The 144,179-nt window shown below is 41.8% G+C and overlaps 1 protein-coding gene across 3 annotated transcripts; it reads right to left on the bottom strand.

Annotated features, from left to right (window-relative positions):
• Window positions 1–72,199: 72,199 nt before the first annotated feature.
• Window positions 72,200–137,806, bottom strand: Clcn4 (chloride voltage-gated channel 4). Of its 3 annotated transcripts, none has more exons than XM_036174422.1 (13): window positions 137,640–137,806; window positions 136,247–136,431; window positions 111,099–111,270; window positions 109,094–109,193; window positions 105,837–106,024; window positions 102,958–103,080; window positions 95,265–95,471; window positions 95,076–95,156; window positions 93,444–93,989; window positions 90,107–90,293; window positions 88,758–89,156; window positions 82,498–82,714; window positions 72,200–74,689 (listed from the first exon to the last, which is right to left on the bottom strand). In XM_036174422.1, the coding sequence occupies exons 2-13, from the start codon at window positions 136,258–136,260 to the stop codon at window positions 74,599–74,601; spliced, it is 2,325 nt and encodes a 774-aa protein (XP_036030315.1). In that variant the 5' UTR covers window positions 136,261–136,431; window positions 137,640–137,806; the 3' UTR covers window positions 72,200–74,598. The 3 variants fall into 3 exon arrangements, with proteins under 3 accessions (XP_036030315.1, XP_036030317.1, XP_036030316.1); XM_036174424.1 differs by having other exon boundaries at window positions 111,099–111,253; XM_036174423.1 differs by having other exon boundaries at window positions 136,247–136,410.
• Between the last annotated feature and the right edge of the window lie 6,373 nt (window positions 137,807–144,179).

Below are 144,179 nucleotides of genomic sequence, written 5' to 3'. Positions count from 1 at the left end.
TCCCCACATGTCCCGAAGGAAGCTGGAATGATCCAGTTTTTTATGGGGGGCAGGTTTTAATCCTGGAGGGAAGAGTATAGGGTCTGCATAACCACTGAGCAATAGAGCATGTCATTCAAGGCACCCAGGATGGTGGAGCACTTTAGTCTCTCTGCCTTCTGCAGTCCTGACTGCACGTCAATCCCCTAAGCAGTGGGCTCCTGCTCCCAGGCACAGGTGCAACCTCCCCTGGGCAGAGGGGTCTGTGCTGATGTGGGGTCTGTATCTGGTTCATTGAGACGACATTCACAGAGGTCAAGGTGTTGGTAATGAAGCTGAATTTGTTTTGCCTGAAGTTCAGCCAGCTGACTGCGCACAAATTGAGTTAGTCAAGACTAAGCCCAAGGGCCAAATGTCAAGATAAGAATGACCCAACCAAGGATCCCAGGAGGGACAGCAGGAGGGTGGTTAGCCAGGGAAATGCAGAGAATCAATTTTGGAACCAGCCTAGCTCTTGATCCCTTTCTTTTTTGTGCTTCTCTAAGCCTTCACAGACCTTAGCCATGGTATCTCTTGCTACTCCTGTGTGATCAGTATAGAAGCAACACTCTTCCTTAAGAGTGGCACAGAGGCCTCCTTGCTATAAAAAGAGGAGGTCTAGCCCTCAGCGGTTTTGGAGGACCACGTCTGAAAGGGAGGTGAGGGAGGATTCAAGGGCGGAAATGCCTCGCTCGAGCTGCGCTATGTCTTCATCTATGGAAAGTCTAAGCTCTGACTAATGTTGATTAGATAAAACCAGGGAGGCTATGCCCATACTGGCCCCTGCAGCCCCCACCCCCAGGAGGACGGCTAAAGTGACTGCGGTCACAGGCTCCCTTTTCGAGCAATGGGGGGGTGCGAGGGCAGCCGTCTCTGCCAGAGTCTTCTCTCCCCATCTTTCGGAGAATTGATCTGGAGAATAATAGGTTAGCCTAGGGATAAGCTGATCCAGTATGCAAAATAAGGGGGCAGAGGGATTATTTAAATGAAGAGAAATGCATGGTGTTAGGCCATCAGTATAGGCCCACCAAGTATGATTGGCAGGGAGAAGATATCCAGACTTAAGGGAAGTACTTAGGTTGTCTGTGACATTGCAAAGTGGTTGATAAACAGAAGGAATGATAGCGCCTCAGGTGACAAGGCAGCAGCCTGAGCCCATAACTTGGGAGAGTGTAAGGCGAGATGTGGGTGGCTGTTGCCAGTGACAATCATGTGGGTCAGTGGTTAGGGAGAAATCTAAATTAACAGCCACTCCTTCATAAAATGGTGGGGCAGAATAATAGCAAAGCCAGCAGTAGTCAACCAAATCAAGCTTGGAAGTATTAAGTACCTGGTAGGTTTTTTCGATAAGGGTGGTAATCATATCTTTGGTAGTTGGTGGGGGAGGTGGGAACGTGGGAGAAAAACCCATGGCTGTCTAAGATATATTGGTTGTAAGATAATCATTGTTGCTGAGAAAAGAGTTGGGACCCATGGCAACAGGGTTAGGGGAATTAACAAGGCTGTTTTAAAAGTTTAATGAAGAAGATGACACCTGAATTATGGCCATGTTTGTAGAGTAAGAGGCCCCATTCATAGCCCTGCTCCCAATTGGTAGCCTTCTTTCCAGGGTCAGTAAATTGGATCCTAAGAGGATGACACCATGAATTAATGCAGTCAGGTCTAATAGTTCAGGGATTCTTAGGGTGGGAGTAATTGGCCCTAACAGTTATAAGGTCCCAGGACAAGGAAGGGCCCCAATATGTATCACCGGTGGTTTCACAGCCCCAGGCCTTACAATGGCACTTGGGGCGACCACCACAGGTGTAATGACTGGAGCGGGGACGATGGTAACTGGGGCAGACATAGAGGGTGGGCCTAGTGAAGCGGGAGCAACGGAAGGCGTTGCTACATCCAGGCGGGGCATGGGCCTGTAGGGGGCAGTTAGGCGGTGTGTGGGGAGGCAGTGAGTCATTTTCTAGACCCCAGGAGGGTGTAGAGCCTGATGCGAGCTTACAGAGGTCCAGAAACAGGTCTGGCCACCAAGGGCCAGGGGGGACTAGGGAGGTTTGCCAGATGACATCCTGTCGCTCCATATGGTTTAGGAGCATGGTGTTTTGGGATAGGCTAGAGAGGCTTTGGCTCAGGAGGAGGAGTATGAGACCCCAGACAGCCAGCTGACTCACAATGGGCAGCTTCATGGGTGATCTCCATCGTTTTGAGGTCTCAGTCTTCGATGGTATCTTTAGCATCTGAAAGAGAAGGAGAGTCCTCAGGGGGAGCAGCCGGTCCCCTGGGAATATTAGGTAAATTTACAGATTGGACCAGGCGCTCAGGGAGCCAGCGTGGGGCGTCACGTGCCTGATCAAGGATGCAAGCAGAGCCATGGCCCCAGATAAGTACAGAATCTAGACCATTCCAAACGCCTGTAAGGGGGTCTTGCCACATGGCCAAAGGGTGGCTGGTGTCTGCTGAGGGGTGCCAATGACGGTCAGCCGCTGATCGACCTTCACCATCCAGGGTGAGGAAGTTAAGGACAAAGAGAGCATGGCACAGGCGGTCTCAGGGAGAGACAAAGGAAAGCTCAGACATCTTTAATCGAGAAAGCCATGTGTTTAGGGTCTGGTGGGCTCATTCTATAATGCCCTGACCTTGAGGGTTATAAGGAATACCAACAGTGTGAGAGATCTCAAATTGTTGGAGGAACCGTTTAAGACCTCCACTTGTGTAGGCCGGGCCATTGTCTGTTTTTATGTGTTTTGGGACACCCAAAGTAGAAAAGCAGACCAGGAGGTGAGCAATAACATCCTTGATGGCCTCACCAGTATGAGGGGAGGCAAAAATGAAACCGCTGAACATATCAACAGAAACATGGAGATATTTTTGTCTACCAAAGTCAGGAACATGTGTAACATCCATTTACCAGATCATATTAGGCAAGAGCCCTCAGGGGTTAACTCCAACATGGGGGACGGGATGGGAGACTACACAAGAAGGGCATTGTTTAACTATTTCTCTAGCTTGTTGTTTTGTGATTTTGAACTTTAATTGAAGGGTTTTGGCATTAAGATGGTGGAGGCGGTGAGAAGCCGACAGGATGGGCTCCTGTACAACTGAAAAAACCTGATGAGTGGCTTTATCAGCCAAAGCATTTCCCTCTGTGAGGGGGACAGGAAGCTCCCCATGAGCACGAATGTGGCCAATGAAATCAGGATGGGAGCGTTCTCTAACTTTTTGTTCAATTTGAATGAAAAGGGGAGTAGCATTGGAGGTGGGCTTAATGAAGGGGGCTGTATCGAATGAGCAATATATGCACTATCAATGTAAATGTTAAGGGGGGAATCATGGAAATCCTGAAAAACCTGTAAAACAGCAAAAAGTTCAACCAGCTGAGCTGAACGAAAGGGCGAAGGGAAGGGAAACAAGCGACCTTGAAAGGCATAAGCCGCAGTGCCGTTGGCTGACCATCTGTAAAAACGGTCGAGGCCTCAGGCAAGGGGCTGGGGGAAATGACTTTTGGGAAAATAAAGGGATGAGTGGATGCAAAATGAAGGACTGGGTCATCGGGGAGGTGATTGTCAAGAAGGCCCAGGAACCCCAAAAAGGCAACACCCCACAATCCAGTGTCTGAAACAAAAATTGAGTTTGTTCATGGGTATAGGTGGTTAAGATGGAATCCGGGTCCTTACCAAAAATCTGAGGCAAGGTCTGGCGGCCGCGCATGATTAGGGAAGGAACAAGTTGGGGATAGGTGGGAATGACCTTAGTATGACTGGCAGGCATATGAATCCATAAGAGGAAATGGCCCTTAAGTTTATCCTGGGCCCTTAAGGTAGAAGGGGAACTCTGCCAAAGGACCTCTGTGGGCACATGGGGAGTGGATAAGACAACAAAAACCAGAGGGAGGGAATAATCAATCTGAAAAGAGGCTTGGGAGGAAATGGCCTTGGTGATTAAAGATAGAGCCTTGTCAATTGACGGGGGCGGGGGAGGTAGGCTCACTGGGGCCCCAAAGAATGTCATAGAGGGGTAGAAGATCAGCGGTAGGGAGTTTTAGGTATGGCTAAAGCCATTGAATGTCCCCGAGAAGTTTTTGAAAATCATTAAGGGTGATAAGGTTATCTGTGCGCAGCTGGATGCGCGGGACCAAGACTCGATTGGTATGTAATTCAAGGTCCAGATAACTAAAGGGCTTGGAGTGCTGGATCTTATCAGGGGCCAGCTGTAAACCAGCAGCACAAAGAGCCTGTGACAGATCTTGGAAAGTTGCTTCTAGGATGGAGGAGCTAGGGGCGGCCAAAAGAAGGTCATCCACATAATGCAAGATATAAGTAGAGGGCCATTTTTGGTGTATGGGATCAACTGCCTGGGACACGAACTTTTGGCAGAGGTCGGGCTATTTGCCATTCCCTGGGGTAAGACGCACAATGAAAACAGAGCATGGGGCCCTAAAAATTAACCCGAGGGAGGCTAAAGGCAAAATAAGCTCGATCATCAGGATGTAGGGGAATGGTAAAGAAGCAATCTTTTAAATGGATAACCATGTTATGATAGGCCTCGGGGATGGCGATGGGTGAAGGCATGCCTAGTTGGAGGGCGCCCATGGGCTGTATAACCTTACTAATGGCTCTCAGGTCTTGGAGGAATCTCCATTTCTCAGATTTTTTCTTTATGACAAAGATGGGCGTATTCCAGGGGGAATTGGATGGTTCAATATGACCGGCAGCGAGTTGTTCCTATACCAACATCTCTGCCGCCTGTAGTTTTTCTTGTGGCAGAGGCCACTGGTCTCCCCACACAGGTTCTTGGGTAAGCCAAGTGATTTTATCTGCATGGTGTACAGGGGGAGCAGTGGCCTCAATTAAAAACCCTCAAAGCCAAGACCGAGCCTATCTGTTTTATTAGTGGGAGCGACAGGTTGGGTTCGGCCCTGTTGAAGTTTACCGAGACTCTTTCCTGGGACGAAGTCCATGTGTAACATTTGTTGGGTAACCACCTCACTTGGGCTACAGAGGATGACCTTCACTTGGGAGAGAATATCTTGACCCCAAAGGTTGGCAGGGAGCCCACAGACCACAAAGGGGGTGACAGTACCCTGGTTATCCTCCTCATCTGTCCAGGCCAGAACTTTAGAGGATTGGAGGGTGTTATTGGATTGACCTATGCCCTTAATGTTGGTGAGGGAGGGGGTAAGGGGCCAGGAGGCAGGCCAGTGGTCTTGGGAGATTACAGTGGCATCAGTGCCAGTATCCAAAATCCCCTGAAATTTTTTGCCATCTAGTTTAAGGGTAAGTGTGGGTGGAGAGTGAGAAATAGGTTGAAGCCAATAAGCCTCTGGTGAACCAATCTGAGCAGCTCCTCGGGGCTGGGTGGATTGAATGGGGTTATCAGAGGAAAGCGCAGGGAGAGTAACCAGCTAGGCAAGGTGGGTGCCTTGGGAGATGGCAACAAGACCCTGGAGTGCTGAGGCCAAAATCTTAATCTCTCCTGTATAGTCATTATCAATAATTCTGGGGTAGACCTGGACGCCTTTTAAGGTGGATGAGGCATGGCCAAGGATAAGGGCATGGTGTCTGGGAGCAAGGGGCCCCAAATCCCGGTAGGGATGACTTGGGGGCCCTGGGATGGATCTAGTATTGTGTTGGTGGCGGCACAGAGGTCCAGTCCTGTGCTGCCTGGGGTTGCCCGTTGGAGGGAGCAGACAGTTGGGGAGCAGCCTCCGAGGCCCCATGGTGCACTCCCCCGGAGCAGAGGGCCCAGGGGCTGGCCCTGAAGAAAGTTTCCTGACGGGTGGGGAGGGAGCGGGTGGGGAGGGAGCGGGTGGGGAGGGAGCGGGTGGGGAGGGAGCGGGTGGGGAGGGAGCAGGCAACCATGAGCATTGGTTTTAGATTTACATTCCCTCGCCCAATGAAGGCCATGGCCACATCTGGGAAATGGGGTGGTTGGTAATGGCTGAGTGGTGCCCACCAGGGGGCAGGGATCTGCTTGGGGCATTCCTGCACAAAATGTCCCAGTTGTTTACAGGAGAAGCAAAGGCAACTTTGTTGGGATCTCAATTCTTGGGTGCCCACCAACTTTAGGGCTGTGCCAATATCCAGACCTATGGCATGGGCGGAGCCAACTCCCGCACAAAGGTAGACATACTCAGAAAGGGGGGCCCTATCTCTGTGGGGTTGGAGAACCTCCTGACAGGCTGGGTTTACATTTTCAAAGGCGAGGTGTTTAACAAATGTATTCTTGCTTTCTCCCAAGCCCAGGAGGCGCTCAGCAGCGTCATTGAGATGGGATATAAAATCACTATAGGGCTCATCTGGTACTTGACACACTTTGGCCAATGAGGTGGTAGTGGCCCCTCTTTAGGGAAGCCGTTTCCAGGCTCAAAGGCCAGCGACCTGAATCTGGGCCAATAAGCTGGGTGGAAAGGTGGCCTGAACCTCGTTTTTGTCATAAAGAGTTTTGACAAGAAGTTTATTAATGGTCCAATGTTTTGAGGAAAGGTTATCAGCATTGCGCTAGGCCACCTCTCGGCAGTTTTCTGAAAAGTCAGTTTTCCATAAGACAAAATCTCCCCCAGACAGGGTGGCATGGGCCAAAAAATACCAATCATTTGGCGTAAGCCAAGCCTCACTCTTGTTTTCAAGCAACGCAAGGGTAAAGGGAGCTGTGGGGCCATACTGAGCGCAGGCTGATTTAAGTCGCTCAACAAGGCGAAAGCTAAGTTTTTGGTAAGACTGACCGGGTGGGGGGCCCTGATTGGCCCCGGAGCCTGTAACCAGGGGCTCCTCCTCGTGGGGGGTCACCCTTATTGCAGGGTTAAGAGGCTTGGTCCTGCCTCAACTGAATGTACCAGGCTTTACTGACTCCCCATGGGAGGCCTTACTGTTTTCGAGGAGGAGATGAGGGGTTGGGGGAGGCTGGGGGATAGGGCTGGAGAAGGGATGAGAAGGGGACCTGTGGTTGGTATGCAAAATGAATTTAAAAAATTTTAAATAAAAAGTCTCTAGCATTTCTTATAGTGTAGGCACTGATAATAATGAATTGTCTCAGTTCAACTGAAAACATTTCTTTCTTTCTCTCTCTGTCTCTCTGTCTGTCTGTCTCTGTCTTTCTGTCTGTCTCTATCTTTCTATCTCTGTCTGTCTGTCTGACTCTCTCTCTCTCACAAGGGTTCCATTATGTAACCCCATGTCTTACTGTTCTACTGATTTGAACAGGCACCATGACCAAAGTAACTTACAACAGAAAGCACTTAATGGCTTGCTTACAGTTTCAGAAGATTAGTCCATGACAGTTATGATAGAGAGCAAGCATAGATCATCTGGAGCAGTAGCTAAAAGCCTACATCCCAATTATCAGGTAGCAGGCAGAGAGAAACACTGGGCCTGATGAGGGTTTTTGAAATCTCAGAGTTCATCTCCACCCCCATGATATGCATCCTCCAACAATGCCACACCTCTTAATCCTTCCTAACAATCTACCAACAGGGAAACAAACATTCAAATCCATGAGGCTATGGGGTAGTCATTCTCATTCAAACCACCTGTCCTAGTCACTGCTCTATTGCTGTAAAGAGACAGCATGACCAAGGAAATGCTTAAGGAAGAAAACATTGAAACCATGTTATTTGTTGGATGAATATGGAAGACTTTGGGACTTTGGAACAGAAAAGCAGTTGGATACTTTAAGTGGGGCTTACTGAGCCATCCTAGTAGGAGCATGGAAGACAGTGATGAGGGAAATTTGAACTGTGGGAGCCCAACTCAAAAAGCTTCAGAGGTGATGAATATTATTAAGTGGCCTAGAGACCTTTCTTGTGATATTTTGGCAAAGAATTTGTTGGAAGCTAAATTGAAGAGTTTTGGATTAATAGCAAAATAGAGTTTTTAATTACTTGGCTGAAGAGAGTTCTAGACAGCCTAGTACTGACTCAGTTGCTTGGTTATTAGTGGTCACTCTTACATGGATCTATAATGAAATGGAGCAAGTTGAGCAAAGAAAAATACAAAATGCACAGTTTGAGGAAATGAGCACCAGGATATGTAATGTGGAGCCAAGACCAGTGCTCAAGAAGATAATGTTTAAAGAAAAGCCTGATGTTAAATGGAATAAAATGAGTGGTAACCTCAGGGAAAGACCCCATCCAGCTAAGCTTCCAATTTGCAAAAAGGAATTAAAGAAAAGTTTAAACCATGAAGGAAAAACATCAAAAACAGAAAGCTGGTGCAGATGTATTTGAATGAGGGACCAAGTTCCAGCCCCAGCATGCTGATGAAATTGTCAGCTTCAGGTAAGTGGTTCTGGTTTTAGAATAGGAATACAAGAGGGTGTAGAATCTCCATCCATGGCTAATGAAAGCTACTGAGGCCAGGCATGTGTCTGGGGTGTCTCTGCATGGAGGCCCAAAGAGGACATTGTGTGAAGCTGTGAAGGTAAAGCCTAAATTGCCTTGGAACTCCCAATATGTTGGAGACACCAGAGTCATGGGATACCTATTGAGGAGAGCTAGAATCAGCCCAAGAGAAAGAAGTATATTGCAGTTAACAAAATTGAAAAGAGTGGGAGATTTGAAGAGCACTTTGACATCAGACATGGAGATGCAAAGTTTGGAATTTCTCCAGCTGGTTTTCAGTCTTGCTTTAGACCGGTATTTCCTCACTATGCACCCTTTCCTCTATTTTAGAGAGGAATTGTATTGTACATTCTGTACCATTGTGTGTTGGAAGCATGTGATCTGCTTTTTTATTTCGATTTTACTAGGGGTTACAGTTAGAGACTGTTGTGAGTCTCAGAAGAGACTTTGGACTTTTAAGCAGACTTAAGGCTGTGAAAGACTATAGATATGTTTGAAGTTGGAATAAATGGATTTTGTAATATAATATGGCTATAGGCTTATGAGGGCCAGGAAGTGGACTGTGATGGTTTCAATAAGAATGGTCCCCATAGGTTCATATATTTGAATGCTTAGTCACCAGGGAGTGGTACTATTTGAATGGATTAAAAAGATTAGGAGGTGTGACTTTGTTAGAGGAAGTGTGCCAATAAGGGTGGGATTTGAGGTTTTCAAATCCCATGACAAGCCCAGAATCTCTTTCTGAGCCTACAGATCAGGATGTAGCACTCAAATACAGCTACTGAGCCTGCCTGCCTGCATGTTGCTATGCTTTCTGCTATGCCAATAAAGAACTAAATCTCTGAAATTTTAAGTAAGTCTCCAATTAAATATTTTGTTTTATAAGAGTTGCTTTGGTCATGGTGTTCTGCACAGCCATAAAACAGTGACTAAGATATCACCTCATTCTAGATGTACTGGAAAAGATTAGAATGGCATAGAGCTCATAAATCTCTGTCTGCCTCTGCCTCCTGAGTACTGGGATTAAAGGCATGTACTACCATGTCTAGCCCTATATTTCTTTTATAATTTTTAAGATTGGTATTACTGGAGAATTCTCTGGATATGTGCCTATAGTTCATGACCCAAACTAAATTTACTTCTCTAAGCATTTATAGCCATAATCCAGAAATACTGTCCCTGGGTGATGGTTATTTTCTATCACTGTAGTTATTTCTGCTGTAATTGGTACTAATTGTGATGGTTTGAATGAGAAATGTCACTTGGTGTTGCTGGCTCTGCAGCTGGGATCTCACTGTCTCTGATACCCAGGGGCAGGGGTGACTAGACACAGAGTCAAGGACACAGACTCCAGGAGGTTTTCAAGAAATCTCTCATTTATTAAACAAAGGGCTGAGGTTTATATATGTGGATTTTTGTCAGGCTATGCTCCTAGCTACTGTGGTGTTTCTTGGTTAGCTCTAGGCTACATGTCATCATCTTTTGGTTTGGAGCTTATGGGTCAGGCTTCCTCTGGCCAAAGTGCTCTCTGTGCATGTCACAGCTCTGTTTGTTTAAGGTGTGGTCCAGTGCCTTACCCGACTCAACTTGGCCCTAGTTAGTGATACTGTTTAGGAAGGTTTAGGAGATATGGCCTTGCTGAAGAAAGCATATGGCTAGTACCAGTTGTTAAGAGATCAAGGCCTCGCCCTGTTTGCAGTTTTCTCTTTCTGCTTCATGCATATGGTTCAAGATGGAAACTCTCAACTTATTGCTCCAGCAGCCAAGCCTGTCTCTTGCTACCATGCTTCCCTGCCATTATGAATTCTAATCCTCCAGAACAATATGCCAAAACAAACTATTTTTTTCATAAGCTTCCTTGGTCATGGTGTTTTATCACAACAAGAAAATAATTTGATCATGTTGAGTTTAGAGAAATGTGGAAGACTTTGGAACTTTGGACTAGAATAGTGGTTGAATATTGTAATCAGAGCTTAATGGTCAACCTGACTAGGAGCTGAAAAGACAGTAATGTTGAGAGTAATGTAAACTGTAGAGGCTCAACTCAAGAGGTTGCAGAAAGGAACAATATTAGTATCTGAGATATAGGCTATTTTTGTGATGTGGCTGAAAATGTGATTGTTTTCTTCCTGTGTACTAAGAAATTACCTGAGGCTGAATTTTAAAATATTGGACTAATTTCTTTGGTAGAAGAGATTTTTGAAGACAGCCTAATATTGACTCTGTCACATGGTTATTAGTAATGACTCATGTGTAGATCTAGAATGAAAAAGAGCAAATGAGGCAGAAAGAAATACAAAGTTTTAGAGAAAAACAGTACCATGAAACCTAATGGGATAAAACAAATACAAAATGTATAGTTTAAAGAGAAAAGGAACACTGATTAACCTTAATGTTACAGTGGCACCTTGTGCTGAAAGACAGGCTTTAATTTCTAAGGAGATTGGAATCATTAAGGAGAGACTTGACATGTATTGGGATAAAATGAAGGGTATCCTAAGGACAAGATCTAAACCTACTAAGCTTTTCTTTTGTAAAAGAGAGACTAAGAATTTTTCTATTCCTTTAAAGCAACAACAAATAAATCCTACTACAAACATCATCCAAGGTGCCAAGGCCAAGAGGCCATTCCAAGCTGTCAGCCTATAGTGGTTTGAATGAGACCACATAGTCTTGAGCACTTGAATACTTGGTCTCCAGTTGATGGCAGGCACTGTTTGGACAGCATTAGAAGGTGTGACCTTGCCAGAGGAACTATGTAACAGGGGACAAGCTTTGAAGTTTCAAAAGCTTCACACTGTTCCCAGTATGCTCTCTCTGATTTCTGTTTATGGGCCAAGCTATGAGCTTTCCACTGCTGCTTGAGACTCCACCAGGCCTTCACTCTGCCTGCCATAATGGACTTGAACCTCTAGAATCATAAGCTCAAATAAACTCTTCTATAAGTTTACTTGGCCATGTTGTTTTATCACAGCAATAAGAAAGTAACTAATACAGAAGTTGGTACCAGGGGTGAGGTATTGAAATAAAATCTGAATGTGCTGTTTTGGAGTAATGTGAAAGACTTTGGGATATTAGACTAGAAAAAATGGTCACATGACTTAATGGGCCAACCTAACAAGAGCCTGGAAGACAGTGCCAAGAGCAATACAGATTGTGTAAGTTTCAGAGGTTTCAAAAGGTTTCAGAGGGGGACAATATTAGCAGCTTAGCTAGAGACTATTCTTGTGATAGTTTGGCAGAAATCTGGATGCATTCTGACCATGTCCTAATAATTTGCCTGAGGCTAAATTGAAAAGTAAATGACTAATTTCTCTAATAAAAGAGATTTCACACCAGTCTAATATTGACTCTATCGCATGGTCATTAGTAATCACTCTTATGTAGATGTACAACAAAAAAATAGCAAGTGGGGTAAAAAATAAACATGAAATATATGGTTTCAAGAGAAAAAGAGCACCAGAAAACCTTGTTTTCCATTCAAAGACTATGCTGAAACTGACAAGGAGATTAAGGACAGGCCTGATCTGCACTGGAATGTAGGAAAGGATCGTCTCATAGCTCACCAAGCTAATCTTCCAATTGTTAAAGGAAAAGCCCTAAGGAATTTTCTGCTACTAGAAAGGAACAACAAACAAGCTGCTACAAAGATGATTCAGGGGCCAAGGTCCATCTCAAATAGGCAGCCAAACTTGATAGCATTATCCATGTAGTTCTAACTTTAGAGTCATGAAGGATACAAGAGTTAAGCAGTCATGAAATCTTCCTCCATGATTTCAGAGAGCCAATGAGGCCAGGCAATGTATGGCAGGTGAGTGACATGGATGCCCTGAGGGTCTTTTTTGTGAAGGTGTAAAGGTAAAACTTGAGTTGCAGTGAAGCCCCCAAGCTGTTGGAGATGCCAGAACTATGAAATATCTACCAAGAAGAGCTGAATACATGGAGTGGAAACAGTCGAAGAGAAAAAAAAAGATACAGGAAGTAAAGGTGCCTGGAGCCATCCCTGGCAGTGGATGGGTCCTGTAGAGGATGTAAGAAGTTGGCTAGGGAAGGAAGTGAGCCAGGCCATGGTGGTCAGGAGAATCTTGCAGCCTGACTGACTAGCAGCCAGAATGTTTCTTTATTTATACAGAATTTAGTAAGCAGGGATACATTCATGATGTTCCAAAACATAGATCATATCATTTTTGGTTTTGGACATGTGTTTCACTTCCTTTTGCTCATCTTTTAATAATCATTAATAAACTATGACAGAACAGAGTTATCGTTTCCAATCATTTTCCCTCAATTTTTAACATCTAATTAATAAACAGAATTATCATTCGTGATCACTAACCCCATAATTCAGTTTTTGAGAATCTAGAGGCATATGACAGCCTGTTCTCAGGCTGGTAGCTTTGGTTACTTCAAGAACACTAGACCAAAACAAAATCTTCAACCACCCTGGGCATTTTGCCATGTTCCAAGCAGTGTATTATTAACTCTTAGTAGTAAGAGTGCCCAGGAAAAATCCCCAGGCCAAAGCTAATGTAATTATTATTCAAATTCTGACATAATACAATCAATGTTCACATTTATATCTTTATAGAATTTGTCTATATATCTAATTCTGGTATTCTGTTGTTCCTTGGTTATATGACATTATAATGGCTCTGTATGAGCAAACTTTTCTAAGAGAGGGAGGTCCCGACACCTCATACGTTTATCATCTTTCCACTCCATACTTTGCTCATCAGTATGTCTCTGTGTAGGGCAGAGTTGTATGCCACGTAATTGTCTTGAATGTAAGGTGGGAAAAGGCTTGTAATCTGAACTGTGGACAATTCTTCTAGGCCACCTAATCTTGTTGACCTTTTTGAGTTTACTTTGTCTTGAATATCTTACTCCTGTGTAAGTACAGGGACAGATGTTTCAGGAATGTATCATAGCCTCGTGAAGAGACCTCTGGCTTCTTTATGTGTCATAATCTCCAAGGCATAAGGAAAACCTTCAGGTAGATAAAGATATCTCCCTCAAAGTGTGTGTGTGTGAGAGAGAATAGTATGTTCTGGACTTTCCTAGGTAAGTTTAGAAGCAGGATTCCTGGGAGAAGGCATAAATGTTTCATAAGAGATTTTCCACCAATCCCATATCCCCAAATTATACAAATATTAAAAGTGTCCCAAGTATGTAACAGGTGGAGATGAAAACCAAAGGTGGCATGGCAGCCATCATGCAGCTCAGCTTTGCTGGATCTTTGTCAAGCAGCTGTGCTGGCTTTATGACTTCTACCATTCCATTCAAATATGGCTGTGCCATAAAGGTAGAAGGACAGAGCCATCTAAGCCTTTCAGAATTAATTTACCAGGCATCTGACATGGAGCTAAAGGATTTGATGATTGTTTCTGCATAGTTTCAGTCTGCTCTGGTCTAGTGTTTTCTCACTATGCCTTCATTCATCCCTTTTATAATGGCAGTGTATATGCTATGCCATATATGTAGAAATTATGTAATTTGCTTTTTTATAGTTAAGAGATTGCCTTGAGCCTCAGAAGAGACTTTGATGTTTAAAGAGTGTTGAGACTAAGAGACTACAGAGACTTGAAAGGAGGATTAAATGCATTATGATATGACCAGGAGCCTATGGGAGCCAGGAAGTATGTGGTGATTTGAATGAGATGTTCCCTATAATCTTGGCACTTAAATGAGTGGTCCCCTAGCTGATGGCACTGATGGAGTAGATTTAGGAGGTGGCTTTGCTAGAGGAATTATATCACTAGGTAGTAGGCTTAGAGTTTCATTTCCAGGTTCTCATTGCTTTCTGCCTTTAGTTCAAGATGTGAGCTCTCCGCTGCTGCTCCAGCCTGCATCCTTTTGCTCAGCCATCATGGACTACTATCCTGGAGTCATAAGCCCAAACAAACTCTTTCTTGTATAAGTTGCCTTGCTTATGGTATTTTATTACATCTATGGAAAAGTACTTCACACATAGCCAACCTGAGTAGTGCTGTCTTCATAGTTCTGGCTTTAGAGTCTTGAAAGATGAAAAAGCAATGAGGACAGAAAATCTTCCTCCACCATTTGAGAGAACTGCTATGGCCAGGAAGTTTGTGGTAGGGTAGTTTCTGCATGAAGGTCCTGAGAAGCCATATAATAATAATAATAATAATAATAATAATAATAATAATAATAATAAAAAACCATAAAAATAAAGTCTGTGTTACAGTAGGAACATCAAGATGTTGGAGATGCCAGAAAGGCAAGTTATCTTTAAAGGAGATGTACAAGAGAATACAGGGAGTGGAACCAGAATATATGTATATATTTAAGGCAGCAAAGCTGGAGGGACAGGAACATATAAGCCCTTTGAAATTAAAGTCCCAGACATCTGACATGGAGCTACAGGATTTAAGTTTTCTCTGCTGGGTTCCAGTCTTGCTTTTGTCCAGTATTTCCTCACTATGTCCTGATTCCTCTTTTGGAATGTCAATGTATATTCTGTGCCAATATACCTTGGACGTATGTATTTGGTTTTTGATTCTATAGCATGTTATAGTTAAGAGATTGCCTTGAGTTTCAGAAGAGATTTTGGACATTTTAAAAGATTTTATTTATTTTTACTTAATATGTATGAGTGTTTTGCCTGTATGTATGTATGTACATCACAGGCCTGCAGAGGTTAGAAAAGGGCATTGGATTCTTGAAAGTGGAGTTATGGTTGTGAGCCACAATGTGGATGCTGAGAACTGAGCCTGGGTCCTTTGCAAGAGCAAGTTCTCTTAACCAATCAACAATATCTCCAGAACCCAAGAGACTCTAGACTTTTAAATAGTATTGCAACTGTGAAAAACAATGGGAACTTTCAAAGATGGACTAAAAACATTTGTTATTAGACTACAAGACTATGGGGACCAGGGAGTAGAATGTAGTCATTTAAATGAGAAATGCCTTCTATAGTCTCAAGCATTTGAACACTTGGCCCCCTGTTAGTGATGCTGTTTGGGAAGCTTTAAGAGGTGCAGCTTTGCTGGAGAAGTATGTCACTTGGGGGCAGGTTTTGAGTGCTTAAGACCTTAACCTGTTTGCAGTTTCTGTCTCTGCCTCATGTTTGTGGTTTAAGGTATGTGTTCTCAGCTTGTTTCTTCAGCTAACATGCCAGCCTTTTGCTGCCATGCTTCTCAACACCATGGACTCTAACCCTAAGGAACCATAGGCCAAAATACACTCTTTTCTTAGTCATAGTGTTTTATCACAGCAATAGAAAAGTAAATACCTTAATAATGTAGCTCTTTAATGAAATGGTACAATATTTCTATGAAAAAGTTAAGTTTTAAAAAATGAGCTAATTGGAAGAAAATTTCCCAGAAAGTGAAAAGAGATGTGGGATAGGAATGTAACACAAATTTGAAGTTTATGAAGAATACTGACACTTATTCTTATACACATAGATTAGTGCCGCTCTAAATCCTCATCTTTGTACAATGGAGAGCAGCTAACACTGAAACTCACAAGTGGCCAAAGTGCTGTAAATAAAAGTCAATGGAGTGCTCAGCCATAACTGGGACATTTATGACATAGCCTGTTGATGCTCAAGGAACATTAGAGAATAAGAGGTAGAAAGACTATAAAAGTGAAAGGTCAGGAAGGACCAGGACAAAACTGTCTTCTGGACATGAAAGGGCTAATATATTCATAAACTAACAGCAACTGTTGTTGCTTACACAAGACTTAAACAAGATCAAGTAAGTCAACCTTCCAGCATTGACAGGGAAGGGGCTTAGGGACCTCCACCCAAAGTTGAGGATCTTTTGAGGGTTGATGGCTGCTAGAGAATCATTTTTCTTTAAGGGTATGGTCCCTAATATGTGGACCATACTGCAGTGGATGGTCCCTAAACAATGAGTATATAGACAGCAAAAACTGGACTCAGTGGGTTATTAAAAATAAAAAGGATATGAATCAGAGACAGGGAGGGAAGGGGTAAGGGCTTGATCTAGAAAGAGTTGGGGGAAGATAGGGAGAGGTAACAGATATTTGAGAAACATGATTTATAAATATATCAAATTGAAGTATCAGGAGTCCTGAGCTATCCTTGTAAAGTTCCAGACAAGTAAACTCTCTAATTGGGTGTAATACAAATAAGTCAAATTCTAGAAATTAGAATTATACAATCATAACCTTCTAGAGAACGTGCAGCCAATCCTTCTGTACAGAAGAAAAAGTGAAGGCCAGATTCTTTTGAAGTGATTTTTCCAAAGGTACAAATAGAATAATGACCATGGGTAAGTATTAGAACTCAGGGTTCCTGCTACTTTTCCACTGACCATTTCATTCATCATTTTAGCTCCTGTCTAGCCTTCTAGACAAAGAATTTCCAGGTCTGAATTTGTCTAGGAAATACAGCTAGCATGCTAGTGGTCACATGTGGATTTTCTGGTCTGGGAATGAAACCTGGGCCTAGGAGGTCCAATCTCTGTACAGGCCTGTGACAAACAGGAAGAAGAGGTAAAAAGAATAATATAAACTGAAAACATTGACCAATCCTGAAACAGTAACTTGAAAGAATGAGCCTGTAGGTTACATTAGCACATGAATGATATGTAATAGTATTTGTTAAAAAAAAAAAAATCTATGCTGGGCAGTGGTGGCACACACTTTTAATCCCAGAACTTGGGAGGTAGAGGCAGGCAGATCTCTGTGAGTTTGAGGCCAGCCTGGACTACATAGTGAGTTTTAGGAAAGGCTAGCAAAGCTACACAGAGAAACCCTGTAGAGTTCTTTCTTTTTAAAGTACATGTAGAGTGTATTATTATATTTGTCTGATGATTCATTTATCATGGCAAATACATGCAGAAATAAAAAACAAATTTGTTCATATAGAAGATTTTCATGTAATATAAGGCTAGAATAAATTCCTTGGATGAGGAAGTAGGGGGCTCAACATTATTAAATATATTCAGATCTTAACTGAGATCTCAAACAAATAGTAATCTTGGGTATAGTTCACATTCTATAGACTGAATTGATAAAAAGGCCTTTCTAATTTTAATAGGCTGAGATCAGCCCAGCTATGACACAGCTGGGCTCTGGTGACCTTTGCTATTTCAAGAAGGTCATATAATCTGTTTCACACTCCTTACATATTATCATGCGCAAATTGCACTGAAAAGTTCATTCCTCCCTTGAAAAAGACCTCAACCTCCACAGCTGTTAGTGGAAGGTGTGAATATTTCCTTCATTTATCAGGCAGCATCAGGAGCCAAGTACATTTGTTAGATGTGATCAGAGACCAGAAGATGCCATCACATCACATTTGGCAGCTGTACATACCAGGAGTTGGAAAGTAAAATAATGGACCATTAGTCCCAATAAGCAAAAACCTATTATGCAGAGTTTATGAAATGATCATTCTAGTTACCACAAGAATATGATGACTCATTACTTTCCCACCCAGAAAGAAAGGCAGGTTTTGCCTTTCTTGTGGTTTCCATTGAACACGTATTTGACTGTCAGGTCAGTTTTAGACAGCCTGTTTCTCTTATTGTTATCTACTGGTGTGTCTTCATGCAATAAGAAGAGTTCAGACAAATTGAGAATTCTCAATATGAAGACATGTTTTAATTGTTTAACATTTAGTCATTGTAACCCCTCCCTCCCTCATTCTCATTCCTTTCTCATTAGAACCATTCATCTCTCCAAGTCCCATTCCCACTCTCATCTCTGGGTACATGTTAATTACTGAGTTTAAAAGGATTCTTGTAACACGAATCTTAAAAGGTCTTATAATAAAAAACCCGGAGCCAGGTGGTGGTGGCCCACATCTTTAATCCCAGCACTTGGGAAACAGAGGCAGGCACATCTCAGTGAGTTTGAGGCCAGCCTGGTCTACAGAGTGAGATCCAGGAAAGGCACCAAAAACTACACAGAGAAACCCTGTCTTGAAAAACCTAAATAAATAAATAAATAAATAAATAAATAAATAAATAAATAAATAGAAAACCCAGAGGCAGATATCAGGGTGAAAGCTGAAAGATCAGAAAAGCAGAACAGCCAGCCACTAGTTCTTACCTCTATGAAATCCTCAGCCTAAGGAGTGAGTTCCTGTTTCCTCACAACTTATATACCTTTCTCTGCCCAGACACCACTTCCTGTGATTAAAGGCATGTATGCTTCCCAGTACTGGGATTAAAGCCACCACACCGGGCTCTATTTCCAGTGTGGCCTTGAACTCACAGAGATCCAGCCAAATCTCTGCCTCCTGAGTGATAGGATTAAAGGTGTATCTCGTGGCTAGCTCTATCCTCTGATCCTCAGGCAAGTTTATTAGGGTACACAATATATCACCACAGATTCTTTCTTAAGCATGGGTAGGAAGTTATTTACTGGAGCAAAGACAACTTATTCATGGCTACCTATATCACTAAATAAAAGGATACCTCTCTCCCAACAACAATGAGGGAAAGGTAACATCACAAAAAAAAGGACACCTCTCTCCTAACAACTATGAGGAAAGGGTGGGAACTCATGAGCCCTTCAAGGAAAGCTATTCATGTGCTCCTTCTCTAACAACAGTTAACTGTCCTACACCCTTAGGAATGGGTGGGCCTCATGGACATTTCCACCAAAGACAGATGCCAGTGGCTCTTCATGGAGGGGTGGGCTTCATGAGTCTCTTGTGGGAGGGTGTGGGGGAGGGATTGCTCAAAGGCCTCTCCTCTAACCATAATTAACAGTCTTAGACCTTCTGGGAGGGGTAGGGCCTCATGGGCCTTTCCTCCAACAACAGCTAACTGCCAGTAGCGCTTCAGGGAGGGACTGAGTCTCTGGATCCACAAGGGAATTGTAGCTCATGGGATCATCTTGTAACAATAGTGAACTGCCCTTGTCCCTCAAGGAGAAGTGGGACCTCCTGGGCATCTCCCCCTTATGAAGGTTGATGGTAAACACTAAGAATAAAGCTTGTGGCACATAAGTTTCTGTTGCTAAGTCCTTGTTCTTTCACACTGGTCATAATAGGGATTCAGAGATAGATTCCACTTCTTACATGTTGCCTTAATGCTTTTGAAAAGTAGACAAGAAACTGAAACTGAATATTTAGCTGGGCATGGTAGTGCATGCATAATGCATGTAATAACAATACACAGGATGTTGAGGCAATGGGTTGTTGCAAGTTCAGGGCTATTCTGTACAATAGCCATCCTGGGCTACAGAATGAGACATTATCTCAAAATAAAAATTATTGAATGTGTGCCTTCAGCACTGATACTATATAAAAATACACACTTTATCACAAGAACACATGACTACTCAAATCTATTTTCTTTTTTAATTATATGGGATTTTTAATTTTAACTTTTCATGGCCATTGCTATGTAATTTAGTAAGTAAAAGATAAATATTGGTAATGCATTCCAGTAAAACGTGCACTAAAGTTCCCTGCTGTGCTCACAGAGGACCAAGATTATCTGGAGTGAGTCACATGGGATAGCTGAGTCCTCCTTTCTGACAAAAATCAGATTAAAATGAACTTCAAAGCCCTCTCAGATCAATAGAAACCAGAACTTAAATGTCAGGGTTATAGGTGGTAAAATAATGGTTAAAATGCAATATATCATTATGATATAGGGGAAAAAATCACAATGGGCAGTCGTCAAGGATTTGTTTGCAAAGGATCATCATGCATTTCCTACTACCCAGCACAATGCCAAAGGATGGAGAATCAATCATGAAATAGGCACTGCAGTTGTACTGACTCACAAAACAGCCACAGAAATAGCCATGCAATACAATAGGAATAAGCCTCAACTTAAGTGCTAGGAGCTCGAGGGCATGGAGGGCTTTGTGGAGGTAAAAGGGAGCTAGCCAGGCTATCAGAACCACATATAGTTTTGCTAAGCAAAGAAAATTGAAGGTCATTTCCAGCAAGGTCACACAACCCAATGCCTGAGTTCTGAGGAAGTTCCCAGAGAGGTGACAGGAAGACACTGTTTAAAGGAAAAGGATTCAGAGCAAGTCTATGGCAATTTGCCCTCTCTAATCATCAGATTTTAAATGCTGAAAAATGAAATCATAAGGACCAGGGATATGAAAATGAGTGTTGCCTGAAGTGTTACCTTAGCTCTGCCTATCCTGACCCCTGCCTGCTTCTGTTCTACCCCCACAGGTAGTCTCATGCTTGAGGCACTTTTGGCTTTGCTCTCTGGAGCTCTATATAATAACTCAAAGATAAATGTCAGGAAGGAGACATTCCACTGGGGAACAAGTTTGGCCTTCAGGACTACTCTTGGGCTAGAAGTGAAGGGATGCAAGGAAACGATCCAGGGCTTTCTTCTGATGCTTTATCAGCTTAATGTACCAGAGCTTGACTCCAAATAACCCACGCCATCTAACCCTAACACATTTAATCAGGTACTCCTCAAAGATGCACAAAAAACAGTTTTCACAGTATTGCTTGCTGTTTTTCCTACCAAACTTCTACCTTAGTCCATCCTGCTGTAACAAAATACCCAGGACTTGGTTCTTTAGAAAAAACAGAAATTCATTTTGTAGTTCTAGAGAGAAGGAAGTCCAAGATCCATGTGCCAGCAGCTTTAGTGTGTTGTAGGAGGCACAGTTTATAAAAAGTATTAGAAAGACTAGAATGGTTAAACATGCAGGCTTTTGTCTTCAAGGGAAGAAAGCACTGGCACCTGTTCATCTGGAAGGCTGGAATGGATGTTGTCTAACACCCTGGTGACCTTTTGTGATTCTATGGGGCTAGCCTTCACATGAATCCCCCCAAATCCTGAGCATTATTTAGGTCCTAATCCTGACCTTTGTCAGTGAACCCATCCTTATGAAAGAGGTACCATGTACTTAGCATTCTCAATTAATAAAACCCATCTTTATGCTTATTACAAAGTCTTCCTCCCGAGGCCCAGATTCCTGAGCATTGTTTATCAGTCAATTGAACTCATTCTTATTGTGAAGGTCACAGGTGCTTTGATATAGAGGTGTACTTTGCAAGGGAGTTTTGATGTAGCCACCTGTGAAGCTTTGTTGCCACTTCTACTGCTGCTGCTGAGGGGGATGCAAGGCCACCTCTACCTCTGCTCTTAGCTATTATCTCTAATAGTTCCTTATTCTCCCCCAACACACACCTGGTCAGGCTACTTTCTTGAGAGGGGTCCCTCCTCAAATAGCTAGTTGACCCACTGGAAATCATCCTTTTCAGCAACAAAACATTCAGCCTTCAGCTGTTTCCATGGCAACTCTCTCTGTCTTTCCTGCTCTCCCAGAAATTTACAGCCCCCGGAATTCAAACATCACTAGGCAAAGGTCAGACAGCAGTCTATAGACCCTGTGTGTTAGGATTCTGCCACTACAGCTATATGACTGCACATGTGCAGTTCAGTAGCTAAGTAAGGGGTCTTAGGTCTTATGTCATCAGTGCGCTACATGATTGCACAAATGCACATAGCTTGGTCACGCAATCAATGCATGTGTGACATAGCTCTGTAAGCCCACAATGCGCATGTGCAGGGAAATCCTTAAAAAGCCCGTCACAGACTCCTCCTCTCTCTTCTGCTCTCTCCTCCTCCCCCATCTGCATATGTCTCTTCCCAAGCCTGGTCACTCTCTTCTGTCCCTCCCCCCTTTCCTCCTAATAAAGCTCTGATACCCAGTGACCTTTCCACATGGTAACAGTGCCATGTATCTAAAACCAACACTGTAAGCTCTGAAAGTCCTGTGTTCAGATTTTAGGAATTTTCACTCCAAGCTCTCTACTGTTCCTGGGGCTATAGCTGGATACTGTGTTTCTGCCTCTTCACTAGCATCCAGAGATAACTGTAGATGGTGGTGGTACACTGTGCTCAAAAATCATCCTGAGTGAGGTAAACCAGACTGAGAAAGACAAATATGGTATGTACTCATTCATTAGTAAATATTAGCTGTAAAATAAAGGATAACTATGCTACATAGACCCAGGAAGACTAGGTGTTATTATTTATTACACAGGGGACCCCAAGGGTATCCCATGCATGCAGGGAAATGTGTTAGTCATGCTGGGTAGGTGCAGCTGTGGGCTGGTGGATGACCCACTCCATATAGGCATGGTAGTGGCTGCAGCAGTCAGTAATACACAACCCAGATACTGCATCCACATGGAGAGTTTATTATAATAGAGAGATGAAGAGGCAGGAAGATAGAAAGAGTAATACAGAGAGAGAGGGGGAGAGTGCTGTGGATATCGCTCTGTGTAAATAAAGTTCTGATTGGCCAGTGGCCAGGCAGGAAGTATAGGCGGGACAAGAGAGAAGAGAATTCTGGGAAGTAGAAGGCTGGAGGGAGACACCGCCAGCCGCTGCCAGGAGAAGCAACATGTAAAGACACTGGTAAGCCACGAGCCATGTGGCAAAGTATAGACTAACAGAAATGGGTTAATTTAAGATAGAAAAGGTAGATAACAAACAGCCTGCCACGGCCATACAGTTTATAAGCAATATAAGTTTCTGTGTTCTTTCTTGGTTGGGTCTGAGCGACTGTGGGACTGGTGGGTAAGAGAGATTTTTCCTGACTGTGGGCCAGGCAGGAAAACTCTAACTACAAATGGCGCCCAACGTGGGGCAAGAATTTCCACCTAAAACCTGAGAAAAAAGATTCTAAACCAGAGCTAAAAACAGCTTCCTAGTTGTCTTTCTTAAGTTAGCGGCAGCCTGCGGGTTTGAGCTACTATGGCGGGTTCCTGGCGTGTGTGTCTGACCTGCAGTGTGGCGGGAATGAGGAGTCTACAAGCGGCACTTTACTCTGCTGCATGGTAGATTTAGCCTTTGCTAGTTTAAAAAAAAAAAAAAAAGGTTCTGTGCTATGCACTGCTTTGATAGAACTGCTTCTGATAGTTGATGGTACACATGGCTCCAGACCCAGAGCTGGTGGTAAACTGAACCACCACCATGTTAGGAAGCTGAGGTGGGCGGAGCCAGCAGCCACAGCAGTGTTTCAGTCTTACAAAGATGGATATTACACAGAGAATCTGGTTTATGTTGTCTTTGGAATTTTTAACTACAGAAAAAGACTTGATCGTAAAGGCTGTTGAGTTAAACAAATATGTAAATTTTAAAGGTACCTTGATTTCAAAATTTGGATATAAGGATATGTTGCTTTGGAAAGGAGTCTCTGCTTTTGTTTCCACAGAAAGCCAGAGGCTGTGGATTTGTTCCAGATTAAGATATATCAGGTTTGATCAGCCAAGACCACCTGAAAGGTCTCCGATGACACCATGGCCCAGATGATCTGACATCCAGAATGCTTTCAAAGCAACTGGCTCAGAGGTTCACCCTAATGGACTACTCCATAATCCTAAAATTTTCTTTGTGTCCCCATAAGATACAGAGCCCTCCTCCAGCAGGAAGTAGTAAGAGAAACTATGCCCACATTCCCAAAATTATCAAGCTGGCTTTGGAGATGGAATTGGCTCACTCCTTCTCTAAACCCAGACATATTGCTAAAAGAAAAGGTTAAGAGATTTTTATGTCCCAAATCAGAAGAGCCCTCTGGTGTGGGACAGAGAAAAACCAATATTTTTCTTTAAAGCAGGTTGATTATAAATGAGATCTCTTTCTAAAGAAGAAAAGGGGATATGATACAGATATAATAGGATGAAAGGGTAGATTAAGGAACTTCTAAAGAGCAACAACTTGTTTAAAATGTTTTACATTGGTATAGATTTTAGTCTATTGATACGAACTTAAAGTTAATTTTGTTATACTGTGTGTATATTTCTAATCATGTTTAAGGTATTATGTTTGTATAGCTCATTTAAATTGTAATGGATAATTAAAAATAGATTAATAACTGGTCATCTATGATAATCATACTCATAGCCATGTTAGTTAAGTCTTCTAGGTATACACAGAGATATTTCAGATAGACAGGTAATCTTCAAATACTTCAAAGGTCTACAAAATATGGCATTTAAAATTTAGACTTTCTGGACAGTGAGACATGTCTGCTCCTGGCAGCACCGATTTACTTCAGAGACAAGGATGGGCATTAAAGACACTTCATATCTTATCTTCACCTTGGCAAAAATAGCCATTTGGGCAAGAAACTGTTCTTGCCTGGACTGCTTGATCAACTGGACATGCAGGACCCATAGAAAGGTGACCACTAAACTTTGCTTGACAAAATGGTCCTTCAGGTTCCTGCTTCACAGAGGAAACTGCCAGACATTCTACAGGACACTGAGAGAAGTGACCAAGAGACTCTAGCCCTGTGGGCTGAAGACAAATGCCCCAACTTTACAAAGGAACATTAGGTGACTGTCCAGGCTGCGAGCTGTCTCTGTCTACTCTTGTAAGACTCCTGAAAAATGCTTACATCCTTCTCCCGGTTTTCAGGTAATATTATATCCTTCTGAGGTCTTTGATGTGGTTGAAGACTAGATAGTTATAATTTCCTCAGTTATGATACAAGATAAGTTAGATATAAAACCTTAGACTCACAAATATAAGATAGATAGGATATCTTCTTTAATATTGTAACTGTAATTCTTGCTTGATAATTGTTTGTTATATGTAATTGTACTATGTAAAAGTTAAAACCTTCCTTTAAAAAAAAAGAAAAGGGGAAGTGCTGTGGATATTGCTCTGTGTAAATAAAGTTCTGATTGGCCAGTGGCCAGGCAGGAAGTATAGGCGGGACAAGAGAGAAGAGAATTCTGGGAAGTAGAAGGCTGGAGGGAGACACCGCCAGCTGCCGCCAGGAGAAGCAACATGTAAAGACACCGGTAAGCCACGAGCCATGTGGCAAAGTATAGACTAACAGAAATGGGTTAATTTAAGATAGAAAAGGTAGATAACAAACAGCCTGCCACGGCCATACAGTTTATAAGCAATATAAGTTTCTGTGTTCTTTCTTGGTTGGGTCTGAGCGACTGTGGGACTGGTGGGTAAGAGAGATTTTTCCTGACTGTGGGCCAGGCAGGAAAACTCTAACTACAAGAGAGAGGGGTGCACATTTCATGAGAGGAAAAGCAGAAGGGGAAAGAGGAAGGGACAGAGTTTTTCCTTAAGAAGAAACTTCTATGTCAGGATACAGGGCAGCCCCAAGGGGCAGGATCAGAATATTAACATTTCTCCATTTTGATTATTATAAAAAGAGGTGAGTTATGGGAGTAAGTGAGGAAACAAGGGTGCTGAATTCTTGAGTCTACAGGGTGAAGTGAGGAGGGTGGGGGAAGCCAGGAGTCACACATGGTGGGAGGCATGGGTGAAGAAGCATTGTTAGCTGTCCTTGTGGAAATCTCTGACATCTGTTCCTTGAGGTTGCTAGGAGAAAAAAAATGTTATCATTGGCCTTATGTTCTAGCCATGGGTAGAGTGTTAACTGCCAGAAAGAAAGATACAGGGTTTGCCCAGCGACAGAGAAATGGATGAGATCTACATGAGCAAACTGGGGGTGAGGGAGGGTAATGGAGGGCAAGGGTCCAGGGGAAAGCAAGCATAGGGTAGCAGAAGGTCCCAGCTGGATCAGAAACAGAGTGGGAGAACAAGGAAAAAGACACCATGATAAATGAAGACCCCCCATGGGAATAAGAAGAAGCAGAGTGCTAGAGAGGTCCCCAGAAATCCACAAAGATACCTCCACTATAGACTACTGGCAGTGGTTGAGAGAGTGCCTAAGCTGATCTACTCTGGTGATTGGATGTCCAAACACCCTAACTGTCCTGATAGAACTTTCATCCAGTGACTGGTGGAAGCAGATGCAGAGATCCATGGCCAAACCCCAGATGGAGCTCCAGGAGTCCAACCAGCACAAGAGAGGAGAGATTCTATGAGCAAGAGATATGGAGACCATGATTGGAAAAAGCACAGGGACAAATAGCCAAGCTAGCAGAAACACATGAACTGTGAACCAATAGCTGAGGAGCCCCCATGGAAGTGGACCAGGCCCTCTGGATAAGTGAGACAGTTGATGAGCTTGAACTGTTTAGGAGGCCCCCAGGAAGTGGGACTGGGACCTATCCTTAGTGCATGAGCTGGCTTTTTGGGGCCTGGGGCCTATGCTGAGACACTTTGCTCAGCCTTGGTGCAGGGAGGAGGGGACTGGACCTGCCTCAACTGAATCTACTTACTGGGCTGAATTCCAGGGGAGACCTTGCCTTGGAAGAGATGGGAATGGGGGGGTGAATTTGGGGGAAGGCTGGGGGTAGGAGGAGGGAGGATGGTAGAATCAGTGGCTGATATATAAAATTAAATTAATTATAAAATAAAAATATTTATTTAAAAAAAGAATGGAACAGAGAAGTTCCCTGGTTGTACAGAAGAGGCAAGGGTCAACAGGTTCCAGTTGCTGGGCAGGTGCCCTCCTGAGCCTGAAAAGGTGGTACTGGCAGTACATTGAATGATGGGTTTTTCAGAATTGTAGGAGCCATCATATCCGTCATTTCTCTGGAGGCAAGGGTGTATCCATCCCAATTAACATTTTCGATTGAGGGTTGGCAACCTTGAAGCTGGTGCCAGATGTTGCCGGGGCTAGCATAACTGGTCCATTGGCCCAGGCAGGAGGAGGGAAACTGCAAAATACTCTTGAAAATGGATGAGGTCAGAATGGGCTCTGGAGACTGTTAATTTTTATCAGACCAGATTTTGGATGCAGTAGCAGAACTTTTCCTGTAGGTGTCTGTAAGACAGCTGTAATAGATTTACATCATGGGAAAAAGGTTTAAAATCCATAGAAATGTAAGGACTCTTAAGAATTGTTTGTAGTCGATGTTGTATTGGTTTATCAAAGCTGCATTCATCAATATTAAAATCTTGAACCTCTGGAGTTATATTTGAAACCAGTCTATCCTGTACCATGAAGTCTGTGAATGAAGCATAGCTGTCTGTAATTTTAACAGGAAACTTACTAATGAACTATCAGTAATCTTGGGATTTGGTCTGTTAAACTGATATACCCTAGTCATCAAACATCATCAGACCAGAGAAGGATAAATTTAAGAAGTGAGACAGCTTTCCAGCTACCTGGGCAGCAATCCCAAGTCTCTCCATGGTCGTTGGGGTGGGGGCAGAAGCCCAAAGGAAACATTGTTCAGCTGATAAGCCCAAAGATCTGATAGATTTGTGTGTGTGTGTGTGTGTGTGTGTGTGTGTGTGTATGTGTGTGTGTGTGTGTGTGTGTGTGTAGTGTGTATGTGTGTGTGTGTGAAATAGAAGTTTGGGGAGGTCATCCTACCTGTCTTGGCAGAGAGGACAACCAATCTGTTGTTCCTCTTATTCACAGTCTGGACAGGATCTCAGCTTTTCACTGTGTGGCAAGCCTTGCCATAAGCTTCCAGGTGAAGGTTCTGTGGCCATCTATCTTCTTGGGAGAAGATACAGGGTACTGCTGCAAGATGTCTCTTTACCATAAAAAGCTTTTATATTAAATGCCATATTCTCAGATCTCTACAGGTAATTGAGGACTGGGGGAACAAAATCTGTTAGATGTATTTATAACTCTGAGAGCATACATAGGAGATAAATTTGAATATACAAGTTTCTCAGTTAGTTACAGCCTAATGAAGTTAGCAAGGACAGGAAAGTTCACATTTTTAAGCCTGAATAGATCTTGAATAAGGGAGACATTCTTTAAGCTATTGGCAGTGGTATTTGAATCTATTACCATTTTTAAGGCCCTCTTGTCATAGTTCTGACCTTTGAGTACAGCCATATTATAATCCTAAATGACTTACATAGAAATAATTATTTCTTAAGCTGTTTCCTGAGAAGGCAAAGAAGAGTGATGGAGAAAGATCACAAGGCTGAATGAGAACAAGAGAAAAGGGGCTTGTGAGTCAGGGTATAGCCCAACTCTGAGAAAAGGACACTCTTGGTGGACCAGAAACTCCATCCTGAATGATTTATATAGAAAAATTAATTCCTTAATGTCATACAATATCTTCCTGTTTCTGCATAACGAAGGTCAATTGTCTTATCTTACTACAGAACCATTTTAGTCGATAAATATCAATGGGCATTAGATAGCCAATCGGTCCTCTATGCCAGGGGGGTTTCTTTTGACCCAGCATTTCAGCCTATTTTGGAAAAGGAACATGGGATGATGTATTTTCTTCTGGAACTACTTCGAGCTGGCATTGAGGCATTATTGTCAGCCCCCCCCCCCAAAAAAAAACAGGTTGAAAGGCTTAGTCAAAGGCTGGGCAATGGGGCACTTGTCAGAAGCATGTGGTTATCTGACCTGGCTGTAGGGGCAGGGAACAAGTACATTTGGCTGAGGTCCACAACTGCTGCTTCGATGTTTCTGCCAGGCTGCTGGAATACAGACTAAAGATGGGAGTTAAACTTTATGAATTTATTTGGAGCCTTCAGGCCTATAGTTTTGGTAATTGGAGACAAGGAGAGAAAAATGCCATCCTCAGGAATAGACATGTGAGAAAGACTCCTGAACTAGAGCATGGATGGGACATCTGAAAAGCAACAGTAGACTCATACCTGCAGGTTTAAAATCCTGATCCAAATAGTATCAGATTTTTATTAATGATAAAATCTGAAATTGAAAACCTTAAGTGTTAGTGCTGCTACCCTAACCCGGCATAGGAATGTACTATCTCCACCTAATCAAGAAATTTAATTTTTTTATTATTAAGAAATTTCCATTCATTTTATACACCAACTACAGATCCCCTTCTCTCCCTCCTGACCCCCAACCTTTCCCCCCAACTCAGCCCCCATTCCCACCTCCTCCAAGGCAAGGTCTCCAATGGGGAGTCAGCAGAGCCTGGCACATTCAGTTGACACAGGTCCAAGTCCTTCTCCCTGCACCAAGTCTGTGCAAGGTATCTCACCATAGGCACTGGGCTCCAAAAAACCTGCCCATGCACCAGCGATGAATCCTAATCCCACTGCCAAGAGACCCCTCAAGCAGGTCAGAACAACTGTCTCACCCACACGGAGGGCCCAGTCAAGTTCCATGGAGGCTCCACAGCTATTGGTCCAAAGTTCATGAGTTCACATTACTCTGGTTTGATTGTCTCTGCTCATAGAATTCCACCTCTCTCTTGAGCTGGTCTCCTGGAGCTCAGCCTGGTGCCAGGCTGTGGATCTCTGCATCTGCTTCCATCAGTCACCTGATGAAGGCTCTATGATGACAGTTAGGGCATTTGATTACTGGAGTAGGCCAGTTCAGGCACCTCTCCACTATTGCTAGTAGTCCAAGGTGGGGTCATCCCCATAGATTCCTGGGAACTTCCTTAGGACCCTATTTCCACATATCCCCATGTTGTCTCCCTCCATCATGGCATCTCCTTTCCTGCTCTCTCACTCTGTCCCTGTTCCAGCTCAATCATCCCATTCCCTTATGTTCTCAACTCCCATCTCCTACGCTCCATTGCCTACCATCACCCCCAGGTAGACATGGAGAGGTTCTCTAGTTCCCCTTCCTAGGGCAATCCATGCATTCTTTGTAGGGTTCTCATTGTTAGCTAGCTTCTCTGGAGCTGTTTGTTGTAGTCTGGTTGTCTATCTAGTATCCACTTATGAATGTGTGCATACCACGTTTGTCCTTCTGAGTCTGGGTTACCTCACTCAGGATGATATTTTCTAGTTCCATCCATTTGCCTGCAAATTTCATGATGTCATATTTTTTTATACCATTCCTCGGCTGAGAGACATCAGGATTGTTTTCAGGTTCTGGCTATTAGAAATAATGCTATGAACATAGTTGAGCATGTCTCCTTGTGGTATGCTTGAGCATTCCTTAGGTATATGCTGAAAAGTGGTATAACTGGGTCTTGAAGTAAATTGATTTCTAATTTTCTGATAAACCACCATAATGATTTCCAATATGGCTGTACAAGTTTGCACTCCCATTAACAGTGGAGGAATGATCCCCTTGCTCCACATCCTCTCCAATATAAACTGTTTTCAGTGTTTTTGATCATAGCCATTCTGACAAACATAAGATGGTATCTCAGAGTCATTTTGATTTGCATTTCCTTGATGACTAAGGATGTTGAGCAATTCCTTAAATGTCTTTCAGTCATTTGAGATTCTTCTGTTGGGAATTCTCTGTTTAGCTCTGTAGCCCATTATTTAATTGAATTGTCTGGTATTTTGATATCTAGTTTCCTGAATTCTTTATAGATTTTGAAGATCAGCCCTCTGTGAGATGTGGGGTTGGTGAAGATCTTTTCCCATTCTGTAGGCTGTTGCCTTGGATTTGGTTTACCAATATTTTATTGAGTATTTTTGCAACAATGTTTATGAGGGAGATTGGTCTGTAATTCTCTTTCTTAGTTGCATCCCTCTGTGGTTTGGGTATTAGGGTAACTGCAGCCTCATAAAAAGAGTTTGGTATTGTTCCTTCTGTTTCTTTTGTGTGAAACAATATGAAGAGTATTGGTATTAGCTCTTCTTTGAAGATCTGGTAGAATTCTGCACTGAAACCATCTGGTCCTGAGCTTTTTTTTTTTTGGATGGGGGGGGTTGGGAGACTTTTAACGACTGTTTCTATTTCCTTAGGGGTTATTGGTCTATTTAAATTGATTTAATTTTGGTATGTGGTACCTATCCAAAAAAATTGTCCATTTATTTTAGATTTCCAATTTTTTGGATTTTGAAGTATGACCTGATGATTCTCTGGACTTCCTTGTTGTGTGTTATGTCTCCCTTTTTATTTCTGACTTTGTTAATTTAGATGCTCTCTCTCTACCTTTTGGTTAGTTTGGATAAGGGCTTGTCTATCTTGTTGATTTTTCTTAAAGAACCAACTCTTTGTTTCATTGATTCTTTGTATTGTTCTCTTTGTTTCTGTTTTATTGATTTCAGCCCTCAATTTGATTTTTTTTTCCTGTGTCTAATCCTCCTGGGTGAGTTTGCTGCTTTTTGTTCTAGAGATTTCAGGTGTGATGTTAAGTCACTAGTGTGAGATTTCTCCAACTTCTTTATGTGGGCATTTAGTGCTATGAATTTTCATCTTAGCACTGCTTTCATAGTGTCTCATAAGTTTGAGTATGCTGTACATTTGTTTTCATTGAATTCTAGGAAATCTTTAATTTCTTTCTTTATTTCTTCTTTGACACAGTGGTGATTCCGTTGAGCATTATTCAGTTTCCATGAGATTGTAGGCTTTCTGTAATTTTTGTTGTTGAAATATAACTTTAAGCCAATTTTTTTTCTGTTGAGATTTGCATTGTAACCAAGTATGTGGTCGATTTTAGAGAAGGTTCCATAGGGTGCTGAGAAGAAGGCATATTCTTTCTTGTTAGGGTGGAATGTTCTGTAGCTATCTATTAAGTCCATTTGAGTCATAATATCTGTTAGCTCCCTTATTTCTTTGTTAAGTTTCTGTCGGGAGTGCAGTGTTGAAGTCTCCCACTACTAGTGTATGAGGTTTGATGTGTGATTTAAACTTTAGTAATGTTTCTTTTATATATGTGGGTGCCCTTGTATTTGGGGCATAAACGTTCAGAATTGAGACTTCATCTTGGTGGATTTTTCCTGTGTTGAATATGTAATGTTCTTCCCAATCTCATTCAATTGATTTTAGTTTGAAGTCTATTTTGTTAGATATTAAGATAGCTACACCAGCTTGCTTCTTGAATCCATTTGTTTGGAAAGTCTTTTCTCAGCCTTTTACTCTGAGGTAGTGTCTGTCGTTGAAGTTTAGGTGTGTTTCTTGTATGCACCAGAAGGGTGGATGCTGTTTTCTTATCCATTCTGTTAGCCTGTGTAATTTTTAGGACAATTGAGTCCAGTGATATTAAGGGATATTAATGACCAGTGATTGTTAATTCCTGTTATCTTTTGGTGGTAGTATGTGTGTATTTCCCTTCTTTGGAATTTACTGGTGTGTGGTTATCTATTGTCTGTGTTCTCATGGGTATATCTAACTTCTTTAGGTTGAAGATTTCCTTCTAGTGCTTTCTGTGGGGCTGGATTTGTGGGTATGTGTTGTTCAAATCTGGTTTTGTCTTGGAAAGTCTTGTGTACTCTGTCTATGGTGATTAAAAATTTTGCTAGGTATAGTAGTCTGGGCTGTCATACATGGTCTCTTAGTCTGTCCATTATGTCTGTCCAGGACCTTCTGGATTTCAGAGTCTCCATTGAGAAGTCAGGTGTTGTGGGGCATTTACCTACCAACCCCACAGCTCCCCAGAGTTTTCTTGAGTGTGAGCAGCAGGAAATATTAGATAGAAGGATTTATAGTGCAAAGATAAACAGATGGAAAATAAAGGATAGCCTCAAGAGGGCCTGGAACCTTTTCCAACGGGCCCTGACTGTCTCTGCCCCAGGGTATTTATAGAGAAGCCAAGGGGGTGGAGCAAAAGACCTCCTCCCCCAGCACAGCCAAGTGCAGACCATTTCAGACACCTGCACTCAGGCCTGTGGCCCTAATTATCCTCTATGTGGACCTGCTGGGTAAAGCCACGAGGAACCGAAAACGGGCTCCCACAAGGTGTTATTCCATTGGGTCTGCCTAATGTTACTTGGCCTTTTTTTTTTTTTTTTTTTTTTTTTGGTTTTTCAAGACAGGGTTTCTCTGTGTAGCTTTGTGTCTTTCCTGGAACTCACTTGGTAGCCCAGGCTGGCCTCAAACTCACAGAGATCCTCCTGGCTTTGCCTCCTGAGTGCTGGGATTAAAGGCTTGTGCTACCACCACCCCGGCTTTGGCCTTTTTATTTTGCAGCACTTAATTTTTTTTTATTGTCTATGTTTAGTGGTTTAGTGATTATTGTGGCAAGAGGATGATTTTTTTTTGGGGGGGGGAGGTTTAGTCTCTTTGGTGTATGTAAACTTCTTGTATCTTCATAGGTATTTCCTTCTTTAAGTTGGGAAAGCTTTCTTCCATGATTTTGTTGAATATATTTTCTGTGCCTTTGAGTTGGTATTCTTCTCCTTCTTCTATCCCTACTATTCTTAGGTTTGTTCTTTTCATGGTGTCCCAGATTTCCTGGATGTTTTGTGCTATGACTTTGTTGGCTTTAATGTTTTCTTTGATTTATGAATCTATTTCCTCTATCATATCTTCAACCCAGAGATTTTCTCTTTTATGTCTGGCATTCTGTTGGCTAAGCTTGCATCTGTAGATCCTGTTCATTTACTCGGATTTTCCATTTCCAGCATTCCCTCAGTTTGTGTCTTCTTTATTCCCTATGTTTCAGTTTTCAAGTCTTGAACTGTTTTCTTTACCTGTTTGATTGCTTTTTTTCTTGGTTTTCTTGGCTTTCTTTATGGGAATTTCTTCCATTTTTTTTTCTTTTCCTCGATTTCTTTAAGGGAATTTTTATTTTCCTCTTTAAAATCTATATCATCTTCTTAAAGTCATTTTTAAGGTCAATTTCCTCTGCTTCTTCTGCATTGGAATGTTCAGATCTTGCTGAAGTAGGTTCTTGTGGTGTCATTTTGCTCTTTATGTCATTGAATATATTTTTGCACTGGGATCTACCCATCTCTTCCTCCAATTGGTGCAAGTGGTATCTGTCTGAGGGAACCTCTATTGGTCCAATCAGCATTCTTGGTTCAATGGGAGCTCTGGGTCCAATGGGAGCTCTTATTCCAATTTGAGCTCTTGGTCCAAATGGGGTGGACTCTGCATCTGAGGGAGCAGTTCTTATCTCAGAGGATGGGTCATTTTGGAGGGTGGGATGGGGCTTGTAAGTTATAGGGTCTGGTGGGGGATAATGGTAGTCTAGCTTGACTGCAGGAGTCCTGCCTGCTGGCCTGCAAATGAGGCTGCAATGAGTGGAGGTATGAAGGCATGGATTATATCCCTGGGCCTAAAGCCTAGAGGCTGGGGGGATGGGCTAGGAGAACAAAGACTCACCTCTTGGTCCAATTGACACTGGTAGAGTCTGTGTAATTTAAAATCTTAAGCAACAGTGCTGCTACCCTATCCCAGCGTAGGAATGTGCTGACCCCACCCACCTGAGCAGCTGTGTAGGAATGAATGCCAGGCCAAGACTGAACCTCCCTCTGCCCAGAGGGCTGGAGCTTGAGAGAGGCAGCTGGAGAACACCAGGCCAAAGCCAGAGGACTTTTCCTCGGTCTATAAAACAATGATAAACAATGAACTGTGGGAGGTGATTCCCTAACCTCCTTCTATACCAATGGCCTGAGCATCAGGCACCCCACCTACACTACCCTTTGTAAAGATGGTGGTGAGGTCATATGATCTGCCTGTTTTGACCTTACCCAAGATGGCTGCTAGACCACGTGGTTGCCCTTATTTAAGATAGCAGTTTAAACATGTGGTTGCCCTTATTTAAGATGGTGCTGCCTGATCACATGGTTGCCCCAATCAAATATGGCACCTGACCACATGTTCACGTGGTTTGTTTGTTTGTTTGTTTGTTTTGTCAAGAAAAACTTGTAGCATGAATTGTAAAAGGTCTTATTAATAAAAACAAATCCAGGGCCAAGTATTGGGGTAAATGCTGAAAGATCAGAGAGACAGAACAAGCCACAGCTTCCTCACCTCGCCAGTCCCTCAGCTGATCCTGTTTCCTCAGACTGGAAGCCTCTGTGTCCTCATCCAGAATGAATCTCAGCTGAATTGCTTCTCAGATGCCTAAAAGCTTAACCAGCTCTAGTTTCTCATCCTTACCCCTTAAATACCTTCCTGCTTCCTGCCATCACTTCCTGGGATTAAAGGCATGTGTCACCATGCCTGGCTGTTTCCAGTGTGGCTTTGAACTCACAGAGATCCGGATGGATTTCTGCCTCAGGAACACTAGGATTAAAGGTGTGTGTGCCACCATTTTCTGGCCTCTATGTCTATCTAGTGGCTGTTCTGTTCTCTGACCCCAGATAAGTTTATTAGGGTATACAATATATTGGGAGACACACTATTACCACAATTATGGGTGGTACAGGGTCCCAAAAGCTCCTCAGACTTCTGGTGGGCAGGAGAAATCAGTGTGATTGCCTGCCAATGCTGGGCACCAATGATACGATTTATTACATAGAGGGGGCACCCGGGAGGGTATCCTGAACATGCAAGGAAACATACTGGGCATGCTGGATAAATGCAGCAGTGGGCTGGTGGATGACCCACTCCATGCAGGCACAGCGGTGGTGACCAGTAATACACAACCCAGATGCTACATCCACGTGGAGAGTTTATTATAATAGAGATGAAGAGGCAGAAAGACAGAAAGAGGGAGAGAGAGATGGGGGGAGAGGAGTGTACACCTTGTTGGAGAAAAAGTGGAAGGGGAGAGAAAGGAAGGGGTGGAATTTTTCCTTAAGAAGAGGCTTCTACATCAGGACACAGGGTGGCCCCAAGGGATGGAATCAGAATATTAACACTAGGCAACAAACAGGGTTCATGGGGGGATACCCAGACCTCCCTGAGAAGGAGACATAGAAGAAATTTCGTGAGTGGACTGAGGGCAGGTGGGGATGGGAATGGGAAGACCAGGTTAGGGGGACCTAGAGGGGAAAAGTGCTGAGGGGGCTGACTTACAGTTCAGAAGTTTAGTTCATTATCATCATGACAAGAAACATGGCAGCACAAAGGCAGACATAGTGCTGGGGAAATAGCACCCTCAGCACCACAGCACCACTGTCTTCCATGTTCCTACTAGTATGGCCCATTAAGTCCTGCTTAAAGTGTCCAAAGTATTCCATATTCCTCCAGGCAAACCATGATCCAGCCTTTTACAGAAATACTCCAGTCGCTGGTACTAACTTTTGTCTTAGGATTTTTATTGCTGTGAAGAGACACCATGACCACAGCAACTCTTATCTATATCTGGATCCTCAGGCAACAGAAAGAGAGTGACACTGGGCCTGGCTTAAGCATCTGAGCCTCAAAGCCCACTCCCAGTGACACACTTTTTCCAACAAAGCTACACCTACTCCAACACAGCTACACCCCCTGATAGTGTCACTCCTTATGAGCCCATGGGGCCCATTTTCATTCAAACCACCACAGGATTCTACAAATAACAGAATATATATTTTTTTAAACAACATAATAAGAAAGTATCAAAACAATTTGAGGCTGTCATAGTGATGGTTTTGTGGGCTCATGCATCAAAACCATTTGTCACACTCAGTTCACAGTTATTTGTTTGTTAATATCTCCAGTGGTGTTCATAGAGCCAGATCAATGGCAAATGCTTGTATAACTAACTCAGACATGGATGGATAGATGGATGGATGGATGGATGGATGGATGGATGGATGGATGAACAGATGGATGGTAAGCATAACTTCAGGCTAAAATTCTGGGTCTCTTGGTCAAAAAAACCAAAAATTCATATCCAGTCCTTAAAAAGGAGAGTTACTGTAAGTTATAAGAAAACCCTACAGTAAATTCTTGAGAATTTGTGGCAAACATTTCTTCAACTTAATATTAAACTGGGTGTGTTCATTTCTCCTGAGCTATTCCATTTGTATCTCTACAAAGGCCTGGCCTTTATATTTTCTCAGGCTACAATATAAATTCACATATGAATTATATGATCTCTACTTGGCTATTGAAAACAGCTATAGTCTGAGTATAGGACAAAACAGATAAGTAACAGCCTTTGCATATTTTCCTTCCATTGGATATATCAATTTTCAGGTCTGCTCCCTTTTTCACATCTACTTTGCCTGGTGCTCTGCCATTTCTGCTATTTGACCTTGGAGATCACCACACTGTCTAAGGAGAGCCAAATTACTGCTTGAAGAAAAGAGTGTTTCTAAAATCAAAATAGAAGTTTACAAATGCAGCTTGACTGAACTTTCTCCTCACATAGTGGTTGGTTTTTTTGGCCTAATGATTAAAAATTTTTGAATAGCAACTGAATTCTCTTCTGCAACATGTACTAGAATATTTATTGATTTCCTGAAACTGCCAGGAGTCAAGAAGCAACAAAACTTTCTCCCCTTAGCCATCCTTTGACCCTTTGGTATGATATTAAAGGTGAAATAAATATTCCTCATAGCTTCCTCATTTCTTCCAAGGATGGAATCCTCACCCTTCCTTCACCCTGCCCAGCATTAAGTCTGTCAACAAATCCTTCAAGCCTGATGCTGCCTTATTGAGACACTCTTTTCTGACTAGGACATGCATGGCTGCATCATCAAGAATTCAGAGTCTAAAAGATAGAAGAGAGGGGTAAATGAATAATTGTTTTCATTTAATGTACTTTAATGAATAAAATATTAGCCATGGCTCAGGCATGAGTTTTGGAAACTGATTACTGCTTGCCTCTGAGCAAAATGGCCTTTCTTAGAACTCTTTGAAAGGAATGTGTGTTAGCCATTACAGGCATATAACCACAGCTTCTAAGAGGCTATGACAAGGTGATAGCAAGTTTAAGGGTAGCCTGGGGTACACAATGACTTCAAGGACAACATAGATAACTAAGAGAGACCTTATCCAATTAAAAAAAATACAAGAAGATTAGGGATATAGCTCAGTGGTACAACACCTGCATAGCATGTGGAAGGCCTTAGTACCTTTTGTACACCACAGTACAAAAAAAGATAATTAAAAGGAAATACAGGTGCCATCTTTCATGACCCTAACCAATCAGAACTTTACACCTAAAATTCCTACACTTTTTTTATTATTATTACTACTTTTTAACTGTATAACAAACTACTTTAAAATGTAATGGCTTGAATCAGCAGCAATTTATTTTTCCCTCATGATTTTGTGAACTTGTTAAGCTAGATGCTTCTTCATGGTTATTTGCCCTATCTGGAGTCACATACATAGTTGTATTTAGTTAGTTGAATACAAAGGTTCAAGAATACTTCTTGGCTCTAGAGCCTAAATGTTTCTGCATGTGGGTTCTCCACACAGTTAGCTTGGGCTCTCTCCCAGCATGGTTGTCTCAACAAAGTCATATATTTTTCCCTGAAATAGAACCTAGCTACAACAATACTTTTTCCCCAACCTACATAGAAATCTACAAATAAGCAAGGTAACTACTTCTCACAAAAAAGACTCCTACAAATGGCCAACGTGTCCAGTCAGATTCTATATTAAACCCATGTTGTGTGACATTCTATCTCATAAGTGTGTTTGGTTATGAGTCTTCAAGGTTAAAGCCAACTGTTTCCTGAAATATTAACTTTTCACAAATTTGCCACTTTTTGGAAAAAATTGAAATGTTTCATTAGTTTTGTGAAGTGGACAAGTGAGATGTACACTGAAATAACAATTTTGCTCTACTATGAGATCTGAATGATCCATAGGTCATGTTGGTCATTCATTCTGATAATCAATCCCATCAATACTTTAAAAAATTGCAACAATGGAAAAAGTCAAAGGAATTAATCTGACTTTCACACCCAGGTGTGGAACTCCATCATTATGTAGTTCAAACTTCTTTAAGAACCTCAACCTATTCTCTTGCTTTTACTTTGTCTGTATATGATCTGTAGCATGTACAATCATTAACTTAAAAGATTCTTCAGTCATATGGTTTAATAACTTTCCAGAGTGGTCAGTTTTCATCTTCCTTTCTTGCCATTCATCAGCAGAAACTACGTTAAGCATTCTTTGGTAGTTGTTTGCATACCTTTGCACATCAGTAACATTGAATTCAGTCCTTAAGCCATAGCCATGTGATTCTTAAACTATTGGCTCCAAACACCATTTTCCAAGAGTTGGCTTATTCAGCTCACATTTTCAGAGGTTTTAGTCCTTAGGTGGCTGGCCCCTTTGTTTCTAGAACATTGAGAGACAAAGTGTAATGGCAGAAGGGCATGGCTGAGCTAAATGCTCCCCTCATAGCAGCCAGACAGCATACCTGTGCTCCAGAATTCCTAAACTCCAGTCAGATTCCAAGAGATATCATGACAAATGATCCATTATTCACATTAATAATAAGACCCAGAATATACAAAATGTATTTTCTATCATCTACCAATCACAGCAAATAATAAGGGATGGGGGAGGGAATAGACTCCACCTATGATGAGTGTAGTAACATGCATGTACATGGAAGAGAGGAACTGATGATGACCATTTTGGGAGATTACCAGTCCTACTTCCTAACATAAAATAAATTTCCCTTTATCTAACTTTGTCAGAGTATATCAATAATACCAATTTAAATGCTATGTGACATGTTACATCAGGGACATAAAAGTTTGTTGCCATTAGATTAATGAGGGGCTCATAAGGACCCACCTCTATCCCAGGAAGCTGTTGGTAGTTGATGGTTAAAGGAAGAGGGAGAGTCACTTGTTTCTTCAGGGATGTGTCCTCTGGTACATTGCACATGTTCCAGTAATTGGCCTTGCACCCATGTGTATACAGATAACACTAATAGAACTCCATGAGTTATAAAAAAATTTAAGGACATGAAATTAGGAGGGGGTGTGATGGGGATTTTGGGGAGGAGTTGAAGCAGGAAACGGGTGGATATGATTAAAATGCATTATATACATACAGGGAATTCCCAAAGAATAAATGAAGTATTTTTGAAGTTTGTTGTCATAATGTTGGTAACAAGGAATTTGGGAAGGGAGCAACTAGGAATTCTTTACACAGGCAGTAATCAAACCTTGAGCTTTAACTGAGTTTCTTGTCATGTACAATTCCTAAACAATAACCTGCTACTGGTTAAAATGTCTACATTAGGCAGAGTAGGTTGCTGACTGCAGCAAACAACTTCCAAATGTCAGTGTATTTACACTGTAAAGGTTTATTTCTCATATGTACTAGTCCATACAGGCTACTAGGTACACTCTGATCCACACAATCATTTAGAGACCCAGGATTCTTCTGTCTAAACTCTACCAAATCCATGGCAGCCATTTTCTCTGGATGCTCTGCAATAGGCCATTCCTCACAGAAGGAGAAAGCAAACAAAGCAATATATATTGAAGAGAGACTGTAGGTGAGCCAGGCCTAGAGATGCTTCACAATACATTCCCTACCAAACTGTAAAGAATTCTGGGAAATGTAATCAAACTGTTATGACCTGAGAAGGAAAGAAAATGGTTTAGTCACCAGTCAGAATCTACCACAAACTTTCATTTACATACCCTTACCATATCCATATATAAAGAAATTCTCTTATCAAACAATGCTTCAGTTGTATTTAATGTCTGATTTCAGCAGTGGGGGAATTGGATACACAATACAATTTTGGAGAAATGTCTAAGCAGAATCCTATGAAGAAAGTTACAGGCCTTAGCATCTGAAATATATGACTGAAACCTCATCCAAAACCCATTTCCTTTCCCAATGTCAATTAAAACTTAAAATATACTGAGGTAAAAAATAATGAAGTCATATTTTTGGTTTCTTCCTTGATTTTTGAATTGTTGTCTTTTCAAAATAGTTAGTCCACTCCCCCAGAATGATTTGTGTGTGTGTGTGTGTGTGTGTGTTTATAGTTTGCCTGTTAGATAATCAAATTTGTAGATAATCAAATTTAGCCTAGTAACCGAAGAATGAATGTCAGAAAATGAAAGGCACAGCCAAATGAGATGATATATATGTATAATCCCGGCACTCTGGGAGCTAAGGCAGGAAAAACACAAATTTAAGACCACCCATGTCTACATATTGAGACCTGTTGAAGATAAAGAACAAGGAATAAAATATGAAGTGCTAGAAGAAGAGGAAGACAAGAATAAAACAGTCTAAAAAAAACTTTCTGAAATGTAAAATTGTCCATAGAACTTTCCATTTCCTCACCACCATATACACACAACACTATTCACTACTACTAACTCATATGCATATTTTAAACAGTATTTCTAAAGATGTGATATTCCATAATTCTGCATGAAAAACTTCCTCATTTCTGGAATAATGGACAGTTTAGAAGTGAAGGATTTTTTTTAGCAGAAGCCTTGGAAGTGTATTTGCTTGTATGTTTTTTTGTTTATGTCTGAGTTAAAGGAGGCTAATTAGAATCTTTCTCTACCTCATACTGTCACAGATGTTTGGAGATGGGAACTCCATGTCTTTAATATATTTGTAATTAGTTCATAGAGAAAACTGTACATTTTTACAAGAACATGGAAATAACATTTAGTTCACTTGAGACAAGGTATGCTGCTATAATAAAAGTCTCAAAGGCTTAAACATTAGTTTACTTTTCAGTTGCATGAAGTTTGATACAAGTTGGCCAGAGCTCATTTCCATCTGGTGACATTGGAAATCTAACTTTCTTCCATCTGGTGCTCCTGCCCTCTCAAGATGTAAATTCCCAGATTGTGATGGTTGGAAAAGAGAAGACTGGAAGAGATACACCAGCTCCTCACTTCATTGGCCCATAAGTAATACACACCATTTTCATGCACAATTGTTTTACAGAAGTTACTAGATAGCCTACATTGCATTCCAAAAGCATCTGGAAAATACAGGGAAGCACAGTGTAAGTTTGATGAATACAACCATCTTTGCCTTATAAGGGAAATAAGATTACTTGCAGAAAGGTCCACAAGCAATTTTCACATATCATGGATGAATTTAACAAGTCAGGAATTGTGTGTATATAAATGAGTGATGAAAGAGTTTAGGATATATCCCAAACTATGAGCACAGTGTTGCTCTGGGAAACCATTGACCAATAGAGATAGGCAGGCACAGAGGCTCTAGCTCACCAGTGGTATGTCTACCCTTCTGAAAAAGAAAAGATCCCTAAACTGACATTTTTATCATTATTGCAAAGTGCTACAAGACTCTTGTTTTAACCCAAAGTAGAATTTAGACATGCTACAGAAAGAAAAAAATGGAGATAAAATGTAAAATTACTGAAACAAAGATTCCTGTATTCCAAAATTATGAGTTGCTATGGTATTACTAAAGAGAAGAAAGAAAACATGGCCTTTGGTGTTTCCAGTTGAGCAGAGTAAAATCACAAGCTGATGTGGCCTTTTCTAATCACTTGTGCTCCTGTTGAAATAATAGTCACCAGATTCAAGTCTGATGGTTGCCCTTCTTACTTCTCTGTTGCTGTGAAGAGACACCATGACCAAGGCAACTCTTATAAAAGAAAACATTTAATTGGATCTTACTTACAGTTCCAGAGGTTTAGTCCATTGTCAACTGTAAGATGAATTGCTAAATGGTCTTATTAAAAAAAATCCCAGAGCCAGATATTGGGGTGAAAGCTGGAAGATCAGAGAAACAGAACAAGCCATGGCCAATCTCACCTTACCAATTCCTCAGCCTCCAGAGAGAGCTACTTCCTGTATACTCACACCTGTATCCTTTCTGTGCCCTGCAATCTCACTTCCTCTCTCCACCCAGCTACATCACTTCCTCTTTCTGCCCAGTTCTACCACTTTCTGTCTATCTGTACAGACCTCCAGACCTCTATGGTTAACTAGTGCTGGGAATTAAAGGTGTGTGCCACCACACCTGGCTCTGTTCCCAGTGTGGCCTTGAACTCAAAGAGATGAATCTCTGCCTCCTGAATGCTAGGATTAAAGGTGTGTGCTATCATTGCCTGACTTCTATGTTTAATGTGGCTGGCTTTTTCCTCTGATCTCCAGATAAGCTTTTTTAGGGTGCACAAATAAAATATTACCACAATCAACATAGTGGGAATGTGAGTGTGGTGTTGGAGAAGTAGCTGAGAGCTATAACCTGATCCACAGGCAGAGAAGGAGAACTGAACCCGGCACTCCCAGTGACATACTTCCTCCATCAAGGCCATACAGTCTAATTCTTTTCAAATAGTGCTACTCCCTGATGACTAAGCATTCAAATACATGAGCCTATGGGAGCCATTCTTATTCAGACTACTACAATGGCAGATATGACCCTGTTTTTCAGCCCTCCATCTCAGAACAGCCTGCTCAGTTCCAACATTTGAAAGATGGAAAAATCTTACGAGTAGATGGTCAAAAGAAAACTCAATGTGGTTACCATATGATTAAAATTTGATGTCATAGAGAAAAAATTTTAAATGCTATAAACTCTTCTTGTGTTTGCCTGCCTGTTGATATTTTGCAATTTCTACCCCCCAAAAAACCTTTTTAAATCCACAAGATCATCAAAAACTATAAGAGATAAAAGTTACGTATGATCTTAGTAGGCTCCCCAAATCATACCAGCATCATTACAGAGAGGATGTCTAAAAATTATTTTAAAGGGCATTGGAGAAATTGCTCAGTGGTTAACAGTGCTTGCTACTCCTCTGGAAGACCCAAGTTTGATTTTCTGCTCCCAAATTGGGCAGCTCACATTAGCCATAACTCAAGCTCCAGGGGATCAATACCCTCTTTTAGCCTCTACAGGTCCCTGTAATCACGGGGCATACTTACACCCAGACATACTATAAAAAATAGTGAAATAATAAATATTTTTAAATGTTTATGAAGTAATACATTGTATTAAATTGTCACGTAAGGATTATGTCCTTAATTACATCACCAGCCTAAAAAGTGGGTTTGCCCTCTCTTTCTACACTCTCTCCTTCCGTATTCTCTCCCCTCCATGCCGTCTTTCTCTCTCTCTCCCCTCCTAGGGATAAGAAAAACCTGAAAAGTGAAGGAAGGAGAACTTTTTTCCCCATTCTCTAAGAAGGCCCAGATGAACTCACATTGACTGCTTCTCTGAAGGGTTGCACCCTCGAGGAAAAATGCATAATTCCCTAGATGAACTTTTATCGAATTGTCTTTTATTAATGGGCAAAATACAGAGGGGGATGGGCCTCCTTAGCAAGGGGGTTGTTCTGGCTAAATTGGAAATCTAAAGTCTGAGGAAGAGTAAGGAAACACATTGTTAACCTTGACTTGGGTGGTTATATTTCTGAAACTATTCTGTTTTATGTGTCTCCAAAACACCTGGTTTACCCATCACTGGCTTTAGGTTTTCAAATTGGGAGTGAATTTTATGAGAAGGTGCTGCATAAAGTTTTAGGTCTATAAATGGCCAGCTAAATAAAAGACATAAATTCCAAGTTATAGGGTATGAAAAATCAGAAAGTGTTAGTCAACCATTCCACAATATTGCACCCTGAATAACACAGAACACAAGTATAAGCTTTGACTTGGCAACATCTCTATCAACTAACAGGATGTATCAGAGCAAAGACTGGTGTTAGAACAGATTCATGTTGGCCATAAATAGGCAGGGCCTTTACTCATTCCTTGACCAGGAAACGCTGTCAGAAGAGCTTAACCTTGGATCAAAAGCTGAGACTGTCAGAGCTGAAGAAACAGCTCAGGGTTATTATGTTGTGTACTAGCTGCTTCTCAAGGATCCATGTCCGATTCCCAGCATCCATTTGGCAGCTCACAAGTGTCTCTAACTCAATTCTAATGGATCCAACACCTTCTTCTTGCCTCTATCAGCATGAGGCACACATGTTTTCAACAGACACACATGGAGGCAAACACTTATACAAATAAAACAATAATAAAAAAAAACTTTGCTCACTGCCCTGAGGCTTCCCACTTGGGAGACACATGAGGAACAAACTCAGACACAAAAGAAACAACCCATAAATGTGAGAATGTCAATACTAAGGACACATTTGATGAATGGGAGACAGAAACAGAGAAACAAATGCTTCCTCCAATTTTGTCTCCTGGAAGGAAAAGCCTAGAAAACATACATCCTGTAAGACTCTCCCAAAGATACCCCAGCACCAAGCTGCAGTTTCCCATGGTGCCAGACAAGTCATCAAGTCATGTATCTCTTAGTTCTCTTCACAGTGTCACTCCCAAATACACGACCTACACATATACCTTTGCCTCAGCCTCCTGAATAGAAGACACTAACTCCATAACTTGTTGGGCCCTGACCCCTGTTCCTTGAGTAGCTGTTGCCTTGCTTGCTGACCTTGATCAGATGTCCTCCTTATACTAATTCCCTGCTGGTTTCCTTCCTCCTGAACAGCTTACCAGAGGTTCTTTGTTTGTGTATCCTGCATATTTGGTGTAAACAGCTAGGATGCAAGTATGTAAAACATCTGTAGCAAACTTGTGCCCCCTGGGGTTCTCCCACTGTGCTGTAAGCCTGTATTTAAGGCCTTTTCCCTCCTTCAATAAATGACATTCAGCATTCTACTGAGACAAATGACCCTCTGTCTCTGTTTTTAATCCTCAGCCCCTCGCTTGGACATGGTGAATGGGTGGTAGTGCGGGCGCTACAATAACTGATTGCACCATTGGAATTCCTAAATCCAACTATTCCTTAAATAACCTCCTCAGACTTGCTAATTCCTTGAGATAATTTCTTCTCTGTCTTCTGTGTGTATGTGTATGTTAAAACCAGCTTGAGGCCAGGCAGTGGTGATGTATGCCTTTAGTCCCAACACTTGGAAGGCAGAGGCAGGCAGATCTCTATAAGTTCCAGGCCAGCCTGTTCTACAAAGAGCATTCCAAGGCTGTTACACAGAGAAACTCTGTCTTGAAAAACCAGAGCTCCCCCATCCCCACTCCCCCCAAAAAAAAACTAGCTTGAGTTGGGTTTGAAATTTGAAACCAAAATAATTCATTGACCCAATTTCATTTTCCTCCATCCTCACCTCACACCAACCTCCATCTTCCATATGTCTCTCTACTCTCATAGTCAGCACCAATAAGAAGAAATAAGCTCATTGATTCCTCCTCATCTGTCTCCTCCAATATGTATGAGGATACATCTCAACCTGATTGTGCCATTGCATCTAAAGGGCTTTTCTTGTAAGTAGCATATTGAGTTTTCACTGGTTGCAGGACCTTCAACTACATCTAAATAAGAAGCAAGTCAAAAGTTCTGGGGATATTTTTTCTAGTCAAGTATAATTCCTTACTACCATCCAAATCTTATGCTTATACCCACAGATAAGTGTAGGTACCAACCCTCACCAAAGAAGCTTCTCTTTACAGAAAATGAAGACATAACAGAAAAACACAACTGGACATAATGGAGTCATCAACAGATCTTGGAGATCCCAGCCCTAATTGATACACCTACATCACAGCTCTTGCATCTCTGAATCAGGGTACACTGAGCAAGAGAGAGCTGAAAGATTGTAAGAGCCAGAGCACCAGGAAGTCTGCTGTGAAACAACCTCTCTTAGAAATAGCTGCATAAACAAAACTAGACAACAGTGTTATCAATAGACATGTTAACATGGAAGGGGGAAAATTTCACAGGGACCCAGCTGTGACAAATAACTATACTCAACTAATGACTGCTGAGTGAAGGAAATTAACTTCTCTCAGGAATGAACCTCCTTTATTAGTTGTCCAAAGTGTAGTGGTCAGCCTGAAAGCATATACACACAACAAAATGGACTCAGCTGATTGTAAATACATATTTGTGTATACACATACATGTTATATACATAATAAAAATAATCAAAGAAAAAGAGGCTATTGACATGAGGGTGGCATGTAGGGTAGCTAGGAGAGGCTGGAGGGAGAAAATTGATATGAGAAGTGATGTAATTATATTTCAATTAAAAACATCTTTTACATCTAATTTATTAAGTTCTTTATATATTCTGGATATCAGCCCTCAAGAAATTAGACATCAAAATGCCCAACAGTCCAATTAAGAAATGGGCTATAGAACTAAACAGAGAATTCTCAATAGAGGAAATTCAAATGGCTGAAAGACATTTAAGGAATTGCTCAACATCCCTAATTATCTGGGAAATGCAAATCAAAATGACTCTGAGATACCACCTTACACCTGTCAGAATGGCTAAGATCAAAAACACAGAAGACAGCTTATGCTGCAAGGGGAACTCTCCTCAACTGCTGGTGGAAATGCAAACTTGTACAGCCACTTTGGAAATCAATATGGAGCTTCCTTAGAAAATTGGGAATCCATCTCCCCCAAGACCCAGCTGTAGCACTCTTGGGCATATACCCAAGGAATGCTCAATCATACCACAAGGGCATTTGCTCAGCTATGTTCATATAAGCATTGTTTGTAATAGCCAGAACCTGGAAACAACCTAGATGCCCTTCAACTGAAGAATGGATAAAGAAAATATGGTACATGTACACAATAGAGTACTACTACTCAGCAAAGGAAAAACAATGACATCATGAGGTGTGCATGCAAATGGATGGATCTAGAAAAAATCATCCTGAGTGAGGTAACCCAGACTCAGAAGGACGAACATGGTATGTACTCACTCATAGGAGGATACTAGATGTAAAGCAAAGATAACTAGACTGCTACACAACTCTAGGGAGGCTACCTAGAAAATGGGACCCTAGGAAAGACCCAGGGATCACCCAATGACAGAGAAATGGATGAGATCTACATGAACAACATGGATGACGGTGGGAGTCATGAAGGGCAAGGTTCAAGGGAAAGAGAGCTTAGGGGAACAGGAGATCCCAGCTGGATCAAGAACAGAAAGGGAGAATGAGGAATAACAGACCATGATAAAGGAAGACCACATGAGAACAGGAATAGGCAGAGTGCTGGAGAGGTCCCCAGAAATCCACAATGATACATCCTCTGTAGACTGCTGGTAATTGTCGAGAGAAAGCTTGATCTGACCTGGTCTGATGATCAGATGGCCAAACACCCTAACTGTCGTGCTGGAACTCTCATCCAACAACTGATGGAAGTGGATGCAGAGATCCTCTGCCAGGCCCCAGGTGGAGCTCCAGGAGTCCAATTGTTGAGAAAGAGGAGGGACTGTAAGAGTGTGAATTGTTGAGACCAAGATTGGAAGAGCACAGGGACAAATAGCCAAACGAATGGAAGCTCATAAATTATGAGCCAGAGGCTGTGAAGCCCCCAGCTGGAGCAGACCCTCTGGATAAGTTAGACAATTGAATAGCTTGAACTGTTTGGGAGGCATCCAGGCTGTGGGACCAGGACCTGTCCTTAGTGCATGAGCTGGCTGTTTGGAACCTTGGGCTTATGCAGAACACTTTGCTCAGTCTGGAAGGAGGGGACTGGACCTGCCTGTACTGAATCCACCAGGTTTAAATGAATCCCCAGGGGAGTCTTGGCCCTGCAGGAGATGGGAATGGAAGAGAGGGGCTGGGGGGAAGATGGGGCAGGGGCAGGAGGGGTTTGGACAGGGGAGCCCATGGCTGATGTGTAAAACACAAATATAATTTTTTTAAAAAAGGAAAAAAAAACATCTTTTATAAAATTTCTAGGGCTGGACCCAGATACAGGTTGGGAAGACACTCTTCAAATCAAAAGCCTGGATATGGTTATTGGCTTATAAAACCAAGAAGGCCAAGGCTGGCCTTATATTCAGACATGGGAGGCAGACACTGCTCATTGTTACTTTACCTAGAGTTTGTTGCTTAGGTCCACAAAAATATTTAGCATCCAAATAGCAAGGGCCACTCTAAGTGAAAAATTGACCTGCTCCTCCCTACAACCCTAACTTTACCTGCTAACTCCATCAGTCTGGGCACTGGCAAGAATCAAAGTCTTGGGGTGCAAGCAACCAGTCTAGCATGTCTAGCCCTGTCTCTGAGCTTAGAGCTCTCCTTTGAGAAATTTCCCATCAGCACCAATCAGATCCCTAAAGGCTGCTATTGAAAGGGGTAGGACAACCAGGGTCTGTAGCCCATATTGCCACCAAAGGCCTCATAGATGTCTGGGGTTTGGGCTGCAACCTGTGGCCATGAGGGCATCTAATGGCCATGCTGCCACCAGGGACATCCTGATCTGAGTGGCCACACTGTCACCTGTGGCCAAGATGCCATCCAGGCCAGGGCAGATGCAGAGGGCCATTCTGGTCTGTGGCCCTACAGCAGCCAGGCTCTGAGTTGATGTCTGGGGCTCCTGTTTTCACTGAGAGCCATGGAGAGGATGAGGGTCTGGCTGACCACCTTGGACCATATTGGTGCCGCCCAAGGCCATGCTGCTCTCTGGGTGGCTGGTGCTGTGACCTGGAGCCATGAAGACATCTGAGCACAGGCACCTAGGGCCATGTCAGGGTCCGTGGCCCTATGAAAGCCAAGGTCTGTGATGGTGTCCATGGCTCTAGTTGCCACTGAGGGCTCTGTGGATGCCTAGGGTCTGGCCTGCCACCTGGGACTATGTTGATGCCCAGAGGCCGTGCTGACCTGAGGGGCCATGCTGCTGCTGGGGCCGTGCTGACCTGAGGGACCTATGCTGCCACCCAGGCCATGGTGGCATCTGAGCCTGAACTGCAGCTAAGGGCCATGTCTGAGTTCAAGGTCCTGGTGTATCTGGGGTCTGTAGTGGTATCCATGACCTGAATTAGCACAGGGGTCATTGGAACCATGCTGTGCTGAGCCAGCCCCACCCTTCACTGAACCTGGGATGGCTGGTCCTGCCCTTACTGGATATTGCAGCAGAGGAGCTGGCCCTACCCCTCAGGAGAGAGCTCATATTCATACTAGAGAAAGATGGCCCTACCCCCTCACCACAGGCATGCACTTCACTAGAGCTGACTCTGTTGTCAGGGACTCAGGTTACCCTGCCCCCCTTATATGGCCCCTACAGCAATAGACAGAGGGGGCCCTGCACCTTGCCTGGGCAAAACAGTAGAGCAACCCTGGCTACATGAGTTAAGGGAGATGTGGATCTGAGGGCCCAAGAGCAGGAGAACTAGCTCCAGCTTCTTGCTGTAGGCTGCATTGGGTGAGCTAGCCTAGGCAGTGCTGGATAAGTCAACTGGGTAGTGACAATGAGAGAAAGCTAGCAAGCTGACTAACCCACCTACCCCCTAGCTCTGTTGCTTTCACACCCCAAGCCCAGAACCAGGGCTATGAGTTAGCTCACCCAAACATCCACCCCATCCAAAAACTGTTGGAGCATGTGAAGGGACAAAGCTACAGATCCAAAAGAACATGATCTCCATGACACAGGACAACAATATTATGTCCAAGGAGAGCCCCAGTGAGAACCCATTGTCAATGGTGTAGCAGAAACCGGAGGCGTGGAGCCAGACCAATGACTCATGGCCATGAACACTTGCAAGTAAAGATGAACAGACTAAAGGGTAAACTGTGTGTCTCAACAGGGTATACCACAGCTTCCTCAACAAAATAATTCCTCCTCCTCCTCCTCCTCCTCCTCCTCCTCCTCCTCCTCCTCCTCCTCTTCTCCTTCTTCTTCTTCTTCGTTTTGGTTTTGGTTTGTCTCTGTTTGGTTTTTGGTTTTTCTTTTAAATTTGGTTTTGTTTTGGGTAGAGGTTGCAAGGGCAGAGGGTAGATGTGAGCAGACAAGGAGATAAGTGGGACTGAAATGCATGATGTGAAACTCACAAAGAATCAATTAAAGTAAAAATAAATAAACAAACAATTTTTAATGGGAAAAAAGAATGAGATAAACAAAAAACAACAGAAAAAAAGAAAAAAAGGTAAGAATATTCTTTGGAAAATCTTGGAAGACAAACAAAACAAAAAAACAAAATCAAAACCAAAAAACTTCTGTCCTCTTCCCAGACCCAGGTCTCTCTCTTGTTATCTTAAGTTTCCCCATTTTCTATTTAGAACCCTCTGTTTATGGTGGTTAAAAGACTCCATGGCAGAGAAGAAGGCAGAAAAGTTATTCAGTCCTAAGTTAGTGCATAATTAAGTAATCCAGGATAATGGCAGGGGTGAATATGAGCAAAGTACACTGATACCCATGAATGAAAACATCCAAATGAAACAAACAAACAAAAGAATGATGATAAAGAAAAATGTCAAAGGACTCTGGATAGTTCATCCTGACTTTGCAATCATGCGCAAAAGAAAAGAGGACAAAAACAGACACTCTATAACCTGCCTTAGAGCAGACAGGCAAACAGGCAACTAAAGGAATATATAATGGGGGGTCAGCAGAATAAAGCAGAGGTGGCATCTCATTTTTCAGGAGGTTTTTAATGACATTTTTAAGCCAGAGAATAACACTTGTTGGAAGATAGAGGTTGCCACTGTGAGGAAAGACAGTTGTTTGATTTTTGTTTTTTGGATTTTTTTAAATTTGACTAGACAGACATTTTGTCTTATCCAACGTGTGTGTATAGCAAATACCAGATGGCTAGCTTGCACGGCACACAGTTCCTGACATGCAAAACTTCAGATGTTCACTGGTCTTTTGTTCTTTCCAAACATACTGCTTCTAATATTTATCTTGGATGATTATATAGTAAAAGGCAAAATAAACTCATTGTTCAGCATTGCCAAAACACAGGTTTGCCCAGGTGAAACTATATATCAGCAAAATAAATAGAATGTGATCTGTTGTATAGTAGTTTCACAAAATGGTACACTCTGGCAAGATGTTTGGCAATGTACATGGAGGACAGGAATAAAACTTCAAAGGACAATGGTCAAGAGCCTTCCTTTTGGCTCCCCACTTTTAGGTATCCCTTTGGCTTACCTATGAATTTTTAGAGTGATGGTGAGCAGTACATGTTTCTAAGCCTGTATGTATTAGCTTTAAAAATATCATAGATGTGGTTCAGTTACTAAAAACATGTACTGTTCTTCCAGAGGACACACGTTCAATTCCTAGCACGTACATCATATAACTGACAACCACCTGCAACTCCTGCTCTGGAGAAATCCAATACCTCTGGCTTCTGAATGCATGTACACATACTTAAAAATAATAAAATAAGTTTTAAAACTTTAAAGACAGACTAGCTTGGTATGGGGGTGTCAGATGGTCCTTATTGCTGTCATCATTGTGACTTTGAAAAAGAAGTGCAGTTTGCCAAGCTAAAAAAAAAAAAACCTATTTAAATATTTGTTATGCAGTGTACCCAGAGTCTGGAAAACTATGGCCTGTGGTCTAAATATAACCTACAGCTTTTGTAACCCAAAGACATTGCTGCTACAGGATAGCACTGTGATCTAGAAGGCCAATCAGGCATCCCTTTTTTCTACCTCTAGCCCAGACCCTGCTTCCCAAACTGGTGGATGTTGTTCAAAGGGCTGTGCTGGTCACCATGTATACATTGATTCCACTGCTGTTGATAACTTCTGGGTACCAAGCAGTCTAGGATCCTTCGGCTAGCTATCAAGTTGAATGGCAGGAGTCACTAGCAAGATACATTAGGCAGTGGGCATTACCAGGGCAGAGAGTAAAACTGATCTAGGTTAGTCCTACTAACTCTGCTCACCACCTACCCCTCCTGGATCCAGGCCCCAGCTCTATGAGCACTGTTCTTCCTGAGGAAGTCTATGTAACATGGCAACTCCTCTTAGGACCATCTAAGGCAAATGGGACAGGGTACAGCAAGACTTCTCCCCCCCTCAATAAACCAGAACCCAGACAACCTCCTCTGTGTTACCTTTGGGCAAGAAAATCCCCAAATATTTGTTATCTGCCCTTTCACATTAAACTTTGGGATCACACCAATACAAAACACTATCCAAATAGATTAATTGTTATGATTGGGGAACCTGGGGGAATTGAAACTTTGAGAGTCTGTGCTGAGAAATCAGAGGCTCACTGGTTTAATTTGCATTCAAAAGAGTGATATAAGTCTTAGATCTGTAGACCAGAACACATACACTCCTGAGAGTTGCATTGTGTCATCTGCACACCAGGCTCAATTATATGGGGTATGTGAATGCCACCTACTGGGCACAAGTAGCCTCAACGCATTGAAAAGCATCATTCATACTACAGAACCTGGAACCAACTACCAGCTAGCAGCACTGCTTGCACTGGGTCACATTGTTGCTACAGCTGGCTGAATGGCTCAAGGCTTAGTGACAGGTGTTCTCAAACGAATAAACTTCTCACTCAGGGCAGAGCAGTTGTCTAATCTCTTTGCTATACTGTTCTGGGCACTGTAGAATGTTTCTCATATCTCTGCCCTCTTCTTGTACATCAAGTTGAGGAATGAGCTCTCAAAAGATCAGTTCAAGTCCCAAGCCTCAGCACCTGTGAGTGTGAGCTTATTAGGAAATAGCATTTGTCTTTGCAGATGACATTAATGCTCTTGGGATGAGCTCATCCTACACTGAGGGAAGGTCTTAAGTCCAGTGACGGGTGAGTTTTTATAAGAATAGTAAGGGGATGAGATACAAAACAGAAGGCCATGAAAATTCAGAGGCAGAGATTGGAGTGATGCTTCTACCAGCCACAGAATAAATATTAATGACTGCTTATGGTCATGAGAACCTAAGAGAGGACCACAGGAAGGAGTCTCTTTTGATTCTCTGATAAATACAGCAATATCAAGAGACCAGTGCACTACACTAAGATGCTAATAGCATTCTCCTCCAAGGTGACAATCAAAACTCTCCCCAGGTACTAATAAATGCCCCTTGAGAAGCAGGATGGTCCCAGGATTTAAAAAATGTTGTGCTGTCATCATAACCCTAACCTAAAAAAAGAAAAGAAAAGAAAGAAAGGAAGGAAGGAAGGAAGGAAGGAAGGAAGAAAGAAAAAGAAAAGGAACTCATGAAGTCTGTGAAAATTCCCCAGTCATCAGATCACCTAGGCAGCAGGGTGATAAGACAACCAACATGAAGACAAATTCAAACTGCAACAAAACTGGGGAAGCAGAAACACAGAAATAGCTACTGTCTTCTTCATTGATGAGGCCTCTCTTCTGAACCACTCAGTGTAAACAGGCACTCCTTTAAATTGATTTTGGATTACTAAACTTTAAAAAGAATTCTTATCTTTGCCTCTTTGCAAGGTAGAGATGAAGTCCAAGGTCCTGGAAAAAGAAAGGAACCTAGGACCATCAGAGAGAGGTCAACACACATACAAGCACAAAGAAGACAGGGGTGTGGGGAACAGAGAGACAGAGAAAAAGACAGAGAGATGGAGAGACAGAGGGACAAACAGACAGAGACAGACTTGCAGACAGAGGTAGACAAACAGAAATGGACAGAGACATTCAGAGAGATGTAAAGACAGACAAAGATGAACAAAGACAGACAGACATACTTACAGAGAAACAGAAATAGACAGACTTACAAAGACAGAGACAGACAAACACACAGAGACAGACAGATAGGAGAGACAAACAGAAGGAGAGACAGAGAGACATAGACAGAAAACACAGAGATAGACAGACAGACAGAGACTGAGATAGACAGACAGGAGAGACAGAAACAAACAGAAACAGACAACCAGAGATAGACAGAGACAGACAGACAGAAAGAGATAGAAACAGACAGGCAAACGATAGACAAAGACAAATAGACTTACAGACAGAGATAGAGATGGAAAGACAGACAGACAGAAGGAGAGGCAGGCAGACAGACAGACAGAGACAGGCTTACAGATAGACCAAAAAAGACAAACAGACAGAAACGGTAAGACAGACAGGGATGGAGAGACAAAAAGAGAGAGACAGACAGAGATAGATGAGACAGACAGAGATGAATGGATAGAGACAGACAGAGATAGAGAGACATACTGAGATGGAGAGACAGAAACAGACAGACAGACTGACAGGGATAGACAACCAAACAGAGACAGGGATAGACAGACAGACAGGAGAGACAGAGAAAGACTTACAGACAGATTTGCAGACAAAGACAGAGATAGAAATAGACTTACAGGCAGAAAGATGGAAAGGCAGACAGAGGAGACAGAGAGACAGTGATAAATAGACAGGAGAGACAGACAGACACATATAGACAGAGATAGACAAATAGGAGAGACAGACAGACTTACAGAGACAGAGACAGAGACAGACAGACTTACAGAGACAGATAAACAAAGACAGACAGAGACAACCAGACAAAGACAGACAGACAGGAGAGACAGATTGAGGTAGGCAGAGAGATAGACAGACACACAGACTTACAAAGACAGACAAACAGACAAGGACAGACAGGAGAGACAGACAGATACATATAGAAAGAGACAGGCAGGAGAGACAGACATATAGACTTACAGAGACAGACTTACAGGCAGACAGACTTACAAAGACAGACAAAGAGACAAAGACAGACAGACAGACAGACAGGAGAGACAGAAACAGAAAGAGACAGACAGATAGGCAGAGAGATAGAAAGACAGAAGGAGAGACAGAAATAGAGACAGACTTACAGAGACAGAGATAGACAGGAGAGACAGACAGAAGGAGAGGAGACAGACAGAAACAGGCAGACAGACGGAGATAGACAGAGTTAGACAGGAACAGAGGCAGACAGACAGACTCTCTCATCAAAAGCTTGTATCCAAGAAAAAGCACAACAGTTGATCTTGCCTCCTGACTCTTGGTCTCTTCCATTGTCAGTTAAAGCCATATTGTAAGTTCAACACTCACTATTTCTGAGAACTAACTTGAGTCCTTTCCAAAAAGACCATAGCAATATCATTACTGATTAGAAGTGTGGCTTGGGAATGATGTTGTCTGATTTCACAATACAGCTTGGTTCTACATGAGTCATGTGGTTTTCCATAATCCATACAACCTCTCCAACTCTTAGCCTCTCATCTGTAAGAAGTGGGGGCTGTGGTTGCACTTACCTCAGAGTGAGGATTCTCAAGTTAATGAAAGTAAAAGTTGCTTAGTTGAGAGCTTGACTGGCATAGGAAAGCATTCAAGAAAGATTACTTAGAATGTAACATATTCATGAGTTAGATAATCAATTTGGTGAGTATATGAACTATTGTTGCTGATGCTTTGAAAGTACTTACCAGAGGAAAAAACAAAATCTTAGCATTTCAAGTGCTACAAAATAAACCATGTTCAAAAAGAGAATTTTTAAATCATCCAGATGAAGGATCATCCACCAAAAAGAGTGCAAGTGATCAAAGGCAGCACTTAATCCTGCACCACAATCAGCAGGTGCCATCAACCACCAATTTCTCACCAGCAATAGTCTACCCTGCACCTTGCTATGTGTGAGGTCAGGGTCTCTGCCCTGAGAAGCCACCAGCTGATTAATGAGAATAAGCCTCAGAGAGTAGCCAGCCCAGATGTGACTTGCTTATACCTTATCTACAAAACTTACTCCTGAAAGCAGCTGAACAAAGACAGCTAAACATAAACATAGCTATTATAGTGGATCCTCAAAAGACAGTGCAAAAATAAATAATTTAAAAATATTGGACATGTATTTATTCCATAATGCTGCTGGAGGAGTAGGTCAATACAACGCAAATGTATTACCTTACAGTTTTATAAGTCAGAAGTCAGGATGAACTAATACCAAGGGTTTGGCACAGTGACATTCTCACAAAGACAGAAATTCTAATTGAACACACATCTAATCTAAGATGGTCATAGTTATGTTGCATAGGGGATTTACCCCTTCCAGTTATGTAAGCATCAAGACTGTGATTGAAGTCTTTCTTCTAGTGTATGAATACAGAGAACTCAATGTGTGCAAAGGTCAGGGTGAAAATGTCATTAGAGTCACAGTGAGGGGCAGCTAAGGGAACACATGAAAAGTCCTGATCTAGAGAAGCTCACCTCTGATAGATAAAGTGAGAGGCTTGCCAGAGCAGAGACTCTCAGGGGCTAGATAATGAAAGCACAAAAGCAATTTGGCTGTCTCAACAGGATATGGGAATCCTAGGCTTATGGTGCTATACCAACCAATGTCTGAAGACAGCTAATAGGACATGGCCTACTGTCTCTTATTGGAGAAAGGACCTTGAAATATGTGTTCTATATTTTTTCTGTTTCCTCCCAGGTGCCCACAGCAGCAATGTACTGGATCACAGCCCCTTTGAGGGTTGTTTGCCCTCCCTTCCCTGCCTCATTTCTCCCCTACTTTCTCATGTTCTGGCATCACATTCTACATCATTAGCTTACACTTGACTCTGTCTCAGCGTTTATTATTGGGAAAGCCTAGATGGAGACAGTTCCCTCTTTGTATCAGCCCTAGCCTCTGTCACAGGAGCACAAACGGACTAAAACAGTCCCCTGGTACCTGCCACTAGGGAGTATAATACTCACTTGCAGATGGACAATTGACAGCCAGTGAAGGAAGTGAAGGAAATTAGAGACCTGAAATTTTCTAGGATTCAAGACACAATATATCCCTGTGAATATGGGGCTGCTCTTCCTATTTCCCCTTTACCTCATGCTCCATTCAACCCTAGATAGAAGCTACCACACTTTAATTTCTCTGGTCTTAATTCAACCTTGATCTTGGTTTATAGTCACAAATACTTTTTGTTCACACAAATATACAATGTTATGAAGTTTTAGACTGAGGCAAAGAGGAAAATGATATACTCCCTGTCAGTGGTATGGACAAATGTTCCAATTGGGCAACCTCACCACCAACAAAGACACAAAATCCTGATTTATAGTGTCTACCAATTTTTATGATGTAATATTATGATGTAAATATTATTGTTGTGGCTCATTGCAATCTAGTACTGTAACATAAGATGGCTCCCAGAACTCTTACATATTTAACTAGCTCTTGTGAGCTGGTATAGCTGGCTTTATCACACTACTGCCCAGCCTTCTAAGACTTTGTACTGGAAATAACTTCTCACTCTGGGTAGATAATTTGCTTTATTAAACTGACTCCTGTGGGAGAACTAATTGAGTACCACAGACTCACATATCAATACTGAGCAGGCAAATAGACCACTGGAAAGTCCTCCTCCACAGTCCTTTAGAGGCCTAGGCTGACACTAGAGCTTCTGTCTTCAACACATGACTTCCAATGTCATTCTAGGTCCTCTCCATTTTTCCCCCAAAGAGGAAGGCTGTAAAGGATTACAACAGAGTTTGTAAACATCAATTTTTGTTTCTATACCATCGATTAAAACCAGCACATATGTACACCTATCCGCAAAGAAAGCTGGGAAATGTAGGGAATCTGTGAGCCCAGAAAGATGAGAAGAACATGGATTCAGTGAGTATGTACTTTCTCTGCCACAGTCATATTTGTATGGCACAGTGTTGATGCTGTGTCACCTACTATGTTCAGCAGGTTTGTGTGGATGGATGAATTCACATATTTTATAGATGAGCAAACAAAAGCTTACAGAGGCTCTGTGATTTGCCCAAGGTTGCACAGCTAGCAAGTAGGAGAGTCTGGACTCAAAACCATGCCTATCTTATAACAAAGTTCAAGGTCATCAATATATCCTCACCTTTGTAATGATGGATGCCAAAGACAATGTGACTTTAAGTCAGAGCCTTAATAAAGTCATTCACCTTTGGCAAGGCTATTTCTCAGTCTTGTCTCTTCATACCTTTAATCTCAAGAGAGGGAATGAGGTGATTGTTCTTACAAATGAGCTTACTAACCCTAGTTGTCAGAAATGATGTAGTTTAGTGAACAGAGATTTATTTAACCTTTCTACAGTGAGTTAAAAGCCAACCTGAGAAATGTATTCATTTTGGAGGCATGAACCATGAGAATCCAAGGCCTCTGCAGAATATATTGGCTGGCACACACTGAAGGGAAATGGCACTTCTTAGCTCAAGCACAGGAGTGGTAGAAGCATGAAGCTAGAGCTTGGAAAGAAGAAAGAGAAAAAAGATCAACCAAAAGATCTTAGTGTTAATAGTTTTTACAAAATATCAGTGCCTTGGAGCTATGCCTTGAGGTTCTGATTGAGTCATCTTGGGTAAAGAAAGATAGTTTGATGTCTTTAATCAGGGCAAATAAAAGGATCAGAAATAAGTTTGCCATCTTAAATTCTGGGACCTTAATGATGTACTCTTCCAGGCAGAGCATGTGGCTGCCAAGAGCATTGCAGTCATTACAGGGTGCAAGAGTAGAAGTTGGCTAAGATAGCTTGTGTGGGGGCTCTTAGGGAGGCTGGTACTAGCATGAAATATGTGAATGCACATAAAAAAACTTTCTTTTTATGAAAATATCAATGAAGATGCTTATTATCCCAATATCATTTATATTTTGCTTTTGACTCCTTGACCCTCTAAGAAAAGCCTTGGGAGGAAGGAAAGCCTCCCATCTCTAGCCTCTGAAAGACTCAGCTGGGCCTGAGAATTAAAATCACATTAAATGAATTAAGAGGAGAAAAACATATGAATTTATTAAATACAGGTTTATGAGGTGTGAGGGGGTAGGTCATAAAGGAATGAAGACCCAAAGAAAGAGTCATTTACCAAATTCAATAAGAACTGTAAGTGGTGGGAAAGCATCTAAATTATGTGGGGAAGCTAAAGGAATTATTTTAATGAAGTCTATATAGAATTTTCCTAATTTCATCTTTTGTTGCTGATAATAAAAATGCAATTCCTTTTCATATAAAAAAGATACCTCACCAGTTCTGGTGGCACAGACCTTTAATTCCAACTAATTGGAGGCCAAGGCAGAAAGATCACAAGTTCAAGGCCTGCCTGAGCTACAGAGTGAGTTCAAAGCCAACCTGAGAAAATTTTAACTTTTCAAGACCCTTTCTCAAATGAAAAATTTCAAAAAGACCTCTGGACATAGTTCAGTGACAAAGCAATAGCATGGCATGTGTAAGGCCCTAGGTTGCAGTCTCAGTACAAGATAAAGAAGAGGAGAAGAAGGAGGGAAGGAGGACAGGAGGAGGGAGGGAGGAGGAGGAGGAGAAGGAGGAGGAGGAGGAGGAGGAGAAGGAAGAAGAAGAAGGAGGAGGAGGAGGAGGAGAAGGAGAAGCAGAAGGAGGAGAAGGAGGAAGAGGAGGAAGAGGAGGAGGAGGAAGAGGAGGAAGGAGGAGGAGGAGGAGGAGGAAGGAGGAGGAGAAGAAGGAGAAGGAGAAGGAGAAGGAGAAGGAGAAGGAGAAGCAGAAGCAGAAGCAGAAGCAGAAGCAGAAGCAGAAGCAGAAGCAGAAGCAGAAGCAGAAGCAGAAGCAGAAGCAGAAGCAGAAGCAGAAGCAGAAGCAGAAGCAGAAGAAGAAGAAGAAGAAGAAGAAGAAGAAGAAGAAGAAGAAGAAGAAGAAAAGGAGGAGGGGGAAGAGGAAGAAGAGGAAGAGGAAGAAAAAACAGGGCACCTTCACATGGGAATATCATCTCCTGCTTTTAAAAAACACAACAAATTTCAGAGTGAGTTTCTGAGGTCAATACCTCAGAATTGCATACTTTGTAGTGGCAGTTTCTTAACCCCTTCAGATTCACATGGCAAACAGTGTCTACCTTTGAAACATCTGCATTGATGAGCTGTGGCCATCTTAGATGCTCTGGTTCAAAATAATGTTTTGAGTCTGACCTGAAGTCCAGGATTTCAAAGGCCTCTTTAGACCACAGAGCAGCTTGAGGAGTAGGTGTCAGGTGACAGGGCCGGGCAGCAGGTAGAGTCACCGGATGATCCGAGGAGACTAGGATGCCTGGGACTTGACTTCTGTGGTGACTTGTGAGATGGTTCACTACTCTCAACACACCCTACAAAGTCATGCAAATCAAGAGGTTCAAATCTTTGTGTTCACTTTAAGAACACCAGTGAAACTGTCCAGGCCTGTAGAGAGCTGCGTGCAGCAGCACCTTAAAGATGGCGCTGGCTTCCACCCTCCGCCCTCCCAAGGGCGAGTGCTCGAAGTGGTAAACAAATCCTTAATTGGCTAAGGCTAAGAATCTGGCTTGCTTACGTGCACCTGGACCTATTGATAGTGCCCACGTGGCGTATCAGGGTTGGCTACCCAGTGATTACTTAAGGCTGTGAGCGGGTTTCCCCAGAGTCAGAAGATTGTTAAAGGTTCCTGAGCAAACTGCTGAAAGAAGAGCTTGGTGTTGTGTCTTCCTTGCTGGTCGAGGCAGTCTCGGCAAGTGGTGGCCCGTACGGGGAACTTCACTACTTTCAATGAGGGCTCAGAACTTTCTGCAGTCAGGGCAGTGCACTGGTAAATCCCAGGTAAATTGGGAACCCGCGACAAAAGCGGGGAGCTTTTTGCTCTTCTCTGTAGATAAAGAGAGAGTGGGAACCAAGGGCTAGTCGATAGACGAGCCAAAAGTGAAAGTGAAAGATTGTCTAAAAGATTGAAAAGTTTTAGACATGGGCGCTTCTTCATCGCACCCAATTTTTCTGGCTCTTAATGAGTTACTGTATTCAAAAAAATTAAAACTAAAGAAGAGTACCTTAGATTTTTGCAGGAATGTGACATTGTTGCCCCATGGTTTGCCGTTTCTGGAAGCCTCATGATATCCTCCTGGGAGAAATTGGGTAGAGATTTAGACTTTGCTTTTGAACAAGGGACACTTAAGAGTGGGGTAAGACCAGTCTGGGAATTGGTAAGAGGCTGTCTTGAGGATCAGCGTTACAGTGAAGCGGTAGAGAATGGTCAGGCTGCCCTAGAAATGCTGCAGGAGGAGAGATCGGAAAAGGCAAACAGTGAAAAGGGGAAGAAAAGAGGGGGTTATACCCCGACCTTACTGAAGTAGAGACCTCTGAGTCTACAGACTCAGAGGAACTGCAATCACTCATAGAACAGATAGAAAAGACAAAGATAAGAAAGAAGAAGAAAGGGAAGGAGAAGGAAAACCCAGACAAAGGAGAATGTGCCACACACCCCCCCCCCCCCCCGGACATCACACCGCACCCTCGGCTCCTCCGCTCTATGTGGAGGGCCCCGGAAGTGGCAGCTCCGGATGCTCTTTTAGCCCAGACATATGGAAAACAGTCAGTACTGAGTTACACCTAGCCTGTCCAGTATTCCAGGATCCACAGGGACAGGGGTATCATGAGCCTTTAGATTTTAAGGTTATAAAATCCTTGGCCGAGTCTGTGCGGACCTACGGGATCACAGCCTCTTTCACAATTGCCCAGGTGGAGGCCTTAAACAGGCACTGCATGACACCCAATGATTGGAGTGGGCTTGCACGAGCATGCTTGAGCCCAGGCCAATACTTAGATTGGAAGGCCTTCCTGATTGAGTTTGCTAATGAAGAGGCTGCGGCCAATAAGAGCAAATTGACACCCTTTGGCAGATTGCCCAGCTCGGCTGTCAATGGAAATATGCTGGGTTGTGTGTGACTAGTATCCAGTATGAAAACTTTACCCGTGCTGCAAATCTGTCTAAACAGTTGTCCAGTTATCTTTTAGGCAATTGGACGGGAGAATTCCACAACCTGATGGAACAACTGAGGGTGGCTATCATCACGGTGAACTCGACCCCAGGTGGACACCGGATTGGCGGAGGGATTATCCTCGTGGATCTCTGCTGCCATGAATCATCTTAAGGAGTGGGCGGGTTTGGAAGCCTTGACGGGCCTCCTGGTGTTAGTCTCCTTAGTATGCCTGTGGTGCATTTGCCAGATCAGAGGTTCTCAGCGTCGCAATGCAGCCATGATTATTCAAGCCTTTACAGCCATTGAAGCAGGACAGTCCCCTCATGCCTGACTGGCTACCCTAAAAGATTAGTGTGTTTTAAGCACAGGATGTGAGGCTCGAGCACTGCACTTGGGGCCTGCTGAGATCTTGGACCCCAAGAAGAGCATGTCTGATAGCATGTGGGTTGATGCCCCAACTCCCTCCTCTGTAAAAAGGGCATCGGACAGGTCAGGTGTCCTCTGGGTGGATGACGCCTGGACAGACACTAGTACATGTCCAGTTTTGACAGAGGTCAGACCTCTACTCTTTCCTGTAGCTTTGCAAAACAAAAAGGGGGAACTGTAGAGAGCTGCGTGCAGCCGCACCTTAAAGTTGGTGCTGGCTTCCACCCTCCGCCCTCCCGAGGGCGAGTGCTCGAAGTGGTAAACAAATCCTTAATTGGCTAAGGCTGAGAATCTGGCTTGCTTACGTGCACCTGGACCTATTGATAGTGCCCACGTGGCGTATCAGGGTTGGCTACCCAGTGATTACTTAAGGCTGTGAGTGGGTTTCCCCAGAGTCAGAAGTCAGAAGATTGTTAAAGGTTCCTGAGTAAACTGCTGAAAGAAGAGCTCGGTGTTGCGTCTTCCTTGCTGGTTGAGGCAGTCGTGACACAGGCCATCAAGGGTATGCATATCCAAAAAGCCATCAAGTGTCTGAAAGGTATCACTTTGAAGAAGCAGTATGTGTCGTCGTAAAATTGTGGAGTCATAGATGCACCCAGGCCAAACAGTGGGGCTGGACATAGAATTGGTGCCCCAAAAAGAGTGCTGAATTTTTGCTATACATGCTTAAAACTGCAGAGAGTAATACCAAACGTAAGGGTTTAGATGTAGATTCTCTAGTCATTGAACACATCCAGGTGAATAAAGCACCTAAGATGTACTCACAAACTTATAGCACAGGGATAGATAGATAGATAGATAGATAGATAGATAGATAGATAGATAGATAGAGATAAAGCATAAAATAAATGCAGATAAAAGTAAAAAATAATAATGCTTGTACTACTTCTCCATGAAGTTGATGATTGAGTATCTGGGAGTCCAACTATATTTTTTAACTTCTTCAGCCTTGGTTTATTGGATGTACTTTTGAGTAGTTTTCTAGTAAAGCTGAATCAAATCTCTTAAAGTTCTTATAAAGAGGGAGGCATCTAGTAACCAAATCCAGAAATACTGAAATTTAATCTTGTTTCTATTCTCTCTCAACACTGAACACCAAAAGAACTTTCCAGTTAGTGGGGCCTTTTTTTTTTTTTTGCCTTTGATGTGACATTTTCAGTAAAGTCACTGGCATGGATTTCCTGAATACTTAGTCTCTATGGCATTTAGAGCCTGCCACACTTCCTCTACAGGTTGAGTTTGATCAAAGATACGGCAGGGCACAGAGTGTCTTCAGGCTCCACTTTCATATTTATCCCTTGGAAATTCAGGGTCTCAACTAAAGAATCACTCTCAGGCCACACAATACCAAGCCCATTGCATTTTCTTTTGGAATTTACTATTTTGTGTGATATTTCACATGATGGCAGATGGATCTCTTTGGGAAAAGTGATCCAATCTCCAGAAAATTCTGCCAAGATGATTCCTTGATTGATCACAAAAGGTAACAGCTAAAGAACAGCCTTTCAGCATTTTATCCACTCTTTAAAACCAAGCATTGATCATCATCAATATATAAAATGATAAAACTGACATTGAAAGCCAAGTTTCTTGTCCTTGAGAAACTCTTCAATTTGACCAAGGAACCTGATACCAGTTTTGCACCCTCAGAACTTTAGCGTGCAATTAGGAATCAATATTCTGTATTAGCTCCAGGCTGAAGAAAGCAAATGGAAGCACAAGTTGCCCCATCTGCTTTCCGGGACTGTGCTTTGGAGCTTAAAATTAAGCTTCTATTTAAAGCTGGGCCTGCTCTTGTTAGATCTTGGAGCCCAACAGGAATGTCAAAGTGAAGACTTGACTTGAAACTGTCAGGAGCTCACGTGGTCCTGCTCATTCTGGAAACAGCATGTGCTTTGCAGTTACATTCTCTAGGTCGGTAATTACACAACCAAAAACCAAATCAGATGATGTGATTTCACCCAACAACAGCCCCTTTGCGGAGCCTGTAATCATTGTTTATACTTTCCCATGTCAGTCTGCGGGAGTCCCCCCTCTCTGCCTTTTTTTTTTCCATTGGCAGCTGCTGCTGTGACTGTTTGCTTGAAACAAACATTCTTTCCTGGGCACAGGCGGCTGTCCCCACACTCTGGGTGACCAATGTATGGCCTTGCATTATCTATGTCCCAGTGGGTTTTTTTTTTTTTTTTTTTTATCATCAGTGGCAGTGCACTGGACCAGGAGACTGGAGGAGGACTGAGGATGAGGTTGCATTCTTTCACCTCCATGTCATGCCAAGGTACCCTGTTAACCTCTGTCCCCTTGATGAGTCCTGACTAACAATGCTTGCCTGGGTTCCCTCATAGGGACAATTGGAGTTCATATTTCAATATGACTTCTGGGGCCTTTGAAGTCCCAGCTGCAGGGGTAAAAGCACTGTAGTGATTAGGGGCCAGCCCTGTCAGAGAAGGGGATGGCTACATAGATGAATATGAAATGCAATTAAAAAGGAAAAGGAGTACCTGGGATCAAATTGAAGCAAAGAATGTGACTTTGGATATGAACAGATGGGGGCTCATTTAATCACAGAAGAATGTTCATCTTTACAAAATGTGTGATCCTAAAAACCCCAGAACATTAAAAAAAATTCAATAAGGAAACAAAACAAATAACAACAGAACTTCCAACTTGAAATAGAGCAAGAGGATGTGTGAATTCTTGCTGACACCTTCAGTGTGGCCTATGGACAATTAAGCCTACAGATGCTCATCCCAAGACATGGGTGGAGTGTGTGTGTGTGTGTGTGTGTGTGTGTGTGTGTGTGTGTGTGTGTGTGTACTGCCCTGGCTTATCCTTCTCCAGACACTCCTAGACTATTGCTTTCCTCAACCCTTCTCACAACATTCTACCCTTCTACACCTGGGGTTGATTTCCCAGTGGCAGGGCTTGTTTAAGCCATGCAGGTATAACTATCCACATGTATCTATCTGTGTGCTTGTTTTAGCACTTTACCTCCACCAGAATTCATCTATCCCTTCTCTCATTCCTCATAGTCCAGTGGGTGGCAAGCTATGGCAGCCTTACAACCAACTAATTGGCTTGATACTCACCGCACCTTCTCCCCACACCCCTCACCCCCATCCTGGAGTACTGAGATTACAGGTATGAGCCATCACAACTCATCTCATCCTCTGTGAATATCTAAATCAAGACTAGTATTTCACCAGGCATCACAGAGCACATCTATAATCTCAGCACTTGGGAAGCTGTGGAAGGATTTGTGGTTACTGTGGTCATCACTCCCTCCTTTGGGAGGGAATCTTGGAGAATGTCTATCTCAAAGTTAGCTGTAAAATCTCATCTGGATGGCTTTTCAAATTTTATTCCACACACAAATCAGCTAGGTAGATAAGCTGAAGATTCAGCTCTGCAGACCAGGACACAGGTAGATAGATTTTTGCAGTAAGACCTTGCAATTCCTCTGATAGTATAAGACCTAATGGGGCATCATCTAAACTGTTGGCAGAATGAAAGGAGAAGTCCTTACTATATACATAATGCAATTATAGTCCACTTACGTGAACTTACTTCTCTCAGGGCACACAGATAGAAATTCTAGAAGAAACTAAAAAAGAGACTTCCTGAGCGCCCATGTTCCCACCACTAATTAGTGAACTACAGAATCCACTTGTCATGTGACATATTAGATCATCCCACAGAATGATGTTTATCCTGCAGGAGCTATGAGCAACCCTCTGTACCTTACACAGGCTTGCTCTCTCCCCAACCTCTTTAATAACCTGTGGAAATATCTGCCCTGGGTAACAACTGGGCTTGGCAACTCTCTGGAGAAAGTTCCTTGTGGATCCTGTAAACTACCCAGCAGCCATTCCTAAAAAAACATGTCTTTCTGGTAATAGACTAAAGTTTGAGAAATGGCAGGAAAGGAAACCTGTTCATCAAAAGGGAATGAGCTCCAATTTGTGCTTGCATTTGCATCGGCTAGAAACAGGTGGAAGTCTTGAGAATGTGAGCTTTTGAAATGAGCATGGAGCACCAAAGAAGGAAGGAATGTTCTATCTAGCAAGCGTCCTCTGGACCCAACCCATCAGGCAGCCTGTGTGCTGAGAATTTGTGGATGTGTTTTCAATTTCTCTGACAGAATCTGTTTAGATTGAGGAAGGCTGTTTAATCTTTGAAATAATGTGTTCCATAACAAATGCTAGAATCACATATAAATTGTTCCCTTCATTCTGTGAGCCAAACCCTGACTAAAGGGGTTTGGAAATCCGCACAAGGTTTTTTATTTTGCTTATTGCTCATTCAGAAAGAAAAAAAACATTTCTTTAATGAAATGTAATGTTGAAGAACTGCCAAAAATAGAAGCTCCCTACCTGCCTCCACATAGCTTCTTTCTAGCCAATTAACTACCAATGAACTGAGAAGAGCCACAAGCATAGGCATGCCAGCACTGTGCACATGGCCCCAGGCAGAGATGGAAGTTTCTGGTCCTGATTCAATCTACAAAAATCCAGGAACCCAATGCATGACCCAGACTTTTGTGAGGCCACTCTGGCTTAGTTCCCAGAAGTAATACTGAGAGGTTGTCACCTTTGGGTGACACTCTTTAGTTTTTATCTACATCGTGTTAAAGACAAGAATATAATGCCCTCAAAAGTCTATTCTTTCATGAATTTTACTCAAAGACTTATTTCTACATTAACACTGTGCTGAAGAGTTTTTTTTTTTTTTGTCTAGTGGGTATCAAGTTTTACACTGTTTGAAAATACGCAACTTGCACACATTCTTGTTTATCATGAGATTTTGTTTCAAATTCCAAATTGATCAATTTGTGATCCATTCATGTTAGTGATTTTTCTCCTCAAGCTAATATAAATCTATAGAAAATGAAAATTTCTTTTGTTTCCTTTTCTATAACTTCACTCCTGTGAACTTGCAATCAACAAAGAAACAATTTTGAAAACTCTTAAGAGGTGTGAATTTTGGAATTTTTGTTGGTTTGTGAGGAGGTGTTTGTTTTGTTTTATTGTAAAACTAATAACAGGAGCTGGAAAGAGAAAGAATTGGCAAGCCCAATCTGGGTTTACATTGGCAAGTATCTTATTATCAAAGTAGTGTGTGTGTGTGTGTGTGTGTGTGTGTGTGTGTGTGTTCTTTACCAACACTAAATGAATTCCCAATTAAAGATAATGAGAAGGCTTCATAATGGAAGGAAATAATAGTCATATTTGCATGATTATGTTCTATGCCAAAATTATGTAGTAGTTCTTATATTTAATTCTCACAGGCATACTAGGGAAAACCAGGCTCTGAGACAGTGGTACTCAACCTTCCTAAACTGCAACTATTTGTGGTGACCCTGAACTATAAAACTATTTTCATTGCTGCTTCATAACTGTGATTTTACTAATGTAAATATCTGATATGCAAACCCAAGGGGGTCACGACCCACAGATTGAGAACCACCAGTCTAAGACATTTGATGAGGTTGATAATGTCACTCAGCTAGGTCTTAATGGAGCTCGAATTCAAATGTAATCCTGTAGGCACCTCACATTTATGTAACTTTCTGAACACCCAATATGGCATGGCTTTAAGTATCACTGATACACCAATGACCTGATTTCCATTTCTAACCCTATGGATTCCTCTGAATTTTGTACTTGAAAACTTAACATTGGTTTCACCATCAACATTCCCATATGACGGTGGGGGGCCCAAAACTGCTTGACCACATAGCTGCCATGACAGGCTGAGGGGCCCAAGACACAGCTGCTGTGACAGGCCTAATGGTAGGCAACACCTGGATCCAGGATAAGCCATAAGCTGACACCACCAAGGAATCTGCCCAGGGATGGGCCAGCATCTAAGAGGAGGTACTTGATATCCCAAACATTCCAATCATTAAGATTAGATAGCCGGGCGGTTGTGGCACACACCTTTAATCCCAGCACTCGGGAGGCAGAGGCAGGCGAATCTTTGTGAGTTCAAGGCCAGCCTGGTCTACCGAGCAAGATCCAGGAAAGGCACAAAGCTATACATAGAAACCCTGTCTTGAAAAACCAAAAAAAAAAAAAAAAGATTAGATATCATTGCCAGATGTCCCTGAGCCTAGCATAACCTATTTCCCATTTTTACCAAGATACCTCTAGACAAATTTCAGTCAATCAGGGTTCTGAACCCTGGAAACCACCTTAACCCAACCCCTGCTATGGTTAAAAGCCCTACCCTTCCCAAGCTCTGGACTCTCTACTCTCACTGCTGCACTGCATTGGACAAAGAGACCAAGCTCGAGCTTGAATAAAGGCTCTTTGCTTTTGCATACAGGATTCAGTCACCATGGTGTTCTTTTGGGGGTTCCCCACGATCTAGGCAGAACAACGAAGCTCCTTGTCTCATCCAGCCCATCTCAGTCAATATAGCCAGTCTACCAGGAAGCTTGCTGGCTCTTCCATTGTGAAGGCAATATGAAGGCCTAGACTTGACTTTACAGACTCCTTTTTAGGGAAGGGCCACCATCTTAGAGCACCTGGTAACTAGAGGCTGTACTCAGTTCCAGGAAGAATCTCAGGAATGTGCCATGACAACTAGAACAGATACAGGGCAGTAAAGTTTAACAAGATCCAGATGCTCCTGCAGACATTCTGTCTGCAATTTATGGCCCTTGAAAATATCCAGTTAATCCTGTCAGCAGGTTGTGGCTCCCTGCCAAAAGTCTAACCCAATAGTTTCAAATATGGTTTTGTGCTGAAAATCAAGACAAATAGTTTCAAAAAATTCACCTTGCCCCATATCCCTTCTACCCAATCCCCCAAACTTCCAAGGCATGTAATTCCTGGCTTGTGGTTTTTCCCTTTAAAACCCTCCAATCCCTGAGCCCTGGGCTGCTGCATTTCCCTTCATCTGCTGGGTGGTGGCCCAGGTTCGAACCTGAAAATAAAAAGACTCGTATAGCATCAGAAACCAGCTCTTTGGTGGTCTCTGGGGTTTTGTGACACAGGTACAACACTTTAGCAATCAAGCCTTTATTTGTGAACTTGACTAGAGCAAGCTTCCACATGTGTTCATCTAGCTAGACTCCTGACCTCCAGACTCACTGTCCAACAGCCAGAATGGTTTGTGAGCAGCACAAGTCAAATTATGTCACTCCTTCAAACCCTGAGTCTTTACCTAGTCCTTCAAGATCCTGAGATATCTACTAATGTATGTTCTCTCTCCAAAAATAAACAGACTTCAAACATGTCTGCTGCTGCCCCAAACTCTACCACATCTATAGCCATTTGCCCTGGATGGGACCACAGCAGGCTAGGCCACCTTCTATCTTAGGACAGTTGCACCTGATGTTCTTCCCCAAACTGGTTTCCTCCCTAGTCAGAAGAAAACTACTTTCACTTCAGATATTGATTAGCACCTCTTCTGAGTATTTTTTTGGCCCTTCCTTCTCTTTTTCAATTTTCTTTCAAGTTTTCATTTAAAAAATATAGATGGTAGGGGAGGACATAGTGCAAGCCCTTCTGTTTTCCACTTTCATTAAAATAAAGAATGCCAAGCTGTACATCCTAGTCTCCAACACAGAGCAGACACACAGATGGCCTGGGTAAAATGATCCTGCCCCATTCTTGGAAATTTAAAAGCCCAGTCTGAATTTTGAGTTAGTCATTGTCCACTCTGCCAAGAACAAGGCATTTTAAATCCAACCACATTGGCATCAGAATCTGCACAACAATCTTACAAAGCAGGTCTTTCCTTTGGCTGGGTGTGTCAGCAATCATCACCAGGAGGTCTCAAGAATGCCTATTGGGAAGAAATATGCAGTGAAATCACCTCTCTTCCACTTACAACATGCTTGTTGAGAATTGTTCTTGTTTTCCATTTAAAAATAGAGTTCAAACATTTAATTTTTAAGAAGGTACCAATGCTTACACAGTGTTACAGTTTAAACAAAAACAACACATTACTATGTGGTTGTTGCAAGACCAAATGTGAACATATCCCATAAAATCACACATAGGCTCATTTCCAGCACACCTAAGAGGGCAAATAAATAGTTATTACCATGTTGGTAAAATGGGATCTGGTTATTATTTCCCAAGTCAGATATACTGGCTCTGTGCTCATGTAAATCATTTCAAGGGTTAGAAGCTGAGTGTGATAAACCACTGCCCAAATCCAAAAGGTGGAATATTGCAATTACATAAGGATTCCATCATTCTCCTTTATGAGTTTCTTATCATCTCCAGCACAGCATCTGATAATGAATACTGAACAGAATATATACATGTTTATAACTTAAAGTAACCCATTCTTGCCTAAATGGAACAAATCATTCTCAAATGTCCAGTTTCAGTGACTTAGTAGGCTCAAAAATTTATGTTTATACCTTATCCTTGGAAAGGCCTTTGGGATGGACAAAGTAGAGAGCTGTTCTTGGCAACAGTGAGGGCTGAATACTTGAAGATTTCCTTTTGGCACATTTGTCTATCCCTAAAAGCCAGAGGAACATCTACATTCCCATGAAATTCACTGAAAAACTTCAAGAATAAATCCACATGTCTTTGAGCCGGGGCTAGCCATTCTTTGGTGTTCTATAACCCATTTCGGGAATGCAAAAAACAGGTGGTGTGTCTCATCAGAAAACACCTTCTCCATTGTACTTTAAGTTTTGTTTGGTTTTAGTATTAAAAATGGATTCAGAAAGACTCCAGAATGTTTTACAGATGCCTGAAGATTTGGGTTCTGGAAAAGGGGAGGAGCATTACTGGGAATGACGTTTATTTCACTTTCATGTCCCAGTTTTTATCAGACCACCAAGTGGATGGGAACTCAATATTGGGATACAGCAAATACCCTCAGAGTTCCTACTGGAAGCTTTCCTAAGAGTAACAAAGGGAGCCTGTGGTGGTGGTGCACAACTTTAATCCCAGCATTCGGGAGGCAGAAGCAGGTGGGTCTCTGTGAGTTTGAGGCCAGCCTGGTCTACAGAGAGAGTTCCAGGACAGGCAGGGCTACACAGAGAAACCCTGTCTCAACCCCCATCCCCACCAAAGGAAAAAAAGTGACAAAGACCAGGGCATTGAGTTCCCAAAGTAGCTTATTCAATGGCAAATGATAGCTTGAGAGATGGGCTCCCTGGGAGGAAGGCAGTCTCCACAGCACACTACCCACCCTTGACCTTAACCTGCCTGTCTGACCACAGCTTTGATCCTCAATCCCACATTAGAGGATCAATTTGCAAGTGAAAAGAAGACTGGTTTATTTCAGTCCAGTCACACTTTCAATTATTTAAACAAGTTTCACCTTGTCCATGGTAAGCACTAGGAGAAATACACAATGCTTTCGATTTCTGCTTGATAACTTTGGCCAAGAGTAAACTGATTCCCTTGTCTTCCTCCATGGACTCTGCTAGATTAGAGGGGAATTATGTTTTTGCTGACCTTTGGTGATACTTCCACTGTTGTGCATTATTTTTTAAGCTAAGATACCTGTTTCTTTCTCTCTCTCTCTCTCTCTCTCTCTCTCTCTCTCTCTCTCTCTCACACACACACACACACACACACACACACACACACACACACACACACACACAGGGGTTGGGGGGCTTGTGGATTATAGAAGGTTTGGCTATGACTAATTAATACTCTCCTTCCATTGTAGACCAACTTTGAGCGGAACCACTTAGGCAAAAGAGGGGAGCCATATGAAGCAATCTTGCACACTTAGAATTTACAGTCCAGGAGAATTCAGCTTCATTTATAAATGTTCCATGCAAAACCTAATAAAAACCCTAACATTAGGATCTACTACTTAATATTTACATGCTGTGAATGAGACAATGAACTTCATTCTCAAACCAAGGCTTAAAATCACTACTATTACCTGGATATTTTCACATGATGTGCCTACTTAGTGTTATTTCAGAGGGAGACAATTAGTTACAGAAACAAATAGTTGGAACTATGACATTCCATAATTGGCAGCATGATCTGACTTAAAAGGTTTGCTTTTCAGAATATATTTCTTGTAACAATGAGAAGATTCACAGAAACCCACTTGTAGGTAGGGTTTATTCAAAAGTAAAATTCCTATTAGACCTGAGAAATAGACTTGGCTTAGGAATTAATTTTTCTCTCAAATGTGCAAAAATGGGTAAAATGCAAAAAGGTTATAAGAATGCTTGAAGGGATGTTTGGAAGGATTGTCGAGGATGAGAGAGTAAAAAAAGACACAAAAGACAATGGTAGGGATATGATGATGGAATTTAATATGACAGATACACTCCCCTCCCCAAAGCAAATCCTCCTTACTTATTAAGAGAATCTAAGTGTCATTCAGAAAGTAATGTGTCTAGCTAAAATTTTTCTTTCTAGACTCACATATATCTAGGAGGATAAGACATGTGTCAAAATTCCAGCCAATAGCTGTATGTTGAGCATCTGTAGCAAAGCTTATCTTTCCCAGATACACACACTTTATCTTGTTACTCGCCTCTTCCTCCCTCTTCCCACACAGTAAGTAGACATCACACCTGGCATCTGTACAACATTTTTACAACTTAGAGGCAGTAAGCCAAAGGGCAGAGGATAAGAGAAGCGAAAATGAAATGCCAGAAGAATTAGGATCTCTGGAAATAGTATGGAGACAGTCCTGGAGTGACCATCTCCTAGGTTTCTTACTCAGACTCACTGTCAATTGTGCTTTCTGCTACACACAGCCAAATGCACATGCACCTGATACATCCACATCCAATGACAATAAGATTGAAAAGAATGATGATGACTGAGGGAAAGGTAGGGGGGCAAAGATGAAGTGAAATGGCAAATGACATAAATCATACAGAGATCATGCAGTGGACCTAAAACACTAATTCCTTCCTGCAGAAAAGACAGAAGTGCTGACTAAAAGAATAAAAGTGTCATTAAGTTCAAATACAAAGAGACCCAATCCTTCAATGGGCTGTATAAAATGTAACTCTATCTTATGCTGTGATTGCTATTATGAAAGTACATGCTTAGGCATTAAAACTGGACATTTTATATCCTACAGAGAAGAGAATGGAAGAGATTTAGAATCAATTTACTATTTCTTTTGTAATTCATTTGGAGGAGTTCCCACTGAGAACTCATATGCCTCACCCTAATCATGGCTCTATCTGAAAGACCTGAGAAGAGAGTTAAGTAGAAACACTGGGTAGCTGGTTTTTAGCAATGCACATGCTACTTGGAAACTAAAACACACTACAGCAATCTGGGAACACACAGGCAATAATCCATGGCAGGTGCTGGACTGGTCTATATATCAAATGCACAAGTAACTGCATAAATAAATGAAGTCAATGCTTTGGGGTTGCAAATCAGTGATGAGGCAGGTGTCCCCTCAAAGTAAGAATGTGTCCCCTTATATGAGAGGCATGTCCACACAGTACTACATGTTCCAAGAGTTCACTGTCCAGTCTCAAAGTATTGGTATTTTGTAGGAGTTGTTTCTTCATGTTCACTATGGTGGGCACCACTGATACTGGTTCAGACTGATAAAGTAGCAAAACAATGGGCTTGAGAAGAAAAGCAAGATAAGAGATGGTCATAAATAGATCCATCAGGGTCTGCTTGTAGCTTTCACTGTACCCAACTTTAATTTTCTTTTCTCTTCCAACACAGTAAGTGCAATATCTTCCCTATGATTTCCTAACATAATAGCAAAATTTTAGGAACCAATACATAATAGTGGCATGCTGATACCCCTCTTTGTCCTTTGGACTCAAAGTTTCACATGTTCTCCAAAATTACAAATATCAACCTTGAGTGAAGGGACCACAATTTCTGGTGTTCCACATCCTCATATAATTCATGTCATTTACACTCTTCCACATGCCCTCAAAGCAGTTAGTAAACTCATTAAGCATCACGGCTTGGAAATTATAAGTGGTTAATTACAAAATGCCTACTAATTTGTGGGTTTGCCTTTTTAAAAAAAGTTTCATCCTTCTCCCCCTTCTTTCAAACAAGGCTTTCATTTCTGCTGCCCTCAGCACGAGGTCTTTCACTGGAATCATAATGTATCATTTGATTATTTCTTTAAAAATTATGTAGTTATTGGTCTTCTCAAAATAACTGCCACCTTATTGCTAATTAAACATGATGGATTCAGGGTCCTGGTTTGCCATCTGGGCCATGTGTCTCAGAACATCCTTTTTTGTGATGATCCCAAGAAGTCTCCTGGAGTGGAAACAAAACAGAAAAAAGAAGTCAGCCTGACAGAAGAGACTCATGACCAGGCTCAGGGACAGGCAACATTTCCTAGCTTCCTTATGGTTAAGCAGGACCAATAGAATGAGCTCCAGGCAGCAGCCTGTGTGCAAAGATGACAGGCACCTCTCTCAGGTCTCCTGTGTAGTGCTTCTCTCTTCCACTCTCCTCACCTGGCATCCAGGGACAAGAGAGCCAGGGAAGGACTCTGATGCATGGAAGACTGATTCATAAGCCAAGATATGGATCCCTGAATAACTGGAGAAGAGCCTGTACCTGCAACCTACATAGTATGTAATAGGTGAGAAAAATGACTCTTCTCTTTGCTTGTATGTTTTGAGACAGAGGTTCCATATACAGCCCATGCCTGGAACTTGTAGTCCAGGTCAGATTCAAACTTTTGATCTTCCTGCCTCAGCATCGCAAGTGCAAGATTATAAGTATGTATCATTATGCTTGTATAAAAAATAAATGTTTATTGCATTAGCCACTGATATCAGAAGCTTGTTTTTGATACAGGCTGTGAACCTACAGTGAATAATACAATGCCTTCAATTTTAAGATTGTAATCAATTTATAAAGGGCTGTTAAAGCTATTGTAACAACTTGACCACACCATAGAACATCAAAATATAAGGGTTTTCTTAGTATAAGAAATTAAGGTAGACATGGCAGTATATGCCTATTAATACTAGCACTAAGTAAGCAGAAACAAGAAGAGTGTCATGTGTTTGAGGTTAGCCTGACCTACATAGGGAACTACAGGAAAGTCTGGGACACAAAGTAAGGTGGTATCAACAAGAAATTATTCTACTTTTAATTTCATGTTACTGGATGAGTAAAGTACAATGTACACTTCTGGCCAAATATACACATTCTCTCCTCTTCCAAAATTCCATTGTTTTTGACGACTATAAAGAGTACCAGTTTCTAGAGTCTGTTGTCTGTGTGTGTTTGTGTGTGTGTGTGTGTGTGTGTGTTTGCACATGTTTGTGTGCATGCATGCACATGCACAAATACATATGTATGGTGTATGTACTTATTTGTGTATATGTGTGTGTCAAGGCCAGGAGTCAACTTATGGGTCTTCCTCCATTGCTAACCAGCTTATTTTTGAGACAGAGTCTTTCATTGAACCTACAGCTCACTGATTCAATTGGGCTGGAGCCAGTGAGCTACAGGGACCCTCTGGTTTTCTGCTCCATCTACCCTCCCCCAAGTGCTAGGGTTGCAGATCTGCAGTACCACACCCAGCTTTTAGAATGGTATTGGAGATCCAAACTCACAATCACACAGCAAGCACTTGACCAGCTGAGCCAGGAGCCTGGTTCCCAGGTTTGTGATTACAGGGTTATCTGAACTATACCAACCTAGGGAGCACAGTTCACAGACACTGGGATGCAAGTAGAGCTTCCTGGATGATACTGTGCCCATTCGGACAGAGTCTGGGATGCAAATAGGGCGGATGATACTGTGCCCATCTGAACCAACCTTGCCTTATTCTTTTTATTAAATACTTAAATAACAGTCTGTGGGACCAAATCATGCCCTGTTGGTGAAGTGAATTTTTCTACAAAGACAATGTGAACAATTTCTTTGGAATACATTCCATCACCGGTTAAGTATGAAAATAATTGTTTGCTCCATCTTCATTGCGATGGGGAAAAAAGGATCAGGAAGCAAGCCACAGAAGCCTCTCTTCAGAATTATGGAACAATAAAAATGACAGGCCTCTCTACTCCTGGGGCTATGTAAGATGATGGCAAACCAAAAAAAATAAGAAATCACAGATACAATACATTGCCATTTAACTCAAGCCTAATTAGCCCAACCCAGTAGTTAATATGAAGAAAGCTGCATTTGTCCAAGGGATAGCCATGTCAGCTACAGCTGGTGAACAAATAAAGCTGTCTCTGACATCATTGGACCTCAAACAATCTAGGAAATGTGATATCTTTCAGGTGGTAGTTTCATCTTTTATCACATTAGGAAAGTGAGTAAATACTGTTCCCCACCCTCTGTGTCACAGGAGCATCTTTAGGAGGGAGGAAAGCAGCCATAAGGCCTTCTAAAAGCATGCTAGACAGGAACTGGGGAGTGAGTGCTTAAATAGGTTGGAGCCTAGGACTGCAACTCTAACTCGGGCTGCTTTGGGTTCCATGATTTTGGCCATCTTTATATGTGTGTCTGCCTGTCTGTATGTGTGTGTGTGTGTTATGCTATATATTGTTATATATGTAATAAGATATAATTATATACATTAGGGTCTTATTATGTAGCCCTGCCTTGCCTCAAGTTCAAGGCAATTCTTCTGTCTCAAGTTCCTGTGTGTTGGGATTACCAGGCATAAGTTACCACACCCAGCAAAATATATGTCTGCAATGTCTCACAATGCAGTAAAATTGAACTGAAGCCTTTTTGTACAACAAAAACACTGCTCTGCCAAATCTGCCAAGCTGACTTGCAATTTTGGAATCACTCAGCCTGTAGTGCTGTAACAAAATGCCACAGACATGGTGGTTGAATTAAAGTATAAGATCAAGGTGCCAACAGGGCCAGTTTCCCCAAGGCTCATCTGCTTGGATGACAGATGGATACCACCATGCTCCCACTGTGTCTTCATATGGCCTTCTCCTTTTGTATAGATACTCCTTGGGTTCTTCCTCTTTTTTAAAGGACACTAGTCCTGTTGGATTAAGGATCTACTGAAACAGCCTTATTTAACGTTAAGGCTCAGTGTCTCCCCCTACTGCAACAGTCATAAATTAGGGTTAGGTCTTTAGTATTTTAGAAGGAGACAATTCAGTCTTTATCAGGAATTCAGCTGCCTGTACTGGACAATTATGAGAAAAACAATTCCCTCTGAGTGCTTCCCTTTCCACATCATGTAAAATTCTAAAACTTGTATAATATGTTGAACTGACTTAAGTGAACTTAGTGGGTTCCCCATATGTTGGTCTACCCCATATATTGCTCTAGTCCTCAAATAATCTGAAGGAACCAAACATTGACACTCTTCTTGTAATGGCATGCTAGCTTCTCCTGGAAACCCATCCACAAGTGTGACCACAGCCAAAAGAAGTGAGGCACTCTGGGCTTCTCACATAGGAATGGGCCTGGCTTCAGCTAGTAACTCCTGAAAATCCTCTTTTCCAACTCATTTGTCTCAGCTGCTTGGGGATCAACTGCCATAATAAGGGCTCCAGCATTCATCAAATGAGATGTAATGATTTTCCCAGTGGTACTATTACCCAGTATTTGGTCAATCACCATGCTTCAGTAGAAATATCACTGAGTCCTCAATATTGCCATTGGATCTTCATAACCAAGAGGTCTGAGCCATGTCAGAGGCTTGGATTCCCCAGGTTAAGACAGTTTTCCCTTGGAGTCAGATACAGTTCGTTCTCATTCTGCCAATACTAATTAATTTCAAGGATACAACAGAGCCAGCAAGGAGATTTGAGGCTGAGAGAAGTCACTATTTAAAGCCAACTAGGAGTTTCCAGTGAGGTTCCCTCCTAGATAGCTGTAGCTGAAGGAGTTCTAACCTTGATCTCAATGACACTCTCTACTCTTCTGTACCCCATGAAGGCTTTACTTATAACTTCTCCACTTTGATACTTGTGGTATTTGGAGACTTCTTTGTAGGGAGTGACATGTCCTGTATATTACCTAGATTCTAACTGCTATTCGCCAGCAGCACTGGTGCTCACCCCTGCCCTGCCCCACAATTGTGACAACCAGAATTTCTCCAGGTACTACCAAACATTACCCTTTATTGAGAAACACTGCCCAAACTAAAAGGGAGGGAGGGGAGGACTAAATTAATTAAATGAATGACCATGTGACTAAGCAAACCCACTCCTGGTTAGCAAGTCAAGAAAACTAAAAACATGTCTGCTTAACAACTTACGCACTAATCTTCTCTCACAATAGCCCCAGCTGGAAACAGCCCAAATGTCTAACAATAGAAGAATAAATAGATAAACGCTGGCTTATCCATTCAATGAAAAGTTATTCTGTCACTAACAGAGCATTCATAGTTGCTCTTTTGGTGGCAAGGAACCCACCGCTGTCTACCCTCAACATGTAAACAGTGTTTTAGTTTAACTAGCTCACTCATCTTCTGCTATGTATTTTTCACTCAAAAACACAGATTGTGATGACTACCTCTGGAGCACTCGCCTTGGGTGATGCCACTTAAATTGGATTCCTAATTCCTTATTCCTTAGTAGATTCCTTTGCTTTTTTGTGTGTAGTGCTCAAGGTTGAACCTAGGGCCTCACACATGCAAGGTAAGCACTCTATCACAGAGCCATGTTCCCAATCCTCTAAAGTTGATTTTTGTATTTTGAGATGGGGGGTCTCACTAAGTTGCCTAGATTGATCTTGAACTCACTCTGCAGCCTAGGCAGCAGAGCTTGAACTTGCCATTCTCTTGTCCTAGCCTCCTAAGTACATGGGATTTCAGGCTGGAGCCACTAGGCCCAGGATACTTTTATTTTTAACACTCTGTTTGTGTGATGCTGGGCATGGAACTCAGGGCCTTGTGTACACACTAAGTCATGTACACCCCTGGTCTTCTGTTTTAAAACCACTTTGAGCCTGCTCCAGTTCTCAGCCACAATGGATGCTCAGTAAAAACACTGACTGCACCCATATCTCCTTGCAAAAACTATGACCACTATCATTTGCAAAATGACAAAATTGTACACACATACCCTTCATGTATCTATATAGTCTGGGCCTTGCTTTATTTTACCCTGGAGATAGAATCCAAAGATATATTATACCCTGAGTGGTAACATGTGCCTATCTGTAGTTTTGGCTCATGGGAGGCTAAGGCAATAGAATCACATAAGCCCAGAAACTTGAAGCCAGCCTGGACAATTTAATGAGATTGATCCCCTTACCACCACTACTACCAAAAACAACAATAATAAAAAAATCAAGCATTATAGTTTTGAAAACCTCTTCATAAAGTTCTGTGACTATAAAGTCTGCAAGTTAGATTGGTTCCAGCAGCACTGAGAAAATATATGTTCTAGATTTTCCTTGGCTTTGAGTATAAATCATGCCCTAACCTGCATGACAGCAAAACATCAACACAGAAGGAAGCAACATCAAACCCAGCAGGCTTCATTAGTGGTAATAAATGTCCTATTTGATTTAAATCAAGTGTTTGAACTCCAGCTTCTTTGGGTGGCAGTCCATGAAAAACCTGGTGAATTACAAATGGCCACATTCATGTCAAAGGACCTAAACTACAGACTGCAGTAGCTAGAATCTTCTGAGACAGCTATGCTATCCAGATCCCTTGTGATGAGGGAAATCTGATACAATCACCCAGACTTGCTTTCCCTTTCTAGAACCTCTGGGGAGAAAAACTCACCCAAATTTAATCTTAGTACCTGAAGGCTTGTTAGATTCCAGCACTCTGTGTACAAAGCATCTCTGATTCCTATTCTAGTTTTATGAATATTCTGGGCCCCAGGCCCAGAGATAGCCTGCAGACAATCAGGTCAAGGGACAGGCTCAGACTCTCATCCACTAGAGCAGGGAAGGCACATGGCAATGGAACGCATCAAAACCATAAGCTGGCTTGAGCCGGGCCTGCCCTGGCTGAAAGCCCAAGAAGATGAAAGGCCCCGAAAACAAGGATCCCTTGCCAGCACTAACGTATCAGCATCTGTATTTGCTTAAAACATGTAGAGCCAGAGAGAGAGGGAGAGTTGTTTTCTCTTAGAACATTCGGAGCCAATTTCAGCACCCAGATCTTCACAGGAAAAACTCATGGGGCTCCATGAGGTGTAAGTGGGCATTGGGGGCAGAATTTCCTGACTGAACTGGGAATTCCAATGATAAGTGACATCAGACTATTTTAGAGGAAAGGAGAAACTGCTATACACTTGAGATGGCCTGGGCAATCATTGCAGTATTTACTCCATGCTGGAAACCCAAGTGCAGATATTCATTCCAGTGGTTCTCAAAGTGGGATCCCTAGAAGCTTGTTAAAAACTCACTTTTTCAGGCCTTACCCAAGACCTCAGGGACCAGAAGTTCTGGGGTAAACAACATAAAGATGAGTTTTACCTGGAGGTTCATCCTCTATCTAGAAAGGGCATTCCAATATATGTGTGACAAAGTAGAGAGTACCTCTAGAATCCATGAGAAGTGTGATCTGTAACCTCAGTCAGAATGAAGGAGGAACCTGTCCTGCCAATTAGAAGTTCTACAGGTAAATGTGTACACTGAAAATTTGCAGTCTGTACTCTTGTTACTAAATCAGCAGGAGGAAGCCAAATGAGTAAAATTCCTCAATATTCAACCCAGGGTCCTTATACTATGACACTAGATTTTTTAAAGTCAAATTTGTGGTTTTCTTGCAGGAAATGTATTGTGCACTGCATAATGTTACCAGCATTGATCATTGACCTCTACCTACTACACAACTATAATACCTCTTCCTCTGATTGTGACATCCAAAATTGTCCTTAGATCCAGCAGAACAATAATGTCCTGGTTGAGGACTACCATGTTAAACTAGAGTGTATTGGCTCTAAAGCAGTAAACTGTGTTAAGCAGTTCAGCCTCTGGGTTCTACAAAGGCCTAAACTATGTTGGATATCAGAAGCTACACAACATCTCTTATTTCCAGACTCCAAACTGGGAGTAGAGCAGCTATATGATAGGGTTTCCAACACCTTTCTCTGTACAATCTTCTGAGGCTATGGAACTTGAACCACACCTCTGAGTCTAAAGAATGGCCCTTAGAGAACTACATCTTAGGTATTATCATGGCCATTTATATTTGTGTTGTTGATTTCCTGGCCTGTGAGAACACAAGGTAAAAGTTTCAGCAATGATGCCATCAAGCTATCAAATTCCTCAGTTTTCTAATACTATTTGTGTAACAAAGGTATCTTTTATTAAAAAAAGCATTGATGTCTTAAGGAACAGTCTGAGAATAATAGATATAGTATTTGCTTTTGGGGTAACAACATCCATAATAAAGTGGGGGAACAAAGAAATGTGTTCCCAGTCAAACCCAACAAAACACACACACACACACACACACACACACACACACACACACACACACACACACACTGATAATCCACCCACACTCTGCCCTCATGTGAGAGTTAGAAACCATACCCATCCTGCTTGCTGTGATGAATTCCCATTCCCTCCCTTGACTCCTTCATAGTAATTCTAGAGAACAACAACCCTTCAGATGTCCACTTCACAGCCAACTTCAGGGGTTTTTTTCCCCAAGGGAAAATATTTATTTTCATATTTGTGTATTACTCAACTATTTAACCAGTGTAAAATGTACAAACTTACGTGAATTTTATGATGTATCATTGCTGAAGGTTTTAAGAATTGCACACCTAAGTGTATTTTCCCCATAACTCCTGTGCTTTGATTGCTGCTCCTTTTGGCATACTACTATAGTTTTGAGGAGCATTTATGTCATGGAATAGCAGAACTAGCTGCACCTTCTCCTTAGGCCAAGTGTCACATAGCAGACGAAACAAGCTGTTCTTTAGATCCTCCCTTTGACTAAATCTTCAGACTGAACACAGGCAATAGTCTAGCCTACAAGTTTTTTCCTCTTCCCTCTGCTTGAAATTTCTTCTCAGTACATTCAACTCAGCTTAGTGATATCAACTGTCAAGGACTGGTCTACCCCAAAGGACCATGAGTTCCTTAAGGGCAGACACATTAAAGCTGGCCACAGTACATATTTTCTCTTCCCTTGTCTGGTTACTCACCCACTCCTCGTCACCAGGCATTGGCGGAGCCCCAGTTTCCGGAAGATATCCACTACTGTCTCCATGGGGGTGTGGTCTGTGACAGTGAAAGGGCTCAGGTTCAGAATACGCCTCAGCTTTAGTGGATGTGGGCTATTGGCAGGCAGCTCAGGGGGCTCCTCTGTGAAGTACATGATGGAATTGCTCACGATACCCTCTTGTCTCTGTCTGGCATTCTCTAGAATAATGGTGAAGGAGGAAAATGATAAGCCACACACAAAAATCTTGTACTTAACAACCCCCACCTGCCCTCATACAGCATATCAGCATCTCACAAAGAGAAGTTCAGAGGGCAAAAGGCACAGTCATAACAAGTACTTCAGCCAAACATCTGGGAACCTGGCATCCCTCTCACATGCTGTGAGAGGGGGGCCCTGCTGTGACAAGAATGTTCACTGCCAACATCTTGCAAGATGGGCCCCCACCAACATGGCCCTTTGCAGATGTCCACCTAGACTCCAGAGCACCCCAAATGACCAAGGTCCTTCATTCTTGTTTTTACAGCATCTCAACATGGGCTGAAGGTCGTGAGGTTAAGAAACCTCATTTCACTGCCCAGTAACCTCAGCACATTGATTTTTACAAACGAGCTTACAAGAGGCCTAAATAGCATTATGAATCCTAGAGGGATGAGAAACCAATAAGACTTGCCCAGGCTCACCGCCCAGAAATGCAGCTCAATCCCAAATATCCCCCTTGGGACCAAAGAAACAACCCCAGAAAAGTTGCATCCCTCCGCCTCTAGATTCTCCTCTCTTTAAAGTGTGTCATTTCATAGATTTTGCAAAGAAAGATAGTAAAACTGTTATGGTAGCAATTAGTCTGTTTCTGTGTGTAGGCAAGGCCATACAAAGCTGAAGAGAAAGTAGTATACCCGGAATTCATTAGAAATACGGCTTAATGTAGTGCTAGAAATCCACGCTATTTTAAGTCACACATGAAATAAATCCATCAGTCTCAAGCTATTCTCCAAGGCCATTTTCCTTCTGTTGGAATTTTAATCTTCCTTTTAGTTCATGGGAAAGGGTTAAAAAAAATGTACAGCAGGGCATGCCTTAAAAATGAATCCCAGTTTCTACAGTACATTTCTTAACTCTCTCAAAAGACTACTATTCACCTATATTGTTCTTTCAAAAATAAAATTCTTACTGCCTCCTCTAAGACCATTTAGTGCAATAGGGTACTCTAATGGAAAACTGGCAGCATCAGTGGTCAAGTGAGTCTGAAAGGGGGGCTCTGTTGTAAAGAAGAAAGGAGGGCCTGCTGGGCAAATGCCTGCACATTATATGGGTCAGGTTGAATCTCTTTACATCAAACGGGATGTGATTCAACCACAAATAGCAGATGACACTGAGGTACAACATGTTTTCAACTGTAGATCCTACACAATCCACACTACTACACACTGTGCTCTTGTCTCCTAATCCAAAGGGTTCTGTCTTAAAGCTCTCAGGCACAGAGGCTATATTCAGTACATACTTATTTGCTCATTTCCACAAACCAATATATTCTCTTAAAGTCCCACATAACATAATTTCCATCCACTTTAACAATCAGATCAGACATCAGGATTGGATCAAGCCACAACACTTAATCGAGAACTGATCACATGGATTTGCCAAGCCCCTCATAAAACCAACCAGCCCAGTTGCTGAAATAAACAAGCTCATGTTTCCTCAGAATCTACTGATATTGTTTGAAACCTTGATAATAACAGCTACACACTCAATGAAGTCTTGTTCACCAGTGTATCCCTTGTGCCAAAACCATATCTAAACATGAAGTAGGCACAAAACATTTTGTTAAAGATTTGTTTTTGATAGGTGGTAGTGGCACATGCCTTTAATCCAAGCACTTGGGAGGCAGGAGGTGGATCTCTGTGAGTTTGAAGACAGCCTGGTCTACAGAGAGAGTTCCAGGACAGCCAAGGCTACACAGAGAAACACTGTCTCAAAAAACCAAAACAAAGAGATTTATTTTCCAGAGAGAAAGAGAGAGACAGAGAGAGAGACAGAGAAAGAGAGAGAGAGAGTTTGTGTAGGCCAGAAGGAGGCATTGGATCCTCTAGAACTGGAACTACAGGCAGTTGTAAGCCACCTGACATGTGTACTGAGAACTGAACTTGGATCCTTTGGAAGAGCAATGATGCTCTTAGTTGCTTAGTCATCTTTTTAGCCCCAATATAAAACATTCCTGTCGCATGCATGCTATATGCATGAATGGATAAGATCTACTAAATGTCTGTTTGTCATATAGAATAACGCCTATTTCATGGAGGGAAGAGGCATTAGAAAGGGATGCTCAAGGGCTATGGCAAGGATTTTAAACATTAGCTAGGGTCAGATGGGAATCTAAGCTGCTCCCTTCGGAATGGCTCTCCTAGGTCACTTTGAAACTAGATTGTAAAGATTTATATTAAGTCCGTAACATATAGTTTGGGACACACAAAAGATATGAAGAAAATGAACTGAATGCTGACTATGATGGACCCAGTGAACAGTGCCTTTAAAATGTTTCCAATTTTTTTTCAATAATGTAGGTGCTTCTATTGCTTTTACTTTTAAAATGTAACAAAAACTTAATTTGTAAATCTTCAACAGTTCAAGCACTTAAATGTTTCTTTGAATGTTTTAATGTAGAAGGCTCCATCATAAATATTGTAGTAGAACTAGTCTGGATAGACACAGCTCCTTTAAAAATGATGTGTGTTTTATGAGCACCTGCTAAAGCTGCTCAACCTCATATTCCACTTTCCAACAGCAATAATATCAGATGCAAATTAGTACAATGTTGGTGACATGAATTTCACATAAGGCAATAGATTTAAAAAATTTTAAAAATTAGAAATAAGCATACACCAAATAAGCCTATGGGTGGCTTCAGAGCAATGATTCCTAACTGAGTACAGTTTTGGCCTGATTCTCGTGGGAATTCGGTAATGTCTAGAGGCCCTTTTGGTTGTCACAAAATGGGAAGGGTGAGTGCCACTGGATTTTAGTGGAGAGAGAACAAGGATGCTGTTCAAAATCCTATAGTATGCAGGACAGCCCCAACCACATACAAATGTTAGTGGTAATAAGGTTAAAAGCCTTTATTTTTAGAGTAATTGTTTCTAGTGAAGCGATACTCTATCATCCAGTTGGTTAAGAATGCTTCCATAAAACAAACACAATTAACAAGAAAGGAATGGAAAATTGGAAGCAACCACTCTCTTGCTAAGTAGCAGTATGACGATTTAAAGACTACATAGAAAGAAAAGCAGATTATTTTATAAGATACTATCCACCAAGGAATGGATAAATCTTACACACTCTATGTATTTTAACACTTAGCAGAAAGTAATTAACACCACTATGCCACATAACCCATTCCAATAATTAACAGTGCTTCCAGACAGAAACCTCTACACTTACAGAGCCTGTCTGGCAGATCTGATACCTATCTTCTCATTTAGTCCTGAAGGCGGTTCCCTTTATGCAAGTAAGCATCTTCCATATGTTGGAGAATCATTATTAAGTCATCCACCAAATCAAAAAAAACTAAGAGTTCCCTTAACTCTTCCCTAAACTCTAACTTTCCATTCCTTTAATCATCTTTGTGGCTTCCCACTGAGTCCTCTTGGAACCTGTACTTGCTTAATTGCAGAAGCCTGGACTTGAAAAGCCTGAGCCCTGCTGAGTACAGAAGAATCTTCATATTTGCAAAGAGTAATGAGAAGTAAAATCCACTTGCCAGGAGTTTGAACACAGTCATGCACCCATTGGCTAATAAACTCTCCCCATTGGCTAATAAACTCTGATGGCCTAGAGTTGGTGCTAATATAAAGGCAATGGCTGTACTCTGGCATTGCAGAGATACATTATGAATGACAAAACATAACACATATATGTGTGAAAATACTATTATGAGATCAATTATTTTGTTTGCTAATGTAAAAACAGTGTTTTTAAGTTTTAGAAGAAAATAATAGAATGGAAGAAAATCCTTATTTTGCTCATTTTTCATTCTTTACTCATGATAACTTTCTTGAAAGTTCCTTGCAAAAGCTCTGCTTCTAATTCCCTTAAAAGTGAACTTGGCACGGAGGAGTTTTTAGCAAAATGTTTAACGTCCTATCTTGATATTCATACAAGGGCATATAATTCCTCAAATACAGGTCCTGAATCTCACCACCAGAATGTGGTGATCCCTCAGTTTCCATGGCTTAGGAAAACAACTTGTCTGATTCTCTGGAGTAAAACTTCCCTCATCTTTCAGCAAGCCATATAAATAGCAGCGTCTACACTATGATGGGCCTAACCAAAAGCACAGAAATATGATTTACACTGCATGGTGCCTCTTTAGATATTCCAAACATAGCTTTCTTAGAGGGTGCATGCTTGCAGAGCTTAAATTTCGTCTCCAACCAGTTGATGCCAATTATCACTTCCCACTTGATTACAGTAATGGATTTAAGCAAAATTAGTAAGATGTTTCTTAGCAGGTGTGCCTGGAGCAGCACAATAGGCAACTGATTATGTGACATTTATTACTTCAGTTTCTAAACTCAACCTTTGCATAAAAGAATTTGGGGGGATTGAATGCATTTTAAAGGCCATTGATTATATTATTTTAAAACAAATCCAACCCTACTTAAACAACTTTTTAATGATCTTATTATTTGTTAGGCAATATTTACCCCTCAAGGCACCTCCCTGTTCAGAGATGGGACCTATATAAAGAGAAACATCTCAACTCACTCACACAGCAATTTGCCATTGTAGCTAAAATGTAAACTCAAACTTTGTTTTCTGTGTGAGCTAACTATTAAAGTTAGAAGGCAGTGCTTATCTACACTAACATTTAAAAAGCATTAGCGGGAGATATCTTAAATATATTTTAAGCTATTTAGTATGGGTAAAGGGTTTTAAAATTAGAAAAGGAAGTGCCTGGGAAATAGGAACAAAGGGTCAGAGGATGAAAGAGCAGCATGGTGAAGAGGTGTTCACAGTGAGGTAATCAGCAGTCAGGCAGGAGGAAGGTCTCGTGATTACACTGCAAGAACATTCTGGAAGATGTGGTGGAACATAACAATGTCCCACGGGCATGAAAGCTGTGCCAGAGACCTGTCTCCCATATGATATAGGGGTATTTCACAGACCATGGTGCAAGACTGCTAATGGGCAGGACACGGTGTTTGTAATATGTGTGAAAATAGACTACACTGGTCCTTGCAACTGCTTACATCCTGAGGTTCACAAGACTTCAGTCCTCTGAGGCACCTTATTTCTCTTTGCCAAGGCCAGCCTGGGCTACCAAGTGAGTTCCAGGAAAGGCATGCTGTAGGATGTTCTGTATGTCAAATGTGTTGCTCTGATTGGTTAAAATAAATAAAGTGCTGATTGGCCAGTAGCCAGGCAGGAAGGATAGGGTAGGCAGGACAAGGGAGAGGAGAATTCTGAGAAATGAAGGCTGGGGCAGGGAGATACTGCCAGAGCTGCCATGACAAGAAAGAGATAAGGTACTGGTAAGCCACGAGCCACGTGGCAAAGTATAGATTAATAGAAATGGGTTAATTTAAGATAAAAGAAGTAGATAACAAGAAGTCTGCCACGGCCATACAGTTTATAAACAATGTAAGTTTCTGTGTGTTTACTTGGTTGGTTCTGAGCGTCTATAGGCCTGGCGGGTGAGAGAGATTTGTCCTGACTGTGGGCCAGACAGGAAAACTCTAACTACAAAGGCCCAAAGCTACACAGAGAAACCCTGTCTCAAACAAACAAAAACCAAAAAACAAAACAACAAAAAAAACCCAAAAACTTGGAAGACTCTGGCTTTTTTAAAATGTTTTTTCATTAAATCATAATGAATTTGGTATATACAAATACATAATCATAATGATTGCACTGTATTTACATAATTACTACTCCTTCTTCTCCCCTTCCAACTCCCCCTATGTTTCCCTGCCATATCCTCCTCTAAATTTCATGTTCTCTTCTTCCATAGTTATTACATATATGCATATACATATGAATGCACACATAATCTATTGACTCCAATTAATGTTGCCCATATGAGCACAGGTTTAGGACTAACCATTTAGACTTGAGTGACATATCAGGGGCTTGTCAAGGAAGCTCTTGACTTAATGAACTCCCTGGGACCCATGTGCTGATTCTAGAGCCACAAAAGCTACCATTAGCCTCTGAGGGAAAGGTGAGAGCCTCCATGTCTGTACTCACTTATAGCCAATATCAGCTCTCGTCTCTGGGCAAAGCCAATGAGGCGCTCTGAGTCTCTGGAGACCACCACAGGAAAGCCATTGTAGTCTGTCTCTTTGATGAGTGTCTCCACATCCTCCACAGTCATGCTGTCCTGGGTGAGCACTGACAATGGTGGTTCTCCCCTCCGGGGCCGCATCACATCAGTGGCCAGAGTACGGTGGGTGAATTCATCCTTCACATCGAGAAATGGGTACCCATTCAGATGGATGTGGGCTTCATAAATCCCTTCTTTCCCAAAGGCATCAGCCACCCACTTGCTGGTGACAGCGGCTGCCATCAGGGGCACAATGTACTCCAGACCTCCAGTCAGTTCAAACATGATGACTACCAGTGACACTGTCATCCTTGTCACTCCACCTATAACAGAAAAGGACAGTGGGATTTGAAAGCTCAGCCACAGACCCCATGAAAGTGTGATCTGTGCAAACAGACATGCTTACAGACCAGCATTTCAGCCCAAGCAGACTCTTTAATGGGAATTTTCTTTCCTTCTCCTACTTGTTCCATGGAGTCAATCCCACATGATACTCAGGCTCTGTTAAACCCAGCCTTGCAGCAGGGACCTGTATTGCCTGACACGGAGCTCCACTTCAATGAGGAACGTGGGTGTCTATTCTCCCAGGTGTTATGCCTGGCCCTTTGATAAGTAGATCCTACCAGACTATCCAGGCTCCTGGCTGCAAGCAATTCAAAAGCCAAGACGTTGGGGGAGATTATCAAGAATATTAGGTTGGACAAGGATCTTGCTTTGAAATCCTGGGTATTCAAAGGCAATTCCAACTAAATCCTACTCCAATAAACCTAAAGCAGATCTCTTAACTTCAGCACATGAGATATTTGGGGCCTGGCTATTCTATGTTATCAAGAAGGTGCTATGCTTGAAAGCTAAGCAGCCCCTGTGCCTCTACCCACTATGTACAAGTGCCACTTATAGTTATGACAAGGAAAAATGTCTCCAAATATCACCAGAGGCAAAGTCACCCATTGTTGAGAAGCCATATTCTAGATGGTGCTGCTGTAAGGCAGTAGAGATTTCATCAGACTGGGCTCTCAATGACTGGGCAGAGGAAAATCTGCTAACATGTGAATGTAGGTGTGTGTGTGTGTGTGTGTGTGTGTGTGTGTGTGTGTGTGTGTGTGTGTTGAACAAGACATAAGCAACCAAGATATACGAATTTGCTTGTTACCAGAGGATAGCCTAACCTCATCCAGAGTGAAGTCAATGATCAAATTCATCTCTTCTTTCTTGTGTGACCTCTAAGGTAGATCAGCATCCTGCCTGCTTCCTTTCCCACCCATGGCTGTACCTAGACAGGCTGCAGCTCCCACCATCGCATAAAGCCCTGGTGTGACACAGTCCGCTCCAGGTCTGCACCAGTTCCTGAAGACGATCCAGTCATGGTGATGGTAGGCCAGCTGCTCCACACCGATTCCCACCATCCGACCTGCCATGGCTCCTACAGCCATACTGGGGATGAAGAGGCCTGAAGGAATCTCAAAGGAGCATACAGAGAAAAGGTAGCCTGAGATAAGGAGGCCCAGTCCCAGGGAGAGTGCAAGTCCCCCCACCCACACACATTTGCATGTGGCTTGGGTCCTCAAAGGAGACACAGTTCTTCAAAACAAGCTGGGAAAAGGTGAGACAAATGATTTGACCTGCTCAGTAGCTTACTTGTTGAACTCCACTGCAACTCAAAAAGAACACAGTTTGATACTTTCATTTCCTCTCCTTCAAAAGCCAGCCCTTTTGCCTGCTGTGCATTAAAGAAGATAAGCTTCACTGCAGATAACGGTCTAAACCAGCATCTATCACTTGAGCCTCTCACCACTTTCTCACTCCCCTAGATGTGTCATTCACACTGGCTTTGAAAATGAAATGTCAAGCCACAGCATGAGAATAGATGAGAAAGGCCTTCAACTGCTCCCAGGTAAAATAAAGAAACTGAGTGTATTGTGTTACCATAGCTGTCCTGGATCTCCCAAAAGCTTTTCAAATACTTAGTACCCTCTTCAAAGGGTGCTGGCTGGACACTTATCAGGGAGAGAGGAGAAAAATCTCCCTTTCCTGACTAAACACATTTTCCAAGAAGCATTCAGAATATTTTCCATCCATCTTAGCACCAGCAAGGAAGCATACTCTGTGGCATAATAGTAGTTGGTAGTAGTGAGTTTTCTACTTTTATGAATGAAAACATATTTTGGTTTAGCTGGTGAATATACATATGCTACAAGAGCCCTGACTTCCCATGTTCAATGAGAATCTACAAGCTTATAGACTTCACAGCAGCTGCTCTTCTCACCACCCCCAGTAGCCATCAATCTGAGGATGGAGACAGATTTTTAACCTCACTGAAGGGAAGGAAGCAGCCTCCTGGGCAATTTCTAGAGTCTGGAATGATCTTTAAGAAACTGTCTCTCACCAGGCGGTGGTGGCGCACGCTTTTAATCCCAGTACTCAGGAGGCAGAGCCAGGCAGATCTCTGTGAGTTCGAGGCCAGCTTGGGCTACCAAGTGAGTTCCAGGAAAGGAGCAAAGCTACACAGAGAAACCCTGTCTCAAAAAACAAAAAAAAAAAAAAAAAAAAAAAGAAGAAAGAAAAAAAGAAAAGAAACTGTCTCTCTGAATTTCCCTTAGTCCACAATCATGGAATCCCCCTTAACTTCAAAGTAGGCCTTTCTTATTAAGCACAAAGGGATAGCATTTCCCTTGAACACAAAGACAAACTCCTTTGATAGGAATTGACGATTAAGGGTGAGTCATCTACTTAATGAGTTCTACACATCTTGTGCTTTATGAAATCATCATTTCTGAGAATCTGTAAAAAGAAAACATTTGTAGAATAACACACAATAGTAATGACCACACATAGTTTGCGGAAATTCATTAAGTTGCAATCAACTCTGTATGAATGGTATATTCTGATAAGTTTTGTTTTTTTGTTTTTTTGTTTTCTTTTTGTTTTTTTTTTGTTTTTTTTTTATTTTAGACAGTTTCTCTGTATAACAGTCTTTGCTATCCTAGAACTTGCTTTGTAGACCAGGCTGGCCTTGAACTCGCTGAAATCCACCTGCCTCTGCCTCTGCCTCCCAAGAGCTGGGATTAAAGCCATGTACCACCATCATCCAGCTCTGGTAAGTTTTAAATAGAAATAATGGTACTATTCACAAGAGCTAAGAAGTAGAACCAATCTAAATGTCCATCAAAAGATGAATGGATAAAGAAAATGTGGAAAATACATAGAATGAAATACAATAGTGAAATACTCCAATAAAAGGAGCAAACATTAAAACATGGTACAATGGATAAACCTTGAAACTACAATGATGAATGAAAGATGCCAGAAACAAAAGGCCACATATTCCATTCCATTTATATGAAATGTCCAGAATAGGTAGATCCACAGACAGAGAACACATTTATGCTGCAAGGGTTAGAGAAAGGGAGGATGGAGAGTAACTATTAATACAGTGTCTTTGGGTGAATAAAAATTTCTGAATCTAAATACACAATGACTATGCTGTATTGTAGATGTACATAATGACAATGAACTCTCTACTTTAAATTGATCAATTTGGCCAGGCATAGCACTAACATCTGTAATCCCAGCATTCAGGGAATAGGAGAACAACAAGTTCAGAGACAGCCTGGTCTAAACATTGAGACACCATCTGAAAGAGAAAAAGAAAGCAATAATGTCTCAGTGCCCTTGGAGGTATGAATAGCTGTGCAGGGTTAAAATACTGCTTCAAACAGAATGAAAGAACCTGTCTTTTCTCCAAAAATGGAAGCATGTGCTGTTATCCACAGCTCTCAAAAGACATCAAGAAAAGGTGTATGCAAATAGTCCATGCCATAAGCCTAGCTAAATCCAGACAGGGAAGCAATTACTCTGTGCAGTCATGATAATGATGTAGTGTGTAAGCTGCCCTGATGATGATGTAGCGTGTAAGCTGCTCAGTACAGAGTCTCTAAATGCTGACTTTGGGTATGTCTCTCCAGAACCATATACCCTTCAAGGGCAGCATTCTGCTTTGGGCTCTGTACCTCTCAGACTTAGTATATTGCTCATGATACAGACAATTCTCAGGGGATGTTTACTGACTGAAATGGAAGCCAAACTGGGCTTTGTTTGTCCACTATCTGCCATCACCCACTCAGCAGGTAAACCTATGCTTCTAAGAAGGCAATGAGGTGACTTGGTATCCAGCTCTGTATTCCATAAATATCTTACAAATTGGGTTGGACCAATCCACCTACAGCTTCTTCAACTAGAAAATGAAAATAGCCAGATGTGGTAACATATGCCTTTAATTTGTTTATTAACCAGCACTTGGGAGGCAATGAGATCGCTGTGAGTTCAAGGCTGGTCTAGTCTACGTATAGCAGGTTCTGGGCTAACCAGAGTTACATAGAAAGATCCTGTCTTTGAAAAAAAAAAAAACTGAGAAAGAAAATGGGAATAAAATCTCGACTTCATACATTTGCTGTTTAGAGAACTGTTTCCTTTTGATTAAGAGAAGACTAAGCACATGAGAACATTCAAGAAAGGTCAGTGTTCTTCTTCAAATCGTAATTTTGTTTTGGAGAACAATGTGCTGTACCCAGAAAAACATGCCCTCCCCTACTTCTTTCTACTTCACTTACCTTCATGCCAAAGGTAAATATAGTAATGACTATTTTGAAGATCAGTGCCAAGGCCAGCTGCCACATTGCTGTGTAAACCCCAACTCCAGCTGGCCGATCTGGAATGTCATCTACAGGCCGAGTCATGTTGGGGTCATTGATATAGTCACAGAGCTGAGAGGATTCAAGAGCTCCACAGTCATTGAACAGCTCAGAAATGAGCTCACTGGTGCTCTGGCGAGTGTATGGATTGGGATAGGCGATGATGGCAGTGATGGCTGTCACCACAATGACCTCCAACACTGGGTACTTCCCCAGCCTGGTAGTTTTACGCCTCCTGCACCAGGCAATGTTGCAGCGTGTGAAGAGGGTTCCCCACAAACCCCCAAAGACTCCAAGCAGGATGAAGGGGAAGAGTTCAGCCATATACCAGGGTGTATGATACTCCACATAAAAGAGAACCAGGCGACTATTTCCAAAGGGGTTGATGGAGCGCAGTGTGAAGGCCGCCACCAGGGCTGCGAAAAATGACCTCCACAAGGTTTTCAAGGGAAAGTAGTAACTGACCTGAGACAAACAAATAGAAAATCAGAGAGTGACCAAAGAAAGGACTGCTCAGAGCTTTTCTCTTGGGTAAGCAGTTGGCACTTGATATAAAAGACACAGACTAAAATCAAAAGTATATGCTACTCATTTTATCAGTTTATGTTAGTTGTGACCAAAAAGCACCAACAATAACACTTAAGGGAATTAATGTCTAAATGTAGACTGGTCAGCTGAGTTCTGGATACAGCTTGGTGTTACAGTTTTTATCTAGCAGTCATAAGACCCTGGGTTCAATCCCCAGCACTACAAAACTTAGTAAACAAATAACAAAAATGGGATAACTTTAATCAAAATGAATTTCAGCTATGTTTTTAAGAGAAATAGAAAGCTTGGGTGCTCAATAACCTGAGTTTTGTCCCTAACACCACAAAAATGATAAAAATTAATACATGTACTCATAATAGTGTTCATGTCACAGAAGTCCTCCCAAACTCAATAATTCTTATTGTATGAACAACAGAACAGATAAAGGGCTGGAAAATTCTAGCCTACAAGTCAACTCCTTGCCCAGAAAATATATTTCTATGGCAGCAGAATTTTTATATTTATGAATGGTGAGGGGAACAAAAGTAGCTACTTATAACCTGACATATTCATTAAAAGATCAAAGTTTTTGTGACACATAAGAACTAAATAAAGGTGAAATTTCAAAGTCCATAAAGAAAGTTTTCAGCCACATAGCCATGTCTACTCATGGATATTGCTCCAAGGACGTAGTCAATTGGCTGTGACAAAAAGTGTGTGGACCCTGAAACCTACATAGTTAACTCTCTTGAACTTTTCAGAGGAATGTTTGTTAACCCCTGGAATGGTCCATTAGGTTCCAAAACCAAGTTGGAAACTAGTTGGTTTATATTCCCACACTAGAAATCTCCACAAATTTTATATTGCCAATATTGAACACAGTACCTGTGAACACATTTTAACAGCAGAAATTGTGTTCCTTAATTTACTGCATGAAGCTTGTTCAATGGTTTTTGTGCTCTGTCAGCCACCCCATATTTCTGGCCACTCAAAACCACAAAAGCCCATTCTCCCCCACCTCACCTCCTCCAGACTGAAGAGCACACCTCCTATGGGAGCACCAAAGGCCACAGAGACACCAGCAGCTGCTGCAGCTGAAAGCACCTGCAAATCGAGAAGTCAGAGATGGGCTCTGGGGACTTTAGTGCAGGTGGGATGACGTAGGGACTCCAAGAAGTTATGTCTCCTGTAGGTAAAAGGGAGCTGGCTCACCTCACGCCTCTTGCCCTCATTCTTGCTATACTTGGAGAAAAGGCTGCTGAAGAAGTTGCCACAGCAACAAGCCACATGCACAAGTGGCCCCTCTTTCCCAAGGCTCAGGCCAGAAGACACAACCAGTACCAAGGTAACAGTCTTGATTAACAGCGTCCATTTCCCCAGGTAGCCTCTGATGATAAATCCACTCAAAATGGTCTTTATCTGCAACAGAAGACAGAGAGTGAGGGGAATGAACAACATTGGTCCATGGCTAGGAAAGAAGCTGTAATGGCTCTGAACAAGACTCACTAAATCATAGGGATGGAAGGCTCGTTCAGTTCCTTTGACTAGAATTTTGTACCAGCAAAAGTTTGTGTCTTATTACAGTAGCCCTCTTACTCATAGAGACACATGCCAAGATCCCCAATGGACTCCTGAAACCCATATTATGTCAAACTGTATATATACCATATTAAAGTTTAATTCATAAATTAAGATCAGTAAGAGATTAACACCAAGCCACCAAGCAGGGTGGTGGTGGCACACACCTTTAATCTCAGAACTGAGAATGCAGAGGCAGGGGAATCTCTGTAAGTTCAAGGCCAGTCTGGTCTACAAATCAAATTTCAGCACAGCCAGAGCTGTTACACACAGAAACCCTGTCTTGAAAAACAAACAAAACAAAACAAAAATAAAAAAGAGATTAACACCAGTAATTAACAAAATAGAACAATTACAACAACGAAAGTAAGTTTTCCATTCGTTTGTTTTTGGTCCACCTAACATTAATGATTTTTTTTTCATTTTAATTAGGTGCTTATAAAAGTTTTGCAGTTAGGGTGTATATTGGAAGTACCACAGTTGTTTTATTTTTTTGAACTGGAGGTCTCACTATGTGACCCTGGCTGTCCTGGAACTCATTACCTGAACCAGGCTAGCCTTGAACTCAGAGATTCACTTACCTCTGCTTCTCCAGTGCTGGAATTAAAGGTGTGCACCACCATGCCCAGCCATAGATTTCTTTATATATAATTTTAGCATACAAAATAATGGATTTCACTATGCTGTTTCCATACATATCAATCGTATACCTTGTTCCTATTGTCTCATATGAAAAACACTTTTGAGTACAAGAACTATCTTACTCTTTTGCAGACTTGCTCCATTTTGTCAATGCCAAACAATGGCTTTATTCCTACAAGTACAAGTACATTTCAGTTTTTGCCTAGAATTCAATTGGATGCCAGTATCTATGATGGACTTTATATACTGAAGTCCACTCTCCCAAGTGATTCAATACTTTTCTACCTCCAACCTCTGCCACAATGAGCTAAAAAAGAGTGAATGGTTACCATTGAGCTAGCAACTTTCAAACCCTGATTAGATTCATGACATACTAGGTCAGTTAATCAAATTCCCAGCCAGTTTTCCCAATTGTATGCTATGTTATAGAATAATGTTTTCCCTTTTCAATGTCAGTTACATAACATAAAAATGTTTTCTTGTGGACATTACTCAGCCAAGTAAAACAACTTCTCAAACACTCAACACAATACTTCTCAACCTCATCAGGATCACCTGGAGAACTAGAAAGTATCAAGGAGTAGCTCTCCCTACAGAAATCTAACCAAGGCCTAATGCTCCCTACAGATATCTAATGTAATTGCCCAGAGATGCAGCCAAGGCAAAGGGAATTTTACAACTAGATGATTCTAAAATGTTCTGCTCCCATAGAAAGTAACACAAATATCCCTAAGTTCTCGATATTTAAGGGTCATCACTGAAACACAATTTGTTTTTTCAATGCTTACTTGTATTGTTTATTATATCAACTTTGTTGACTTGGGGAGGTTATGAATGGGCTAATCCTCACATTTCAAAGGACTGTATAGGACTCTTCATCTCAGGATTTTGATAGAGACCTCTTGCCTTTTAATGGGTTAGGGTTAAGACATGATCTTACTATGTAGGCCAAACAGACGTAATTCTCCTGCCTCCACCTCCCAAGTGCTGAGATTAGTAGTGTACACCACAGAGTCACTCAGATAATCATTTTTTTATTTCTCAATTTGAGGAGGAGAAAAAGAGAATGAGGAGAATAGAGAGAGGGAGATGGAGAGGGAAGAGAGAAAGAGAGGAGAGCAAGAGAAAGAGATCCCAAAATTCTCTGTGAGCTCCTTCCTACAGAACATGTGACAGGACTCTTAACTATAGTCCGACAGTGTTTCTTGAACTAGCATTTAACTACTCAGATAAACTAGTGGTGGTTAAACTAGTATTTAACTAGTGGTAGTTGCCCTAATTGAGCCTGTGCTTTGGGGATATCAGAACTCTGTATGGAACGGATGTCTGATTATGCTTACCATAATCTAGCCTTCTGTGTTGCCTCAAATAAAAATATCTATAATTTTTGTCAGTTAGTTAATATGGATTTATACCCTGGGGTACATTTTAAAAGCATAATACCACTTAGAAAATCACAAGCATCTAAATTACCCGAGCCTTTGCCAGCAATAACATGTGGTAAATTGAACAATGTAATAGTTATTTTGTAATTCTTTAAAATAATTTTATAAAATTGTCGTGATCAAATTAAGAACTAAAGAAGGCAAATTCGTTCCCGGGAGATGCCCAAATCTAATTACTTTAATTTGAATTGATAGAGACTGAAGCAAGCAGGGCCTTAGTGATATATTGCAGAGACTCTTACTAGGTGGTGTTACCCTTAAAACCAAAGCTCTTTCCAATTGATAAATGTTTGTATGAATGTTTCTGTGAAGAACAGAAATCAGTGAAGATTAAGTTCTGAGAGGATGCAATTTCTTGTCCAGGTGGTAGTGAACAATCACAGCTTTTTGGAATTGGGAGTTCCAAGAGGAACTCAGTTTTCTCCAAACTCTGAAGTCTAAAAAACCACCAGTGTTCACTTTTATTTTACTTGCATGTATGTGTGGTATGTGGGTGCATGCACACAGGTCATGCACCCATGTGTATGCACTTATACACACTAGAGGAAGATGCTGGGTATCTTCTCTATCACTGTCTACTTACTTATTCCTTGAGGCAGGGTCTCTCACTAAGCACGAAGCTTACTATTTCAGCTAAGCTGACTGGTCAGTGAGTTCACAGGATATGCCCATCTCTGTTCAACAATACTGGTCCTATGGAGATGTGTAGTCAAGCTCAACTTGTACCTGAATGCTGACTATTCCAATTCAAGCCCTCATACTTGCACAGCTATCTTCTCAGCTCAAGAGTTCATCTTCAAATGTGCTTTACAGAACTTACACAGTGCATTTATTACACAAAAATTCTCTAAATTAGCATTTAAAATGTTTATAGTGATGCACATCTGTAATCCCAGGAAAAACTAAGGAAGCACAGATTAAAAGATTGATAAAAGTTCAAGGCCAGCCCAGGCTATGCTGTGGATATCGCTCTGTGTAAATAACGTTCTGATTGGCCAGTGGCCAGGCAGTAAGTATAGGCGGGACAAGAGAGAAGAGAATGCTGGGAAGTAGAAGGCTGGAGGAGACACCACCAGCCACCGCCATGAAAAGCAACATGTAAAGACACTGGTAAGCCACAAGCCATGTGGCAAAGTATAGACTAACAGAAATGGGTTAATTTAAGAGAGAAGAAGTAGATAACAAGCAGCCTGCCACGGCCATACAGTTTCTAAACAATGTAAGTCTCTGTGTGCTTTCTTGGTTGGGTCTGAGCGACTGTGGGACTGGCGGGTAAGAAAGATTTGTCCTGACTGGGCCAGGCAGGAAAACTCTAGCTACAAGGCTACATTGTAGTTCCACAGAGTTAGAGCTATATAGTGAGAACCTGCCTCAAAATTTTTTTCCAAAGAGATTTTCATTTTAAATAATCAAAATATTGTGGAAGAAAATCTTAGAGGGATGAACAATTTTGAAAACTGACTTTAGACTAGTTTGCAGCTCGATAGCAGAGCACTTGCCAGGCAAGTGCAAGGCCTTTGGTCTCATCCTCAGCATCATAAAGTGATGTGAATATGTACCTATGTACATTGTGTTCAAAGTCTGCTTTTGTGTTATCTGCCATACAACATATTCCAGCAGATCACATGACTCCAGTAAGACACAGTAGTTTTTCTAAGCAGTTCAGCCCATACCTTTGCTAATGTAAAGTAGCATGGCCCCAATCCCTACTTTAAGTCAGTTTCCACAGTGATCTGGCTTTTGACTCAGAGAAGCTTCTTTTCATACACAAAAAAATATGGATTTACATAAACTTTTCAACTTTGTCCATCTTCTTCAAGAACCATAGTTGGTTCTGTCTTCCTAGGTGAAGGAGTTCCAGCTCTAGTACACTTACATTGCAGGCATTGCTGCTGCTGACTCATACCAGCCCACCTCAACTGTGAAATTTCCATTGGTTCATAAAACTTTCAGACTACCACGAGTACTTTGAAAACAGAGAAATGACTCTATTAAGTAATTGTATATGGCTAAAAGAGTGCTGGTAGGGCAAGTGCTCTTATACTTTCCACCACGTTTAAGAAATACAAGGGCAGATATCTTTGGAAGCTCTGTTTGCCTTACCAGCAGAACCTTCCTTCTTCCCCCTCCACTTCCAATAATTCCATTGCATTTCTTGATCAAGTTAGCACATAGGTTGTCTCATTTTAGCTACCTGCGGCTGCCATATAAATAGACCTATACTTAAGGTATCCATTCACTTCTTACTTTCTACACTTGACATCACTGTTATGAGTATTATCCGTGTCACATGTCATTTTATCACATAAGAAACTTGAATGTGCAACTGTCACCAAAAATAGTATCTACTTTGGGGTCAGTAACATCACTCAGCAGGTAAAAGCTCTTGCCAATGTGCGTAGTGATCTTAGTTCAATTCCCAGCACCCACATAAAGATGGAAGGAGAGAACTGATTCCACAAAGTTGTCCTCTGATCTCTACACAGCCACTATGGCATGTGTAGAGCCCCACTTCAACCGTGTACATCACATAATTGCACACAATGTAATAATAAATAAAAATGTCTTTTAAAAGATGTCCACAGTGGAGAAGAAACATTCAAGCAGCTACTCAAAGACAGGGGACACATCTGTCTACAAGATCACCAGTGCAACCACTCATTGCTGGTTCTTGGAAAGGAGTCAAGGATTGATCCAGTGTGCATTTTATTGCTGTTTTAAAATCCCTAATGGCCATCTTCCTGTTTGGTGAAAAGCTTGAGTAAAAACATGCATACTAGTAGACAGTAAGATCATGAAGTGGGACAGTAATAATTATCCATCCTTTTTATTGTTCATCATGCCTTAGGCTTTGAGTGTTAAAACAGTCAGTTCCAAGATAATACTTGCTTTAAAATGCAAAATGCCACCCATGCTATTCATTCATCAGAGAATTTAAGCATAGTGCAAATTTTCAGACTGCTTACAGATAATTTCTCCCAGGAGAAATACAAGGTGAATGCAGAAAAGTGTCTCTAGTTGAACTGAGCTGTCTAGGAAAACACTAAATGTGCATTTCTATATGCCTCTAATCTGCCATCTCACACCTGTGCTAGGGTGCCATGGCTGTCTACACCTGCTGTGACCACTTTCTGTTGATTTGGGAATATACCCCACCTTAGTTCTCACAAACTGTAATGCTGTGAGCCCCCACTTTCCACAAGCAAACAAAGTTTTTCAATATGTGAAATATTTATTTATTGTAGCATTTACATATGTGGGGGCAATTTAACATGTGTGACACTGTGCTACTGTTCTTAGATTTCTCTCCTCCTATATGTCAGGTTTTGAGTATTGTGACCACACTCTGACCCATTTTCCTCATAAGTCTGTGATTTTTAGTGTGCCATTTTGCATAGCACCATATGCATTCAAAGTGTATACACTTCATTAAAGCAGAATTAGCTATACTGAGGAAATAGGGTGGAATGAGGTAGTTTGAATAAGAATGGCCCCATATAGGCTCATATCTTAGTCATCAGTGAATGGCAATACTTGGGAGAGATTAGGAGGTTTGGCCTTGTTAGAGGAATTATATCACTGGGGGATGGGCCTTGAGGTTTCAAAAACACAAGATAAGCCTGGTGGCTCTTTCTCTTTCAGATGTATTAACTCTGAGGTACTTCTGCAGCACTGTGTCAGCCTGCATGTCACCATGCTCCCCATCATGATGACAATGAACTAAACCTCTGAAACTGTAAGCTAACCCCAATTAAATGCTTTCCTTTATAAGAGTTGCCATAATCATGACCTCTTCACAGAAACAGAACACTGAATAAGACAGGTTAGGTAAAGCACTTTGGTTGGATGTTCTTGAAGTAATATGTCAAAATAAATTGCCAAAAATTCAGTATGACATATCAATACATATTTTACACTCTTGAAACAAGTCTATATTGTACTTTTTTCAGTACATCTTTCTTATATATCTTCTATCCCTTTGTGTGACCAGCATCGGTGTGGGAAGGCACAACACAGGGTAAACTGGACTGGGGATGTAGTTAAGTTAGTAGAGTATTTCCCTAGCATTCACAAAGCTCTGGGTTCAAACCCCAGCAACACATAAACCCATCCTGGTAGTCTACACTGGCAATCCCAGCACCTGGAAAACTGAGGCAGAGGATAAGTAATTCAAGGTCATCTTTGACTACATAGTAAGTTTTCAGATAGCATGAGATACATGGAAAACTGTACCCAAAGATAAATAAATACGTTTTTTGTTGTTGTTGTTGTTGTTTTAAGTAAAAGGCGAGACAGGGACCCAATGCCACCATCAGCTCACAACTCAACTTTCAACTTACCCTCTCCACTGCTATTCAAGGAACAATGCAAGTATGCTAACTAGAGATAATGTGCAAGACATTTTATGATTTCTGGTTAGCATTTTGCCCAGGATTTTCCAGGCGTCAGCTCAATGACCATCATTTGACCCAGCAGATTCTCCCAGGCTTCAAGTTTGATCTCAGTGACACTTCCTTGATACAGTGGTTGTATCAAATTTTACTGAAAATTATATACAAGAACTGTACTTTCACACAGGCATAGTCCCAGTGTATGCACTGAAAGCAGAATTAATTTTTTAATTATTTATTTATTATATATACAGTGTTCTGCCTGCATGTATGCCTGCACACCAGAAGAGGGCACCAGATCTCATTATAGATGGTTGTGAGCCACCATGTGGTTGCTAGAAATTGGACTCAGAACCCCTGAAAAGCAGCCAGTGCTCTTAACCTCTGAGCCATCTCTCCAACCCCCAGAATTATTTTTTTAAAGATTCCTATTACCCTGTCACCAGAAAAAGAAAAGTGGCAAAAGCTTCTGATGACCAGTAAATTTTCCCAGCAATACTCCTCGACTACTGTCTTTTTTTCACATTATATCATAGAGTTACTACAGTAGCATGTTTACATGAATGCTTTGTGAACCCAGATTCTTCAGGCTTTAAGAGTTTATCTTGGCTTCTAAAGCAGAGGTCTAATCATTTGGGAAGCAGCAGATCAAAACTGCTGAATACAGTACTCATTGTGAAGCCAGACTGCTGGGTTCAACTCACAACTTGCCAGCTTAGAGACTTCAGGGAGGTTACTTAACTGGTTTTTATTTTAGTTTCCTTAAGTACTAAGTGAACTAACTGTGCCTATCTAGTAAGCTTATTGTGAGGCTTATAGCTAGCACACAGGACTTCAGCCACAACTTACCTCAGGTATGCCAGAGCCACAGGCATATGGTGCAAATACACGTACCAGGGAGACAGCCAGAAATGCAAACAGCAATGCCCATAGAATGTACATTAAGTAATTCAGAATGTAAGCACTGGCACCCTAAAGAGCAGACACAAAACAAGGAAGAAGCAATGAACCATAGCAGACCTGAATAGTGTACCCAACCCCACCATCTCCATCAAGAAAGTGAAGCTGTGATAGGCTCAGAGAGGTTCCTCCCAGGCCTGCATAAACAAAAGAATTAATTGTTGCTATTACTACAGTCACTACACACAAACAGCATCAGGTGTTTCTCTGGGAGCTATTTACACAAACCTTCCAGTGGATGAAATCTCAGCAGTAATGGAAAGCAAGGATGATGCTGGGTTGTAATCACCACTTGCACTATAGTTAATAGAAGGTGTGGCATAGAAAACTCTGGCTGTGAGACTCTGGATGATTTGTTTTGTCTTGTCTGTGGTGGGATGGCTTCTCTTAGCTTTCATTACAGCCACACCCAGACCACAGTGAATAAGTGTCAGTTCTGTGTTTGAGAAGGCTGCTTCTCTAAGTGTGGTCCATGGACCAACAGCATCAGCATCACCTGGGGGGTTGGCAGAAACATAACCTGTGGGTCCCACCCTAGAGCTGCCAAATCAGATACTTCACAAGGCAAATAGCCCAGTGTATTTTAACAAGCCTCTGGAAGATTCTATCAAGTGCTAACATGTGACAGGCACTCATAGAAGGGAGCTGCTTGAATATCCTCTTCAGAAGAATGTATTAGACTCCATTTTCTTTTCTGATACAAACACATAGTCTGGGCACTTTCTCCTTTCTCAGGGCTTCAGCTTCTTCTCACCATCTGGATTATTCAACTGAGAGAAAATGAAACAGAGATCGCCTACCTGTCAGGCCATGGCCATGGCCACATATGTGCCTATTAAATATAAGGACACATTCCTGGAGACTGCAATGCAACCACATATTTCATACTCTGTGTGGTGAGAAATCAGCCCAAGGAATACCTTTCATCCACTTAAATAAGTACATTTTAGAGGCTAAAAATAACTTCTCACTCTTTTAAAGAGTAGTTCTTTGAAATAGAGAATAAATCTTACAACCAGTTGAAAAGATAGACACCTCTATTTCCCCTGGAACACATGCTGCAAGTAGGAAAAAAGATGGCAGCCAGCCAGACTCATCTGCCCATGCCCATCAACCCAAATAGAGAATTTCTCTTTTTTTCAAGAGCCCTGACTATTTCTAAGATGTGAGGGAATATTCCATCAAGAGAGAGGTTTAGTAAAATGGCAAAGTACATTCCAAATGTCTTCAGCTGTGAAAGCCAGTCAAAAGAAGCAGGAAAGGAAGGAGAAGTCCAAATAGATTACAGATCTCCTCCCAGCATACTCTAGCTTTAACACTTCTCCCATTACCACTAATGTGAAGCTTGTCACTTAGCTCCTTCTACCTGGCTTTCTGATCTATCAATGACCCTCCTCTTCTTCCTCCTTCTTTTGAATCAGAGTTTCAATATATAGACTAGGCTGGCCTCGGCCTCTGCAAATATTCATTGTAATCTGAACGTCTAAATGCCATGAAGATAAGTACTAGATCTGCAGGTCAGACATATATCCCAGTGCCTAAGATACACTTTTCACAGAAGCATCTCTGATTGGGTCAGAAAAGTTCGATGGAAGATGGTAATGAAAAGCACAATGAGACACTATTTCATACTCACTAGGTTAGCTACAATGAAAGCAGATGCTAACAAGTGCTGGAAGAAAGGTAGTCAAATCAGGACCCTCATAAACTGCTCATGGGAATGCAAAATGGTGCACCCACTTTGGAAACCATCCTATCAGTTCTTCAAAGTTAAATCTAGAGGTCACCTCTCACCTAGAAGTTACACCTATACCCAAGATGAAATATATGCCCCCACGTTGAACACAGATGTTCAGGCTAGCCAAAAACAAGAAACACATGTTCATCAAATAATATTCAGCCTATCCATACAGTGGAATATCATACAGCAATGAAGAAGAAGGAAATGCTGACTTATGCTATAGCATGAAGGAACTTAGAAGACAATATGTTAAGTGACACAAAGTCCACACAGTGCATGGATTCATTTAATTGAACTGTCTAGAAGGTGGAAATTTATAGAGACAGAAAGGACATTGGCAGTTGCTTGGGGCTAACAATCAATAACACTGGAAAAGAACGGACAAGTGTGTGTGTGTGTGTGTGTGTGTGTGTGTGTGTATTATGGATAAAAATATTCTAAAATTGGATCATGGTGAACATTACACAATTCTGTGAATAGGACCAAAGCCACTGAATTGTACTTTCTGTGGAAAGATCTGATGAACTATAAATTGGCTCCTTGAAAGTGTTAATTTTAAAAACAGATGATATCTTTTCTCCTGGCTTAAAACATGAAAATCAACTCCATTTCTTCAGCACAAATAAGAAACCACCTTTGTTAAGAAAAAGGCAAATATACCAGCTGTGATAACTCTTGCCTGAAATCTGAGAACTTGAGAAGCTGAAGCAGGAGAATTACTGTGAGTTCCAGACCAGGGTGGGCTATAGGGAAGACCACATCTGAAAAATCAGAAAAGAGATAGGGGGAGAGGGGAAGAGAGAAAAGATAGACAAAGTGAGGGAGAAAGGAAGAGAGGAAAGGGGCTTCCTAAAATATACATATAACGCCCACGAGCTAGGGGCTCCAAGGTGAGCAAGGACTTTCCAAGTAAATTCTGAGCAGCCACAGAGCTCAATGGAAGCAAGTGGCAGCACTATTTAAGCCAGAGCTTATTATCTAAATGTGAAGTCATGTGTGTTCAGGAATTGAGGACACAGATACACACCTCTGACTGGCTCAGCAGAAGTTCTGACCACTTCTGCCACAGGGGACACTTGTCCCTGTCTTCAAAAGTGGTCTCGTTGGAGGTCCAGCAGCATTGCTCATGGCTGTACCAGAAGGCAGACAGACAGACCCCCTCCTTCAGGTCAGTCATCCAGTCAACAGCAAGATCAATGACCCCAGCCAAGGTACCTAGGAAAAGAATGAACCATGGAGAAGAATTGTCACAAAGAAGACAGGGCACTCCCAAAGCTGAGGGCACACCCATGCCATGATACTGCCACTGAAACTGACAGCTGCTTTCAGTCACCCAGAAGTCACGCAAGCATTTATGGTATGAGCCAGGCAGTGGGAGCTCAAAGAGCCACAAAGACCCTAGGATCTCAATTCAGGTAGGAGGGCTATATGGTTCCACTCTTGGGCTGTGAGGGCAGATGGAAGTCCATGATTACTCATCTTTCTCCAAGTTTTTTAGTTGTCTATATATATCATGAAAAATTATCCCCAACTTTGGGAGATGGCTCAGCAGGTAAGAATGCTTTCTATTCAAGCATGAGGACCTGCGTTCAAATCCCAGCACCTACATAAAACCCTGGCATGACTAGGTGTGCATATACCCCAAGTGTTGCGGGAAATAACATGAAGATACTGGGAGCTCACTGGACAGCTAGCCTAGCTAGCCAAAAGAACAAGCTTCAGGTGCAGTGAGAGATCCTGTCTGGCTGGAATACAGTAGAAATAAACACAGGAAGAAGCCCTTGTCTGGCCTCCAAATACGTGTGTAATGGTGGACTCACTCACACACACATAACGCACACCACATACACTAAACACGTGAACAAATAAATAACTGTTCCCTTTCTGATGGCTTTCTAATCAACATTTAAGTCACCCCTAGTCCACATTCCCCTCCAGACATTGTCCTATAGCTTTCCTTCTCTCCTCTTCCCCTCAGTACAGTTCATTCTTTCCTTCCACTAGGAAAGCAATCACCTATACCCAGTCTTCATTTTCCAGAACAGGTCATACAACACACAACCAAGAGGCCATATGGAGCCCACTGCCTTTTTGTTAATAAAGCTTTATCCCAGCATAGCCACACTTTATCACTGGATGCTGACTGTGGCGATTCTTCCTGTGGTGATGGTGGCAGAGTCGAATTATAGAGACTGGAACTATACAGCTCAAGAAACTGAAAACACTTATTTGCTAGGCTTTTATAGAAGGAAGGTTGCTAATCCTAGTTTTAGGCTTCTCGGCATCATTTGAAACTGCCAAGCACTCCATTCTTCCAGAAGCTCATCGCTTCTGCAATAGCTCTTCTGTTTCCCTTGATCTTTCCTGATCCTCCACCTGGCTTTCTAAAGGGTTATTTCCTCAAAGCTTGACCCTAAATATTTTTCTCTTTTCATATTGTGCATTCTCCCCTGACTGTCTTATTTGTATCCCTCTTGCTACTGAGCCCTAAAGGTATATCCAGGCCCACAAAACCCCAGTATATGTATGTATATTTATATGGATGTATGTGTATGTGTATGCATGTATATGTGTTTATGCATGTGTATATCTGTATACAGATATTTATGTACTAGAAATAAAAGGCTTTGTCATTTAGTTTTTGTGCCACAGTTAGGGTCAGGCCAGGCATCTGGACCTGGGTCCACTTCAAAAGACACTCATAATGTTCAACTCCATTTACATGAAATGTCCAGAACAGACAGTGAAAGGAAGTAGACTGGTAATGGTTTAGATCCTTCCATAGCTTAAAGGTGCAGATGATATTTAGGTGGGAATGACAAAACTGTTATAAAATTGGTCATGATGATAACTGCACAACTCTGTAAATATACTGAAAACCATTTAATTGTACACATTAAATGAGTTAATCATGCAATATGTATAGTATGTGTAGTATAATTCAGTAAAACTGTTACACACACACACACACACACACACAGAGAGAGAGAGAGAGAGAGAGAGAGAGAGAGAGAGAGAGAGAGAGATGGAAAGTGGTGAGGGAGAGGCTCATTAAGAGAAAGATGTGATTTTTTTTTTTTAGAGAAGCAATCAGAAAAAGTTTCAAGTGGAAAGTGATATTTGAGCAAGATCTGATGATCACCCTGAGATCCATCATTTTTGAACCACTCACAGTCATATTATTCTTCATCCAATCCAAACTTGCTGACACAAGCGGTTTGTGAACCATCTATGCTTTGGTCTGTGGTGCAACAGTGCCCCCTTATGGTAAGTTTTGGTAAATTAGTTATGCAGAGGATATGTGTGATTCGTCTATGAGGAATTAAACCAAGGGAACGTCCATCCAGGCAGTTGGACACCTGAGTCCTCCCCACCATTGGAGCCATGGGAAAATGGTGCTACTTCCTAGATCTCCCTCCAATATGCATCCAAATCCAAAGAACACTGTGGGTGCCTATCTCTAAAACCCCTTCATTCTGCACCTTCCTTCTCTTTCTACTTTGGCCATAGAACCAGCTTTCTAAGTGTTTGTTGCTTCCAGCTGCACATTAGAATCATGAAGGGAAAGGAGAAGGCCTTTACTGAGCATCATAATGTTTAATCCAGAAAGGTTGTTTAACACCAATCTTCATAGACTCCTAAAAAGAAGTTAACTTCAGCAAATGACTACCACAAAGAGCCAACTATCTACTGTCCATGAAATGGCACTGAGATTATGACAATGGAGGATGAGAAGTCTCTAAGGGTAGGAACAGCATATATTCTAGATGCATCTGTCCTGGACTCACCTTGGATCCCATGGTGGTTAGCATTATTTTGAATGTCATGCATTTTAGGGCTTTCCAGTAGTAGAAAAAACCCACCATATGCAGTGTCTGATGTTTCAAAAGTATAAATGCCTCCATATTTTGTAACCCTATACATAGGTAGGTATGACAATATAAAATGCTAGCTTTCAGTGAACATCCAGGGTAGTCGTAAATCTATTCAGTGTGTGAATAGGGCTAAGCAGTGCTGTTAATTACAACTTTCCATAAGCCCACACTTGTTTTCTGAGCCATCTCTGTTTTGGTCTGTGGTGTCACAGTTACGGTTAGGCTCCTGCCTCAGTCTTGGTAGATTCTAGAAAAAAATATTTGTTCAGGTATTTTGATCTTAAATAGTTCAAGCAATAAATTCCTTGCATTGAGACAGAAGGTGAATACTCCATAGCTTCAGTCTCTCCCAGACATCTGGAGTTTGGGGGTGCTAGGAGAACAGCACACATATATATCTTGCACATACCTGCCAGCAGCCCGATGAGTAGCATCACCACCCATCCTGACCATGCATCCAGCAGGCTCTTGATGAACTCCCAGATCGACTCCTTACTTTTGCTTGTTATCTGGAAATGAAGTATATACAGCAGTTGATCAGAACACAATTCTAGTTCATGCTTCTTTCTCTGAAGTATATTCCTCAGGAAACAATGTGACTGAGAAGATGAATATAATCATGCCACCAAATTCCCAGTCATGTTGTTCATGCAACAATGTAGAACAATGATTAAATGGGCTTTCTGGAGGCTAGAGAGATGGCTCAGCAGTTAAGAGCACTGGCTATTCTTGCAGAGGTCCTGAGTTTAATTTCCAGAAATCGCATGGTAGCTCCCAACCATCTGTAATGAGATCTGGTGCCCTCTTCTGGCAGGCAGGCAGAACACTGTATACATAATAAATAAATCTTGAATAAAATGGGCTTTCTGGTTCACAAAGCTATTAAGGATGCAATACAGGATCAGTGTCTCCCTTCACAATAGATTTTAGATAATCAAAGAACAAATCAAATTCAATATGGATTTTAATTGTGTTCTTTTGGGGGTACTCTAACTCAGATGACATTTTTCATCTGACTTTTTTTTTTTTTTTTTTTTTTTTTGCCTGAGCTGAGGACTGAACCCAGGGCCTGCGCTTGCTAGGCAAGCACTCTACCACTGAGCTAAATGCCCAACCCCCCATTATGACATTTTTATAGCATGCCTTTTTCCCTCCCCATTTTGGAGGAGCCTTGCACTCCTCTAACATCATCATCTCCTCACCTATTTTTGGTTCCCTATTTCACCCCTGTCTGCTTCTTCCAAGTCTCTGGCTCTGATTGCACCTGACCTGCTTTCCTCTGTACCCAGAACCTGTACCCCAACTTTCCCAGGGTCCTGTTTCCACCCCCACTTCTCTTTTTAAGTGCCTAAGCCACCTTGGCCGCGTCTTAAGCTTCAGTAGCCATCTGCAGGCTAGGAGTCTCTCACTCTCCAGGGTAAGCCCCAACTTCACACTGAGCTGCACAGCATGCTGTCTCCCAGGCCCTGCTGCAAGACAATCCCCACTCCACTTCCTCCATTCATTAGCAAAAGCCTCACTTTGTCTGACAAGAGTCTGTGGTTCTATGACTCCATTTCACTCTATTCCCTCCTCTAAAGCCCATCATGGCTTGAACCTGATCCTATGTCCATCATTTTTATGGCCTCCAGTAAGAAACCCTCCTTCCTCCTGACCACACTCAAAGGTTCCTGTTTTTCTCTCTGCAGCACCTCCTTACTGTCCTCTGTGGCCTTGACCAACTCCTCCCCATAGGCCACTTAATCATCTCCTGCAAATCCTCCAACAACCCCAGGACTGCCCTGAATAACCTGAATGTATAACATTCTTTCATGCCTCTGTGACTTAAAAAAAAAAACTATCCTCTGATAGTTAGGATCCTTTCCCTCTCTCTGACTACCAAACTCTTGGTCACACTGAAAGACCAATTTAAAACTTACTTCCCTGAAAAAATGCCTTCTCTAATCATTTCTCCTAAATGAGCCCACAGCATTTGCCATATAACTGCACTGAATGCCAACTAGATGTCTGGCAGCGTGGTCATACACACACATACACACACACACACACACACACACACACACACACACACACACAAATACACACACAGACAATCTCATACAGTCTTCAGTGTAATCATTTTTATTCTCAAGGATGATTAAATGAGGCTCAGAAATGGCAGCCTCAATCAAATTCAACCACCATGAAGGTGTCAAGGGCAAGATGTGGTCCAAATGTATCTGACTCCAGAGTCCCTTTGTTGCTTTCACTGGTCATATTTCTACCCAAAGTACCTGGCAGTGTAACTCTCAGTCTTTGTCTCTGCCTCTGCTACTAACACTTTCCTTTTGTAGAACCAACATGTAATACATAATCTATAGATGGAAGCATTGTGGAACTATTGTTAAAGACCCCTTTAGCATGGTACCACCTACCTTTCTGTGTCTGTCAGTGTCCCGGGACTTTTCCCTCAGCCAGTCTATGGTGTGGAAGTCCTCATAGGTCCCCACATCAGGGAAGGGCTCATCAAGGAAGTCCATTAGATTCCCAGAGGCACTCATGGTTCCTGCACTGACCATGCTAGTTACTCCTGGAAGAGAAGTCCACCTGTTAAAAATGCAAACAGGGCTCGTGTGTAGCTCAGGACAAGAGTGTCTTTACAGCATTTTTGAGGGACTGGGTTCCATTCCCAGCTCCACAAAGAAACAAAATAAGCATGAATATAGCACCATAATCCAAGAACTGTATCTACTTTGCTTTTCTCTCTCTGTCTCTCTCTGTCTCTCTCTGTCTCTCTCTGTCTCTGTCTCTGTCTCTCTCTCTCTCTCTCTCTCTCTCTCTCTCTCTCTCTCTCTCTGTGTGTGTGTGTGTGTGTGTTACTGTGTGTGGTGTGTTATGTGTGGTATGTTTTGTTGTGCTGTGTGTGTGTATGTGTATTGGGGTGGTGTAGGGTGTGGGAGGGGTGCATGTGTGAGGGGGCTGGAGGGGAAATGTATGTGTTTGTGTGTGGTGCTGTGTGTTGGATGGGCCTTTCACACGTTAGGCAAGTACATTACCACTGATTTCTTTTCTGTTCGTTTGTTTGTTTCTAGACAGGGTCTCATGTAGCCCAGACTGACCTTGTTTGTTTTATTATGTCACAGAGAATGACCTAGAACTCCTGATCTCCTTACTTCTGCCTCTTGGGTACTAGGATTACAAGCATGTGCCACCATTCTTTGCTTCCATTTTTCCATAACATAAAAATTATTTCCACATCAGTATCTCTGCTGTAATGTAATAGGTACACAGTTCATCCTTATTACTCACTATTTATCTTCTGCAAAGAATACTGAACACTGAATTAGGAAATACCAAACAATGCCCCCAAATGAATCCTGCAAGCCTCTGCTCACAACTTTTTTTCCCCAACCTATCAATATATCACCTTTTTGTTTGTGTTTCTATTTAAAAACATCTTATTTGATAGACATTACTCATTCAGTATCCTGGAACTCAACCAACCATTGCTGAGGCCTGATCGAAGTTTCTCTATCAGATATATTTTCTCCACAAAGCACTTGCAAACAATGCTCTAGCACATAGGAACACAGGCAGAACTATAATGTAGTATTTCAAGGACACTTTAAACAGCAAAATTACCTACAAAAGAAGCACAGGTTTGTTTGTTTGTTTGGTTGGTTGGTTGGTTGGTTGGTTTGGTTTTTTGTTTTTGTTTTTGTTTTTTCTTTTGGAGCCTGTCCTGGAACTCACTTTGTAGACCAGGCTGGCCTCAAATGCACAGAGATCTGCCTGGCTCTGCCTCCCGAGTGCTGGAATTAAAGGCATGGGGGTTTGTTTTTAATTAAGTCTAAACAAAACATGAAAAGGCCACTTGTTCATAGTATGACCATGGAAACACAAAGGTAGACAGTTATCTTCTCTGACCACAGGTGCCAGATGTGTTTCTGGCAAGTTTAACTTTTCACCATTCTACACAATTTCCAGGTCAGTGACTACCCTTTGAAGCACCACTTGGTACTATTGTTTGGTTCCCCTAAAAGTCCATGTATTACACACTTTATCCTCAAGGTGGTGCTATTGGAAGGTAGTGAAACCTTGAAGAGGTGGCGCTGAAGGGGAGGGAGTCCTTAAGATGATAAGACTTGTGCCTCAAACAGGAGTGCTGGGCCCTAGCTCCTTACCCTCAAGTCCTGGCCATGAAGTGTCGGTTCCAGCACAAAATCATATCACGATGGACACTGTCACCAATCCCAAAACATGGTGGCTAATTGATCACAGACTGGATTCTCAAAAACCATGAACCCAACAAACCCTTCTTCTTTTTAGGTTCACTAGATAAGACATTTTGTTACAGTGATGCTAAGATCAAGAGCACACAAGATGGCAAATTTTAGTGAATAGGCAAAATTGCAAATACAGTTCACAAATAAATATGAGTTTCTTTCCATGTTCTACAAAACAGTCAGACTGGTGAATAACAATAACAAAAATCATTGATTCTCCTGAGAAGCAGAATAGACGAAAGAAATAAACAGCCTCTGTGGTTATCATCACAGACAGTACAACAGTAGCCGCAGAGCAACTTTTAACCACAAGTGACAATCAAGGCAATCTGTATATGGCAGCAGCCCCCTGAGAAAGAAGGGCCACCATGGATATCAACAAAAGCAATAGGACAGACCACTGAGAGCAAAGAGCCATACAAAGCTCTGGGAACAGACACTAATTTAAGTTTTTCTTAAAACACAGTCAAACAGGTCTTGCTGCCAGGACAGTAAAAGATTTGAATGTCTTAGATAACAATTCCATTCCAACTGTTCAGGCTCTCCTGGCCTGGAAACCAATCAACCATAAACCTCCCATGTTCTGCCATCCTCAGAGTCTCATTTCCAAATCACAGAGGAACCAATTTGAGGCACAGAAAATTTTTGTAGCAGGACCAATGCTCACTCAGATTAACAGAAAAAAAAAGAAAAAAAAAACAAAAAACAAAAAAAAACGACTTCTACCAAGACAAGAGCCTGAAAATGCACCAAATAAAAATTACTTCAGCAAAAAGCATGGAAATTTGAATTATAGTATGAAGGCCACAAAAGACTTGGAATCAATGGTTAAAACATTGAAGGTGGTTATAAAAATATTTGTATTCAGACCTCTCTCATTGCTTTATGTATTAACATATTTAGAGGACTCAACCATGTCCCGATGAAACTGCACTTTAATCAACTAGAAAAGTCACTATGAACAAAATAGGGTAATCACCTTACAAGCAATAAAATGGCCACAGTTACTGATTTATTGAGCATCTGTGTAACTCGGCTGCTTTAAAACTTTCCAAGTTTGAGGTCTGAGCTGTGCCAAGTTCAAAAGTACACCTACTGATGAGTACCCAGGGAAGAATCACATTACAGAAGTCAGTAGCAATCAATAACATAACCAATAATATAAGGAAAGGAATAAAATTAGAAAGCAGGGGTAGCATTCTCAGTTTTACAAAAACACGATGGTCACAATCTCTTACGACATGTGGGAAGGGAAACCTCTGATGAGGGAAAAGTAAGATAACAGGCTGTAGACCCACAATGCAGAGATCTTGTCAAAAAACAAAAACAAAAACACCTCAGCTGATGGAAGAATTGCAGAGACTTGGTCCTGCTACTGATGGAAAGTTGGTGCTGGACACAGTGGCTCATGCATATAATCCCAGTACTTGGAAGATGTGGCAGAAAGACTGCCATGAATTCAAGATCAGAATGGGCAACAGACTGAGACGTATCTCAAAGAAGGGGGAAGGGGACTACCTGAAAATCAACCAAGTTTCTACTGCAGCAGCTACTCCAGGCTACAGTGCTACAATGAAAAAGCCACTTTAGAGAATAAATTCATCAGCAAACTTTTCATTTAGGGAAGAGGTGGAGGTGTGTGGGTGTATACAGACAAGTGTCAGGAGGCAACCCAGGTGTTGCTCTTTGCCTTCTACCTTCTTAGAGAGAGTATCTATTATTCACCACTGTGTATATCAGGCTAGCTGGCCTACCAGCTTCCGTGGCTTCCCCTGTCTCATTCTCATCTCATCACAGGAGCTCTAGAATTACACATAAATGTGTTACCACATCCAGTTATACATGGGTTCTGGGGATCTGAATTCAAGTCCTATGACTACATGGCAAGAGCTTTACCCACTGAGCTATCTCCATAGCCCATCCATCTGTAGAAATTGATGGAGGATGTCAGGTATAATGACTACACCCAGAATTAGTAGGGTAAAGTAAACATGATCTAATCAACTGTGTTTGGATTACCTCCCAGGGACCCCCAAAGGAGTTGCTGAGGTCTATCCTGAGATTGAGTTTAAAAGACAAGGGACTAAGGGATGGCTGGGAAGAGTGCAAATAGAGACAACATGGGTGAGAAAAATGAAAGGAAGTCTAGTCTGGGATCCAGTGGGATACCACAAAAGGAGGAGTAACTTGAGTCCAGCCAGATATGAGAGCAACAAGAAGGAAGTATGTGGCTTGGATCAAACACCATAATGAACTGACCAACTCTGTCAGCTCAATATGGTATAGGAACCCTGAACACATCATGATTTGCACCTGAGAAGGGGCTCATTGTTTCTTCCACTTATATTTTGTTCCTTCTTCCCAACAGTTACATTTTGCTGGCAGATGATAGCTCTGCATATGACCTTGAGGCCATTGTATCAAAGAATGACAGCATCCTACAGTCTGACTCTGAAATCCCTTGTTGACTTGAATCACCTACATCAAGCCTCTGCAAACGGCATTCCATAGGAACATTCAGGCCAGTTAATTTTGGAAATAAAGTTTTATCAGCATACAGTCATGTCCACTTGGGCTCTGGAAAATGAAATCTAGTGGATTCAGCTCTGCAGAAAAGAAAAACAACTCCACTGGTGAAGGAGATTGAAGCAATGGATGACAATGCCCAGAAGAGACAGGATGGAACAGAATTTTCCCTAGTTCATGCTGGTGGTATTCTGCCTAAGAAGATAGCATCTCTCCTATACAACCATTATTTACCTACAAAGGGTCTTTGGAAAGCATGCAGGACACCTAGATCTTTTATCTAATCCCCTAAGGCAAGTAAATATCTGTAAGGCTTAGTTTCAGCATGAAGGCCCCAAGAGGCCAGGATCAAAGTCTTCAAGAGCAGATGAAAACCGACTTTATCCCATAAACTCAATTCACCAGAGCCCAACAAAGACAAGCGTGTGTTAGCAGTGATAGCATCACTTAGGACTTTGATGTTAAAAGCTACTCTGAATGGGTCAGCTCACCAAAGGAAACCTAGCCTGTGCATAGTTGGGCATTGGTAAAGATGTAATGGATTCTAGACATGAAAGAAGGCAAGAAATCACTTGGATAAAGATCAAGAAGTATAATCAAGGCCCTGACTAAGTATAAAAGAACATGCCACCCTGAACTAAATGGTGGCTCTCAGCATATCTGCTCCCAGATGCCAACCCTTTGAATGTGTTGCTCCTCTTCTTTGAATGGCTTCTTGTTCTCTGCCTGGAAAGTTCTGGTTTACTCTGTAGATCTCTTTGCTGCATCTCCTTACCTATAGAGATTCTATTCGTTTCCCCAGAAATAGAGAGAAAGACAGAGAGATAAGAGAGAGAGAGAGAGAGGGAGAGAGAGAGAGAGAGAGAGAGAGAGAGAGAGAGAGAGAGAGAGAGACTGCATTCTGCTTAGGCATTTCAAAGTCTCTCTTATCAGAATTCCTATGAACGTCACATCAATTACTAACTTCTTTACTGTGATCTTCTGCAGTATGAAAACCTTAGTTATTTTTGCCTCTCTGTGTTTGGGCCTGGAGTGGAGTCGGTGTTCAATAACCTTCAGTGAATTAATTCAATTGTATGCATTATTTCTGGACCACTGGAGCAACAAAGCCCATTGGAACTTCTTGCAGCTACCTAAAATAGCAAAGAAGTTTTAATGTTATCATAAATGAGAAAGAGAGAGGGGAGAGGAAAAAAAGAAGTGTGAGTAGAAGATACATGGACAAAAGATGTAAAAGCAATAAGTGAGTTTGCCAGTAGTTACTGTGTGATCCAGGACAGTTTAGACCAATAGCCTTGGGGGCATAATCAGCATGATTTTGAGGGCATTCATTTCTCAGAGCAAAATGTCAGAAACTACCATATCACTCTGAAGAAGCCCTTGACCGTGCCCATTGCCAAAATGCCCAGCTATCCAAAGCATAGACAACAATTAACCTCCCAAACTCTAGTCCATTCTTTATTTGAGTTAACAATTCAGCATCTGGGTGGCACATCCATGGAAAAGCTAAATTTGTAAGATGGGGAAATGAAGTTTGATCCCCAGCATGTGCTCTCCCACAAGGTCCTGCCTAGGCTTTCAGCTCTGTGCCACTTTCCTCACATCCCTTAGGTAGAGAAACAAGACTATCGTTATGTACTTGTGAAAATAAGGCAAGACAACATTATTGATACAGCACTCATAAGCAGTTCTATGGGACTTTTTTAACTTTAAAACTCTATATGATGTACTTCACCCCTTTTGAAAAGAAGTTGTGTGAGATGAAATAGGCCACTGATCTCTTCACTCTGAATGGTACAGTTTAGAAAGACCCAAACAATGTAACAAATCTTCAAGTCCCTGGCTGATTTTGCCTCCACCCAGCTGTGGGACGATGGGAAAAGGCCTCCTGATTTCCATGGGCTTTAGTCTTCTTCTCCATAAAATGAGTCCTGTGAGGGTCATTTCAGATCTGGAATTCAATGACTGTAGTTTTTTGGTTTGGGTTTTTTTTTTTAAGATTTATTTATTATGTACACAGTATTCTGCCTTCATGTATGCCTGCACTCCAGAAGAGGGCACCAGATCTCACTCTAGATGGTTGTGAGCCACCAAATTGAACTCAGGACCTCTGGAAAGAGCAGCAAGTGCTCTTAACTGCTGAGCCATCTCTCCAGCCCCTGACTCTGTGGTTCTAAAACTGAGTTTAGTTACATGAACAAATTGCTATTGATCAGAAGGGGTTTAAAACTTCATCTTTCTCTGAGTACTGAGTCAGCATTCAGGATACTGTACACTATATTCATCTTTCCAGGACAAGCCCAATCTGTCTGGACTTAAGGATCCAGAATTTCCAGGTTCATCTCTGGAAGCATCATGCAAGCTCAAACACAAGAAAGTAGAGATACTAGAAGTGGCATTAGTGCCAGGCAGGTTAACAGCCCCAGGTGCTTCTCGTGATGCTTTTGAATACTTTCGTTTCCAGAAACCAAAAAGTGAAGATTGGACAGGACTCAATAAATTGATAAGGCGGTGCTCATGGGCAACCTCTAAAGTTTCTGGGTCCGTATTTGACCTTGAGGATCTAAGGCCAGCAAGAAGACCTTTGGTGAGCAATAAAACACGTCATTGACTTGCTCAGAGAAAGCAAGAAAACTAGGGCGGTATCTTGAATTACTACTATGGCCTACCATGAATGGCAGGGAGGTGGTATGGTAGGGAGGAGGCTGGGAATAGCTGTATCCCAAATGGATTGGGTGAGGGAGGTAAAAGAAACTCTTAACCTCTGACTAGGAGCCCAAGAAAGTAGCTCAAGAAGCACAGCTTTGGGTTGGGCAGGCCTTTTTCTTCAGCCTCAAACAGCTAGGTTTAATATAATATCTGTCCTTTTACTTTCTGATAGTAGTATCAGAAAGTACTAACTAAAAGTTTTCACAAATGCAGAAAAATATCTAAAATATCTAAAAGAAAAGTACTATCTAGTACTAGGTAGAAAGCTTGTCTCAGATCATAATCCTGATGGAGGAGTGCTGAGTCTCTAGAAATCACCCAGAATCCAGAAAAAAAAAATATTATGGCCATTTTTTAAAAGTAGAACTAATTATTCACCTTCCAAAAAGTTTTCACAAATGCAGAAAAATATCCAAAAGAAAGTACTATAAGTACTTTCTACTAGGTAGAAAGCTTGCCTCAGGAAAAGTGCTTGCCATACAAGCATGAGGACCTGAGTTAGATCCAAAGAATCCGTGCAGAAAGCAGGATGAGTAACACATACTTATGATCCCAGTGCTGGGGAGGCAGAAAAGATGAAATTTTAAACCCCTTCTGACCAATAGCATTTGTTCATGCCACTAAACTCAGGTTATGTATCACTGTTATCATAACCATAAAAGTAATACAAGCTATATAAGTTATTGATAGTTGATCTCAAACTATGATGGCTTACATAGGACCAAGTGCCTCATTTTTGTCTCCCATTAGCACTGGGGTTTTACTAGAAAAAGACAGTTCTCAGTAGAGATTGCTCAGGAGCTACAGACAGCAGTGCCTGAAATCATTTGAAGGCTTGCTCATTACCATTTGTGCCTGGCTTGGGAGAGTCAACAAGTGAGGACTAGAATAGCTGAGGCTCCACAGGGCACCGCCATGTGGCCTCTCCAGTGTGGCTGCATTGGGTGGCAGGCCTTCTTACTTGGAGGCCCTAGGCTGTAAGGTGTCTTTGTCCTGAGAGAGACCAGGCAGAAGCTATGGCATTTTACCTCACTTAGTCTCAGAAGTCCTCTTGTCACATACTGCCCATTGTGGATGTTGCAAAAACACATTCAGGGTCAAGTGGAAAGAAAATAGATCATAATCCTGATGGGGGAGTGCTGAGTCTCTAGAAATCACCCAGAATCCAGAAATAATGTTGTGGCCATTTTTGAAAAGTAGAACTGATCATTCTCCTTACAAAAAGTTTTCACAAATGCAGAAAAGTATCTAAAAGAAAATACTGGTTATTTGTGATCATCTTAGGCTGTAGGTCACTATAACATGTTGCTATAATTTTTCATAAGTATATCTTAAAACAATCTGCTGGCTGGCACTGTAGTTCAGTGGTAGAGCACTTACTAGCATTCTAGATTCAAACATCAAGTACTACTTTGTTTATGAGACGGGATCTCATATAGCTTAAGCCATCCTCCAACTTGCTATATAGCTGAAGATGACCTTGAACATTTTTGCTGGGTGGGTTTGAGATAGTGTCTTTCTGTGTATCCCTGGCTGTCCTGGAACTTGCTCTGTAGACCAGGCTGCCCTCAAACTTACAGAGATCTATCTGCCTCTGCTTGCAGAGTGCTGAGATTAAAGGCAGGCACCAACACACCTGAACTTTTGATCCCCTACTTCCACCTCCCCAGCGCTGAGGACAGCAGGTGTGCACTATCACTCCCAGTTTATGTGGTGCTAGGGATGGAACCCAGGGCTTAGTGCTAGCCCAAACTAATTCTTTAATATATATTTCCTGCTGTACTTTGAGATTTTGTCCTGAAAGGTAGCACAACTAAGACCTGGTGCTGCCTTAGTTCCAACTCAGCTGCAACACTCCCCAGTGATATAATTATAGGCTAGTTTCTGAGCCCTACCTGGTCTCATTCTCCTGGGCTAAGAAACTGAGATTGGAGCAGCACTTGCCTCAGGGTATTGTTAAGATGACTGTGTGGAGTCTCTGGCTGACAAACAGCACCACCCAAACCCAGGATCCATTTCAGCTTGAGGAGACTAGGGTGATCCTATGGTGCTTTTTTTTTTAGAGAGTGGTTTTAATAGACTTAGCTGTCCCAGAACTCACTTTGTAGACCAGGCTGGCCTCAAACTCACAGAGGTCCACCTGCCTCTGCCTCCCAAGTGCTGGGATTAAAGGTGTGAGTCACCACACCCAGCTCTAATGTTGCTTTTTATTGCCAGACTTGTGCAATCACCAATACTATCCAGTCTCCCTTAGATGTAACCTTATAACCATTAGCAATCATTCCCTCTTTAGTCCTCCAGCAACCCCAGATCTATTTTTCTATTTATGAATTTCCATATTCTATAATATTTCACCTAAATGGAATCATCTGCTATGTGGCCTTTTATGGCTATCTCCTTTCACTTAGCACAATATCTTTAAGAGCCATATATTAGCACTTCATTCCTTTGTATTGCTGAATGATACTCCATTGTGGCACAGTATCACATTTGGTTGCTCTATAATCTCCTGAAAAAATATTTGGGTGGTTTCTACTTTGGGGCTGCTATGAATAATGCTATTATAAACATGGTTTAAAGTCTTTGTATTCATGTTTTCATGTCTCTTGCACAAAAGCTTCAGAGCGAAGTTGTTAGGACAAAGGGGAACTCTGCAATGGTATTTGCTCCGCCCATGACCTCGGGCTATAGGCCCTAAGGAGGCAGTCTTCTTACCTTCGTAAGTGAGCCCTTGCAGCTACAGGAGAGAGTTGGCTCAGCGGTTACCGGTGCTGACTGACATCCCCAACCACCCGGGTTCGAAACCCCCCGAGCCTGTCTTAGAGCACCTAGTCAGATCAGTCCTGTAAGGAAGCCCCTCTCTCCTTTTTTCCCTCCCTTTCAGGCCTATAGCCCAAAGACATGGGCGGAGCAAATACCGCTACAGAACTTTGTATTTAATCTTCTGAAATTCCTTTCTCCACTCGTTCCACCTTTCTCTTCTTTCTTTTCAGTTTTTGTAGATGGATCTTGGGTCTCATGCATACTAAGCAAGTGCTCTACCACTAACCTACACCACAAGTCACTTGAAATCACTTCCTTTTGAAGTAAATATCTATCTACAAAAATACAAAAATCAGGGCTGTGAAGACAGCTTCTTCAGTAACTTGCTTGTTGTGCACAAATGAGGTCTTGAATTCAACCCCCAGTGCCCATGTTAAGAAAGAAAAAAGCAGAATGCAGCAATATACTTGTAATCCCAGCACTGGGGAGGCAAACACAGGAGGATCCCTGAGTATCACTGTCCAGCCAGTCTAGCTGAATTTGTGAGCTCAAGGTTCAGTGAGAGACCATGTCTCAAAAACTAATTTGGATATACCTAGGCCCTAGAAACTTCTCATTGCACCCCTAGTCCTTAACCACTACTATGATAAGCCTACACCATATGCTACCACTACTTCAAACTTTTTATTAATCTTTTGTTTCTGGTTTCTTGCATTCTAAATTATGCTATAAGGTCTATCTACATTGTTGAACATAATTACTGTGTGTTCAACCTCTCTGCCTTGTAACTGGTGCAGGTGGGAGGCATTGCTTTCTTTCTAGGGTCAGAGTGTAAATGTTTAAAACTTTGTGAGCCATGTGGTCGATGTTAGGTTTATATGTCTCTATGTTGTCATTCAAAAGCAGCAAAAGACCAGACATACATTCACAGCTGTGGCTCTGGTTCAATAAAACTGTTTATGGACACAGAAATTCAAATTTCACATAATCTTCATGTGTTCCAAAATACTTGGGGCTGTCAACAATATTAAAACGTAAAAACCATTTGACTTCAACAATATAACTGTCTCAGCTCAGAAGTCACACAAAAGCAGGTAGCAAGCTGGGTTTGGCCCATGAGACAATATATTTTGCCAGCTCCTACTCTGTTATTTGACTATAGACCTAAGTTACAATGTATTGCTCCATTCCAGTATGGACAGGTCTTTGTTGTGATCCACTGGGACTAGTTCAGAGTTAAGCAGCCAGTCATGCCTCATAGGGTTATTTAAAAGACAGAATGAGGTTCAGAAATACCAATAAAGAACATTACTAACAAAAAATAAAAAAAAAAATCATTACTAACATTCCGACCTTGACATTTTGAGATGATAAAAGGCAGTTCCTAATACACACACACCCACACACACCCTACCCACAAACACTCTAAGGTTTCTATGAGATTCTCCAACCAGAAGGATTTCCCCCAACTAATTAATTCTTCCAGTTTCTTGTTGCTTTGGTTCATGAATAAAATATAATGGCTGCATTTCTCTAATAAAGTATTCAAGGACAGTATTAGAGGTCACCTCTAGTGAATAGCATAAGACTCAATAGGAATTCTAGAAGTGCACAGCTGGAGGAGAGGACCTGAGAATATCATGCTCAGAGACAGGCCTAGGTCAGGTGGCATCTAAAAATAAGCATCACTCCCCTACAGGGAAAAAGCCACTTCATTTCTTACAGATTTTCTAGCCAATTCCAAATGACTAATCCAGGAATAGCTTTTTAAAAGGTCTTTTTCTTGTAATCTACATGGGTTACATAAAGTGCTCAACTCAGGAATTGGTACAGGCTCACACATCGTGTCATCACATATGGCCACCAGAGGGAGCGTCTCAGGATCTGCTGGTTCAGCAGCAACTGCTCCAGCAACCAACTCAACCCAGCCTCATTGGAGCTTCTCTGCTGGGCCTGTAGGTTACCAGAAGTCCCAAACTGAAGAGCCCATGATACCAACTGAGCACTGAGAACAGGCACTGCTGTAATAGCCTCTAAAATTCATGACAGTTTCTCTGTTCCCTTCAGTAGCTTCTCTTCTAATCTGCTTCGACTCAAGCACATCCCTAAACATGTTTGCAATAGATGACTTAAACACAGATGGGTGAGCCAAACAATTGAGACACACCAGAATACACATTATGTGATTCTATATATGGAATATTCAGAAGCAGGCAGAACTAGGCTATGATTCACAAGAACGAACAATTCCACGGTAATTCTACAGAGAAAAGCGAAAACACAAACAATCAAAGTCACAAGATTGGTTTAGTGATGGATCGAGGCAATATGTTGTGTCCTGACCAGGGTGGCTGGGAGTTTCAGGGAACTGCTCTTAGACTTGGCAGTCAGATATAGGGGCATCATCAGCCCACTGGGCTTTGGATAGCCAGGCCACTTTCTCACTCTCCACTTTGTTCTCTGGTGAAATGAGCGTTGAGAGCTTGCACTGAATAATGATGCCCTAGGTTGCCTTTCCTCAGAGCCCAGAGTCTCTGCACTCAACATAACAAAATGTTTCAACACTGCCATCCAGTACAAAGTAACTTCTAGCATCACATTGTCCAACAGAGAACTGTGCTCCTTTTTTTGTTTACTTTGTCTGTTTTCTGTTGTTCCATACTCAGACTGCCTAAAACTTACAACAGTCCTACTGCTTCAGTATCCTGAATGTAGATATACAGACATTCACCACCATTAAGCACTTAACATTCCTAACCTGCCTGAGTAGATGGAGGAAAAAATAAATTTGCCACAAATATTTTAAGGCAGGAGAAAATATTGCTCTAGCGATCTACTCATACTGCTTAGAACTGAAAGATTAAAAATGGAAGTTTAAAAACAGTGAAGAGCCAGCTATGGTCATGCATGTATATAATGCCCCAGTTTGCTTTATTTTCCTGTGATAAAAACATCATGACAAAAGCAAGTTGAGGAGAAAGTGGTTTATTTCATCTTACATTTTGCAGTCAAACAATAGGGGAAAGCAAGGCAGAAAACCAAACAGGACAAAAACTTGGAGGCAGAAACTGAAGCAGAAGCCATGAAGGGGCACTGCTTACCAGGTTGCTCCCAATGGCTTGCTCAGACTGCTTTCTTACACCACTCAGAACCAGCTGCCCAGGGAAGGTACTGCCCAAAATGGGCTGGCCTCTCCCACATTAATCACTAATCAAGAAAATGCCCCACAGACTTGCCTACAGGCCAATCAGATGGATGAAATTTTGTCTTCCCATACCCTGGCTTATGTCAAGTTGACAAAAGAAACTAACCAGAACAGTGAGAGAGAGAGAGGAGAGTCAGAATTTCAATGTCCTCCCACACTATATAGCAGGTTTTAGCTTCGACTAGGATATATGAGACTCAGTCTCAAGGGAAAAAAATGAAGGAAGAAAAAATGAAACATAACAGAGCAACCAGGATTTTATTTTCTGCCTACATGTCTGTCTCTCTGTTTGTGTCTCTGTCTCTTCCCCTTTCCCTCCTCCTCCCTCCCCCTCCTCTCTCTCTCTCTCTCTCTCTCTCTCTCTCACACACACACACACACACACACACACACACACACACACACACACGATGCAGAGCTAGGTACATGAGGCTCTCCCCATACCTCTGTCCTTAACTTTTACCAGGCACTATTACCACATTCCAAAGAAATTATAGACAAGTCTGGACCTTGACCAGTTTTGCCAATGGTTGCAATACTGCTATGTGACCACATACATGTGAAGTGCCTTGTACATGTGTCTCAACAACTATATCTGATGTACCCTGCCCACATCACTCAAAACTTTGTAGTAAGCTCCAACTGATTTCTAGTAGCATCTCTATCTCTAACTTGGTTATGGAAGCCAGGGATGGTGGTTCTGTTCATGTGACATGTTTGAAAAGTATGGCTAGGAGCCAATGTTAGCAATGACTTTCAGAACTGGCATAAAAATACCCCTACTCCCTTGCCCCTCCCGATAATTTAAGTACTAACCACAATCTGGCAGCTCCTTAAACCAACCATGAGACCAACCCCTAATGTTTTTAGGCAAATGGTAGAGGAGTGTGAGAATTCAACAGGGAAAAAAATTTTTTTTACAGTTATCAACTCAACAGTGTCATTTTAAAATAAGTGAAAGTAATAAGACATGAATTTACACCTTTTCCCTGTGGTATCAATAAATTCATCAATGTGGGAAAATGTTTTTTTAAAGATTTATTTATTTATTATGTATACATACAGAAGTGTGGGCCAGATCTCATTAGAGATGGTTGTAAGCCACCATGTGGATGCTGGGAATTGAACTCAGGACCTCTGGAAGAGCAGTCGGTGCTCTTAACCTCTGAGCCATCTCTCCAGCCTGAGGGAAAATGGTTTTTAAACCCATTCAAAGGGCTAGAGAGTGGATCAGCATGTTTGAGACCCTAGGTTCCATCTACAGCACTGTACAATTGTTACATAAAGTATCTCAGGAACTTTATCTGAAATAATTTTTGATATCATAACTAGAACATTAATTGTAGAAAATCGTATTCTAAATGAAACAAGAAGCTCAATGCATCTCAAAACAAAAAGAACCACCCAGGTACATCACAATCAAATTGCCAAAACTAGTGAAAACCAGGATCTTTCTCTCTATATGTTTTACATATTTATATTTTATGTGTATGGATGAGTGTCCAACCTGAATATATGTCTGTGTACCACATATTTGCAGTGCTCTCAGAGACCAGAAGAAGGTGCTGGATCTCTGAGACTGTAGTTACTAGCAATTATGAGTTGCCATAACAGTGCTGGGAGTTGAACCTGGGTCCTCTAGAAGAGCAGTCAGTGCACTTAACCACTGAGCCATCTCTATAACCCCAAACCAAGGTCTCTTAAAAGCAATGAGAGAGAAAAGATACACAGACAGTAAACTGCCATGAGGGCAGATAAAGTACATATACAAAAGCCTTTACAGTTAATCAACAGAGGGGCCTATATATCAGACATGAGGGAGGATCCATCTTAGAAGGTGGGTTCCTCAGCAACAGAAGCTTCTCCCTTCATCTTGCTGCCTGTGGGAACCCCCAGCCATTTCAAATTCATTTGAGCTGATGCCATCTTACTTTTAAAAGTTACTGTTGGGGTGGGGGTTGGAGAGATAGCTCAGAGGTTAAGAGCATTGACCTGAGGTCCTGAGTTCAATTTCTAGCACCCACATGGTGGCTCACAACCACTTATAATGAGATCTGATGCCCTATTCTGGCCAGCAGGCAAACATACAGACAGACCACTATATACATAATAAATAAATATATCTAAAAAAAACTTACCCGAGGATAAATTTTTCTTTAAAAGTTACTGTTGGGATAGTGAGACAGCTCAATGAGTAAAACATTTACCACCAATAACTTGATTTTGATCCCCAGGAGCCACATGGTAAAAGGAAAGAACCAACTCTCAATTGACTGTCCTCCAATAAAGCATCATACATGCATGAGCATAGATATATACACAAATACACACATACACATGTAAATAAACAAACAAATTTTTCTAAAGTGTTGGTCAGTGCCTGAGGATGTAGCTCAGTTCACAGAGTGTTTGCCTAGTATGCAAGAGGCCCTGGGTTTGATCCCCACCAGGAGTAGGGCCCCATACCTTTAATCCCCTATGTGGGAAGGTAGAGGCAGGAAGATCAGAAATTCAAGGTCATCCTTAGCAAAAATGAGTTTGAGGCTGGCCTGGGATACATGAGACCCTGTCTGAAATTTAATTAATTAATTAATTAAAATCTTTTAAAATTAGCTTTAAAAAATATATTGTCATAGGGACAAAATTGTGTCAGTTAATGGATGATGGGACATCTGATGGAACTGAAGACAAGGTCATTGGAGTTGTGGAAGTCTCTGGACTTCAATAGTCAGAGGCCAAAGATGAGCAGCAGTTCTTGAAAGCATAGTATCCAGCTATTGGCTGGACTTCGTATAAGTTTGGGACCAGAGCTTTTCTTACAGGAAGGTGAGTTTAACCAGACTTAAAGCTACAAAAGATGGGTGTAAGGAAGATTTGGGTCTGATGATCACCCAACAACAGGAGGAAGGATGGCAGAGAGAAAGAATGCTGTCGGGTGGGCACACCTCTCCTGGGGTTGAGTTGGAATTTGGCTGAAATAAGGCCATACAGAGGCCTGCTTTACAGATCCCCTAGGACCTGCTCTGGCTTTCGCTAGGGAACCTGCACACACATCTCAGGGTGGCCACTAAACTCTGTAATTATGCTGACTTAGCAGTTCTTCCAGGGTTCTGTGGCCTGGTTGTGTTTGTTTACTTCTCAGGTCCTAGTTCCTGGTCTGGGTTGATTTGGCTAAATGTGATACTTACTATTCCTCCTACAGAGGAAGCCTGGGAGGTGCTTATCGGCTTAAAAAAAATCTTTGTGGTCAGTGTATAGGAGGACCCACCACAGTGAGCTATTTTTCTGCACAGCTTAGTCATACCTTTCACCAACTCTGGTTCCCCCGAAACATGTGAAAGGACTGGGACTTCAACTGCCACCTCAGCCACCTCAGCCTCGTTCTCTTTGCTGTGGCCAGTATGAGGACACAGGAGGGACACATCAAAGCTGTGTTTGATGCCCCATTGCATGTAAGCTTGACAAAGTCACTAGTCACTATTTAATTTTTATTAATCTATGAGTGAGAATATCACAGGGAGGCAGAAAACAGATTGTAGAGAAAAACTTGCCAGAAAAAAAACAAATAAACAAACAACAACAACAACAACAACCAAAAAAAAAAAAAAAAAAAAAAAAAACGGTCAGCAGAAGGCTAATGTGAGGAATGCCAGAACAGGGAGAGACACAGGGCACAACTTCCCTCAAGCACTGTTTGGCACTGCTATGGTTGAATTGTATCTACCTCCAAATTCCTGTGTCAACGTCCCAGCCATCACTATTTCAGAGAGTGACCATATTTGGAGACAATGTCTTTAAAGAAGTAATTGAGTTGAAATAAAGTCATTAGGATGGAACCCCTAATCCAATATGATCAGTGTCATTATAAGACATAATTTGGGCAAAGAAACACAACCATAAGAGGACAAGGCAGGGAGAGAGACCCACGAGAATCTTTTTCCTCACAGCCCTCAGAAGAAAACAACCCCACCCACAACACTTAATCTCAGACTATGAGGAATTTGCTGTTACTGAACCAACTGGTACATGATCCTCTGTTACAGCAGCCCAAACAACAAATATAGTATAACCAGGTTTTGTGTGGATGTGTCTGCCTTTGCCCACCTGAGAGATGAGAGAATAACCCAAGCATCTTTGGTAAACTACTTCCACACTGTTTAAGAGAAACATGGCTCCCAACAACCACTCAGTGTAACCAGGGCGCACCAGACTCCCAGAATGATCATGGCCTGTTGGGCATGGCAAAAGGCCTTGGGGCCTGGGCTCTATGCAAACTGCTTCTCATTTTGTGTGAGAATTATGTTCTTTTCTGCCTCAGTTTATTTATCTGAACAAGGGCCCATGGTAACAGTTCTTGATTCATAGAGTGCCAGGAGCCCTATGAGTTTAATGGATACAAAGTGCTTGAAGAAGCACTAGGAGCCATATACTCATTATTGTTGCTGTTATTATTATTTTGAGCCTTTTATTTTTGTTGTTATTGGAAAGTGTCTGTGAGGAAATTCTAAGTAGCTGGCTCTTGGCAATAGCAACACAGAGACCTCACAGCCCCATCCCCCTCTTGGGTGAGGGTGGAGAACACTGAGTTGATTGTGTCACTAGAGGCCATATGAGGTTGGCCTGGTCTCCTTTCCAACACACAGGCTGGGTTTCAAAATGGGACAAATAGCTGTGTGGGCCTGGGGCTGTAGGAAGCCTGCCATGCCACACAGCAGCTTGCTCAGTCCTGTAAGGCAGACTGGGATAACAGGGTACAGAAAGCACTGGTGGGCAGGGAAGAAGTGAGAGGAGGCAATAGGAAGTGATCTTCCCTGAGCTCTGTGTGTTACAGGTTTGTAATTTGTTAACACTTTGAAACAGGGTCAGTTTAGTTCTCCTGTGTCTCTATGCATTCCTTTGTTCCCAGCCTCCCTCTGTTTGAGACTGTCTCCTCTTTGGTCCTGTGGCTCTCAGCCTTAAATGGCTAATGGAGAGCTCTTGTCTCTGTCACCAGCCTGGTGTTTAGAGGGCCGGCTGCAGAGATGATCGCATCACAGCCCCCTCACTATCCCCAAGTCATCTACAATTTTTACTCCAAGGGGACACCTGGTAATGACTGGAAATATTTTAGAGTGTCCCAACTAGAGGGGTTGCTATGTAGATGCAGGTGAGGGGAACTGTGAAACATCCTACACTACCACCACCATAAAAATCTTGCAGCCTCAACAGGGTGTGAAGGTTTATGACTGTAATACCAGTATTGGGAAGATTGAGAGAGGAACACTGTAAATTTGAAGCCAGCCTGGGCAACAAGTCTGAAAGCCTGTCTCTAAAACAACAGAAACAAAACAATCACAGAGCCTCAAATATACATAGTATCAAGTTGAGAAACAGGCCTAGACACAACAGAGATGCAATGTTATTAAAGAGATTGGAGGAATGGCTTGGTGAGTAAAAGCATAGGCCACGTATATGTGAGGACCTGAGTTAGAATTGCCAAACACATATAAAAGCCAGATACAAAAGCCGGGTAGTGATGGTGTATGTTTTTAATCTCAGCACTTGAGAGGCAGAGACAAGTGGATCTCTGTAAGCTCCAGGTCAGCTTGGTCTACCAACTGAGTTCCAGAATAGCCAGAGCTACACAGAGAAACTCTGATTCGAAAAACTTAAAAAAACAAAAAAGCCAGATACACAGCACGAACATCTGTGATGCATGCATCTATAATCCCAGCATTCTTATAAAAAGACTGGAGATGGAGACAGAATCCCTAGAAGCTTGTGGGCCAGCTAGCCTGGTGTATGCAGTAGAAAAAGAACAAAGACCCTGTCTCAAACAGGGTGGAAGGTGAGGCCCCACACCAAAGGTTGTCCTCTGACCTCTATACATATACCCACATTCACACACATGAATATACTTTTGTGTGTGCACACACGCCTATACATGTGGGTGTGTATGCATACACACTCAAAAATAAACTACAGTGTTGTTAGGGTGTTGAGCAGAGGCGTAAGTAAATAATGAGGTTCATGTCTTATGGAAATGCTTTTGCCATAATCATATTAATGTTACTGGTCTTTTCTAAGGACATTAATGCCTTTGGGTCTTTTAAGGATTCATTTTATGTTTTTTTAAATTATATGTATGGGTATGTGTCCATATGGCAGCATGTGCACTTGAGTGCAGGTGCTCACTGAGGCCAGAAGAAGGCATTGGCTCTCTTAGAAATGGAGTTACAGGTCGTTGTTAGTTGCCTGGTGGGGGTGGGGGGAGCTGACCTTGGGTCCTCTGAAAGAGCATTGCTAGTTCTTAATCATTAAGCCATCTCTGTAGCTAACTGCCACGTTTTTTTTTTGTTTTGAGGCAATGTCAAACTATACAGCTTAAGCTGGCCTGGAACTCAAACTAGCTAGCCTCAAACTGTCAATACTCCTGCCACAGCCTCCAAAATGCACCACCACACTCAACACATAACTTTGGTTTGCACTGAACCACTGTTTAAGGAGCACCTTCTTCAAGCTCACAGCACTGAAGAAGACAGACTGGAAAAAAAATAAAGATATCTCAATTGTTCATACTTAGCTCTCTCAAAACTGGCTGCTTAATCTTAGCCCAGTCATTCAGCTTCTCTGGACAGCTACTCCTCAGAAGTAAATTACAAAAATTGTTTTGACTTTGAAATTTACTTCCAACATCTAAACACTGTAGTTTCATCTCAGGGAATTGCTTCCTCTTTAGAGATTTTCTAGTTATATAAAAACCATTATCACTGATTTAAAAAAGAGTGCCTAATCCACATGTCTATCAACCATCATTGGTATGGTAAATTCCTGTACTGACCATGAGATAGAATGTACTGTGAATGTGCAGATATAAATTAATCCTCTAACAATAGATAGAGAAACAGAGCTCTCAGGTACTCAGGTGCTCTAATTTTATCGTTTTTTGTTTTGTTTTGTTTTGTTTTTTAGACAAAGTCTCACTCTGTAGCCCAGGCGACTCTTGAATTCACTTCATGTTGGCCTCAAACTCTTCACAATCCTCTGCATCAGCCTCCTTAGTGCTGGGATTACAGGCATGAGACACCATACCTGGCTACCCAATTTTATTTCTTATGGTGCTATTTACAAGAACACGAATTGAGTCACTGCTGTAACAGGGATGAATTTCTAAGGCATGTAGAGCAAAGGAGCTAGATGTGAATGTATATTTTATGATTCCATCTATGTGAAATTCAAGAATAGGCAAACCTGTGCTAATATGAACCAAAATGGCAGTGGCCACTCTAGCAAATGGGATAAGATAGTGTCCTTGGAAGGTCTAGTAATGTTCAATGTATAGATATACCAAAATTAATGGAAGTAATCTTCCTGAATCTGATTTTTGTATATATTCTTTTTTTTGGATTTACTTATTTTATATGTATGTGTTTTTGCCTGCATATATATATATATATATATATATATATATATATATATATATGTATGTATGAATACTGTATGCGATCCTGCTGCTTATAGAGGTCAAAACAGTGTGAGATCTTCTGGAACTGGAGTTACAGGCAGTTTCAACTGGCATATGGGTACTGGGAAGCAAACCCAGGTCCCATGCAAGAACAACAAGTACTCTTAACTACTGAGCCATATCTCCAGCCCCAAATTTGTGCATACTGTATGTCAAGACAGGGGAGAAAAGAGACAAGTGATGACATATTATATAGATTGGTGTGTCTGCATAAGCATTATCTGAAATAGTATATAACCAGATTATCTATAGGTTAGGGAGTAGGGAGTTACAAGAATGTAATGGAATGAAATGGTCTTTATGTAACCTTGAAATTGTCACCATGTCCATAAATGCCTATTTCATCAAAAATAAGGCATCATTTTTCATTAATATGTAATTAACATCATGATCTATAAAAGAAGCCCATCTCTGCATATGAGAAAGAAAATGTCTGTTGGGTTGCTTCTGAAAACATAGTTAAGCAAAAGACTGATAATGAGACTTTCCCACGTCCAACGTTGAGCAGGGAGGGGCCATACTACAAGGCACTGAAAATAATAAAGTTAGGAGAATAATTCTCTGTCTTCTTCTTAAACACATATTAAAGAGATCTCAAAAAAGTACTAAAAATAAAAAAAGTAAATTGCTTTTATCATGGCATTTTACCTCTTCAACTGGAGTACTTCAACAAGAATCTCCAAAATGTAGGACCCCCTGCCCATAAACATATGTAGGAGCTATCCATTGCTGTGTAATAAATTACCCAAAACACAGTAGTAGGAAATAAGCATATCTTATCTCACTGAGTATCCTAGTTTCCTTTCCTGTTGCTGTGACACAATACCCTAACAAAAGCAACTTCAAGGGAGAAGGGGTTTATATGACATACAATTCCAGATGACAGTCCATCATTGCAGAGAGGTCAAAGCAGTGAAAACTTAAAGCAGCTAATTACATTCACAGTCAAGGGCAGGGAGAGAATAAATGAAAGAATATTTATTGCTCAGATAACTTTCTATACTTTTATGCAGTTCAGTTGCCAAGCTCTGGGAATGGTGCTGCCCACAATGGGCTATGTCTTCCCACACCAATTAATGCAATCAACACAAATCTCCCCACACACCTGCCTACTGGTCAACCCAATCTAGACAATTCATCATTGAGGTGATACTGATTGTGTCACATTAACAATTAAAACTAATTATCATGGTGTTTGGGACACAAATCTGAATGTACCTGAGCTAAGTGCCTAGGTCCCAGGCCTCTCAGAAGATTGCCACAACCTCAAGCCTCAGCTGGGGCTGAGAGATCTGTTGCCAAAGGCACCCATGCCACAACTGGTTTTGGCTCTCAACACAAGGCAGGAATGCTCACGACACAGCATCCCACCCCTGTGCTGGAGTGACTCAAGAGAGAATATATACCCAAGACTGAAAACTCGGTTCTTTATACCCTAGTTTTAGAAGTGCCACATGTTTGTCCCAGCCATTTTATATCCTTGTGAGTCACTAGGTGTGGCCCAACTGCCAAGGGAGAGGATTATGCAAGATTGTAGCAAGTAAGAGGGTAAGACTCAGATTCATTTTACCAAATCAGCACTAGTCTCCTTGGATCATGTGATAGCCAGACACATAACTCTTCAAGTGTCCCCCAGATGTCTACTGCATGTTTGTTCAGTCTGGGATCCAATCAAGGGCCACAAATTTTATTAGGTTCTTTGATCTCTTAGGTATCATTAGATGAAGAATATCCTCATGTCTTCATTCTAATTTGCTTTTATGATACTGAATTATGAAGAAGCAAGGCCAGATAGCTCAGAATGAAGGCCAAGCCTTCTGAGGTAACAACTGTTGTTACCTCTCTTGCTGCAAGAGGAGCTACCTGGACTCAGAGGAAAGAAACCTAAGCAGAAAGCCACCTGAGGAGTAGATGGCCAGCTGCTATCATCCTAGATTTCAGTAGCAGTCTGTTTCACTAAAAGCAAACCATTTCCTAAGGATGAGGCCAAGAGAGGAGGGGCAGACAGACATGAGCTGATGACAAAAGAATTGGAGGAAGTACTTCCCAAATCCTCAGGCACAGGAGACAAGGAAATATTTTCAGATTCTTCAAACCCTTAGTAAACATGTTTCCCACCTTGCAACAGCATTAGGACCACAGTTTAGTGTCTCTTGAAATATCTTCCATTAGTCTGGTCCTTTCTAAATGTGAAGAAGCAGGACCAGAAAGTACTAGTTGGCCCCATCTTACATATCTTGCATCTACACAAGATGAGAAGTAATGTGGCCAATTGTCCTCCCTCATAAGTATGAGGACACATAGTCCTATCCTAAATCTTAAGGCCTGCATGCATGGCTTCCCTAAGATACCTGCCAGATACTGGTTCAGCAGGTAGTCATGTTGGCCTCCTCATAGCTGTGGGGACCCTACTGCCATCCTTACTTCACCATACCTGGCCCCAGAACAAAGCTCCATTCTTCAGATACCTCCAGTGCAGCTTGTCATTCTCACCCTTCCAGAAGAGAAAAATGACATCTTCACTGGACACTTTTCACCCAGATTGAGACTTCCTATGTATACAGGTTTGCTGAACAGATGTCAGCCCATGACTAGCTAATGACTGTTTCTTTGTCCCCAACACTCACTTTTGTGTCAGTCCAACCCCCAAATACAAATGTCATGCAAGCATCCCTCTCCTCTTCTCTCAGAAACTGCAAATTATAATCTTCAATAAAGAAAGCCTTAACATTTATAATTCACATATACCCAATATGACAATTTCAGAACAAGGGCTCCACATCAAACAAATCATAAAAAAAACAAATTCTGGAATGTAAGAGCTGGAAAAATATTTAAAGAACATTTATGGGCTGGGACTATGGCTCAGTGGTAGAGTGCTTACCTAACAGAAAATACACAACCCTAGATTCCACCCCCAATACCAGAGTGGGAAAAAAAGAATAAAGCTACCATCTAAATCAGTAACTCTTAACCAGGGTCAATGTAATCCTTAAGCAAGTGGCAATGTCTGGTGACATTTTGGGTTATCACAACAGAAGGAAGAGTTTCATACTGGCATCAGTAAGTGGAGGCCACAGACTAGGCTAAACATCCTACAGTGAGTCAGATGTCCCTCATGGCCACCCTAAAGTTAAACTGTAAACCAAATGACTTTGTTACTTTCAGAACGAGAAAGCTGAAGTCTGAAAAGATCACAGTGACTATTCCCAGGCTATACAGCTGCAAAATCAGAAGTAGATCCAAGTATCTATTTCACCTGCTTCTATCATTGCTTTGCTCTGTCAAGAGTTGGTTCAGGAGAAGAAAGGATGGGGTCCTGAGGGACCTTGGTTTTGCTGTTAGAAATGGAATCCAGGGTCTCTCAAATATAAAGCACATGACCTAACACTGAGCTACAATACTGACTAGTCTTAATGCTTGCAGCCAACCTAAACCAAAGGAAGAAAATCACAATAAATAAATCACTGAATGAACGATACAACAACCCATCAGGATAGCCCAAAGTCTGAACAAAATGCCATCTTTAACTATCAGTTTGAATAGCACTGTTTCACCAAAGTTGTTGGTGGATGGGTTTCTTCAGAGGGTAAGTTCCAGTGCAGTTGACTGATGCCTCAGCTTCTAGAGACATCAGGTTTTCAGAAAAGAATGTTAATCTCCTCCCTAGGGTGCCCACACATGCCCTGGCCACAGAACAAAAGAAAAGGAATGTAAACAGGGTTGGTGGGAAAGAGGGCATTAAACCCCCCACCACCACGTGCACACACAGGCTGTCACACTGGGACTGAAGTCACCTGACCCCTCCATCTGCCGCTGAGTCATCAAGCCCCTTCCTTCAGCGAGCTAATTATGCAGCAAAGCAATTATAAAGAGTGCTAGAAATTCTGAAGGTCTGGGTTATCTCCAACCCCCAGCTCTTGCTAAATAGCATTTTGTTCTTGGAGATATAGCCATGTTGTAAGTGGCCCATTATCTTTGCAAACTATATTTTATTGTATTTAATTTAATGCTGTTATTTTTAAATTTATTGAAAACATCTGCCTGAAAAAAATACGTTTAAACGCTGGTGCCTTGCAAAATAATGCACACCAGCTAAGAAGTTGCCATTCCCCAGCAAGTTTTTGCTTTGAATGAAATTAGGATCACTGCTGAGAAGCAACCTCTGTGAGAAGAATTAATAAGGATATTTTTATTGAGCCAGCACGATGGCAGAAGGAAAATGGTTTATAGTTATCTTTTCAAAGCGGCTCTTGCTCTTGTTCTCTGTCCTTAGAATGCATGCATTTAGTCGGTACATATTTTTTCTCCCCCTCCTCGCAAGAGGCTCTTATCTTTCTGTTTGGCCCCTGCCCACTTTCTGCAGGTGCCAAGACCCAACTCACGCATGGACCTGCATCAGGCCACTCCCCATCTGATGCTTGCAGGAGGAAGCAGCTGTGGGCAGCACGCTCTGCAGCAGCCAAAGGCCCCACTTTCGGTTTTAGAGTGGCACTGCCAGGGCAGTAGACCACCGACCCAGTCTCCACCTGGAACGTCTCTACTGTTGGGAGCTCCATGAAAAGCATTCAGGCACCACGCACCCCTTACCTGCAGTGCCGCATCTTGCAGCCTGGCCGTCCACCTGGACAGCATCCTAGAGCATCCTTTCTTCAGCCAGTCTGCTGCGAGTGCTGTGACGTCATCAGGAGGCGGGCTCCACGCTGCCACGTGATGGCTTTGGAGTCCTTGGGCTGGGAGCAAGACCGGAGGTCCTAGGGTGGGGTGGGAAGACCCTGGATGTTTCAAAGGAGGCAGGTAACAGTCAGTATGACCTCCTTTTAGAGTGTTTGTCTTGATGCATGCCTATTGCTTGGCCTTGTTTGGAGAGTTAGGAGAAACAGGACACAGGAGCAGTCGACATTATTACAGGTTCCAAGCATATAATAGGATTTCAAAAAAAGGTAGCAATAAGGAGATTATTGTGGAATGGAACACAATCTGGTGTTCTACTTTATCAGATGCAATAAAGAAATATATTTTATGAAAATCAAAAATGACACCTGAAATATGCATGAACACACTGCATTTGAGGTTTGGTGTTCCAAAGTATATAACAAATATTACACTCAAGCAATTCTTGCTGAAATATTCTGCTAAGTGTACCGGTAACTAATACTTTTAATTATTTTCATTAGCTGCATTACATTAGTTTTATTTGCTAAGGGAAACAAAAACAGTGGCACTACACATTAATACTACTCACTGCAATATTTAATTATTTAAAATAAAACACTGAGAACACAACTGTATGTGTCTGTGCTTATTTTTCTTAACTCCTGGGTAAGCCATTTCATCTCTCAAGCACAAGTTTGGTGAAAACAACTCATTATTTCGGTTTATCTAATTTTTCTGACATTCTGAAGTGAGTCACTTTACTATTATAATGTACATTATCGTTTTCATTCACAGTAAAACAGCCTTTCTTTAAAGGCTTTTAGAATATTCCGTGATCAGTTCATAAATTGGAACTAGCACATTTAGAACTTAAAGCAGTTCATGTATAAAATCTTTGTTGTTTGCCAAACCACATAAATGTTGTGGGGATGTAAAAGGGCAATGGTGGAAGCTCTTCATTTGTACCCCAATTTCACAGGGATTGTCTTAAGTTTAAATCACAATTATAACTTTCCTTTTGCTCACTCTCCTGAAAGACACGTTATATAGATTGTTTTACAAGCAGGCATGAGGTAAGTTGGCTGGCCACTTATTCCAACAGCTTTTATTTCCTTCTATATTTAACCCTGTCCCCTTTACCACCATTACTTCCAGATTAACCACATTTCTGCTCACACAGTCAAACTCTAATTTAGATTAAATACAGCCCTTGCCTTTGTCAGCAATCTATTCTTGTCAAGATCATATTTTTGTAAATTGACAGTGGTGGTGTGGATTTCTAGGTCACTGCTCTCAGGTTTGTTTCCCACAGTGACAAACAACTCACCTTTACAGCCGTGAGGTTCTCGATACACAAAGCCAAATTGCTACTGCAATCCCGGGCTCCTTTGGGCTGAGGGTCTGAAGCACATGGAAACTACCAAGTTCATTTCTCTGCCAGAGGCAAATGTTGATTTCAGCCTCAGGCTCACAGAGGGCCCAGGAGGCAGTCTGGCAGTGTCACGTGTTCAGCTCAGCCACTCAGCCCAGCCCTGCCCTCCTGGCCACCTCTTGGCTCTGAATGATACTTTGTAATGTTGTCGGCCTTCCATCCTCGGTGGAAAAGTGTCTGGAGAGAACCGTGTTTCTCCAACACAGGACGCCCCACCTCCAGTGGCTGGTGCTCCCTAGTCGTAGTTTCCCGGGGTGGGGGCGAGAGTGGAGGACTGCAGCGCATATAACTCACCCTGCTGCCCACAGCTTTCCTTTGTGTTCAGCTTGGCTGAAATGACTAAATGCCTACACCTTCCTCATCTAGGGACATTGAAAAAAAAAAAAACAGGTTAGTTTCATCTTCTCTTTACCCATCTTCTTTTTTTTTTACTTTCATCTTCTCTTTGCTCAATTGAAAGCAAACACCCCCCACCAAACACACACACACATACCCTATACATACAGACACCCTTTCTGTCTCTCTCTTACACACACATATACACTTTCTCTGTCTCCCTCTCTTAAACACATGTACACACACTTTCTGTTTGTCTCTCTCTTACACACACACACACACACACACACACACACACACACACACACGAACAACAGACCTAAAATGGGGCAATGAAATTCCAACAGAATGAAATTATTCTTGTAATATCTTTTACCCTCAAATACCAAAAGAGAATAAAAGTTACTATGATGGTAGATGCTTAGGAAGAAAAAGACATTTGTACAAGGTTAAATGGAACACAATTAGGCTTCAAAACATTATGTACCAAGAGATTTATCTGTTGTTTGTGGGTATAACATAGTTGCAGCTAGTTACACACAAATTTTTATATATGAACATGGAAATTAATTAAGAATAATTCACCAAATTATCAAAATGTGGCAACTCACCAGCAAATAGGATTAAGAGTGTTTTAATTCCCTCCTCCTCTTCCTCCTCCTCCTCCTTCTCCTTCTTCCTCTCCTTCCTCTTCTTTGCTATGCAATCTCATTTCTCCACAGTGACACAGTTTTATAGCAAAAGAAGTATGCAGAATACATACTTGTAGCTAATTTTTGATGCACAGTTCTTATTTGAAGAATCTCCAGTCCTAAGCACAAAGCTTGAAAGAAACAATCCCAGCCCTACTCTGGAGTTCTACCTGTCAGGCACTGGAACTGAGAATCAATAATGGCATTTTCTCTTTCTTGTAACCATGCTTCTCATTTTTGGAGAGAGAAGGAGGGAGGGAGAGAGAAAGAGAGTTGGTTGTCTCAAAAAGTTTCTTCAGATGGGATAAGGTCTCCCTTGGGAATCTACAAAGCATGGCATATCAAGTTGGAGCAGGATCAAGCTCCTCCCCCTGCAACAAAGCTGAACAAGGCATCCCACCATAGGGAATGAGTTCTAAAGAGCCATCTGAATGGAGACGGAGGAGGAGTGGATGGGAGTGGGGTATAGAGGGGAGGTGGGGAGACAGGAGGAGAAGAGGGAGGGAAAGAAAGAAAAAAGTTTCTTCAGTAGCTGTGGAATCACAATTAGGCTCTGATTTCTAGATCCCAATGTTATCTTCACATATTTGGAATTTCATAACATAGAATTTTTTCCACTTTCCCCCTCTTCATTATCTGCTCTATTTCCAGAAATGCCACACAAGATTTACAGCACAATGTGATTGTTGTTCAGTTTGGCATGCTTTGTTTTGTTTTGTTTTGAGATAATGTCACTCTGCAGCTCAGGTTGCCTCTTGAGTGTTGTGAGCCACCTTGTACAACTAGAACACTGGTTCTTAGTGGTAATAATTTTGTTCCTTTTCCCCTGGGGACATTTTCAGCTGCCCAACCCAGGCACTATAGGGACTGGCAGTGTATTCCTGGCATCCAGTGGGTGGAGTTGAGAGACGCTAGGGAACAGGCCACAGTGTGCAGAACTGCTGCCCATGACAGTGAATGATATATCCTCAAATATCAATACGACCGAGGCTGAGGGCCTCTGGCTTAGAATGACTTATAAGGTATGATTATACGTCCCTGCCATTCTGAAGCATTCCGCCCTTGATAATGTGCTGGAGGCTCTGCTATATAACGAAGCACTCACATGTCAGCACTAAAGCATAAGGAGGGAATAACTGCCTGCCTGCACATACACCATCTCTGAAAGAGCCACAAGAAAGAGGTGGTTATATCTCCAGGAAGGAGAACCCAATGACTGGCTCTCAGAGGCTGGTGGAAAGTTTTAAGAGTTTTGCAATGCATTTAAATATATTTTAATCATACATGTCCCAAACACTCCTAGGTACATGTGTCAAATATTCAGTGCATTGAGCACATTTATCTTTAGGGTGTCCTTTGATGCTTTCAGACAGGTATTATCAGCAATAGCACAGGGAAAATGCTGTGTCCTTGTCTTGCAGAAGGGGCAGAAGATAGCCTTGACATTGCCTCTTGCTCTTCAACATGGAACTCTGTCTGCAAGTATCTACACTCAAATGTGCACATACCCACCCCCCCACATATCTATCTATCTATATCTATATATACCTATATATATAATTAAAAACAAAAATAAATGTTAAAAATATTCTCAACCAAAAATTAACACATCTAACATACTATCTTTTGAATATATTATAATATTACTTTCTGGGCTTTTAAAAAAGATAATCTCATGTATCACAGACAGTCCTAAAACTTGCTATGTAGCTGAGAATGACCTTGAACTTCTTATCCTCCTTCCTCTTTCTTTCTCAAAAGATGAGATTGCAGGCATGTATCACCATACCCAGTACCTCCACTGCTAAGGATCAAAGCCATGGTTTTGTGCATGGTAAGCAATTGAACTACAGCCTCAGTCTTATCTGTGCTATCTTTTCAATTCTGCATAAATCTTACTTTTCTCTTCTGTGAATAGGGGCAGTATTATAGAATCTACCCATACTGACTAGTTTTACGTCAACTCGACACAAGTTAGAGTATTCTGAAAGGAAGGAAACTCAATTGAGAAAATGCCTCCATAAAATCTGGGTGTAAGGCATTTTTGCAAGTAGTGATCAATGGGGGAGGATCCAGCCCATGGTGGGTGGTGCCATCCTTGGGCTGGTGGTCCTGAGCGCTATAAGAAAGCAGGCTGACTGCTGGGCTATGGTGGCGCATGCCTTTAATCCCAGCACTAGGGAGGCAGAGTCAGGTGAATCTTTGTGAGTTCGAGGGCAGCCTTGTCTACAGAGTGAGATCCAGGACAGGCACCAAAGCTACACAGAGAAGCCCTGTCTCAAAAAATAAAAATAAAAAAGCAGGCTGAGCAAGCCATGAGTAAGCCAGTAAGCAGCACCCCTCCATTGCCTCTGCATCAGCTCCTGCCTCCAGGTTCCTGCCCTGTTTGAGTTCCTGTCCTGACTTCCTTCAGTGATAAACAATGGTATGGAAGTGTAAGCCAAATAAACCCTGTTCTCCCCAAATTGCTTTGGTCATGGTGTTTCATCACAGCAATAGTAACCCTGAGACACCACCATTTGGAGTTGTTGTGAGGCACAAGTGAGCCATTGAGAAAGAGGAAGCAGCGCCCCCCCCCTTTTTTTTGCATGGGAGACATGAGGGGAAATATATGTACCTATATATAGTAATCTCCTATGTTTTCAATTGAGTGGAATTTTTAAGAGTACACACACATACACATCATGCCCAATTTATTTTCATGACATTGTATAACTGTATAAACCTATCTTAGGAGGACACATGAGACATATAAACCCATGGCTTACTGGAAAAGACTGCTTCCCTTGCACAATAATTCAGGCTCCTCAAACAATAATGTAATTTTTAGATTTATTTTATTTCATCTGATGTGTTTTAGTGTCATGCCTACATGTATGTTAGAGCACCACATGCATATCTGTTGCCCTCAGAGGTCAGAAGAAGGTGTTGGATCCTCTGAGGCTGTTGGATCCTCTGGTGCTGGAGTTACAGACAATTGTGAGCTACCATGTGGGTTTTGGAAATCAAACCCAGGTCCTCTGCAAGAACAAGTATGCTTAAACATAGAGCCTTTTCTCCAGTCTCAAACAGCATGCATTAAAATTCGGTATTTTCTGCATTCTAGATGTTTCCATTAATTTTTATTATTATTTTAAGCATATGTGTGTTGTACCTGCATGTATGTTTGAGCACCACTTGCAGGCCTGGTGCCTGAAAAGGCCAGAAGACAGCATTGGATCCCCTAGAACTGGAGTTACAGATGGTTGTGTACTGGCCATGTGAGTATTAGGGATCAAGCCCAGGTCCTTTGGAAGAGCCATCAGTGCTCTTAACTGCTGCTGAGCCACCTCTCTATCCCCTTGTACTATTTTTTACATTAACAAATAACGTGATCTTTATTGATGGCTTTTGTGGTGCTCTTAAACTTTGCACACAAGGCAATTCCCTCACTTCCTCCTATTTCAGCCATGAGTATCTAGTAAGTTGTTCTGTGAATGGCGAGTCTTTACAAAGCCTATTCCACTTGACTTTGCATCTTGAGTATTTGCTTGTTGTTGTTTCAAGACTAGGTTTCTCTGTGTAGTCCTGGCTGTCCTGGAACTAGCTTTGTAGACCAGGCTGGCCACGAACTCACAGAGATCTGCCTGCCTCTTCTTTCCAAGTGCTGGGATTAAAGGTGTGCCCCACCACCACCTGGTGCATCTTGAATATTTTTACACCTGGGTCCATTGTCTTGAATGAATTAATGAATGAATCCTTCCCATCTAATTTTGTACTATACATGTGATAAATGTTTTAAAAGATTTAGAGGAATAAGTAAATGATGTGTAATATAAGACTGTGCAATTCAGCCTTTCCTCAGCATTCTGAGCTGTGTTTATAGATCATATCGGACATCTAAAAACTGTAGACTGAGACTATATTACTCTGATCTAGGTAGAGGGAATGCCCTTATGGATGTGATAAATGACAGCCTTAAACACCACCCATTTTTCAATTAAGTTTCTGTCAAGGCCATTGTTTTTTCTAGGCTGCTTGAGGCAAGAGTCTGTATAAGTTACAGGAGTAAGAGAACTGATGCTCCACCTCCCATACCCACACCCACACCCTGTGACTCTACACTTAGAACTCTGTGGGTGATAGTATCTCCCTTTTCTATTTGGCTGCCAGGAAACTCAGATTGTGCTAAGGCAACTCACATCTTTCCCCTTCCCCTCTCTCTTTCCCTCCCTAACCCCTCCGTTTGAACCTAGGGGTATGCAAGTGCCAGACCAACATTTTACCACTGAGCTTGAGCCCTCTTCTTGACATTTTTTAAAACAATCTTACTTAGTTGCTCAGGTTGGCCTTGAACTCACTCTGTAGCACAAGCATGCATTAAACTTACTCCCATAGACTGTGTTGTCTCACCAAGGCTGATTTCAAACCACTGAATGAGGAAACTGATACATAGTGGCCATTGTTACATACCATCACCATTGCCCAGGGATGATAGAAGTAATTGGATTTTTATTTAGTTCTTTGCCAATTTCATACATGTATATAATGAATTCTAGCTTTTTCCTCATCAAGCTCCCCTATCCACACCCCAACACACATGTCCCTCTCCCAGATTCATGCCTTTTTGTTTGGTTTTGTGACCCATTTAATTTCACCAGGGCCATCTGTGTGACTACTAGATTGGGACTACCCATTGGAAGCTAGTTGGGGGTTATCAGTGGGATACACACTACCAAGGGCAATGACTTCTACTCTCCCTGAAACTATCCAGAGGAAGTAGTTCAGCAGTGGGGGAAAGGGCCTTCTGAGCATTTCCTCCCTTCATGCCTTATTGTTGATGTTATTCATTCTTGTGCAGACCCAGTGCAGTCACGTGCAGTTGTTGAGTGTTCATAGTTACAACTGTATATTATCCAGAAGGTTCTGTTTCACAACCCTTCTCCTATCTTCAGGATTTTACATTCCTTCTACTTCCCTCTTCCACAATGTTCCCTGAGTTTGAAAAAAAAAATGTTATACATGTCTTCTTTAGGGCTGAGCACCCCACTGTCATTTAGTCTTAGTACCTTGTGCAACCAAAAGTCTCTATTCAATCAACAAAATTCATTGGAAAGAGAGCCTTCTCTAAGATTAAGGATATATATGGTGCTTCAAGATTATGTCAATTTATCTAAATGACAGACTTAAGATTTTACTGCCCTTAAGCCAAGAGTAGCTCTTTTAACCTAGAAAAAAATGTTCCTTGTCTCTGTACTATGAAGCAGAAATACACTACTTACAAAGGAATTAGCTTAAATTATAAGTTAAAATTCAGTCCCTCATTCATACATGTCAAGTGCTTAAATCTCACATATGCTCCATTAACTTTAATATTTTATTAGGGATCTAGAAAAATTGCATCATTGTAGATAATTCTGTTAATGCC

The sequence above is a fragment of the Onychomys torridus genome, chromosome X (assembly GCF_903995425.1).
Source record: "Onychomys torridus chromosome X, mOncTor1.1, whole genome shotgun sequence".
Taxonomy (NCBI): domain Eukaryota; kingdom Metazoa; phylum Chordata; class Mammalia; order Rodentia; family Cricetidae; genus Onychomys; species Onychomys torridus.
This window is presented reverse-complemented; position numbering and strand designations above follow the sequence as displayed.

Coding starts and splice junctions, on each gene's coding strand:
- Clcn4 (XM_036174422.1), bottom strand. Junction 89,157..90,106: donor GGGAGCTGCAGCCTGTCTAG/GTACAGCCATGG, acceptor TTTCTGTTATAG/GTGGAGTGACAAGGATGACA. Junction 74,690..82,497: donor TGCCTGGTGACGAGGAGTGG/GTGAGTAACCAG, acceptor TTTCCACTCCAG/GAGACTTCTTGGGATCATCA.